The sequence below is a fragment of the Pelophylax lessonae genome (assembly GCF_965119305.1).
Source record: "Pelophylax lessonae genome assembly, chromosome: 1".
Lineage (NCBI taxonomy): Eukaryota > Metazoa > Chordata > Amphibia > Anura > Ranidae > Pelophylax > Pelophylax lessonae.
This window is the reverse complement of record NC_138768.1, coordinates 561,087,379-561,231,557: the sequence shown is the minus strand read 5'-3', so window position 1 is coordinate 561,231,557 and position 144,179 is coordinate 561,087,379. Positions and strand designations below refer to the sequence as shown.

The window sequence follows — 144,179 nt, the reverse complement described above, 5'->3', positions numbered from 1 at the left end:
CTACATATGTTTGGTAAAAAAAAATCGCAAAAAGCGTATTTTGATTGGTTTGCGCAAAAGTTATTGCGTTTACTAACAAAGGGAAAGATTTTTGCCATTTTTTTTAACGCGTAATGGCGGCGATCTGCGATTTTTTTGCGGTACTGCGACATTGCGGCGGACAGATCGGACCCTTGACTGACATTTTTGACACTTTTGGGGTTACCAGTGACATTACTACAGTAATCAGTGCTATACATATGCACTGTTACTGTAAAATGACACTGGCAGTGAAGGGGTTAACTTTTTTTGAGAGGGAGGGGTTATGTGTGTCCCTAGGGGCGTGATTCTAACTGTGATTGGCTGTGGCTTGAGGTGTAGGAACAGTGATCAACGGTCCTACATAGCAGAACCGTATGATCACTATTCTTACACAGGGGAGAATGACAGGCAGCTTGTTTACATTAGCCGCCTGCCTTTCTCCCGCTCTAACAGACGATCGCGAGTGACCGGCGAACATCGGGTCCGCCGGTCACACGCACGGGGGGGTCCGTGACCACGCGGGAGCGGGAGCGTGCTCGCTCCCTAGACCCTCACAGGCTAGCGACGTAGTACTACGTCCCTTTGCCTGTGAGGGGCTGACCGCCGCAGTAAATAGTCGTGTGGCGGTCGGCAAGCGGTTAACTCTTAAAAAGTTGTTGACTAATTTAATATAAACGTATACAGTGGAACCTTGGTTTACGAGTGCCTTTGTTTACGAGCATTTTGAAAGACGAGCAACATTTTTAAAAAAAAATCTGTCTTGGTATACGAGCACTGTCTTGATATACGAGCAGTTTTATTACACTATAACCATGCCATCCCCTCTGTTAATGCCCTCTGTCACATGTTATTATGTGTCCCAGTGCTTCTACTGTATGTGAAGATGCCGATATGTACTTATCAAAGTGTTTCCCTGCACTTACTTAGTACGATTCCTGTCCCTGTGTCTCTCTCTGGTTTCCGTCCTCTCTGCTATCCCCGGCGGGAGGGGCCGATCACTCCTCCTGACGTCATCTGAGGAGGAGGGGAGGAGAGCTGCAGAGCAGGGCTAAGTAATCACACAGTGCCACAGACTCTCTAATAAAGTATAAATCAGCATTTGTTGTGTGCAGTGCAGACACAGGTGTAACGTTCATGCGTTTTTGTTAATGGATGGATTTACAGCTGCAGAATTATTACACTCAGTATCCTTGTAGAGATCTGTTGAACAACATATCCAACTCTCAGGACTTCATCATAGTGCACAGCCTGTATACAATTTACATATACTCAATCAGATGTATAGATGGAGGGATAGAATATATGAGAAGTATAGATGAGAGACAGGCAATTGTATAGTGGGCACTTAGGAGAGTTGCAGGTGGTAATAATAGGCAGATAGGTTCTGATGTCAAGTATAATGCAGATGGTAAGAGGACACAGATGGAGTATACTTCAGACAGAGTAACCTAGTACAAGGATAGTGTAGGTAGTCCCAAGAGCTAACAGTCTTATGCAGATGATAGGAGATAGATAGATATAGATAGTCCTGGTAGTTGCAGTAGATGACAGTAGGAGTGCAGTTAGTAAGGAATCCCCTGTGGGGTACTTATCACATAGATAGGTTAGTAAGGATAGAGTCCAATGGTGAGAGGTGATCCCGTAGCGAGGTACGGATCAGCAGCGAGGTTCCGGCTTCAGTTCAGCAAAGGGAAATGCCAGCAGCTCTGACTTCACAGGAGAAGGTGCGGTGAACATGTGGTTTGAGCGAGCAATGAGTGAGAGAAAACCGGCGATTGAAATAGCCGCTCATAGCGGCGCTCGGCAATGATGTCATCCGGTCTTAAAGGTATATGCGTCTCTTGTGTAACAAGATAAGACGCAATTAGAAAAGGAGAAATATATGGAACAAGGGTACCAGCGGTACCAGAACATTACAGTACCCCCCCCTTAAGGCCGGCTCCGGAAGGCCTCTAGAACTGGTTTTTCTGGATATTTCGAGTGGAAATTGCGAATCAGTCTAGGGGCATGTATATCTGAGGTATCCAGCCAGGTGTCATCTTGGGGCCCATAGTTCTTCCATCGTACAAGATACTGGAGTCTTCTTCTATGAAAACGGGAATCCAAAATTTCTTTTATTTCAAATTCTTCTCCACCTTCCACTTGTACGGGTGGTGGAGGTGAGATAGTAGGCCTTATTCCTTGGTTAGGAACATGGGGCTTCAGTAGGGACACATGGAAGATGGGGTGTATCTTAAGGTCTGTTGGTAATGTGAGTTGTACAGCCGCTTTTCCAATAAGCTTCTGTATTGGGAATGGTCCCAGAAATAGAGGCCCAAGTTTCTTACTAGGGATCTTTAATCTTAGATTTTTTGTAGAAAGCCAAACAAGATCCCCAATGGCATATTGGGGAGAGGGTTTCCTACGGAGGTCGTAGTACCTCTTTTGTTGGCTATGAGCATGTGATATGGTATTGTTGAGTAGTCCCAGAGAATCCTTTATCTGGGCAAGATAATCAGATGCCACTGGATTACTTGATGGCAAGATACGTGGTGGAAGGAGTGTGGGATGAAACCCATAATTTAAGTAGAATGGACTTTGTTTAGTAGTGCTATGAGTTGCGTTGTTATAGGCGAATTCTGCCAGCGGGAGGAGATCCGCCCAATCGTCCTGTAGGTACGAAGTATAGCAACGCAGGTACTGCTCAATGCACTGGTTAACTCTCTCTGTCTGTCCGTTGGTCTGAGGGTGGTAGGGAGAAGTAAGTTTACGCTCTATTCGTAGTATCTGACATAGAGCTAGCCAAAACTTTGAGATGAATTGTGAACCACGGTCAGACAGCAGTGTTTTTGGAATACCATGTAACTTAAAGACATGTTTCACGAGTAATTCCGCTGTTTGTTTAGATGAAGGTAGTTTTCGGATAGGAGTGAAATGTGCCATCTTGGTCAGATGGTCCACTGACACCAAGATGGTGTTGAATCCTTTGGAAGGTGGTAGTTCCACTATGAAGTCTAAGGATACCACTTCCCACGGGACCTGGGGTATCAGTAAACTACAAAGTAACCCCGATGGTTTCATATTGTCAATTTTAGACCTTGCACATATATCACAAGATGAAACGAACTTTTTTACGGTTGTCTTCATGTCTGGCCACCAAAACTGCCTCGTAAGTAGATTGAAAGTTTTAGTCATACCCATATGTCCTGCCAGAGGTACATCATGCGACAATTGCAAAATCTTGGTTCGCATAGTAGGGGGTATGTATAATTTATCATTGTAGTAGAGGAAGCCTTCTGCGTCAGTAGTTAGTTGTGGTGGAGGTGAATCCAGTCCTATGCTGTGCAAAATTTCCTCCTTCAGGGAACGAATGACACCGATAATACGCTCAAGTGGTATTATAGGAACTGAGGGAACCTCGGTGCAATCCCTTTCGGCTAGTCGTGAAAGCGCATCCGCTTTTTTATTTTTTTCTGCAGGCGTGTAAGTCACTAAGAAATTAAACCTCAGAAAGAATAACGACCACCGTACCTGCCGGTGGGAAAGAGTTCTATTAGTCTGAAGGTATTGAAGGTTTTTGTGATCGGTATATATCAAGATTGGCAATTGAGTACCCTCAAGTAGATGTCTCCAATTTTCTAACGCCAGTTTTATGGCTAGTAACTCCTTTTCACCTACTGGGTAGTTCACCTCAGGGCTGCTTAACGACTTCGAGAAGAAAGCAACTGGGTGAAGCGGTGAGGTGTTTGTTGGTCGTTGTGAGAGAACTGCTCCTACTGCCATATTTGACGCATCTACCTCCAAGATGTATTGAAGGGATGGGTCTGGATGGCATAGTATGGGGGCAGTAGTGAAGCTTGATTTCAGCAGACAGAATGCTCCATTTGCTTCTTTTGACCAATTGAATGTTTTTTTCGTGCTTGTGAGTTGTGTGAGAGGTTTCACAATCGCAGAGAAATTATTTATGAATTTCCTATAGTAGTTAGAGAATCCTAGGAACCTTTGTAATGCTTTGCGAGTTGTTGGCACAGGCCAATCCAGAATGCAGGATATTTTGCTCATGTCCATTTTGATTCCGTCTTTAGATATAATATATCCTAGAAATAGTACCTCCTCTTTATGAAATAAACATTTTTTTGATTTAACATATAGGTTATGTGCAAGTAGTCTTGACAACACAAGTCTCACATGTTTTATGTGCTCAGGTAAGGAATGAGAATAGATGAGTATATCGTCCAAATATACTACAACACAAACGTCAAGCAAATCTCTGAATATCTCATTTATAAAACGTTGGAAGGCTGCGGGAGCATTACATAGCCCGAAAGGCATCACAAGGTACTCAAACAGTCCGTATCTGGTTCTGAATGCCGTCTTCCATTCATCCCCCTTACGGATTCAAATTAAATGATATGCTCCCTTTAAGTCCAACTTTGTAAAGAAAGAAGCTCCACGCACCTGTTCGATAAGTTCAGGAATAAGAGGCAAAGGATAACGATCCTTTATAGTAATGGCATTTAATTGTCTGAAATCAATGATAGGCCTAAGACTCGAATCCTTATTGCGGACAAAAAAGAGTCCAGCAGCAGTGGAGGAAGTAGAAGGTCGCATGAATCCTTTTGCCAAGTTCACATCCAGGTACTCCTTTAGATGAGAGAGTTCATCCTGTGAAAGAGGATAAACATGACCAAAAGGCAGCTTGCTATTAGGGAGTAGGTCGATACAACAATCATAGTCCCTATGGGGAGGTAGCATTTGAGCGTTTTTTTCAAGGAAAACCTCCGATAAATCCTGATAACACTTGGGTATAATGTTATCCGGCACTACAGACAGGATCCTATCATATGTGGGGAGATTACATGTCGTTTCACAATAGGGAGAAGAGAAGGCTAGCGTTCTCGTTTTCCAATCGATGATTGGTTGATGTATGTGTAACCAGGGAAGTCCCAAAATGATTGGGAAATGTGGTGAAGTTAATACATCAAAGGTGGTGGTCTCCACATGAGACCCGTCAGCAGTTACAAGGAGTGCCTGTGTTTGACTGGTGATAGGACCAGAGGATAAAGGGGTACCGTTAATAAAACTAACGGAAACAGGTTTGGGTTTTGAAACAATAGGTATTTTATTAAGGGAGACGAAACAAATGTCAATGTAGTTTCCACAAGATCCTGTGTCGATCATAGCCTTGGTGGTGATCCTAGTTTGGTCCCACTGCAATGTTAAATGAACAAAAAGATAAGGATTAGAAAAGGAAGTTGTAAGTCCCCCTAGTAAGACATTTGAACACTCACCCTCTTTTCTGCGGACAAGGGGACAGCTGCTTATCAAATGATCCGGGGATGCTCAGTACATGCAGAGATGTTCGGTTTTCCTCCTGGCACGTTCAGAAAAGGACAGAGGTGGGCGTATCATTCCTACTTCCATAGGAGTAGGGTCAGCAGGCAACATCCAAGAAGGACTGGGAAATGGTGAGCCCATCTTCTCAGCCTTTCTTTCTCGTAGTCGTCTGTCAATATTGATACTGGTCTGTATCAGTCCCTCTAGAGTGCCAGGTAAATCCGCTTGGGCGAGCTCGTCTTTTACGGCCTCAGATAGGCCGAGTCTGAACTGCGTTCGTAAAGATGTGTCGTTCCACCCTGAATCAGGGGACCATCTTTTAAAATTTGCCACGAAATCTTCAACAGGTCTCCTCCCTTGTTTTAAGGCCCTTAATTGGGTATCAGCAGTACTCTGCTTATTGGGGTCTTCATACAAAGTAGCAAGTTGTGCTAGGAACAAAGGGTAGGAATTGAGGAGTGGGTCATCCTTCTCAAAGAGAGCGTCTGCCCAGGCCCGGGGTTCACCCGTCAAATAGGAGATAGTGGTGCAAACCTTAATTTGGTCAGTGGTGTAGGTTAGAGGTTTTAATAGAAAAAGCAATCGGCATGCGTTTTTAAATTCACGGAATTTGCTCCGATCACCCGAAAACACTAAAGGAGGGTTTATCTTAGGTTCACGGGGCTGAGCAGTAGGAAGCTGTGCAAGACGGCCAACCTGCTGTCTCAAGGCCTGATTTTCGTTTTGTACCTCTGTAAGCGCAAGGATCAATGCATCTACTTGCTGTTTTAATTGTAATACATGAGTGGGTAATTCTGCTGAATCCATATTTTTTTTAAGGCTCGTTCAATCTGTAACGTTCATGCGTTTTTGTTAATGGATGGATTTACAGCTGCAGAATTATTACACTCAGTATCCTTGTAGAGATCTGTTGAACAACATATCCAACTCTCAGGACTTCATCATAGTGCACAGCCTGTATACAATTTACATATACTCAATCAGATGTATAGATGGAGGGATAGAATATATAAGAAGTATAGATGAGAGACAGGCAATTGTATAGTGGGCACTTAGGAGAGTTGCAGGTGGTAATAATAGGCAGATAGGTTCTGATGTCAAGTATAATGCAGATGGTAAGAGGACACAGATGGAGTATACTTCAGACAGAGTAACCTAGTGCAAGGATAGTGTAGGTAGTCCCAAGAGCTAACAGTCTTATGCAGATGATAGGAGATAGATAGATAGATAGATAGATAGATAGATAGATAGATAGATAGATAGATAGATAGATAGATAGATAGATAGATAGATAGATAGATAGATAGATAGATAGATAGATAGATAGATAGATATAGTCCTGGTAGTTGCAGTAGATGACAGTAGGAGTGCAGTTAGTAAGGAATCCCCTGTGGGGTACTTATCACATAGATAGGTTAGTAAGGATAGAGTCCAATGGTGAGAGGTGATCCCGTAGCGAGGTACGGATCAGCAGCGAGGTTCCGGCTTCAGTTCAGCAAAGGGAAATGCCAGCAGCTCTGACTTCACAGGAGAAGGTGCGGTGAACATGTGGTTTGAACGAGCAATGAGTGAGAGAAAACCGGCGATTGAAATAGCCGCTCATAGCGGCGCTCGGCAATGATGTCATCCGGTCTTAAAGGTATATGCGTCTCTTGTGTAACAAGATGAGACGCAATTAGAAAAGGAGAAATATATGGAACAAGGGTACCAGCGGTACCAGAACATTACAACAGGGACACATGATGTTGTTTAACAGAGGAGATGGCATACTTTTACTGCACAGGAATGTACTTTATATATAATACAGCATATCTTTATTCATTACATTAAATGCTTGTGGAACGAATCATCTGAGTTTCAATGCTTTCCTATGGGAAAACTTGCTTTGATATACGAGTGTTTTGGATTACAAGCAAGCTGCTGGAACCAATTATACTCGCAAACCAAGGTTCCACTACTTTTCTATACATTTAAACACTTCTCGTATGGGGACATTTTTCTCACCTTTTTAAATTCAGAATTTTTAGCTCATAATTTACTTAGGAGCAAACATTATATTTTTCTGAGAGCAGAGTCACTGGAGAATAAAATGTTGACTGGTTGCAATTTTTAATGTCTCACAATATTTGCGCAGTTGATAATCAAAGACATATTTTCAGGAACAATAACTTGTAAAATTAATTTTATTGCAAAAAACACCATATACTGTAATCCCCAATTTTTAGTAAAATATAAAAGATGCAGTTGCATTGAGTAAACAGATATAAAACATGTCAAGATTCACAATTGCGCACCCATAGAATGGTTAAAAACGACAGTACAGTACCAATGCAGGACCTATGCATTAGTTTGCATTTGCGTGTTTGCAAAGCGGGGGGGGGGGGGGGGGGTTGCATTTTACATTTCTTTATTAATATTTTTATTTATTTTATTGCAATTACATTTTTTACACTTTTTACCTTTTTTATATTTACTTGCGTTGCTACTACAAGAGGGCTAACAAGTCTAAGGTGATAGCTTGGGCAGGTGACAGGTACTCTTTATGAAGACATCAGGGGTCTCTTAAACCCCCCATGTCCCAACTAGCCCCATTCCAACTAATCAAGCACCAATCATTGTTTCCAAGGTCATTATCCACAGATGAAATTACAGTACAGACTCCTTTTTTTTCTCCTCCTTCTCTCCCTGTCTGGCCAGTTTATTGTGGCCCTGGGCTCCCTGAAGGAACGAGAGAGCCTGGGAACCAATGCGGTGGTGGTGGGGTGATCCGTTCAAACTACTGTAAAAGTGTTCAAGTGTTTGTAGAGCCTCTGAGATCATCTTTGCTATATATCAATTCATCTTTTTTTCTGTTTTCCAATATACAAAATATAATACAAAAACATCATAGACCTTTACATATAAATTACATTTTTACCTTCCCCTCCACCCAGGTCCTCACCTTCCCTTCCCCAGTGTCAATGTTAAGATACACCCATTGCAAGAACAAACATTATAAATATTCTCAATCTCAGGTACCAACCCTGGAGTTTTAAGCCAAGCTTTCCACATCCTTTCAAATCTTTCTACTTCCTTATACAGGCAACATTTTCCCTTTTTATTGTATTATTAACCCTTCCCAACCATTCTTTTATGGATGGCAGTTTAGAACTTATCCACTTCCCAGTGATCACCTTTCTAGTTTGATGGAGGCAATTACAACACTGCCGTCTGTTTAGCTGCCGATCCCGCCCTCTGCTCTATATACCCCAATACACACAATAATGGATCCAAACTTAGGTTTATCTCAAATATTGAATTAATTTTATCCAACACCTCTTTCCAATATCTATGTAGTTTGGGGCACCTCCAGAGCATGTGGATCAAGTCCCCATCTGCATTCCCACATCTGGGGCAACATGCATCTGGACGGCTCCCAAACAATAAAAACGTTTTGGGTGTATAGTATGCTCTATGAATAATATAGAGTTGTGTAGTTTTTTGTGCTGCTGATAAAGATAGCAAATCTATTTAGAATACTATACCATCCCATTGGACGTCTGTTAACTTCCCCACATCCCCCTCCCACTTTACTAGAGGGCTGACTATCCTTTTCTAGTACTTTGAAGTGTATATTTTTATATATTTTCGAGACCAGATCCTTCAGAGAAGTGGCTTCTACCAACCCTTTCAATAGCGGGACTCTACTCCATTCTAGCCTTCCTACTTTAAATTGCGGTGTTAGTGCATGCTTCAACTGTAAGTATTGGTAGAAACTTCTATTTGTTAATCCAAATTCCTCCTTCAATCCCTGAAATGTACTCCCCTCTGCTTCCAGTTATCAAAGTTCTCCAATCTCTCAATCTCAGGGAAGTTTTTTTTTTGTGCAGATGTTAAATTACTGGCAAAAATATTAGCAACCAGACTAGGCAAACTAATTTACACCATAGTTCATCCTGATCAGTGTGGCTTTATCCCCAGTAGATCAACATCATTGAACATTAGGAGATTATACTTAAATCTTCAGATCCCAATCAAGGATATGGGATCAAGGGCTATAGTATCCCTGGACGCTGTCAAGGCATTTGACAGTGTTGATTGGCAATACCTATGGGCGGCACTGTCAGCATTTAACGTCAGTCCAGTATTTATAAAATGAAGTTGCTGTATAATAACCCAAGAGCGAAATTGAAGATTAACGAAAAGGGTCTCTGAATACTTCTCACTGTCTCTGGGTACATCACAAGGGTGTCCATTGCCCCCCCTGCTCTTTGCCCTAGTGGTGGAACCTTTGGCCATAGCTATTAGAATGGCGAGGGATGTAAGGGGCTTTAGAGGGGGGCAAATGAAGAAAGGATATAATTTTATGTGGATGACATTCTTCTATTCTTAGGAGACGTGAACAATTCATTAACTACGGTGATGGATATTATAAAAATATTTGGAATGTTCTCTGGGCTCTCCATCAACTGGGAGAAATATGTTCTTCTCTCAGTTGATGGATTAAACCAAGAGACATTGGAGAATATAGGAGGCCTACAGGTGGTGGAGAGCTTTAGATACTTATATTAGGGTGTGCACACCAAAGCTCAAACACACATTACCGATCCCTCACAATGTTAATTCAGAAAGGGAGGGGGCCGGCAAATTATATATTTACTGGCCCCTTTCCCCACTCATCCTAAAACATCCCCACAGCAACAGCGGGCTGGAGAGGAGAGGAGAGGAGAGGAGGGAAGCCGGAAGAACTGTGGGGGTAAGGGGGAGAGGAACCAGGGCAGTAGGGGGAATCTGTGCTGCACAGGGTGATTAGGGTGTGCCTGGGCACACCTGGCACACCCTGTGCGCACACCTATGTATGTAACCACTCCCTTTAGATTTGCTTTGCACATGGACACAGACAAACACACAGGGATTTCTTCAGAATAACAAAAGGTAGGAATCTGCAACAAAGTTTGTTAAAATCCTTGTAATGTACATAGATCACCCAGAGGGGAATGTTTTTTTTCTCAACAAAAGTGGAGTTACGCTTTAAAGTGTTTGTTAAAGCACTGCACTAACAATTATGTATCATCTATTAGGGCAGGGATTCCCAAACTACAGCCCTCCAGCTGTTACAGAACTACACATCCCATGAGGCATTGTAAAACTCTGGCATGCACAGACATGACTAGGCATGATGGGAATTGTAGTTCCTGAACCACTGGAGGGCCATAGTTTAAAGACCCCTGTATTAGAGGGAGAACAAGAAATGTAATTTTGTATGGGCTTAAGAATGAATTGTGATGAATAATTTTTGTTCATTTTAATATTCCTACTTGTGTTTTTTGCTGTCTAATATTAAACGGTATCTTAAAAGTCCCTTTCAATAATTGGAATATCTTGGTTCCTAATTTTAGGATCTCCATTATTCTCTATGATAGAAAGTAACACATACAAATTACCACAAGGTTTGTCGACGTAGAGAAGAAGTGAAACAATATCCGACTGACAGAAGCTGCAATGTTTTATTTAGCATAATGATTGTAGGTTAGGTCTGCATGAAGAATATAGTAATAATGTGGAGGAAGAGCAAGTTACTTTACTATAGATATCCTTTATTTAAAGCAATTATGTCCAACCTGCGGCCCAAGGGCCGCATGCGGCCCAGAACCACAGGCAATGCGGCCCACTGCCCACTGACAATTAATTATTTTTTTTGCTGGGGAGGAAGGAAGTCGAGTCGGGGGCACAGCCACGGCCACAGCGGCTTCCAACTAACTGTAGGCAGAGGCTGCCTCAGAGCCTCTGTCAATAATAGACAGCACATTGGTGACGTCTATCAAAGGAGCCGGTCCAGGAGGCAGGACTTTGTATGACAGCAGTCGCCAGATAAGCGGGAGATCTCTGCCAGTGCCGGTACAAGGTCATCCAGTGCCCAGGGCGAACATTTCAAATTGCGCCCCCCCCCCCCCCCCCCCAGCCACGCATGCCTAATCATCATCTTACCTATACCTGTTAGCCACATATAGTGCAGAATTCAGGATTGGATAAAATTACAAAGTTCAAGGGTTGGAAGCAAAAAAAAAGTGTGAGTGCAGGAGTCAGGAACGGGGTTATTTTTAAAATAATAAATTGGGACCTGCTTCTAGAGGAAAGTGCAGTGTGTGGCAAAAATTGGATGCGGCTTTCACTGTGCTGACTATTGGGTGTGGCAAGAGACGTAAGGGCAGGAACAGTGCAAGGGCTCAGTAGCAAATGACGCAGAGTTCAGACTTTTATGATTGTGGAAGGGGGGCATTCAGAAGGTCCAAAGGTTTTTAGAGTGGGGAGGGTCCACTTTAAAGTTTTTTTACTGTTTGTTCCGAATATCTACAATACTTTAGGGTGCATGAACTGGGGAGTGGTTCACTTAAAGAAATAATTACCTGAAAACCAAAAATGTAATATATTGCAGCTTACCAATCATTAAATGTGGTGGCTGCATTCGGTTTCTTTTCTTAGGCTTTTTTTCCACTGTTTTTCGTCTGGTGCTCTGGCCAGTAGCACACCTGCTTTATTAGAGCGCTCCCACTCTGGATGAAGAAGCACAGGCAGCACAGCAGACAGCAGTGCTGTCAGTCTGGGGGGAGGGGAGTGTTAGTTGAACTCGCAGATTTAGATACACTAACAAATTGAAGCCAAACTCCAGCTCCCACTTTATAATCATTTACTGTAACATTTGTTTTTCTTTTAGTGTAAAGGTTTTACTTAAATATATGCTGACCTTTGTAAGCACCCCTGCCAGTGGTAAATGGTTTGTCACATCTCTGTAACTGCAAGTGAGCTTGTTCTTTTGAAAAACAGACTTGCTGGCTGGATCACCAGATAAAAACAAACGGAAGAAAGAAAGCCTAAAAAAGGAAAACAAATTCAGCCTTCACAACTAAGAATTGGTAACCTGCAATATAATGTTTACTAGTGGGTTTAATGCCACTTTAATGTCTTCTTTACACTGGTGACCCTGTTGCTGGTGACAGGTTTGCTAGTGAGAGCAGAGAACATCATCACCTGACATTGCCACCATGCTGACAAACTGTGGAATGTCCTTTGTCAGTCTGGCTGATGAGGGATCGATGCTGTAGGATCGGGTCAGTAGTTTTCCTGTCCTCTCCTGTTGCTGGCTAGTTGACACCGATACCAGGATCACAATTGAGACAAAATATACTTTGAATTTGGTTTGCTAGGAGTTTAGTAATCCTGACAGTTTGATCTGTTACTACATTCCTTCTAGTTTCTAGACCAATTCACAACATACATCACTAGCCTATGGAAAACAGGAGCCACCACTCCGCACTTCAGCACACCTCTGCTTTCTGCTCACCTGTTTGAAGTGAATCTGGGAAAGAGAATGAGGAGGTCACACAGGGAGCTCTGATTCCCAACAAGGACTCTATGGCATTTGCAGCTTGCTGAAATGTTTTTCTACAGCTAAACTCCCAAGATTTCTCCCCAGCACTGCCCCAGTCTGTACATGAAGAGCTCTGTGCTTCAGGACAACTCCTCTATCTCTGCTGAGATCCTGAGGCTATCAGAGCAATTCTGCACATTTCCTGTGCCTGCACTGAGCTGTAATGTAGAGGCAGGGGATAAATGAAGCAGGACACACAGGAGGGACATCAGGGGATAAATGAAGCAGGACACACAGGAGGGAGATCAGGAGAGCTGACAATGCCATGTGCATGAAGAGCACAGAGAAAAGAAACTTACAATGGCCACCAATTCTCACTGTGCTCCATCCATCTTTATCCATCTTTGCTGCCTGCAGCTACAAGTGTCAGTCACATAATGGAATGGAGTTATTTTACACTTTGTGGAATACTGAAACATCTCAGTATATTCCCACTATATGAATCCATTTTACTTTCACTTTCACATTTGGCAAAGTACAGGACAAGTTTACAGCACAGCCAGGTACAGTTTGGAAGGCAGAATAGATCTAGACTCACAGGTGCAGAAGACATCCATCCATCCATCCATCCAGGCTGTCACATCTTCATTCTGCCATTTGCTGAGCTCTGATGTCTTCAGTGCTGGGCGAGTGGGCGGGAGTAATGATCGGGGCTGCAGTGTAGTGTCCTCTTCTTGCTCCGCCCCCCTGCAGAGAAGCTCTGCCTGTTACAGCCCCGATCTTGCCACACTGAGGAACTAAAGCCCGGGAGAAAGCTCCCTTCTCCCTTCTGTAAAGACATGTGAGTCCCCCCTGTACAGAGGAGGCAGCCAGTGGGTGAGGGCGCATCTTTAGCCCCGTTTTTGGACTGGCAGTTGCAGCATTCAGAGGAGTGAAAGCCATTGTGTGAGTCTTCTTACTGGCAACCCAGCGCCCCTCCCATACTCCGCCCAGGGCACCCGTCCCTCCCGCCCCCCCCTTGTACCGGCCCTGATCTCTGCTCTGTGTAATCCAGTGGCTCTCCTCTCTCTTCATTGCAGACTGCATTGGATGGGCATGCACTGGTGAGGCTACATTGGATGGGCACTGATCAGGCTGCATTGGATGGGCATGCACTTGTGAGGCTGCACTGGATGGGCACACACTAGTGAGGCTGCATTGGATAGGCATGCACTGGTGAGGCTGCATTGGATGGGCACTGGTGAGGCTGCATTGGATGGGCACTGATCAGGCTGCATTGGATGGGCATGCACTGGTGGGCTGCATTGGATGGGTACTGATCAGGCTGCATTGGATGGGCACGCACTGGTGAGGTGGCGCGGGAAGGGCGCGGCAGCGTTTTATTACTTATATACCTTAACTGTAGTATATATTTTATATGCGGCCCGAGAAAATTTCTCTACACTCAATGTGGCCCAGAGAAGCCAAAAGGTTGGACACCCATGATTTAAAGCATAATGTTTAACTCGTTTTCTAAACAGATGCTAGATGGCGCCATTGCAGCATTACAGAGAGGATGTCAGCTCTTTTGGAAATTCTGATTATTCATCTATCCCTGCCTGACTCTTCTTTGTATAATAAGCTTGTCTAAAATAAAGAAGCAGTGATTATGTTTACATAATCTTCCCAAATATAGCCCAAAAACTGACAAAATGTGTTGCATCGGGTAATGTACAATGTAAATACATTTTTAAAAAGTAGCCCTTGGTCAGGACTGTGATTATCATAACACACACATAGCTCCCAACTGTCCCTGATTTGGAACAAAGTCCCTCTGTCCCTCTTTCATCTTCATCTGTCCCTCATTTTTGGTCTAATCCATACAGTTGTATATAAAATGCACTTTTTATCTTTCAAAACGTGTTTCCCAGTGCTAAACCTTTCATCTAATTTCTAAATTTCTGCATTTGTGAATTTCAAAAGCCAATATAAAAGAATAGTAGTGGTAAGAAAAATCACTTTTGGGTTTAACTAATCGTTTTGTTTTTTTGTATAATTCTCCTTTAAGGTGGCGTGGCAGGGGGTGTGTCCTATGCCTACATACTTTTGCTAATAGGTGTCCCTCATTCCAATCTCAAAAAAATGGGAGGTATGCACACATAAACAATAAGGTTTTTACATATAGTGATCAGAGAAATAATAAACCCATGTTTGAGCTGGCATTTGATTTTTCAAGGCTGAGAGAAATCCTCAGGCTGGGATGGAAGCATGCATTGGTAAGTGCATACAGCTGTCATATGATTGCTTCAATTGTTTCTAAAAATAATATAGGTGTACTTACATAGCATTGTTGTTTGCGAAATGTTGGGTAAGTACCCACAGAATCCATATTTCAGCAGCTTCACCAAGTGGATTATGGTTTCAGATTTGCTGTTCATGTTTGCTAAACTTTGCATATTGTAGTATTTAAAGGGTAACTCCACTTTGGTGGGGAAAAAAATAGCAAATAAAGAAAAATAATATAGGGTATACAATTGCGACACAAATCATATTGTAATTGAATGTTATTAAAAATTACCTTTCCTTTTCAATCTGCAGCTGTTGTAATTTTCTAAAATGCAACATGGCTACCTGGAGTTGTTCTGTACATTGAATGTTTTCAGAACGCCCCCCAGAAACATAATTTCCTGCTTGTGTGATTGGCTCACAAATATTCCCAGAAGTCTGCCTAAGATACAAGTCAGATTTCAGGCATCCCCTGCAACAAAAATGTAATTTTTAGTGAGATACTCCCAATAGGAACACGTCTAAAGGGATGCAGGCCCAGCAGATTTCCTCATTAGTGCCTTGCAGGTGCACAGCTGATTAATAATGATGAAACCACTCCCATTAGACTCATTTTCCCACATGGACAAAGATTAACACACAGTGATTTCTTCAGAATAACAAAAGGTAGGAATCTGCAGCAAAGTTTGTTATAATCCTTAAAATGTACATAGATCACCCAGAGGGGAATTTTTTTTTCTCAACAAAAGTGCAGTTACTCTTTAAGAAACTATAAATCAGGCATGTCCAACCTGCGGCCCAGGGGCCGCGTGCGGCCCGGAACCGCAGGCAATGCGGCCCACTGCCCCCTTTTTTTCCCTTTTTGCTGGGGAGGAAGGAAGTCGAGTCGGGGGCACGGCCACAGCAGCTTTCAACTAACTGTAGGCATAGGCTGCCTTGGAGGGGAGGGGAGGAGGGGGGACAAGCGCAGCCGGATTACAAACAGAGCGGGGATTTCCTGCTTACCTGGCGGCTGCTGTCATACGAAGCCCCGCCTCCTGGACCGGCTCCTATGATAGACAGCACATTGGTGACGTCTATCATAGGAGCTGGTCCAGTAGGCAGGACTTTGTATGACAGCTGTCGCCGGGTAAGCGGGAGTTCCCGGCTCTGTGTAATTCTGCGGCTCTCCTCTCTCTTCATTGCATTCTGCATTGGATGGGCACGCACTGGTGAGGCTGCATTGGATGGGCACGCACTGGTGAAGCTGCATTGAATGGGCACCGTTTAGGCTGCATTGGATGGGCATGCACCATGTGATCTCCTGGCTGCCGCGGGAGACTTAGGATGTCTACATTCAGTCACAGAGCCACTGCTTCCTGTATAGTTCCGGCTCTGTCACAGGCGGAGTGAAATGAAATGCACTCCACCTGCAACAGGAGCCATACAGGAAGCAACGGCTCTGCTCTCTACTGCAGCCGCTGCTTCCTCCAGCAGTACTCGCATGACCAGCATTACCCGACAGCAGTACCCGCCAGCAGTAACTGCACCAGCAGTAACCGCCAGCATTACCCACCAGCAGTCTACAAAATAGGTAGAAAAAGTATGTGCATTAGCGTGTGTAAATTGTTGCAATATGTTTTTTAATAACTAGTTGTGTTTTGTCATAATTAGAGTTGAGCGGACACCTGGATGTCCGTGTTCGGCGGGTTCGGCCGAACTTGAAAAAGAAGTCCGGGTCCGTGTCCCGGACTTTTTCCGAATTTTACCCGGAAACCGAACCCCATTGAAGTCAATGGGGACCCGAACTTTCAGGCACTAAAATTGCTCTAAAACACCAATGGAAAGGGCTAGAGTGCTGCAAATGGCAGCAAAACGTAGTTAAGAGCATGGTGAGTGCTCTGTAAACAAATGTGGATAGGGAAATAACTTAAAACAACAAAAAAAAAACAGAAAAATAAAACAATGTTCTTCATCTGTGAAGGACGAGGCCCATATGGAGTAGGAGGGAGGTTGAGGTGGTGGTGGATGTGGCTGTGTCATAGGCGTGCGCACAGGGTGTGCCGGGTGTGCCTGGGCACACCCTAATCACCTAGGGCACATTAGCATTATCGCTCTGTTTGCCAGTAAGGAGATGGGAAAGATCTCCCTCGGACCTGCTCTGCCATAAGAGAAGTGCCACACACTTCTATTTCACTTTGCCAGCAAGGAGAGTAATGTACCGGGGCCATATACATGTAGGCAAACACATGCATGTGTATTTAAACTTTGGGGTGCACACCCTAATGCAATAGGCTAGGTGTAGGTGGAAGCGGCGGTGGAGGAGGACGAGGTAGCCAACACTGCTTTTTTTCAGTCATTTTAAATGAGGGTACACCCCAAAAGAGTGAGAAAGATCAAAAATAGAACAATGGCCGGGTAAGGTCGGTATCCATCTCTATTCTGCACAAGGTACGGAAAAGTCCTGTGGGATCCATGCCTGGTTCATTTTATTGAACGTGAGCTTGTCCACATTATCTCTGGACAGGCGGCTGCGCTTGTCTGTGATAACGCCCCCAGCCGTGCTAAATACACGTTCAGATAATACACTGGCTGCAGGGCACGCCAGCATCTCCAAGGCGTAAAGGGCAAGCTCAGGCCATGTGCCCAATTTGGAGACCCAGAAGTTGAAGGGGGCAGATCCGTCATTCACTACATGTAGGCGTGTGCACACATACTGCTCCACCATGTTGCTGAAATGCTGCCTCCTGCTAAGACGTTCCATATGAGCTGCTAGTGCTGCTGTTTGTTGTGGCGTGCTGACAAAGCTTTTCCACATTTCGGCCATGCTAACCCTGCCTTCTGAGGTGCTGGCGGTGCCCTGGTTGCGTTGGCGACCTCTTCCTCCTCCTCCTCTGCCTTGGCCTTGTGCTTCCACTGTGGCCCCGCTGTCAGGTGGGAATGCCAGCAGCATCGCGTCTACCAGCGTGCGCTTGTACTCGCGCATCTTGCGATCGCGCTCCAGTGAGTGAATTACGGTACGTTGTCCTTGTAACGGGGATCCAGCAGCGTGGCCACCCAGTAATCAGCACAAGTTAGAATGTGGGCAACTCGGCGGTCGTTGTGGAGACAATGCAGCATGTAATCGCTCATGTGTGCCAGGCTGCCCAGAGGCAACGAAAGGCTGTCCTCTGTGGGAGGTGTATCGTCTGTGTCCTCTGTATCCCCCCAGCCACGCACCAGTGATGGCCATGAGCTGGCCTGGGTGCCACCCTGCTGTGAAGATGGTTCCATCTCCTCCTCCATCTCCTCCTCCTCATCCTCCTCCAGAACTGTGCCCCTGCTGGACAATTGTGTCCCTGGCGTTTGTGGGTGCAGGAACCCACCCTCGGAGCCACTTGCGAATGACTGCCCTGAAAGCCTTGGAAATGTTACCTCTTCATCCTCCTCCTCCTCATCCTGTGCCACATCCTCTTCCATCATCGCCCGAATCGTTTTTTGAAGGAGGCATAGAAGTGGGATAGTTAAGCTGACAACGGCGTCATCGGCACTGGCCATGTTGGTGGAGTACTCAAAACAGCGCAACAAGGCACATAGGTCTCGCATGGAGGCCCAGTTATTGGTGGTGAAGTGGTGCTGTTCCGCAGAGCGACTCACGCATGCGTGCTGCAGCTGAAACTCCACTATGGCCTGCTGCTGCTCGCACAGTCTTTCCAGCATGTGCAAGGTGGAGTTCCACCTTGTGGGCACGTCACATATGAGGCAGTGAGCGGGAAGGCCGAAGTTACACTGCAGCGCTGACAGGCGAGCAGCAGCAGGGTGAGAATGCCGAAAGTGCGCACAGACGGCCCGCACTTTCTGCAGCAGCTCTGACATATCGGGGTAATTTTTAAGGAACCTCTGCACCACCAAATTCAGCACATGCGCCAGGCAAGGGATGTGCGTCAAACCGGCTAGGCCCAGAGCTGCTATGAGATTTCGCCCTTTATCGCACACCACCAGGCCGGGCTTGAGGCTTGCTGGCAGCAACCACTCATTTGTCTGCTGTTCCATGCTCCTCCACAACTCCTGCGCGGTGTGTGGTTTTTCCCCCAAACAGGCAAGTTTTAAAACTGCCTGCTGTCGTTTACCCCTGGCCGTGCTGAAGTTGGTGGTGAAGGTGTTACACTGACCGGATGAGGAGGCGGTAGAGGATGAGGAAGCAGAGTAGGAGGAGTTAGGAACAGGAGGCAAACTGAAGCGCCCTGCAATCCTCGGTGGTGGAAGGACATGCGCCAAATTGCTATCCGCCTCAGGCCCATCCGCCACTGCATTTACCCAGTGTGCCGTTAGGGAGATATAACGCCCCTGACCGTGCTTACTGGTCCACGTATCGGTAGTTAGGTGGACCCTGGCACAGATGGCGTTGTGCAGTGCACACATGATTTTTTCCCCCACTTGGTTGTGCAGGGAAGGGATGGCTTGCCTGAAAAAGTAGTGGCGGCTGGGCACGACGTACTGTGGGACAGTCACCGACATAAGGCTTTTAAAACTGTGCGTCTCCACCAGACGGAATGACAGCATTTCAAAGGCCAAGAATTTTGAAATGCTGGCATTCAGGGCCAGGGATCGCGGGTGGGTAGGGGGGTACTTCCTCTTCCTCTGAAGTGTTTGGGAGATGGAAAGCTGAACGCTTCCACGGGACATTGTGGAGATGGTTGGTGACCCAGGTGGTGGTGTTGCTGACAAATCGTCTGTTTGCGGGGTGGCAGGTGCCGGTATCACTACAGATGTGGATGGAGAGGCCGAGACTGCAGCAGAAGAGGAAGCAGGAGGAGCCAGAGACCTTTCTTGGTTTTGAAGGTGTCTACTCCACTGCAGCTCGTGCTTTGCACTTAGATGCCTGATCATGCAGGTTGTGCTCAGGTTGAGAAGGTTTATGCCTCGCTTCAGGCTCTGATTGCACAGGGTGCAAACCACTCGTGTCCTGTCATCATCACATTTTCTGAAGAACTTCCACGCTAGAGAACTCCTTTGAGCTCGCTTTGGTGCGCTCATTCCCTTGCTGCGTTGGGCAGTAGCAGGCGTAGTGTCTAGGGCACGGCCGCTCCGCTTCTGCACCCTGCTCCCTCTTCTGCTGTGCTGGTGGCTCTGTGCGACCACCGCCTCTTCCTCCAAACTACTCAGGTCACCTGCATGACCTTCATTCCATGTGAGGTCGAGGACATCATCGTCCTCCACATCATCTTCCACCCAGTCTTCACCTCTGCCCTCCTTGTCGGTCTCCACAATTCTGAATGCCGCAGCAGTTGGCACCTGCGTTTCGTCATCATCGGAGACGTGCTGCGATGGTCCTTCCATGTACTCATCTTGAGAAATAAGTGGTTGGGCATCGCTGCACTCAATCTCTTCCACTTCTGGGGCAGGGCTAGGTGGATGGCCCTGGGAAACCCTGCTGACAGAGTCACCAAAAAGAAGGGCCTACTCACACTTGAGGAAGGTGTTTCACTTGTGCGTGTAGCTGGCACAGATCGACCACGTCCTCTCCTTGCAACAGGAGCTCTACCAGCAGCACCACGACCCAGGCCACGGCCCCTATTTGACGGTCTCCTCATATTTCTGTAATTTATGATCTTGCCCTAGAAAGGTGTTTATTGAATAGCGGAACAAAACAACAACAGTATCGCACGGGTGTATCTCACAGTCAAATATGCAAACTATGCCGCAATTTAATTTTTTTTACCCCAAAAGGGTGTATATTGAATAGCGGAATAGAAAAAAGGATAAAAAACGGTGTATCTCACACGTACAAACACAGACTAGGCCCCGATTTAAAATTTTTTGTACCCTAAAGGGAGGATGAGGAAGAGGAGTAGGAGGAGTAGGAGGAGTTCGGAACAGGAGGCAAACTGAAGCGCCTTGCAATCCTCGGCGGTGGAAGGAGATGCGCCAAACAAATTTAAAAAGGTGTATCTCACATGTACCGATACAGACTATGCCGTAATTTAATTTTTTTACACTCAAACAGGGTGTATATTGAATAGCGGAATAGGAAAAATTTTACAAAATGGTGGTGTATCTCACACGTACAAACACAGACTAGGCCCCGATTACAATTTTTTGTACCCCAAAGGAAGGATGAGGATGAGGAGTAGGAGGAGGTCCGAACAGGAGGCAAAATGAAGCACCCTGCAATCCTCTGCGGTATGAGATGCGCCCCAAAAATTGTAAAGGTGTATCTCACACGTACCAATACAGACTATCCCGCAATTTAATTGTTTTTACCCCAAAGGTGTAGATTGAATAGCGGAATAGAAAATATGATATCAAAAGGTGTATGTATCTCACACGTACAGACCCAGACTAGGCCCAAATTACTATTTTTTGTAGCCCCAAAGGCAGGATGAGGAGTAGGAGGAGTTCGGAACAGGCAGGAGGCAGACTGAAGCACCCTGCAATCCTCGGCGGTATGAGATGCGCCCCAAAAATTGGAAAGGTGTATCTCACACGTACCGATACAAACTATCCCGCAATTTAATGGTTTTTACCCCAAAGGTGTAGATTGAATAGCGGAATAGAAAATATGATATCAAAAGGTGTATGTATCTCACACGTACAGACCCAGACTAGGCCCAAATTACTATTTTTTGTACCCCCAAAGGCAGGATGAGGAGTAGGAGGAGTTCGGAACAGGCAGGAGGCACACTGAAGCACCCTGCAATCCTCGGCAGTATAAGATGCGCCCCAAAAATTGGAAAGGTGTATCTCACACGTACCGATACAGACTATCCCGCAATTTAATTGTTTTTACCCCAAAGGTGTAGATTGAATAGCGGAATAGAAAATATGATATCAAAAGGTGTATGTATCTCACACGTACAGACCCAGACTAGGCCCAAATTACTATTTTTTGTACCCCCAAAGGCAGGATGAGGAGTAGGAGGAGTTCGGAACAGGCAGGAGGCAGACTGAAGCACCCTGCAGTCCTCGGCGGTATGAGATGCGCCCCAAAAATTGGAAAGGTGTATCTCACACGTACCGATGCAGACTATCCCGCAATTTAATTGTTTTTACCCCAAAGGTGTAGATTGAATAGCGGAATAGAAAATATGATATCAAAAGGTGTATGTATTTCACACGTACAGACCCAGACTAGGCCCAAATTACTATTTTTTGTACCCCCAAAGGCAGGATGAGGAGTAGGAGGAGTTCGGAACAGGCAGGAGGCACACTGAAGCACCCTGCAATCCTCGGCAGTATGAGATGCGCCCCAAAAATTGGAAAGGTGTATCTCACACGTACCGATACAGACTATCCCGCTATTTAATTGTTTTTACCCAAAAGGTGTAGATTGAATAGCGGAATAGAAAATATGATATAAAATTGGTGATTTTTCAATAGCACATGTGAACAGCAGTGTCTTATATCAGTCAGCTCTGCTGCAGGCTATGAAGGGAAAAAAAAAAAGAAAATTCCCCTTTTAAGTTTGTAATTTTTAAATAGATTAGTACAGACTATGCCACAATTTAATTTTTTTAACCCAAAAGGGTGTATATTGAATAGTGGAATAGAAAAAAGTGTATAAATTTTGAAATCACTCAATAATAGCACATGTGAACACAGCAGTGTATTATCACAGTCAGCAGCACTGAAGGAAAAACGCTGCACACAACTGACTGATAAAAAATACTTTTTTCTCCGTCCTCCTCAGTGGGCAAAAAGATTGTGTTCACACCACCCCACACACAGCAAAATCGATGTGGACCACTGACCCTGCCTATCTCCAGCCTCGGCCTAAAATGATCGATAAGATCGGTCACTGCCGACACTGCAAACCCCCCACACAGCAAAATCGATTGTTGAACACTGACCCTGCCTATCTCCAGCCTGGCCCTAAAATGATCGATAAGATCGGTCACTGCCGGCACTGCAAACCGCCCACACACAGCAAAATCGATTGTAGAACACTGACCCTGCCTATCTCCAGCCTCGCCCTAAAATGCCCTAATATCTCGCCCTGCCTGCACTCCGACCTGTCCCTGCATTCTTTTCGGACACAATATAATTTTTGACTGTCTGTCCCTAATCAGCAGCCAGCAAGTATGATGTGTGCTCTGTCCCTGTACTACAGCAGAATGACGCAGCGGCGCTCGGTCTCGAACTTATAAAGACTTGGTCACATGCTTCAGATGGCCAATCACAGCTACTAATACATTTGTAGGCATGGCTGGGATGGCTTAAGGCACACCAGTTAAACGCTTGTTGATTGGCTGTTGAAAGCCCGCCATTAAAAGTGCGCCAATACATACAAACCCGGAAATAAAATGACCGAACACGGATTTTAAACCCGAACATACAGTAAAGTTTTCGGGTCCGTGTTCGGGTAACAAAAATCCAATTATTCGGTACGAACACGAATAATACAGTCCTTGTTCGCTCAACACTAGTCATAATATGGCATGTCCTTGTTCATGCATGTATGATTAAGGACATGACATTTTCTGGCTGCCTAAGTCACATGTGCTAGGGGTGCAACTAGCCCCCAGCACATAACTGTAAATATCCCAGCATGTGAAGTGGTCATGTGGTTAGAGTGTTCCTTTAATATCTCTCAGAAGGAGTAAACCTCTGTATATTGATTCCATTTCATTTCATCATCCTCTAGTTGTGTTAAATTAGTGCTGGGGGACGGGGCGCGGTGGCGTGGGAAGGGCACGGCAGCGTTTTATTACTTGTATACCTTAACTATAGTATATATTTTATATGCGGCCCGAGAAAATTTCTCTACACTCAATGTGGCCCAGAGAAGCCAAAAGGTTGGACACCCATGCTATAAACAAAATGTTTGCCTTTGTTAGAAACATGTTGCTCACATAGAGCAAAAAGTATAGCTTTGAAACTTTTCAGGTTAATTAAAAAGGACACTTTTTTAAAAAGTTACGTAAACTGTTACATATTTCCCCACTTAGGCCACATTCACACTTGAGAATGGGCCCGACACCAATAACATGCAAGAACTCCAGCGGGGGTTCCCAGTAATAAGCTGTGGGAGGCAGGCTCATTGAAAGCAATGGGAGACTGCCAACTCCCATAGCTAATCACGGCAGCCCACATATAATCGCTCATGCAACAATCACCTGTGAGCGATCACCCTTGGATACAGACTATCTTTCAATGGGGCTGCCTCCCACAGCTAATAAATGCGAACCCCCGCTGGGGCTTTCACATATAATCAGTGTCAGGCCCATTGGCAAGTGTGAATGTGGCCTTAAAAAGAACCAGACAGTTGTAATCTTTAGTGGCTGAGACTATCTGTAAGAGCATGAATGTTAGTAATATATTGAAAAAGTACGAGTGCTATAATATCAAAACGTCAAAACAGTGAACCCACATATTTACAGAGAATATTCCGTAAAAGAGAAAATATCCAGTGACTGGCAGTTGTGTGGAGGAAAATGCCTTGCTGATGTCAGAGGAGAATGGGCAGACTGGTTTGAGATGATAGAAAAGGAACAGTAACTCAAATAACCACTCCTTACAACCAAGGTATGCAGAATACCTTCTCTGAACGCACAACACATCGAACCTTAAAGCAGCTGGGCTACAACAGCAGAAGACCACACTGGGTGCCACTCCTGTCAGCTAAGAACAGGAAACTGAGGCTACATTTTGCACAGGCTGGCTAAAATTGGATAATAGAAGATTGGAAAAACATTGCCTGGTCTGATGAGTCTCGAGCTGCAACATTCAGATGGTAGGGTCAGAATTTGGCGTAAACAACATGAAAGCTTATATCCATCCTGCCTTGTATCAACGGTTCAGGCTGGTGGTGGTGGTGTAATGGTGTGGGGGATATTTTCTTGACACACTTTGGGCCCCTTAGTACCAAATGAGCATTGTTTAAACGCCATAGCCTACCTGAGTATTGCTGGCCATGTCCATCTCTTTATGACTACAGTGTACCCATCTTCTAAAGGCTACTTCCAGCAGGATAATGCACCATGTCACAAAGCTCAAATCATCTCACCACTGGTTTCTTGAATATGACAATAAGCTCACTGTACTCCAATGGCCTCCACAGTCAACAGATCTCAATCCAATAGAGCACCTTTGGGATGTGGTGGAACGGGAGATTCACATCATAGATGTGCAGCCGACAAATCGGCAGCAACTGTGTGATGCTATCATGTCAATATGGACCAGAATGTCTATGCCACAAAGAATTAAGGCAGTTCTGAAGGCTAAAGGGGATCCAACCCACTACTAGGAAGGTGTACGTCATAAAGTGGCTGGTGAGTGTATAATTCTTCTATAATTCTTCAATGGCATGTGTTGTAAGAGGTGCTTCCTTTTTATGAAGACTAGATGGGGTTTTTCATTTGTATGCTTATTGTAATATAGCAGTGGGAATGAGGTCTTATAATTTCTAACTTTTACATTAATGTCATTATAGGACATTGCAAAGGTGTGAAATTTCTGTTTTTAGCTTTTGTTTTGTGGGCTTTTGTTGTTACTGAGGGTAATGTGAAATCGAGGGTGGGATGCTAAGGGCAGAAGTAGCATATAAAAAGAGCTTGGTCTGACACCTACATCCTCCCGATTAAAGTCTATGTGATGAAATACATTGAGGAAGTGACATTAGATGCCAAACTAGAAGTGGGGTATCTACCATATCGCATAATTTGTCCTCCATATGCATTTCTTGTCCTGTAAGTAGAATTTTGGCTGAATAAATTTTTTAAGACAATACTGTACTATGAGCTTTTTCGTTGGGTTTCCCTGTGACATCTTTGGGAGAAATTAAAGGCGCTGGTGGAGGCACAAGAGCAGACTTGAGGGAGAAGAGAAGCTCCTGGGGATTACGAATTAGTGTGTTATGTCTTGTATGACCCTTGAGATCCAGGGGTTTTATTGTCTGGCGAGAGTTCGTTTGCATGCAGTGTGTTGCAGTGTGGTGGTTAAGTGGATTAGTGGCAAGATATATTTATGTAAGCATATTTTCATATTTATTATTTTGTTGTAAGAATTACTATACTAAGGAACTGGTTTCTGACTTTCCTCTATAATACTTCTTCCAGGATATGGATGGATGAATAGAAGTGGGACCAGAGAGAAGGAGGAACATTTGATTAATGTTTTTTTCTGCATTATTCGTGATATGACACATCAATCCCTAAGGGTCTTATTTACTGATAAGAGTCTATCCTATTTGGTGTACAGCACAAAGAGCATATTCAATGGCTAGAAGAAATACTCCCAAGAAAATGTGAAACATTTTAGTTTATGTACACTATATTATGGACAAAAGGACTAAAATAAATTTTTTAGCCTAAGAAATATATATTTTTTTAATGTGGGTTCACTGTTTTGATATTTAGCACTGGTACTTTTTTCATTATATTTACTTGTAATATTGTTGGGCAGCAGTCCTTGTGACAGTAAGGTGGTGTTTCACTCCATCACGCAATAACCCAGCGGTTAATTTGGAAACGTCCCTGCTTGGATCATATGCGGAGCTAAGCAATCTAGTATTTAGAGGTCCCCGATCCAATCCCAATATCACTGCCCCGGTGAATACTAAAATCATGGTTTGGAAACAGATGTCTGCATTCATGAGAGAACCCAATTCAGTTTCTCCACACTCCCTCCCTTTTCCATCTTCGTACTGTTCCTGATTCAGTTGCCTGGGTACGATATTGTACTATCACCCTTAAACACGTTATCCCAGATGATACTCTTCTCTCATTTTATAAATTAAAAGCAGAGTTTTAACTGCCCAATTGGATGTTTTTCAAATACCTGCAGCTGTGACATGCAGTCAGAGCACAGTTTCCTACCTCTGTCACTCGTATGTCTCCTTCAGTGGAGAGATTCCTTACTTGCAACAACGCAGACCGGAGTCTTTCTTCTTTTTATTTGTGGTTATCAGGGAAAGGGATGTCCAAAGTTACCCTACTATATCGTACCAGGCAGAGGGTTTTTCTCACCATTACAAGCAAAGATTGGGGGTAAGGAATATGAACATAAACATGATTTCTGGAGGGAGGTAGTGGCTGATTCTAATATGATTACTGGACTGATGGTCCCAGTTAATCCCATACTTCTCCTTCTGGAGGTAGATGACAAGATAGAAATCGTTTCCTTTTATATGCAGCCTTTTATGCAAGAAAGACATTATTAGCTAAATGGAAATTTGCAATATCTATCGGTACCTTAGTGAGTCCCTGGCTGGCCCTCTCTTTCTTTTTTTCTTTTTTCATTTCTCTCTCTCTCTTGGACCATACTTTTCTTTTTACTATTTTTATGTTTGATTTTCCTGATTATCTCAAGATACTTTAGGGAAAACATGTGGTTTTACGTTTGATTATTTTCCTGGGCAGTGAAGAACCCCCTATGTATTTTAAGGTTAAACCGCCTTTCCTCTAGTTTTAGTGAGTGGCCACGTGTCTTATTGTATTCCCTTTCTCTGAATAGTTGGTTCCTTATGCTAGGGTCGTCTCTTCTCCAGAGAGAATAAGTTCAGTGCTTGTAGTCTTTCCTCATAGCTGATGTCCTCCATTCCCCTAATTATTTTTGTTGCCCTTCTCTGGACTCTCTCTACTTCCAGCACATCCTTCCTGAGGACCGGTGCCCAGAACTGGACAGCAAACTCCAGATGTGGCCGGACCAGAGTCTTGTAGAGAGGGAGAATAATCTCTTTATTTCTGGAGTGAATCCCCTTTTTTATCCCAGTATTCTGTTGGCTTTGCTTGCAGCGGCTTGGCATTGCATGCCACTGCCAAGCCTGTTGTCTACCAGTACCCCCAGGTCCTTTTCCATCCTAGACTCACCCAGAGGTTCCCCCCCCCCAGTGAGTAGCTTGCTTTCTGGTTTCCGGCACCCAAGTGCATTACTTTACATTTTTCAACATTAAACCTCATCTGCCATGTAGTTGCCCACCCCATTATTTTGTTCAGGTCCGCTTGTAAGGTTTCCACATCCTGCATAGAAGATATTGGCATGCTTAGTTTAGTATCATCCGCAAATACTGTGATTGTACCAGATATCCCCTCCTCTAAATCATTTATGAATAAATTAAACAGGATTGGCCACAGGACAGAACCCTGGGGGACCCCACTTTCCACACCCGCCCAATCCGAGTACTCCCCATTAATCACCACTCTTTGCACTCTCCCCTGGAGCCAGTTCTCTATCCAGGTACTCACCTTATGGTCCATACCTACCTTCCTTAGTTTGAACAGTAAGCGTTTGTGGGGAATGGTGTCAAAGGCCTTTGCAAAGTCCAGATATACCACATCCACAGGCTTACCTTTATCTAGGTGGCAGCTCACTTAATCATAGAAGGTTAATAGATTGGTTTGGCAAGAACGATCTCTCATGAATCCATGCTGATTACTACTAATAATACCATTTTCATTACTATAGTCTTGTATGTGGTCCCTTAACATCCCCTCCAAAATCTTGCAGACTACTGATGTTAGGCTGACCGGCCTATAGTTACCCGGGATATATCTCTGCCCTTTTTTAAATATTGGTACCACGTTGGCTTTTTTCCAATCAGCTGGCACCATGCCCATCTGTAAACTATCCTTAAAGATCCAGAATAATGGTCTGGCAATCACCTGGCTGAGCTCTTTAAGAACCCTCGGGTGCAAGCCTGGTGATTTATTTATGTTAAGTTTCTCTAGTTTAGTTCTAAGTCTATCTTCTGTTAGCCATGGCGGAACTTCCTGAGGTGTGTTATTTAGTTTGGCCTTACAAGCTGGGTTAGTGTAGCCCCCCAATTCTTTTGTGAAAACTGAAGAGAAGAAATTATTTAACACTACCATCTTTCCCCACTGCGAAACAGCCTTTTCATGCATTGCTATGCTTACCAAATTTTGCTAATTGAGCTTGCTATGCAGCTGATCCCTAGTGGTTTGAGTGTGTGGTTTTTAACTCTTCTGGTAATGATTGTCATCTTCTTGTTTTTTTCTGTTGAGGTCCTTGTTTAAGAGCGTTTAAAGTGGCTATAAACTTTTTTCTTTTTTGTATTAAAATAACAAACGTGTCATATTTACCTGCTCTGTGCGATGGTTTTGCACAGAGCAGCCCTGATCCTCTTCTTCTAGGGTCTCCCACCGGTGCTCCAGGCTCCTCCTCTTCATCGGGTGCCCCCACGGAAAGCTGCTTTCCATGGGGGCATGGTTGCGGGCTCGCTCCCAAGTCCCGCTGCTGCGTTCATTGACACAGGCAGCGGGACTTGGCCCCGCCCCCACTCCCGGGTCACAGGATTTTATTGACAGCAGAGAGATTGACAGATTCAATCTGTCCAATGAGCAGAGACACGGTGGCTGGAGCTGCTGCGCTCATGCACATCGCTGGATCGAGTCGGGCTCAGGTAGGAAAAAGGAAAGGTCTGGGGAGGGGCATAGAATGCATTAAGGTTAAAAACCTTAAGGCTGCACAACCACTTTAAAGAGGAAACAAAATTCCCTCTGTAACATTTACCTATAGGTAAGCCTATGATAAGGTTTACCTATAGGTACTTTAAATATCTCCTAAATGTGACCTCACTGGCACATGTGCTCTATAGGAACAGCGGCCCGTGCTGTTCCTTCAGAGCCCTGTGCCGTCAATGGCGGCTCTTGTCCGCATGTACGGGAGTGACGTCATCGCACCGCTGGCCAATCAGACGGCCGGAGGATGCGAATCCGGAAGAAGACGGGTGAACATGTCAGCCGTCTCAGCAGTAAGCGGGAAGGTTTAGTTCCAAGGTAAGTATTTCATAATGAGCTAGTATGCAATGCATAATAGCCCATTATGCCTTTGTCTTACAGGTTTTTATATTTTCTTTAGGAGGTTTACAATCTCTTTAATGCTGAGGTCTCTCTACTAGATGACAATGTGCATTGTCTCTGTTGTTCATTTCAAAGAAGTATATCTCTGTAATGGCAGCGACTTCAGCATCTGTTTGCACCGTTGTTTTATTGATCTACTTTATACTATGGTATCTTGTTACTTCAATATAAATGATTGAAATATTGACTGTGTGCTCAGTGGGTGAACATCGTGCTAAGTGCCGAGAAAGTTTAAGTGTTAGGCGAGTACCTGGATAGGCAATGTTTAGGCCAAAGTTATGCTCGGCCCAAACCGTTCACCCATCCCTAGTGGTGCCTGAACACTGTAACCCCTCACAACTACTCTTGCTCGGTGCAAGAACAGGCCCTGCTGTTAAAAATCAGAAACAAAAATTGAAATGACATGTACTTGTCATACAAGTGCAGAAAAATTGGGCCTTGGGTGTTGGTGGTGCCTGAACACTGTAACCCCTCACAGTTACTCTTGCTGGGCACAGGAACAGGCCCTGCTGTTAAAAATTAGAAACAGAAATTTAAATTACATGCAGAAAAATTGGGCCTTGGGTGTTGGTGGTGCCATAAACCATAAAAATTGTTGGAAGCTAGCATAATTAAGATTCAGGAATAGGATATGCAGCATAGGCAGTCTTCAGTGGATCCCAGATCCCTAGCAAATTCAATCAGTTACATCAGCATCAGGGGCTTGAGAGCTGCTGTTGATCCAGGACTGATTCATTTTGATAAATGTCAGCTGGTCGACAAGTCTGTGGACAGACGCACTCTTTTATCCATCACAAAACCTCCAGCAGCACTGAATGTCCGTTCAGAAAGCACACTGGAAGCAGGACAGGCCAGTAGCTCAATTGCATGTTGATCAAGTTCTGGCCAGTGGTCCATCCTCAAGACCCAGTAACCCAGTGGATGCTCAGTTGGAAAGGTCTCCAAATCTGCTCTTGCCCCTAAATAATCCTGCACTATATACTGCTGATGGTTGCCTAAACCTAACAGCCCTGGACGCTGAGGACTAAAGAATTGTTTAAAGGCATCGGTCAGCCAGCCGCCTTCTTCACCGCTCCTTCTTTGACCAAACAAAGCCTCAGAAACACGTTGTCCAGGAAATGGTAACCTCCCAGTGTCTGGAAGGGTGTTACACAAATTTTTCTTCAAGGCGTCCTCAAGATGTTTCATCCTCTGCTCCCTCTGCAAAGACAGGATGAACTCTGCACCTTTACCCTTGTAACGTGGATCAAGAAGAATTGCAAACCAGTAACGATCCCTCTCCTTGATACCACAAATCCTCAGATCCTTTTGCAGGCTTTACAGCATCAGGGAGCCCATGCAGCGTAAGTTTGAGGAGGCATGAGATTTTGAGTCCTCTGCGTCACTAAGGATGACATTGTCAGGAGCAACCTCTCCCCAGCCACGTACAACTCCTTGGGTTTCTGGGGAATGGAAACCATTCCTTGAAGACTGCTGTATGTTATAATCTACATCCATGTTGCCACAATCCTCCTCCTCCTCCTGTGTGCTTTGTGGCCCCGCAGGAATGTTATCTGCATAAAGGGGGCCATGTGAAGAAAGGAAGTCCTCCTCTTCATCCCACTCTTCTGCCTCAAATGTCCTGTCCATTATTCCACAAAATGTGTGTGCTCCAGCAAGAAGACTAGGGGGACAGTTTTACTGATGCATGCATCGTCGCTGGTCACTATCCTTGTGGCCTCCTCAAATGGTGACAGGACAGTACATGCATTCTTTATCAGCAGCCACTGACGTGGTGAAAAGAAGCCAAGCTCCCCTGAGCCTGTCCTTGTGCCATAATCACACAGGTACTCATTGATGGCCCTCTGCTGCATGTGCAGCAGGCTGCAGCATTGCCAATGTTGAGTTGTGGGCATGTCACAAATAAGGCGGTTGATGGGCAGGTTGAATCCCATTGAATGTCAGCCAGCTGAGCACTGGCATTGTAGGACCGCCAAAAATGGCCACAGACTTTTTTGGCCTGCCTCAGAAGATCTTGTAAGCCCAGGTACCTGTTCAAGAAATGCTGCACCACCAAATTCGGGACATGTGCCAAGCATGGAACATGTGTCAAGTGTCCCTGTTAGAGGGCGAAGAGAAGGTTGGTGCCATTGTCGCATACAACCATTCCTGGCTCAAGCTGCCATGGTGTCAACCACCTGTGAGACTGCCCCTGCAGAGCTGCCAGAATCTCTGCCCCGGTGTGGCTCCTGTCCCCTAGACACACCAACTGAAGCACTGCATGACATCTTTTAGCCTGACTGCTTGCGTAGCCCCTTGAACGCTTAGGGAGCACTGCTGGTTCAGAGGAAGTTTCAGCAGAAGAGGCCATAGAGGAAAAAGAAGAGGAGGGGGTGGAGTAGACAGATGTGCTTGGTGCACTATAAACCATTTTATTATTCTTTTTTATTTTTTAGGGTGCATTTTTTTTAACTTTTTATTATAGAGTGTGGGAAGGGAATACGGTGCTTGGGTGCAATACTTTTGTACTTGGTGCACTATATACCATTTTATTATAGTTTTTTTTTTTTAATAAACAAAAACGTTATAAAGCCAAAAAAAATGAAAACCACTGCTGATGCAGAACAAATAGCACCTACGACGCAAAAGGGGGGACAGCATTTATGCCCTGAATACAAATAGTGCTGTTGCGCCACAAAAAAAAAAAACCCTGCTAATGCTGAAGAAATAGCACCTGCTATGGAGAAGGCGGGACAGCAATTATGCCCTAAATATTATTCATGCTGCTGTGCCACGAAAAAAATTCAAAATAAATAAAAAACAGTCCTGACGCAGAAGAAATAGCATATACGACACAAAAGGGGGGACAGCAATTATGTCCTAAATAAAATTAGTGCTGCTGCACCACAAAAAAAAAAAAATCACTGCTGACGTAGAAGTAATAGCACCTGCGACACAGAAGGGGGAGTACTAATATTGCGGCAACAGAACCCGATTCTGCAAAAAAAATAAAATTAAAAAGAAAATAAATAAATAAATGGGAAAAAAATGGGATCAGTGGGGTGACTGAAAGATTGTATTAACATGCCTTATTATATTTCATATATATTTCAGCTTATGCCCACTTGTCAATGGAATGTGGTCCCTTGCATTTACATAGTAACGAGCCAGACTAACACTCATTCATACAACCCTGGACATCAGACAGCTGTATTTTGCATTTAGACCACATGTTAAACAACTTTCCATTCATTCATTTGAACACTTGACAGTTGGATATTTTGCATATAGATGACAGACAACACCTGAACTCATTGACACTTACTTACATGTTAACACATCAGACAAGCTGATCACAGACAGAGCGGCTCTCCCACAAACACAATCTCCAATACAAGACACCTCATATTGACACAGATACATAGGGAAAACAAATGCCTTTTCATGTACTGTTTCTGTGAGCTATGTGCTATTGTTAATTTGACCGATGAATTGTAACCAGTTTTAAGCAGTTTTTCCCGCTCAAAACTTCTTTTAAATATGAGCGAAACTTGCAATAAAATCAGTTGTGTCTGCGCTAAGTTTGAGTGCTATGTGTCGTCACACCTCCTGGCCGGATGAGGGAAAATTCACTATCTAGGGAGATTGGGACTGAAGGGCCGTATATCATCGTGTAATTGCCTCCTGACGAGATTTGAGCTAACAGTTTGGTGTCAGAAAAGTGGGATCTGCCATAACACAGTATGGGGTAAGTAATTCTATTTTTTATTTATTTCCACCCTATACTGTCAGAGCAGATAAACTGTACCCAGTTAACCGCTATTTTTAGCGCCTCCCAGGAATCTGAAATTCCTAAAGAAAGATGGGGTCTGATATCCCAGGGTCTGAAACCCAAAAGATTAGATGGGGTCTGATATCCCAGGGTCTGAAACCCGGTTGCAAAGCAGTACTGTGTGTGATAGAGAATTCTCCCTCTAAAACTTGTATATATTGCTGTATAGACATTTAAGTGTATTTTTAGTCGTTATATAAGATTGCATGCCATTGTATAGATGTATGTGGAGATTGTATGTGATATTAAGCTGAGCTTGAAGGTATAAACTTGCCCACCCAGGATAGTTAACAGCAAACCATAAATCGGCTGTATATAAATCTGATTAGAAAGACGCAGGAAACCACATAAGTTGGGAAACTAGGTTTTCCAATAAAGTCTAAATACTGACCTCACCATCCCTATATATATATATATATATATATATATATATAAACCTTCAAACTCAGCTAAATCTCACTTTGTATTCTGAGCTTAGATAATGGGCAATTCTCAAGGTAAGGAGAATCTCAAAGAAAAGAAAATAATGAAATTTACGTTTAGGAAAATTGTATGAAGATTGTATCGTGTGTGGGCAACCTTAGAAGTGTGTGAGATCCATGAATCGTTATGTTGTGTTAGTTTTAACACTGTTCCTAAAGGTGCTGTATCAGCAAAGCATTTCATAACACTGAATGAATGCTGGTTGCATAATGATTTGTTTTGTGTTTATTACTTAATGTTTTAAAGTGATGTGATTTTGCCACGAGAAAAAAAAAGGTAACAAATCCGTACTATGCTGGTCATGGCAGCTTTTAGAAGCAAGGAAATATATTTGGTGTGTAAAGTGTGACCTTAAGGACTAAAATTGTATTTCCTTAAAAATCGTAAGCAATTTTGAACTTTTATCATTGAGGTTTTGTGTCACTGACTTTTTTTTATCACTGACTTTTTGAAAAAACAAAAAAATTTTTTGGTGCCTTTTTTTTTTTTGCACACAAACCCCCCCCCCCCCTCCCCCTGTCTGTGACACAGGTAATTGCAAAAGGGACTGTAAACAGTTGTATTGTCATACAAATTAACTATCAGTTTTGCTTTTGTAGAGAAAACCAGTTTTGAGGAATGTTCCGAATGGGTGAAGAATGGTGAAGTATGGGTTCTTGTATCCAAATGGGAAATTACTAATGTTTATTTTTGAGCTGCTCATTTTTTAACCATGGTGAACAATAATATTTTTTTCTTTAAGTTTATGGTATACCATAACATAAAAAAAATATAGAAATCCACGTGGTAATAATTAATTTGACGTCAACAATTTTTGGTATTAGAGAAGTGCACTGTTAGGAAGGAAAATGTTTGACATGCTTACTGTATGCTAAATTCCTCTAACCGTTGGTTTATTTTTAGGAGGAAAAGTAAAATGTTTTGTTTCTAAACCTTTCTTGATGCTTATTTCTCAGACAAATTTAATTTGAGACTTTCAGAACGGAGGACGATCACAGCCTTCAACGACAACTCAACCTTATGGGAGTATTGTTCACAAATTGTTTTTTTTTTTCTGATTGATGAGACTGTTTTTATGGGTGTTAGAAAGTTCTTATTCATTGGGTGTCAGATATTTGATGTGTTCTAATTTGACATATATGAGCTCTGGCATTAATGAGGTGCTATGCCTTAGATAATTAAGCATCTCTTATAAAGTTTTCTTTTATTATATTGGAAAAAAAAAAAAATAGGATGGATAACTTGTTGATAGTGTGCAAAGAATTATAATGAATTTATGCCAGCGTTACTACTTTGATATGTTACTACTTTGATATTGTTAAAGATTTAAAATTTTATGGCAAGGTAACCTCCTGCGGTGAATTCAATTAGTTGCCAAGCCATCTCTTTTCACTCTAAGGTGACTCATTGCCCAGGCTTTGCATATAAATGGTCCTTGAAGTCAGATCCTGTGTCTCCAAGGCTATTTGGTTTCAATTTCCTGTTCGGTGTCACTGAGCAAATTGTCCAAACTCGTATAAATTTATGTTTGCATGAGTACTTACTTCTAGCTGTTTTGTGTGTCTCTATGTGTCCATGTACACAAGACAGCTTGAATTTTACTCCCTGCTGCTCAGTGATCACAGCATCTTAGCCATGCAAGGGATTCTCAGTTCTAGGTAGCTGCCTGCTTGGGTGAGTCAGAGGACTGCAAGCTAACCCATCTCCACCTTTGGAGAAATACAAGGCAGTTCAACCCCTCCAAGGGCCCTCACCATTGTTGCATGCGTAGACATGCTGTGTTCTCCCAAAACAGTGCCATTAGGTATCCTTCCTGTCTTAAAATTACCTGCCTTCCTGTAGGCCCTAAACCCCAGTGCTGCGAGTGGTTTTTACTAGCATTTATTTTGCTGCCTGCCTGTAAGGCCAGAAGCCCAGTGCCGCAATATACTCCTGCCATTCTTGTAAAACTTGTATTCTTGTCTCTGTACTTACCTGCTATTCTTGCTGAAGTCAGAATGACTCCAGACCAAGTACCAAGTGATCTCCCTTTGAAATTTTGATGGAGAGACCCGTCTCAACCCCATGAGTCCATTTATTCTCATATCTAGAGATTTTGCAAGAGGAATATTTGGCAGAATTAATTGAAAAAATTAAACAGTGATTATGGTGATATTTCGCTCTCGTTTCGTTTGCCAACAGGTGCACCAACCCACCCATTCAAGCCTGGAGACAGACCAGCCCCACCCCTGGACCCCACGACTGCCGAATTACTGGAGATTGTGACGAGCACCAGCCGAATTACTGGAGATTGTGACGAGCACCAGCCGAATTACTGGAGATTGTGACGAGCACCAGCCGAATTACTGGAGATTGTGACGAGCACCAGATGAATTACCGGAGATTGTGACGAGCACCAGATGAATTACCGGAGATTGTGACGAGCACCAGACAAATTCCAGCTGGATCCAGACAGACGCATTGGTACAATGCCAACGGACACCCCTACTCCTGGAAGACTTTGCATTCGTGCAACAGTGGTACGCCTTGCAGCAAGCTTAGCACTAGTAGCCACTGTCTGGTTACTTGCAACATGTGCTCACCACCCGGAGAACCTCTCCTCATTTTGCCCTTGCTCACCCCAGGAAAAGAGAGAGACACGAGACATTCATGTCTCCACTTTACAGTCGAAGTCAAGCCTATTGGACACAAAGGACATTGTTTTACGTTGTAGCCGCCAGGGATTTAGTCTGACCGCTCTGATGAAAGGAGGGTCGAAAGGGAATTTTTTCCTCCCATTGAATTTGGGAGTTTATTTTTGCCCTTTCCTGGCAAAGGCTTTAGGAGATGTTGAAAATTCACATGCTATAGTCAACAGGTGCTATGTGCTGCCAGGGTCTATTTGTAGTGACTTTTTTGCCAGAATATGGAGTTTGGATTTTTCAGGCCATGAATTCTTGCAAGCTATGGCCCTCCCCATTGAACATGTCTGTTTTTGATTTGATAGAATTCTAAGAAGTTATATCCCTATGTGCACACAACCCAGGTATGTCAAGAATGTCCAGCTCATTCATAGTTGGACATATATCCCAGGAGGACACATAGTGCTATTCACAGACTCTAAGTGATCCCACCTTTATGAATTTGGGTTGAAAGATTGTATTAACATGCCTTATTATATTTCATATATATTTCAGCTTATGCCCACTTGTCAATGGAATGTGGTCCCTTGCATTTACATAGTAACGAGCCAGACTAACACTCATTCATACAACCCTGGACATCAGACAGCTGTATTTTGCATTTAGACCACATGTTAAACACCTTTCCATTCATTCATTTGAACACTTGACAGTTGGATATTTTGCATATAGATGACAGACAACACCTGAACTCATTGACACTTACTTACATGTTAACACATCAGACAAGCTAATCACAGACAGAGCGGCTCTCCCACAAACACAATCTCCAATACAAGACACCTCATATTGACACAGATACATAGGGAAAACAAATGCCTTTTCATGTACTGTTTCTGTGAGCTATGTGCTATTGTTAACTTGACCGATGAATTGTAACCAGTTTTAAGAAGTTTTTCCCGCTCAAAACTTCCTTTAAATATGAGCAATAAAATCAGTTGTGTCTGCTCTAAGTTTGAGTGCTATGCATTGTCACACTTCCTGGCCGGATGAGGGAAAATTCACTATCTAGGGAGATTGGGACTGAAGGGCCGTATATCATCGTGTAATTGCCTCCTGACGAGATTTGAGCTAACAGTGACACAGACATGTTGTATACACCAACACTTCAGTGGCCCCACTACACTGTGTTACACAAGAATCATAGCACAACACTATACTGACTGCAAAACACAGTGTTACACAAGAATCAGCACAGTACTATACTAAACTGACAGCAGTACACTGTGCTACACAAGATGAATCAGCACAGCAAAACACTACACTGACTGAAGTACACTGTGTTACACAAAATGAATCAGCCCTACACTACACTGCACTGACTGCATTAAACATGAAAGCACAATCCACTATCTTTCTAATCTCCACTCCTAACACACTACACAGGGCTGCTGTGTAAGCAGCCTTATATAGTGTGGGGTGTGGACTAAGCTCCTGAGCCATGATTGGCTAAAGGCACCCTGCCTTTGGCCAATCATGGCTCGGACAAGACATTGTACTGTGATTGCCCGAAGCATACAGGTCAGGTGCATGAATAGGCCAATTACAAGCACTTAATGCACTGCAATCGCACAGTGCATTATGGGGCGCTCATAGGAGGTCAAACTTCCCGCCGAGCGCCCCATTTGTTGGTGTGTTCAGCAAACACAAGAACACTTGATGTTCGAGTCGAACTTACGTTCGACTCGAACATTAAGCCTATCACTACCAGCCACCACCAACCCTGAGTCAATGTTTATGCTCACTGATGCTGGGACATGTTCTACCCGCATTGGCCACAATCTGGCCCCCCTAAAGTTTGAGGGACAGTAAATTGGCCCATTGTTTGTTTGAAAAGTTTGGAGACCCCTGTTCTACAGGGTCTTTAACATCTTCCCGTATGGCCTATAGCACATTGACTTTCCTCCCTCTGAGTGGACGTCATATGATGTCCTCTCAGAAGGCGCCGTGATCTGTCACTAACTATGTCCACCAGACACAGCTGATGACTAATCGGTGTACCGGCTCGCTGCCAGTACCATGTAAATGCTGTAACCTATCACAGCAGGTCACATGACATCCATTGTGTATAATTGGGTTGCTAGCTGTGATTGGTCAGTGTGATCACACATTACAGACAGGGCCAATCGCAGCCCATCTGTACCATGTAAACAGCTCTGGCCAATCACAGCTAATCACAACAAAACAAACTAAATTAACCCAAATACATGTTGGGCTAAATGTATGAAGAAAGATTATTTATTTGCAAAGTGTTATAAACAGAAAGAAAGAAAAATGTCTTATTTCTTTTGTTCAGCAAAAAATAAAAAACCCAGTGATGATTAACCACTTCAGCCCTGGAGAGTCTTACCCCCTTCCTGACCAGGCTATTTTTTGCGATACTGCACTGCATTGCTTTAACTGACAATTCTGCAGTCATGCGACACTGTACCCAAATAAGATGTATGTCCTTTCCCCCCCCCCCCACAAATAAAGCTTTCTTTTGGTGGTATTTGATCACCTCTGCGGTTTTTTTTTTTTTTTTTGCTCTATATACAAAAAAAGACCGACAATTTTGAAAAAAAAAAAAACAATATTTTTTATTTTCTGCTAAAAAAAAACCTATCCAGTAAAAAAAATCTAATTTCTTCATCAATTTAGGCCAATATGTATTCTGCTACATATTTTTGGTAAAAAAATAATCCCAATAAGCATATATTGATTGGTTTGCGCAAAAGTTATAGCGTCTACAAACTAGGGGATAGATTTATGGACTTTTTAATTTTTTCTTCTTTATTGTTTTTACTAGTATAGGCGGCGATCAGCGATTTTTTTTTTTCTTTTTTGCGGGACTGCAACATTGCGGTGGACAAATCTGACACCAAGTGACACTTTTTGGGGACCAGTGACACAAATACAGTGATCAGTGCTAAAAAAAATGCACCGTCACTGTATAAATAACACTGGCAGGGAAGGGGTTAACATCAGGAGCGGTCAAAGGTGTGCCCTTGGGTAGTGCTTTCACATAGGCGTTCTGCCCGGCAGACTCCGCTTTGCTCAGCAGGGGATCAATCCGCTGATCCCCACTGAGCAGGCAGATGACAGGTCTGTCTCCCCTCAATTTGCTGAGATGGACCTTTCACAGCCCTGTTCTCCTCTATGGAGAGATCGGATGAAAACGGACCACCTGACCATTTTCATCCGATCTGACCCGCCAGGCGGATGGAAAATAGGGTCCCCATCAATCTGGAATTTACGGACAGGATCGGAAAGCAGCGGGTGTCAGCAGACATATCACCGCTTACATCCGCTGCCCCATAGGGGTGAATGGAGCATCTTTTCAGTTCCGCCTGAAAAACTGACAGGCAGACCTGATCAGAAAAGCCATATGAAAGGGGACTAACTCTGACTGGAAGAAAACAGAGAATAGTGTTTCTGCTTAACAGAAACACAAGATCTCAATTTTACTCCCTCACAGAATGGCAGTCTGCCTTATTTACATAGGCAGACCGCTGTTCTGCCTCTCCAGAGAAGGATCGCGGGTGGCTGGCAGCCAATCACAGTGGAAGCGAGCGCACCCCAGACCTCATGGACAAATTTGCATACAGGTAAGTGATTTTGCGCAGCCCGGCCACCCTGCTGCAGTATATATGCGGTAGGCACTCCGGAAGCGGTTAAATACCACCATAAGCTCGATTTGTGTGAACAAAATGATAAAAAATTGGATTTTTGACTTACCGTAAAATCCATTTCTCTGATGTTCATTGATGGACACAGCACTTAATCTTCTTGACTGTAGGGTTATATGGCAGAGAAAAAAGCTTGAGCATACCTATGGGGCAGTCCCTGGGGGTGTACTCCCGCTTCCTGTTATAGGTCTTCAGTTTTGTAACAGGCAATGTCAGAAGAAACCCAACTCCATAGAGAGGTGGGTGCTGTGTCCGTCAATATACATCAGTGAAATAGATTTTATGGTAAGGTAAAAATCCCATTTTATCTTTCGTTCATTGACAAACACAGCACTTCATCTTCTTGGGCGTAGGGACGTCCCAAAGCAGTGTCAAACATGAAGGGTGGGAACAGCAGGACAAAACAACTTCCCAAAGGCTAAACCTAGCCAACCAGGTAACTTGGAGCTCAAATGTCAACAACTGGAGCTCACCTGAAAAAAACACCCTCAAAGAGGACAAGTCCCCTAAACAGCAGCCTGCAAAACTTTGCGCCCAAAGGAAGCATCTGCAGATGCCAACACATGCATTTTATAAAACTTTGTGAATGTGTGTACAGACGACCAAGTGGCCGCCTTGCAAACCTGCATCACTGACGCCTGGTGACGGAAGGCTCAGGAGGCACAAAGCGCCCAAGTAGAATGTGCCTTGACAGGGAAAGTAGGAACCTGACCCTTAATAGAATAAGCCTGAACCACAGTCTGTCTGATCCATCTGGAAATGGTCGCAGCAGACGCAGCCAGCCCTTTGCACAGTCCATACCAGTGGCGGCCAGTTTATAGGGGGCACAGGGGCGCCGCCCCCCCAATCTGTGGCAAGAAAAAAAAGAAATAAAAAAAAATTACCATTTTCAGCCCACTAGGGGCGCAGGACCTACTGGTGGCTATGGGGGGGGTGGGGTTTTGCACCCCACGTGCGCCACGCAGAGGCGCCAATTGGCAGCCTTCTGGGGGTCATTGGGGCGCAGAGCAATGCGCCCCGACACTCCCCACTCAAGTGCTGTCCTGGCTGTGATTGGTCCAGACTCCAGCCTGGACCGATCATACAGGACATCCTGGGTGAATGACGTCGCGTGGGGGCGGTGCGTGCGTCAGTCACTCACCTTCCCACAGTCAGATGGTCAGAGCGGGCCGGCACGCATCGGAGGAAGAAGAGAAGAGGACGTCTCGTCTCCACTCTCCAGAGAGTCCCGACTGGCCGACTCCCGAGTCCCGTTGCAGCGCCGCAGAGAGCAGCAGCACGCCAGGCAGCAGTGACAGTCACTTAGATAAGCGCCAGTGCCTCAGTCAGACTCAGTGGTGCCTCTCTCTCCTGTCTGTGTGCGGGTCCGGGACTGTGGACTCGTGTCCGTCCGGCCGTGTGCCCGGTGCGGGAACTTTTTGCAGAGTGAGTGGAATCAGTGGCGTAGCGTGGGGGGGATGCAGCCAGTGTTGCCGGTGACACAGGCAGCGCCTCGAACAGCACACACCTCAGAAAGCGGCAGTGCAGTGTCACGGGGGAGGTCTGGGGTCATGATCTTTGTCAGCAGGGAGCCGGAGGAGGAAGCGGCCATCAGGCGGCAGTGACACAGAGCAGGTCTGTGCTATGCAAACTTACAACACACACAGAGTGACAGGAGGATAATGGGGGTGGGGACATGGGCACTTACTGTGTTCTCTATGGGCCATGAGTGTGATCTGCAGGACTTCCACGCACCAAACCCCTCCCCCCACTCTATCAGCTGTCATAGAGAGATCCTTTCCTCCATCCACAGGTATGCCATCCTGGATATCCCACTACAAGGCAGGTCTTCTCTTCTACAGCCAGGGTCCATGCAGGAGGGAACACACACACACTGTACATTCACACGATACATACACTCACACAGCACACACACATACTGTACATTCACACACTGTACATTCACACACTGTACACACAGACACACACGCACTGTACAATCACACACTGTACACACACAGACACACACACACTGTACATTCATACACTTGTACACACACAGACACACACACACACTATACATTCACACACTGTACATCCACAAACAGCACACACACTGTACATTCACACAATACATACATCACATACACACACTGTACACTCAAACACTGTACATTGACACACTGTACACACATATTGTACATTCACACAATAGATACACTTACACAGAACACACACACTGTACATTTACACAATACTTTATGTTCACCATTGTAATCTTCACCATACATAAAAATGTTTACTACAGTATAAGCATATTGTAACTTCTGGTTATAATTTAGTTCTTTGTATGATATCTCTGCATGTGGAAGTTAAACGACTATCAGGCCAGGCCGCTGTGTGCCATAACCATTTACTATTCTGTACCATGACCTGTGACATGCCTGTACCATCACCTGTGCCATGCCCTTACCATGACCTGTGCCATGCCTATACCATCTCCTGTACCATGACCTGTGCCATGCCTATACCATCACCTGTGCCATGCCTATACCATCATCTGTGCCATGCCTGTACCATCACCTGTGCCATGCCCTTACCATGACCTGTGCCATGGCTATACCATCTCATGTACCATGACCTGTTACATGCCTGGACTATGACCTGTGACATGCCTGTACCATGACCTGTGACATGCCTGTACCATCCTCTGTGCCATGCCTATACCATCACCTGTGCCATGCCTATACCATCATCTGTGCCATGCCTGTACCATAACCTCAAAGTCACGCACTTTTTTACCACGTTTTTTGCCGCGAAGCAATACCTATTACATTTTTCTTTTTGCGCGCCCCCCCCCCAAAATGTTTGAGCACCAGCCACTACTTGTCCATACATGAGGACAAATAGTGAGTCTGACTCCTGAAAAGACTCCGTAGCTGCCAGATACACCCTTATTGCCCGAACCACATCCAATGAGTGCAAAGCAACTTCCTTAGGATGTTTAGGCTTGGGACACAGTGGAGGCAACACAATGTCTTCATTTAGATGACAATCAGAGACGACTTTTGGACGGAAAAAAGGACATGGACAAATAACCACCTTATCCCTGTGAACCACCAGGTAAGACAGCGCCGCCAGTTCAGACACCCTGCACGCAGAAGTGATGGCCACCAAAAAAGCCACCTTCTGAGACAATGTAAGCAGGGAAATCTCCCTAATATAGCCGTGGCATTGTCCAACTGAATCTGTACAGGACACCCACCCCTGGAGATGACGTGTCCAATGATCCAGACAAAGTCTGATCGCTCGGAGCTCCAGTACATTGACTGGTAGCATGGACTTTTCAAGAGACCAGACCCCCCTGGGCACACTCCATGCTGAGGATGCCTCCCCACTCGGTTAGGGAGCCTGTCCAGTACAGGGGAGGAAATAATTTTCCCTGACGAAGTGCCGGAGAATGAAGCCACCAAACCAGGGACCCTCTCGTACTCCGGCTCAACAGGATCACATTGTCCAGAGACTGAGGATCCTTGTTCCTTTTTACCAGAATCTCCTTTTGCAGAGATCTCGTGTGGAACTGTGCAAAGGGAACATCATCAGGCCCAGCACCCGCATGCAAGTCTGAAGAGACGGCCGTCTGCTGGATAGCAGAAGCCGAATTGCCTCCTGCAACTTTTGAAGTTTCTCCAGAGGAAGAAACACTCTGCCTGAGGACTCCAGAGTCAGGCCCAGGCAGTCCAGGCTTGTGGACAGAACCAGAGCAGACTTCTGAAGATTCAGAATCCAACCAAACTCCCTCAGCGTTTGCAGAGTAATCTACAAGTTGTCCAACAAGGCAGTCAAAGACTGTGCTCGTAAAAGCAGATCATCCAGGTACCCCAATACCGCGCTCCCCCGCTGATGCAGTAATGCTAGAACCTGGGCCAACACTTTCGTGAAGACCCGAGGAGCGGAGGCGAGACCAAAGGGTAACGAATTGATAATGCACCTCGCCCATGGCAAAGCGCTGGTGGGTGACACATCGCCTTGAGAAATTACAGTGGCATTATTTAACCTGGAAACCAGCAAGCCCACTTAAGGAGGTATTGTCCATTTTTCAGGGAGGGACTCCTCGTAAGGGTACCACATTGCAAAACGCTTAGGGATTGCAAAGGTGCATTTTGTGCGCCCCCATTGTTGTGAGACACCTTCCCCGCTTTTGAGGACCTGTGGGTGCCAAAGGTGACCTGCGCCTCTGATGTTGCGTTAGTCGCATCTTTCATATGCAAAGTTTCCTGCACTGATACAATCAGTGCATCTACTAGCGCCTTTTAATGTGTGGCTAGAAGAATCATCCTCACTATCTGAGCATGCAGGGTGCATGGACGCAGACTCCGAAGGGTAACTTGCGTCTGCGGCGGCCAAATCAGACTCTGGATCTGAGGAGACAGAAGCAGGTGAAGGCGGGGGGCGCTTTATGCTAGCCCGTTTGTCCAGGACTAAATCTACTTTGGACACCAAGAAGTCCAGTCAATGCAGATAGTTGTTGGGCCCCAGAGGGCCCCGCAGCCTCTGAGAGGGGGGTGAGGTGGTGAAACAGGCTCCATGTACTCCATGAATGAAGAGGGGAACCCACAAAAAAGAAGTGTAAAACACTGCAAAAGGGACATCCCACTGCGCTGTGGCACTTCAAGGACCAGCACAGAGCACTCCCGCTTCTACAGCAGGAAGAGGGAGAGAAAGCCCCACAAAAGGCACTCCCCACCACCGGTCAGGTACTCACAGCCCGAGCTATCTGCACACCATGCGTCGCTCAGGAAGAGTAATATCGCTGAATCAGCACTAGAGGCCGACCGCTGAATCACCGCCCATCTGACTGCAAAAAATATTTGCAATGGGAAACCATAGGAAAATGGCTGCCGAGGCTACACAAACATGGCTGCCCATCTATAGCACATAAGGCTTCAAGAAAATGGCAGCCCTGCGTGGCTCCCCCAGAGCACAAAAAACGACCCCAACAGGAAGGGGGGCCCTGGCAGGTGCCCCCACCAAGCCCACCCCCCTCTCGAGGAACGATAGTTCAGTCGCTGGCAGCATGCACCCCCCACCCCTATCGCAGCACCCCATGTAATCTAAAAAGGTATGGCCCCCCAGGGGGGGGTGTGGGTAGATGGGGGGGATCAGGCCGCAATAGACCACTGAGACGGGGGGAACGCAAACTGGGAGGGAGGGGAGCCCAGGGGTCCGACCATCTCAGGGAGGGGCCCACATCCAGCCCAAAACCCACCAGGGGTAGGGGGGGGCAACTACTTACCACACCAGGAACAGGGTGGGCACTGCTCTGGACTGGACACCGCTCCATTGTAATGTGGGTGCTGTTGGCCAGGAGGAAACGCTGTGACTCAGGCCAAAGCCAGTTCATATGCGCCCTCGCGAGACGTTTACGTCACAGGCCAGCCCCCGTCCAGTGGGGCTATGTCGTGGCCGATCTAGCACAGAGCTGCGGTCTGCACGTGCTCGTTGGCTGGACTGGGGGGACTCTAAGGATCTAGATTATCTAGTGCGTCGGCCAGTCCGGTACTTGATTGTAGATTCTCAAAGGAACAAAATAATAAAAAGAGGACAAAATTCCATATAAAAAGAAAAAATTGCCAGGACCAGAGATCCCAGCAAGGGACTAGGTCCTTACTCCTGACTAGTCAGAAAAAAAAAAACTGAAGACCTATAGCAGGAAGTGGCAGTATACTCCCAGGGACTGCCCCATAGGCATGCTCAAGCTTTTCTCTGCCTAGTGTCCTACTCCTGTAGGGGGCAGTATAAATCAAAAAAGCAAGGGGGCAGTATAACCCTACTGTCAAGGAAAAACGGAGAAGAGCGCACGGCCGCCCTAGCATAATACTGTTTTTATTGAAAAAATGCAGGAAGCTTGATAGAATAAAACTCACATTTGGGAGAACAAACATGGGCGTATAAAAAATGTGGCATATAGCTGTACACCCCTCTCCTGGATCGCTGCTGCAAGAAGCTTGGAGCCGACAAACCTCCACCTCCAACCCAAACTGTGACTTCCGACCCCTGTGCTGGGCTCTAGTGTGTACACTGGAGTGTGCCTGTGCCCGGACCAGCCGCCGCTGCGCATGAGTGTGTGGAACTCCCGGGAGAGAGATGGATAGGTCGATGCTTGACCACGTAGGTTGCTATGACAACAAGTTTTGGAGGCCATACTGGCACCTCCCAGCAATTTAACTGCAATTGCCCCTCTTCTTAAAGGGGCCATACCAGGAGAGGTAAACTTACACAGGAAACCAGTGGATAGGACTTAACCACTTAAGCCCCGGAGGATTTGGCTCCTCAAAGACCAGGCCCTATTTTGCGATTCGGCACTGCGTGAATATAACGGACAATTGCGCGGTCATGCGGCGCTGTACCCAAATTAAATTGATGTCCTTTATTTCCCACAAACAGAGCTTTCTTTTGGTGGTATTTGATCACCTGTGCGATTTTTACTTTTTGCGCTATAAACAAAAAAAAAAGAGCGACAATTTTGAAAAAATAACAATATTTTTCAAATTTTTTTAATATGAAACTGTCAAAAAAAAATGTAAAAATCTAATTTTTTTAACATTTTAGGCCAATTTGTTTTCTGCTACATATTTTTTGGTAAAAAAAAAATCACAATAAGTGTATTTTGGTTGGTTTATGCAAAAGTTATTGCGCTTACTAACTACGGGAAAGATTTCTGTCATTTTTATTGTTTTTTTTTTTAACTAGTAATGGCGGCGATCTACGATTTTTATTTGCGGGACTGCGACATTGTGGCGGACAGATCGGACCTCTGACTGACATTTTTGGGGGTACCAGTGACATTACTACAGTAATCAGTGCTAAAAATATGCACTGTTACTGTAAAAATAACACTGGCAGGGAAGTGGTTAACTTTATTGGTGATCAAGGGGTTAAATGTGTCCCTAGGGGCGTGATTCTAACTGTCAAGGGGCGTGGCTTGTTAGATCATAACAGAGACATACAATCCTACATAGCAGGATCGCATAGCCTCTGTCATGATCTAAGGGAGAATGACAGATGCAGGGCTGGCCCAAGACATTGTGCTGCCTGGGTCCGAGAATGAAATGCTTCCCCCCCAAAAAAAAAAAAAAAAAATTCACGCCCTCCAAGAGGCCCCCACATTCTATAGGACTATGAAAGCAGTCAGAGGGGTGTGAGTGTGTACGGAGTGACAGCAGGAGCAGGACAGAGCAGTAGACACTGGGCAGATGAGCGCACCAGGCTTTCTATTGTCTATAGTGCCACAGTGCCCTGCAGGGCTGCGGGCATGGTACAGGAGAATGCGGGGCTGTGGGCATGGTACAGGAGAATGCGGGGCAGCGGGCATGGTGCATGAGAATGCGGGGCTGCGGACATGGTACAGGAGAATGCAGGGCTGCGGGCATGGTACAGGAGAATGCAGGGCTGCGGGCATGGTACAGGAGAATGCAGGGCTGTGGGCATGGTAGAGGAGAATGCGGGTCTGCGGGCATGGTACAAGAGAATGCAGGGCTGCGGGCATGGTACAAGAGAATGCAGGGCTGCGGGCATACTACAGGAGATGCAGTGCTGTGGGCATGTACCATGCCCGCAGTACTGCATCTTCTGTAGTATGCCTGCAGCCCCGCATAATGGCAGGTAGTGTGGCTGTGGAGCAGTCTCACTTACCTCTTTCTAAAGGCGCCGCTCGGGAAAGCTAATACATGTTCGGCTATTCCCGGAAATAGCCGAACGTTTACAGGCTTTGCCGAGTGGCGGCGGCGCAGTGAGCATGCCTCTCTACGTGCCGATTGGGTCCCATGGTCGGGCCGGCCCTGGACAGACGGCTGTGTTTACATCAGCCATCTGCCTTTCTCCCTCTCCTGAGCGAGATCGCGAGTGGCCGGCGGACATCGGAGCCACCAGTCACACGCGCGGGGGTGTCAGTGAACGATCGGGGGCGGGAGCGCACACACGCTCGCCCCCTACAGGCTCGTGGGCGAGTGACGTACCCATACGTCACTTTGCCCAGGAGGGGCTGACTGCCGCAGTATATAGTCGCGCGGCAGTCGGCAAGTGGTTAAAAACAACCATAGACACATCATGCGGTTAAGAAGATGAAGTGCTGTGTCCGTCAATGAACGAAAAAGAAATTTAGTTTGGGTACACAGCGTTACGTGGCGTAATTGTCGTTGAAAGTGCGACAGCGATGAAAGCTGAAAATTGCCTTGGGCAGGGAGGGGGATGAAAGCATCCGGTATTGAAGTGGTTAAACCTTCTCACTGAAAGTAAGGTTTGTGCAGAATTTCTCAGGAAATCAGAGGAAGGATACTGAGGGGCGGAAGGATATGAGTCACTCATAGATTCTCTATCCATCCCACCATTGGAGTAGAGGGTGAGGATGCTGCGTGCCGAGTTTTAGTAAGTACCAGTAACTATCTATCGGCAGCGAGCAGTCTATGACGTTGTTGTGACACGTGTCAGCACAGAAGACCTTTTCCCGCCTTCTTCTGACGTTATAACGGGTAAGCGGTGGACCGGGGGTGTTCTGTCAGAATTCCCCTACCTCCGTGCAGCTGTTTAGCCCCCTGGTTTTTTTTTTTTTTTTTTACACCCCTTGCGGCCATTCTTTACATTACACCGTAGGCCGCCTCAGCTAGCTGCACATCACATGACCCCTCCTCCCCGCGAGGGCTGCCGGGAAATGTGGTGCGCCTCTGGCAGAACGTCTCCTCTCTCCGGCCAATCCCATCGTGCCTTGTGCAGACGGTGACGGCATGGTCCTGTGGTGCTGGAGGTCCAGGATTTGGTGAGCTCAGCAAATAACGGTGTATGGATGTGTCCATGTTATGTACTACGCGCAGAATTAGGAGCTCTGTGCATACAAGGCTTGTAATGAGCGGTGACTACAGCAGGCTGCCTTTCCTTTCCAACTTATCTGTTACAATGTTTGTTTGCTTCACATTTCCTTACTGCTTCACCTTTTTTATTTACTTGGGGTTTGTTTTGCTATGTGTGACTATAAGGAAGTATATCACCAAGTATAAATCTATACTGCTAGAGGATCATCAATGTATGCTCCTTGGACCTGATTTAGTCCCAGTTCACACATATGCGATGTCAAACATTGCATGTGACTTGGAGCGCACTGCTCTGCAAATCACATGCGATGTCTGTGCGTTGCGTATTTTGATTGTATGGCTGATTTTGCATCGTATTCGGACCAAAGTCGCAGAGGACCCATTTTATTGGGCCGCACCAGAATCGAATCGCATGGGTGTTCACACCTATGGATCCGATTCATGTCCGAATTGACAGTTCGTGTTGCCATATGCAAACTGATCTGGGGGTGTCAACCTTGTATTGACACCCCCAGCGATCCGCATATGGCAAGTGTGAACTGCCAGCGATTTGAATGCGTTTCAGGAACCCACAGTGGATTCCCAGGGTTCCTGCATTGCATATGTGTGAACCGGCCCTTTATATCTAAAGTCATGAAAATAACATTCACTAATGTACACAATATTACCAAAAGTACTGGGAAGCCTTCCTTCACACACAACTTTAGCCAGTTCAGGACCGCCAACCGCCTATATACTGCGGCAGGGCGGCCCACCTTCGCAAAATTACGTACATGTATGTGATTTTGTTCAGGGAATGTCGGGGGCACGCGCTGCTCCCGCTGTGATTGGACACAGCAGGAGAAAATCAGGGGGTCCGGCAGCCTCCGGGACCCAATCGGCGGAACGTCAGAACAGTGGTCTGCCTACGTAAACAAGGCAGAACGCTGCTCTGTCAGGGAGGAAAAGAGAGATCTTCTGTTTCAGCTTAGAATACACTTCCTTTTTTTTGGGGTGAATGGGTAGGGGTACAATGTACCCCATACTCATTCTCATGGGGGGGCGGGCTAGATCTGTGGGACCACCGCCCAGGGTTGTCGGGAAGAGGCCTTTGTCCCCATTACCTGGGAATAAGGTGCTTTCAGGTGGTTGGGGCACAGAGCCCGCCCCAAAGCTCCCCCCCCCCCATGTTTGGGGCGTGTGGCCTGGTAAGGATCAGGTATGGATTTGGAATGGGGCCCACTCCGTTATTTTATTTTGCAGCGGGGTTACCCTAAAATCCATATGAGACTGAAGGGCCTGGTATGGTCTTTGGGGGGGGAGAAACCCATGCCCTTTTTTTTTTTTTGTGAGCCTATGCAGGATGCTGTTGTGTTTTTCTGGTGCATTTCGCATGTTTTTTTTTTTTTAACATGCGTTTTGCGTTTCTGGGATGCGTCTGCTCTCATGCAGAAGAAACCAGCAAAACACAAAAAAAAAATGGGAGTGCTTCGATTCATCTCTATTTAAGCCTATGGAACCAAAAGTGCAACCTGCAGTGGGCAAAAAAAAAGCCCCTGACCCTTTCCAAAAATCTCACCAGTTGAAAACGCACAGATGTAAATGTTAACCATAGGAAATCATGTTAAGGCTTCATGTACACGGGACGTTTGCAAACCTCTCTTTAGCGCTGAAACTTGACAGCTAGTAACCGACAGTTAACCACTTAAGCCCCAGGCCTATTTCTGACACTTTTTGTTTACAAGTTAAAATCAGTATTTTTTCCTAGAAAACTACTTAGAACCCCCAAACATTATATATATATTTTTAGCAAAGACTCTGGAGAATAAAATGGCGGTCATTGCAATATTTTTTGTCACGCGGTATTTGCGCAGCGGTCTTTAAAACGCCATTTTTTTGGGAAAGATTACGAAAAATCACATTTCACTGCATTTAAAAAAAACTAAACAGTAAAGTTAGCCCATTTTTTTTGTATATTATGAAAGATGATGTCACGCTGAGTAAATAGATACCCAACATGTTGCGGTTTAAAATTGCGCACACTCGTGGAATGGCGACAAACTATGGTCAATAGAGATCTCAATAGGCAACATTTTAAAATGTTTTAATGGTTACCAGTTTAGAGTTAGAGTGTAGCTCTTTTTTTTAAACTATTGCCCACGCTCTGGCGATCGCAGCGATACCTCACATGTGTGGTTCGAACAGTGATTTCATTCGCGGCTCGACTTCTGTATACGTTTTTCTTTCGTGTGCGAGCTAACGGTGACGGGGGCGGCTAAAAAAATTTTTTTTTTTTCCTATTTATTTTATTATTTTTTTTTTTAACTTTATCACAGGTTTAAAAAAAAAAAAAAAAAAATCTGATCACTTTTATTGCTTTCACAAGCAATGTAAACATTCCTTGTGACACCAATATGCAGTGACAGGTACTCTTTACGGAGGGATCGAGGATCTAAAATATCCTAGACCCCTCCACTACACTTCCATGTATTCAAAACGCCGAAAACGGCATTTTTGAATACAGTCGTTTTTTAAATCTGCCGCCTTTTGCAGCAGAGTAACCCAGACGTGACGTCATGGACGCCGCCTCCAAGTTACGTCATCGGAGACCCGATCGAAGCCGCGCCGGCTGTTTGCTCGAGTCTCCCAGTGGGATGGGAGACCCGGGCAGAGCGGTGGCAGGCGGGGGGGGAGGAATGTCCCCTCCCGCTCACCCGGGTAATGATCGAGCGGCTCCCAAGCCACATCGGTCATTACCGACGGAAAGCCGACCGCCGGCTCTAAACCACGGTACCGGGATGGTGCCTCTAGCTAGAGGCATCACCCCGGTATAACACCGCAAAGTCAGCCGACGTACCCCTACGTCACTTTGCGGTAAGTGGTTAAAAGATTTCGTCTTGCCGTGTTTACATGCCACGTTTATGCGCATTTAGCGGTATTTGCATTTAGAAGCCTTTTTACATTGTAAAATAGTCAGAAATGTATCCCCATTGAAAACGCCTATAAACAAAATGCTTATAAACAGGACTTAATGCGTTTAGATGTGTTTGCACGCTGTTACAAGCATTTGGTGTTTCATATACCAATTCACTTCCGTCTGAACACATTAAACGCAAATGCCTCTAAAAGACTATAAATGTCTCAGTGTACATGGACAGATCAGATAACCTAGAGGTAAGTTCAGGGGTTGCTGGAAAAAACGCCCAACTGCTCCTAAACGGACATTTATCACCAACATATGAGGCCTTAATGAAAAAACGCATAGGTGTGAACCTACCTCACCACTCTTTCACTGTCCTTACAGCTTTGCCCTCACCAATCTTCCCTGACTTTACCACTTTTCTTTCTCTTACCTTACCACTATTTTCCCACCACTCTTCCCTGTCTCTAACACTTTTTCCTGCCCTTACCACTCTTCTCTGGCCTTCATTCTTCCCTGCCCCCACCATTCCATCATACCCTTACCACTAATCCCCTGCCCTTATCATACTTTCCACCACTCTTGACTTTTAGCATGTTTTCTTGCCCCCACCACACACACTCTTCCACCTTTCTCACTATTGCTCCCTGCCTCTACCACTTTTTCTCGCCTTTACCAATCTTCTCTGGCCTTCACTCTTCCCTGTCCTTCGATCCTCTTTCATGCCTCCACCACTCCATCCTGCCCTTACCAATTTTCTTTAACCCTACGACTTTTCTCTGTACTTACTAATCTTCCCCTGGATGCCTCCACCACTCCATCCTGCCCTTACCACTCTCCCCTGCCCTTACCAACTTTCTTTAACCCTACCACTTTTCTCTGCACTTACTAATCTTCCCCTGGATGGGATAACCAGCACAATCTCAGTATTTGCGGACGATACTAAGATAAGCAGGCCAATATCTTCTACACTCGACGTGGTAACCTTACAAGCAGACCTGAACAAATTAATAGGGGTGGCCAACTACATGGCAGATGAGGTTTATTGTTAAAAAATATGAAGTAGTTCACTTGGGTGTCAGAAATACGAAGGCAAGTTACTCGCTAGGGGGTGAACCTCTGGGTGAATCTAAGATGGAAAAGGACCTGGGGGTCCTAGTAGACAACAGGCTTTGCAATGGCAGGCAATGCCAAGCCGCTGCAAGCAAAGCCAACAGAATACTGGGATGTATCAAAAAGGGGATTCACTCCAGAAATAAAGAGAGAGTCCAGAGAAGGGCAGCAAAGATAATTAAGGGAATGGAGGACATCAGCTATGTGGAAAGACAAGCATTGAACTTATTCTCTGGAGAAGAGATGCTTGAGGGGGCATATAATATCAATATACAAATACCGAACTAGTGACCCTAGCATGAGGAACAAACTTTTCAGAGAATGGGAATTCAATAAGACACAATAAGTTGAACTATAGGCAAAACTTTTTTTTCGTCTTCATTTTTGGATACAGTAAGGGAGGGTTATAACCCCTGTCAGATTTTTTTTTTTTTTTTGCCATCTGTGTCCTCTTGAGGGGATTTCCCTTTACTTCTTGTCCCATAACCAAACAGGAAGTGGAAGGAAATACCTGCAAATTAAGAGAATCCCTTGCGGACCCCAGGTCACCAGAACAAGTGTCCCCATTGTACGATTTCCCCTCTATTACTTTTCTGGAGACAACTCAAAATTTGGGATTTTCTTTTACTTTTACTTTCAATGATAATGGTAAACAGGACAAATAGAGAGGGTGAATCTCCTTAACGGGGCACAGACAGCAATAACAAGTGACAGGGGTTCTAATCCATCGCCATTGTATCCAAAACGAAAAAAAAAAAAGTTTTGCCTTTTAGTTATACTTTAACCAGTTGACCTCCGGAAGGTTTTTTCCCCCTTCATGACCAGGCCATTTTTTTGCGATATAGTGTTATGTTATTTTTAACTGACAATTTCAAGGTTGTGCAATGTGGTACCTAAATAAAATTTATGTCCCATTTTTTTTTCCACAAATAGAGCTTTCTTTTGGTAGTTATTGATCACCTCTGCAGCTTTTATTTTTTGCTCTATAAACAAAAACAACAATACTTTAAAAAACAATATTTCTCTTGCGTCCTCTGACAGTCGTCACCCGATGGTATTAGCCTTCACTAATGGGTAATGGCGCACTCTGCAGGAGCAGGCTAGGCAGATAATTATCAGGTTAATACAAAAAAAACTTTTGTACCTCAGCACGCCACTAGGGGGCCATGCCACAGCCACTACCAGGAACCCAATCTGATATTACTTCAGTTTCATTCTGCCTAATGTCAGGAGCAGAGCTTTAGGTCTTTCTCTGCTGAGACCTAGCGTCTTGGCTTTCTTATATTTTTTTTTTTTTCTGAATTTCAGTGTTTTCTCTCTACACACTAGATTTTTATTTCTTCTCACTATCACTAGTTAGTCAGGGATTCCTTTCCTGGAGGACTACAAGTGACTGCAGAGCTGGGCCTTGGACTGGGTATCATAGATCCTTATGGAGTCCCAGCCTGCCAACGAGCGTCGCATGTTACTGGTACATTCAGGCCTTGCAACGACAGTTCCCCCACCATATGGGGACGAGCCAGGTGAAGCTGCGCTTCGCAGAGGATGTCTCAACCCGGATCGCCCGCGTGTTGCCAGAGTCTCTCCATGGCTGACGGCACCCCCACTTAGGGTGGGAGGTCTCCCGTTTTTGAGTGGTGTCCGCTGCTGGACTGGTGAGTACCGTACCCCCTTGTCCATGGAGTGGCTGCCACTTTAATGGTTTTCAAATTTATAGCTCTGTGTAACACAGAATCCATGTGGATTTCTGATCAGCATCCTGTTCGGGCGCCATCTTGGATGTGGGCAAAATGCCTAGTAAGGGCAGTGGCCATTTTCCCTGTGACTTTTGTCATTGACTTTCAATAGACGCCTTTTCTCTGGGCTCGAGGGCTGGCCTCTAGTGATGTGAGGTCACTTCCTCCTCCCCCATTGTTTCATCCTGTGTGACAAATGTGCTGACAAGCTGGGGATTTTTGCTTATATCTCGGCCATTATTTGACCAAATCGAATTCTTTTTTTTTTTTTTTGCTAGGGTGTTTTTTCAAGGGGCTCTTTCAGTTGGCGCAGATTGCAGGGGGGTCCCACGGGAACCGCCGATTTTAAAGGGCCAGCTTCCTTTTTTTCATTTAAGGCAAAAATGGTCTCCTGTGATAATAAATCCCCCGCAGACCTGGTGGGGAATTCGGGTACACCTGAATCCTCTCCCCTGGCACACATATCTGCTGCTCTGGCGACTTTGGCGTTCCAGGCGAATCTGCGGATGTCGGCACGCTCCTCCATAAAAAACGGCCTGTGCCCTCCCAGTCCTCTCACTCTGAACCTGAATTGGTTGCCATGGATGATGGTCCCCCTGAGGGGTCCTGGTCCTCCACGTTGAGGGAGAGGAGGAGGGGGAATCTTCCTCGGTAGCGCGGGAACGTGCTGCGATGGATGCTCTTGGGGCGTCATAACAGAAACTCTCTATCTTAACGATGAGCCAGCTCAGACAAGTGAGCAGTCCATTTTGCTCGGGTTCCGCAGACCCCAGACTGTCGGTTCAGGCATTTTTCCTGCCCGGTGGATTTTCCCGAGATTGTGAATGGCCATTTGCGGCGCATTTCGCACATGTTGGTGGTGCCTAAGCGTTTTTCCACCCACTCTCCGTTTTTCGGAGGCGGTGGACGAACGTTGGTTAGTGTCCCCAAGCAGGGATCACACGGTGTCTAGGCTGAATAAGTCCACCTTACTTGCTGGTAGGGGATTCCCAGTATTCAGGGATCCAGCTGATAGGCGCGTGGAAGCGCTTGCCCGCCACATCTATCTAGTGGTGGGTTCCCTATTGCAACCTGTGTTTTGCCTCAGTAATGGCCTCTCAGGCGCTTATGACATGGTGCAAGGGGCTTCGCAGCAGGATCAGCTCGTCCACACTGCGAGCTTCCTGGGCGACGCGGCTTTGGACGTTGCTCCGTTGGTCGCCGGTTGTCAGCGGTGGTGATTGCGATCCACCGCATTACCTGGTTAAAGTGTTGACCACGCTCCCTAAAAGACGGTGTCTGAGATCCCCTATGAGGGGGGTCGTCTTTTGGGGTAACTCTAGATGAGTTGATTGCGGGGTTCACGGGAGGTAAGAGTACTCGTCTGCCCTAGGTCACCAAGGGAGAGCTCCCCTGTACGCGGAGGGGGCCCCCCTTCCAGACTCAACATAATTGCCTTCGTGCCTTTGGGACGCAGGAGAAGGGTAAATCCTTCCGCCTTCCCGGGGGCCACGAGGAGCCGTGGTCGGGTAAGCCAAACGCCAGTCAGTCTGGTTCGGCGGCCCAATCCACCTCTTCCTAAAAGGGAAGCCCTCCCTGTTGTCAGGGTGGGGGGACGTCTGCTTTCTTTTCAGGAACCCTGGTTGTCCGGCATTCAGGATAGGTGGGTTTACAAACCAATTCGTTCAGAGAGATCGAGTTGATCTCGCCCCGCAGACGGGTTCCTCCCTTCCATTCTTCAGCTGCCCCCTGATCGTCTCAGATATCTCGTGGGGGCTGTGCACGGTTTGCTTGCACACGGAGTCATTGTACCCGTTCTTTTTTGGAAAAAGTTTTCGCGGTTTTGACTCCAACCTGTTCACGGTACCCAAGAAAGAGGGCACAGCGTGTACGATTCTGGACTGGTAGTCCCTAAACCGCTTTGTGCGGGACGTTCAGGAGGGGATCCATCCGGTCGCGGATGGCCTCGTTGAGGCCTGGGGAATTGCGACATCCATCGCCTTGCAGGATGCGCATCTCCACATCCCTATTTTCGACGGTCATCAGAGCTGCTTCCGCTTCGCGGTAAATGGGGAGCATTACAAGTTCGTGGCATTGCCTTTCGGTTTTGCTTCGGCTCCCAGGGTTTCCACCAAAGTGTTGGCTCCGGTCTAGCTTTGCTGCTCTTACGGGGCATTGCGGTCATCGTTTGCCTGGACGACCTCTTGTAAGGCCGAACTCATGTGTAACCTTGGCAAATGATCTTCTGTGGCAAATGATCTTCTGTGGTGGCGCTGGCCGCTGTCCTTGACAAGGGTTCGGTCCTTCAGACCTCTATTATGGACGTTTTTTACCACGGATGCCAGCCTATCGGGCTGGGGAGGAGTTCTGGGCACGTTTTGCGCCCAGGGGACGTGGTCGGCGGGAGAGTCTCCACTACCGATCAGCGTCTTGGAGCTCCGAGCGCTCCAGCTTTGTCTGTTCCGGTGGTCACCTCAGCTTCAGGGGTGTCCGGTGCGGGTACAGATGGACAATGCCACGGCTGTGGTGTATATCAATCACCAAGGGGGCACGTGGAGTGCCCGGGCAGCCATGGCAGTGGCCGAGATTCTGTCCTGGGCCGGATCACAGGTACCTGCGTTCTCGGCCGTTCTCATTCCGGGTGTGGAACTCTGGCAGGCGGACTATCTACGTCGCCAGACTTTGGACCGAGGGGAATGGTCCCTACTTCCGGAGGTGGTTCACCTCCTGTGCGCCCGGTAGGGGACCCCAGGCGTGGATTTGTTCGCGTCCCGTCTCCACAAAGGGGTGGTAAGGTTTGTGGCCAGGGCTCGCAATCCTCTGGCAGACGCCGCGGACGCGTTGGTGGTGCCTTGGCACCGCTATCGGCTACTGTATGCCTTTCCTCTGATTCCACTGTTTGTCTCCGCAAGTTGGCATCGGAACGGATGTCAGTCATTCTGGTGGCCTAGACGGGCCTAGACGGTCCTGCTACGTGGCCGTTGTTCAGATGGTCGTTGAACCTCGATGGCAGCTTCCGCTGCAAGGCAAACTGTCTCAAGGATCGATCTTCCATTCTGCTTTACAGTTGCTGGCTTTGTCGGCATGGCTGTTAAAAGGCCAGGTCCTGAGGTAAGAGGTCTTCCTCAGGCTGTCGTCCTTACCTTGTAAGGGGCTCGCAAAGCCACTTCAAGGAAGTTTTTTTTTTTTTTCTTTCACAGCACCTGGAAAGCGTATTTCGCTTGGTGCGAAGTGCATGGTTTTTACCCTCCTTCCTTCTCGTGGCGAAGGCCTTGGCCTTCCTGCAGGAGGGCGTGGATCAGCATCTGGTGCTGACTAAAGCCTGGGTCTGTTGTCAGCCTTGGCCGTCTTGTTTCAACGACCTTTGACGTTGCTTTCTTTGGTCCGCACCTTCATTCAAGTGGTGCGGCATTTGGCTCACTCCAAGGGGAGCTCTCTTGCTTCCAGGGGACCTGAATTTGGTTTTTGTCAGTGTTACAATAAGACCATCAGGGGGATATCTCGGTCTGTGTTGTCACAGAAAGTTGCTTTTCTGGTGGCCATCACGTCGGCTCGCAGTGTCTGAATTGGCGGCCTTGTCCTGCCGCTCTCCTTATCTAGTGCTTCATAGAGGTAAGGTGGTTCTGCGACCGAGTCAATCTTTTCTTCCCACGGTGGTTTCTTCCTTCACCTCAATGTGGATGTCGTGTTGCCTTCACTGTGCGCATGGCCCAAGCATCCTAAGGAGTTTGCTTTGCTTTCTCTTGATATAGTCCGGGCGGTCGCGGTCTAGCTGTCTGCCACGGAGTAGATTCGGCAATCTGATTCTCTATTTGTTCTTCCTGAGGGACCTCGGATGGGATCAGCCGCCTGCGCGGCGACCTTTTCTAAATGGATCAGACATGCGATTGTTCAGGCCTATCCCATCAAGGGTCAGATTCCTCCTTTCCCGGTAAAGGCTTATTCTACTCGAGCCGTTAGTGCCTCTTGGGTTTTTCCGCCATCAGGCGTCTGTGGCTCAGGTGTGCAAGACGGCGACATAGTCGTCAGTGCACACTTTCACAAAGTTTTACAAACTTGACGTTTTGGCATCTTCGGATGCTTCTTTTGACCGCAAAGTTTTGAGTGCTGCAGTTGTTTGAGGGGACATTGTTTTTAATGTCTTTCCTTGTTGGGGTGTTTTTTCTGGGTTACTGTGGGCTCAGGTTTTTACTGGCCCGGTTATTTGCATTACCTTCTTATCTGGTTGCGTTGCTTTCCCACCCCTCATACCTGCACTGCTTTGGGACGTCCCATTAGTGAAGGCTAATACCATCGGGCGGCGACTGTCAGAGGACTCGGAGTAAATAATTTTACGGTAAGCTCTTACAAAAATTCTATTTTTTTAACCTTCTGTTATGTTCTAAAACACCTCCAATAAAAAAAAAAAAAATTAAAAAATCAAGTTTCTTTAATAAATTTAGGCCAAAATGTATTCTGCTACATCTTTTTGGTAAAAAAAAATCCCAATAAGGGTTTACTGATTGGTTTGCGCAGAAGTTATTGTGCCCAAAAACTATGGGATTTCTTTATGGAATTTTTATTTATGTATTAGTAATGGCAGCAATCAGCGACTTATAGCAGGACTGCGATATTGTGGGACACAAATCGGAAACCTAACGGACACTTTTGACACTTTTTTTGGGAACCAGTGACACCACCAGTATGGTGATCAGTGCTAAAAATATGCACTGTCACTGTACTAATAACACTGGCAGGGAAGGGGTTTAAATGTGGCTAACATGTTTTACTGATGAGGCTACCGGTATTCAGGCCCTTGGGATGAGAGATGGAGGAATCCCAGGGGTAAGTCCTGCGGTTCTAACAAGACTCCCTTTTCCTTGATTCCTTTTTGTATTTTCTGCACCAGGAGGTGTTTGAATAATGGCAAGGGAAAGGGGTGCTTGCTCCCTCTCAAGGTTTTTCTTTTTCCACTTACCTCTGCTCAGGCCAATTTTGGGTAGGTGAGAAGCCCAGGGATTCTTACAGCCAGCCAAAGGTCCTGCGTAAGGCTGCCTGCCACCCCTCTTACTCGGGCTCACAGACGGGGCTCTATGTGTAGCACGGCAGCAGGGCGTTTTCTGGTCGGAAGTGACATTTTCAAGATGGCGCGGCTGGGATACGGCGGCTGTGTTGGGGGCAGATTGGTACGGCCCCTACCTCACTACCTCCCCCTTCCTTCCTCCCATATATATTGGGCTGCCCACCTTGTCAGTAGTGGTTGGCATGCTACCTTCCCTCCAGGCGGTCCTAATGGCGAAGGATCTAGCCACCTTACCAGAGGCTGCTGAACCAGGCCCCAGCCTTACTATGGTAATTGGAGGGAAGGAGGCGACTGCTTCGGGGGGGGGGGGGGGGGGCTGCTTTCCAGCATGTCTTAAGCTGACTTTTATCCCCTTCGGTCTGCTTTTCTTTCTCTTGCTCCCAGCTCACGTCATAAGAATTGGCAGAAGCAATAGATAAATCTAGAAGGAAATACTGCCGCAATTACGGCATAAAGATTCCCCCGGATACGGACAAATTATGCCACAGATGCATAAAAATAAAAAAAAAAGATGATCAGCAAAGAGACTAAGCCATTGTCAAAGAATGTTCTTGATTTCAAGAAAGAAGTAACCTCAACTCTAAAACCTCTTCAGGCATTGGGGCTGCATGATATTGGAAAAAAAGCACATTGCGATATTTTTTTTTTTCAACGATATAGATTGCGATATTGAGAGGAAATCATGGAAGTATTGCAGCAGCGCAGCCTTCTTCTGATTGTAATTGCAGATTGCACCATACAGCCAGGGTTAATGTTATTGTAGGGATTGACAGTGACAGTCAGTGTGGATTAGGCACAGTCGGGACTCAGTGGTGGCAGGAGGTAGAAGAACACAGCCTGACATGACATCCGTCCAGTCCCACAGTACTGACTCGACTCTTCACTCCAAACTGTTACAATACAAGCTTGTTTCCAGTTCTTCAGTGTGCTGCAAGCCGCTGATTGGTTACAGGGAGGAGCTGAGCTCCTCACTCTAGGATCATATTACCATCAGCTGGAGAACTAAGCTAGCTGCTTGCAGGCAGACTGAACGTCTGGGACGGATGTCGGCTCTGTTCTGCTACAACCAGTGTGAGTCATCCCGACTTCTCCCTGCCTAATGCCTATGCCTTACATTGTATCTTCTGCAATGTGAATATCGCCCACGCCCACAGCACGATAGTCGATATCACATCGACTATCGTTCAGCCATATCAGGCATCCATTACCGAGCTCAAGAATGCGGACCAGCTGTCAACATCGTCAGCTATCCCGAGGAGTGTACACCAAGAAAAGATGGGAAAACCTCCAGCTGTCCCTCTGGCGTGATTGGCTTCCTCCAACCCTGAATCGAAAGAAGGGGAGCTCCTTTTTCAAGGCACCTCAGATTCCGACGAACCAGACTGGGCAGTGCCAAAAAAGATACCTAAACACCTATTTCCAGCGGAAGAAATGGAGGAACTTCTTAAGGCTATCTACATAACCGAAGATATACAGGAGATCGAGACCACCGACTCCGTCCGTGACCGGTTATATAAAGGTCTGCAAGAGACCATAAACTAATTCTTTCTGGTCCACCAATCTCTTAAAAGAATTCTTAACAAGGAATGGGAATGTTCGGAAAACAAATTGTTCTTCCCTAAGGCTTTAAAGAGAAGATTTATTTTCGAAGAAACGGAAGGTGTCCTGGCCAAATGCCCAAAGTTGGACACATCTTTGTTCAGGGTTTCTAAAAAAAAAAAAATCAGATTTGCACTTTGAAGAAATGGGCCTTCTCAAAGACCCACTGGATAAGAAAATCGACGTGATGCCAAGGAGAGCGTGTCATATTTATTTATTTTTATTTTTTTCTTTCTGTCCTACCTGATCAGACTCCTGGCACACACTCTGTGGGCTCTTCCACACCGACTGGATCTTCTATCAAAAAGGACTAGTTTAATACCCTGCTTCACAGTCGCTGCCGTTTTAACAGCATGGTTTTTGAAGCCCCAAGCTGTTAGTCCACATTTTACATGGTTTTACAGTGAACATGCTTCACCCTAGAAAATACTCAGGAGAATTCTGACCTTTTTTGCAATCAGACCTAGATCAATATTTGGCCCAGACCATCAAGGAGCGAATCTTAGACCTTGCGATTTTATTCCAATGACCGCTAGCCTCCCATTAGTTAAGACTGTTTTATATGATGTCTCCTATGTAGCTTCTTTGCAACCACCTATGCCTCCAAAAGAATTTGTTTTTGGTTTGGTGGCCACTTCAAAGACCACTTTTTTTAACCTATCAGTGATATTCCCCCTTTTCATGCTTACTAGGTTGCTTTCATTGTTGCCCTCACCTTTTGAGACTTTTTCTGAGCTGGCAGCTTTGACTTAAAGAACTTTTTCTGGTCATAAGCAGAAATGAGGTGATGTTGAGTCCCAGAGCCCCCGTACTTCCTAAGGTCCTTTTTTTTTTTTTTTTTTTTTTTTTTTTTTTTTTTTATAGCTTTTCAACTCAATCATGACTTTGTTCTTCTGTCTCTGTTCAGCAACAGTACATGAGAGAAATCTCTCTTCACTGATTAGATGTAATTTGTGCTGTGCAGGTTTACTTTGCAGCCACTGCTTCTTGTAACAAGACACTTTTTGTCATACCTAATGTTCTCTGATATTCCAGCTTCTCATTTCACTATTTTCCAGTTGCTCAGACAGATCCTTGTTCAAGCTTATGCCCTAAAGCGATCGTAAACCGCAGCAAAAAAAAAAAAAAATAAATATTGAGCACCGGATAGTTTGTCATATGTGCTAACACTCTGATTTTTTTTTTTTTTTTCATTTTGCCATGAGGGTTCCCCTTAAAATCCATACCAGACAGAAGGGTGTAATATGGTCTTGGTGGAGGACCCCACGCGTTTTTTTGAGTCCCCCCCCCCCCTCAAGATTCATGCCAGACTCAAATGGTCTGGTATTGACGGATCAAAGTCAGATCCTGTTCATTGAAGTCGCATAGAAGTCAGACATGAAATTGTAGGGCAAAGTCAGAACAGACTTCTATGTCTGAGCAGTGTTAACCAGGCCTTAAGCCTCATTCTTATTTATAGTTGGTTATTCTAAAGTCTTGTTTGTTGTTTTTAAAGAAAAAAAAAAAACAGTTATGCTTATCTGCTCTGTGCAGTGGTTTTGCACAGAGCAGCCCAAATCCTCCGCTTCTCGTGTCTCTTGCCAGCGCTCCTAGCCCCTCCCTCCTGTCCAGTGCCCCCACAGCAAGCTGCTTGCTATGGGAGAACCTGAGCCGAGTTGCTGCTCTGTGTGACCATGCAGACATGGAACCACCGTTTGACCCCCCACCCCCCTCATTGGCTAACTGACTTTTGACAGCAGCAGGAGCCAATGGCGCCACTGCTGTGTCTCAGCTAAACAGGAGGGAGAGTCCCGGATGGCCAAGGCACTTTTGCACATCATTGGATCAAGATGGGGCTCAGGTAAATAGGAGGGGAGCTGATGCACACGGAAGGTGTTTTTTTTTTTTTTTTTTTTTTATCTTAATGCATAAAATGCATTGATTAAAAAAAATAAAAAAAAAACACCTTCTGCCTTTTTAGAACCACTTTAAACATGCATGTTTTTGAATTTTTTTTTTTTTTTATATATACAATAAAAGGTACAACTTATCTTTGTCAACAGTTTTTCTTGTCTGACTCTTCTCCTATACACCGTTCGAATATCTGCCAGTTCAGCAGGAACCGTCAGAGATTCCAACTAATAATGGACAGGCTGAATGTACCATGTTGATCGATCGATCAATTTGGGTACAACCAGCCTGCCAGATTTGCTTGTCATTGTCACTAGTGGCTGCTATAGCCTCTAGCCATAATCACTGTCTTCTCCCGGTGAGGATGGCTTCCGTAGTTGCAGGAAAGAAATTTGCACCATGTATGGCTGGCCTCCGTGCTAATGGAGCCCAGCAAATCAGAGGAATAGTATTGGCACACACTGTAGTTCTTTCTCTGTCAAGTAGCACCTAATAGATAAAGTGACTGCTTACATTGTAGTTCACTTTTGCAGTCAAATTTGAGAATCCCCCACTAGGTTTGTGTTCCCATTTACACAGCATACCAAAATTCCTTCCAGCTGTTTCTTTGGAGCAGGACTATACCTGGGACTGCAAGCTTTTTTGAGGAATTTCAGAGGGGCAAGGGGATACTTTGGAACTATTCAAACATATACCAAAACTGTAAAAGTGCAAAATACAATTGATGAACAAGCATGCTTGTAACCCTAAAAAAAAAAAGCTCCTGTCCCTTTATATAGCCCAGTGCTTTTGCCTTGGCAATTATCCCCTTCTATGCTGCACAACACCTGGCTGATCCTTCTGTTCCTTACCTCCCCTCTAAACCTACCACATTTATCATGGCTTCTGATCCCTAATAGCGTGGTCAGTTTGCACACCTCCCTCATCCAGCGTCCATGCATCTCCCCCCTCCTTCTTTCCCTGTCAGTTCCATAGTCTGTGTGAGAACCTGATTCTTTTTTCTTTATAAATGACAGGATGTTCAGATGGTTATTGGCTAGTATGAACATACTGACCCCATACACAAATATACCTACTAGGGATGCACCGAAATGAAAATTCTGGGCCGAAACTGAAACCAAAAATGCAGGATGCCCTTGGCCGAAAACCGAAAATGACTTTTTCCCCCAAATAATTTTAAAATTGATAGAACAGGGGCATACACCAAAAACAGGCAGCGACGTACACCTGTCGCTGCCACCCTGTCACAGTATATGTACTGTGACGGGTTAGCAAGTGGTTAATTTAATTACCAATGGTATTTGTATTATGCAGCATGAGGGGGTTAATGTATTGCCACTGCTGATCACTGATGCATTGGTGACCGACCAGTGGCAGTTAATTGACCCCTTTGTGCTGCATTAGTGGAACCAGTATCAGTGCAACCAGTGTTAACCACTTGCCGACTGCGCACAGTATATTTACTGCGGCAGTCGGCCCCGGCCAGGCAGAGTGACGTAGGTCTACGTCGCTACTTCCTGCCGGTCCTGTGCGCGCTCCCGCGCGTGCCCGCCGACACCGATGGCTCGATTGGGTTCAGAACCGATCAGTCATCAGGTCCAGGCCAATGATTTTTGGCCTGGACCTGTTGATCGGTCCTGCCCAATCAGATCATCCTCTAAGCCTGTGAAATGTAAACACAGGCTTAGAGGAGATGTGCCCTCCCCCCACAACGGTCTTTTTGGATCCAGCGTGAGAGGAGAGCACATCTTACTGTGAGTACTGCACCAAGCACACCCACACACAGTTAGATAGGCACATTTCACCCCCGATCGCCCCCCCGATTAACCCCTACAGCACCTGACACAACACACACTATATACAGCATATAGCAGTTACCTATATACCTGTATAAGTGTGATTTGTGAACAGGTGTAGCACTTGCGACCCCCCCCTTTTCCACTTGAATTACCCCCCACCCCCCCCTAATAAAGATTTGAGCCCCTGATCTCCCCTGACCCCCCCCTGATCACCGCTAGTTAACCCCTACACCCTCTGTCACATCAGCACTAATACAAACGCAATATACGGTGTTATTGTATATTTGTATTAGTGTCATTGTGATCAGAATTAGCGCAGGCGACTACGTTTCTGTCCCAAGGAGGTTTAGGGTCCCCGCCACCCGCCCAATAAAGATTTAATCCCCTGATCCCCCCCTGATCACCCCTACACCCCCTGCCATAACACACACCGTATACAGTATATAGCATTTTCTATATACCCGTATAAGTGTGACTTGTGACCAGGTTTAGCGCTTGCCACCGTTCCTTTTATCCTTAGGATACCCGCCAGCCCCTTCCAATAAAGATTTAAACCCCTGATCCCCCCCTGATCACATCCCGTTAACCCCTACACCCTCTGTCACATTAGCACTAATACACACATAATATACTGTTTTTACTGTATTTTGTATTAGTGGCATAGTTTAGAAGTAACCCCTTGATTACCACACACGCACGCACGCACATACACTTCCATTTCTAGTATAGTGTTTGAACAGATCAATATCTGATCTGATCAGAACTATACTAGCGCCCCCATAGTTTAGGGTTCCCAAAACGCGGTGTTTGCACGATCAGCACTGATTCCGGCCAGCACCTGCGTTTAACCCTTTCACCCAGGCAAGTGTAGTAATCAATAGATTACTGTCACTTGCAAAAAAACACAAGACACAAAACCGCTGTGTTAGCAGAGTCAGGCCTGATCCCTGCTAGCATTAGCAGTTTTTTTGGTAGCGCTTGAAATAATCTTCGACAACCAGGTGCTTTTATTACCTGTGAGTCGCATCACTGTACGGGTAAATTTAGTTACCAAAATGACCAAACGTTCGTACAGAGATGAAGAGCTTATCAGTTTTATGCTGACCGAGTCATCTGATAGCGAAGGGGAAGCTACAATGACCGAATTAGTGTCAGTATATGAACCTGATGACGGCAGCGGCTCCCTGACAGATAGCTCCGACGACAGATGGGTCCCTGTTAGACCCAGGCGTACCCGACCCCATTCTGAAGTTGTTGAGATGCAGGAATCGCAGGGTGCTCCTATGGAGCAGAGTGTGGGTACTAGTGCCGCTCATTTTTCTGGCGACCTGGCAAGCGCCAGCGGCCTAGTACAACCTGGACCTAGTACAACCAGCACTGCAGTAAGACCTGGTGACGTGGCGAGTCCCCTAAGTGCAGTTGAAGCTGGTGCGGTGGCTAGCACAAGTAGTGGCCCGCAGCCACCGCGTATTCGTAGACAGGCCCGTAGAGCCCATAGTGCCCTCCCTGATGCGCTGGCATATCCTAATTGGCAACCCACCGATACTACAGCGCCAGTACTTCCCCCCCCATTCACCGCCCAACCTGGAATCCACGTGGAGACAGCTGGTTTTACGCCCCTAAACTTTTATGAGCTGTTCTTCACGGAAGATCTTTACAGATCGATTGTGGATCAATCAAATTTATATGCACAACAGTTCATCGCCGCCAACCCAAATTCACACCTTGCCAGACAATTCGGCTGGAAACCTATAACGGTTTCCGAATTTAAGATCTTTCTGGGCCTTTCCCTCCACATGGGCATAACTAAACAGAGTGAATTGCGGCTATATTGGTCCACTAGCCCAGTTCACCATATGCGCATGTACTCTGCCTCCATGTCCAGGGGGAGATACGAGCAAATTCTGCGATTCATGCATTTCAGCGACAATGAAATCTGTCGTCCTCGGGGAGACCCTGAATACGATCGGCTCCACAAAATTCGGCCCCTCATAGACCACTTCAATCAGCGGTTTGCAGCCTTGTTTACCCCCGAACAAGTTGTCTGCGTTGACGAGTCCCTGATTAAATTTACTGGCCGCCTTGCTATGAAACAGTACCTCCCCAGCAAGCGTGCCAAGTACGGGGTCAAACTGTATAAATTGTGTGACAGGGCCACAGGCTATACAGTTAGTTTCCGGGTCTATGAGGGAAAAGATAGCTGTGTGGAGCCCCCCAACTGCCCAGACTACATAGGGAGCAGCGGTAAGATCGTTTGGGACTTGGTGTCACCCTTATCCGGAAAGGGGTACCATTTGTACGTGGACAACTTTTATACAAGCGTGCCACTATTTAGTCACCTTCTCGATTTACAAATTGGCGCATGTGGCACCGTGCGACCTAATCGCCGGGGCTTCCCCCAACGGCTTGTAAATTCCCGTCTTAGTCGGGGGGCGAGAGCCTGCTTGAAAACGGACAAATTGCTTGCGGTGAAGTGGAAGGATACACGGGATGTTTATGTTCTGTCCTCCCTTCACGCAGACACGACGATCCAAATCACTACGGCAACTGGCGTTGTGGAGAAACCCCTCTGTGTCCACGAATATAACCTTAACATGGGAGGGGTGGACCTTAACGACCAGCTTTTGGCGCCGTATTTAGTTGCCCGTAAAGCCAGACGCTGGTACAAAAAAGTGTCTGTTTACCTTTACCAATTGGCTATGCTGAACGCCTTTATCCTATACAGGGCGTCAGGACGAACTGGATCTTTCCGGGAATTCCAGGAAGAGATCATCCTTGCCTACCTGTACCCAGGAGGCATGCCTGCCCAACTTCCCCTTCCAGATGCAGTGAGCCGGCTGCATGAGGCATTTTCCTTATGTCCTCCCGAGTACCCCTACCCAAAGATACCCCCAAAAAAGATGTCGTGTCTGTAGCAGGCGCGGATTTAGGCGTGACACCCGTTATTGTCCCAAATGTCCTGACCAACCTGGTCTCTGCATCGGGGAATGTTTCGAGCGCTACCATACACTAGTGGAGTATTAGCGTAGGGTACAGCACGACACAGTGTAGGGCACACAAACACAGGGTCTCGAAAGATGTTGGATGTCCATCGACATTTTGAGAGACCCAAGCTGGAAGAGAAGATCGCAGTCCCAAATCAAGAAACAGTTAGAAAAATAAAAGGATCCAAAAACTGTTGTTGTGTCAGTAATTTTATATGTCCTTCTCCTTCCTACTGTACTTTTTTCAATGTCCTTAGTTTGTTTTTTCATTCTTTTGTGACCTGTTTCTCTTGCAGGTACTCGTCGGCTACCACGCATTGATTTTATATATTCTGACACAAACAGCGTTTGCGCTCAGCATATATGGATACCTTTGCTGATAGCAGCTGTGGTGATTTTCTGATTTCAGCACTGCAGTTAAAATCCTATTTTGGTATACGTGGATAGCGCCGTGTATACCCATCATTAAATTCAGTGGGTGGTTGTTTGGGCGGTTAATGATGAGAATCCAAAAACTTTTGTTGTGTCAGTCATTTTATATGTCCTACTCTTCCTACTGTACTTTTTTTTAATGTCCTTTGTTTTTTCATTCTTTTGTGACCTGTTTCTCTAGCAGGTACTCGTCGGCTACCACGCATTGATTTTATATATTCTGACACAAACAGTGTTTGCGCTCAGCATATATGGATACCTTTGCTGATAGCAGCTGTGGTGATTTTCTGATTTCAGCACTGCAGTTAAAATCCTATTTTGGTATACGTGGATAGTGCCGTGTATACCCATCATTAAATTCAGTGGGTGGTTGTTTGGGCGGTTAATGATGAGAATCCAAAAACTTTTGTTGTGTCAGTCATTTTATATGTCCTACTCTTCCTACTGTACTTTTTTTTAATGTCCTTTGTTTTTTCATTCTTTTGTGACCTGTTTCTCTAGCAGGTACTCGTCGGCTACCACGCATTGATTTTATATATTCTGACACAAACAGTGTTTGCGCTCAGCATATATGGATACCTTTGCTGATAGCAGCTGTGGTGATTTTCTGATTTCAGCACTGCAGTTAAAATCCTATTTTGGTATACGTGGATAGTGTCGTGTATACCCATCATTAAATTCAGTGGGTGGTTGTTTGGGCGGTTAATGATGAGTAATACTACGCATTATTCCTGTGCTGATTTCTGATAGGTTCTCTTTTTTTCCGTTCAGCCCACAGGCTGCATGAAAAAAAAAAAAAACCTATATGCCAAACAAGGACCAGCAATGTACTGGTACGTTGCTGGACTTTGAGTGGTTATACCAGGATGATGCCTGCAGATTTAGGCATCATCTTGGTATCGTTTTTTACAGCCAGCGGTCGGCTTACATGTAAAAGCAATGCTAGCAGGTAATTGGCCGCTAGACTGCTTTTACATGCAGTGGGAGGGGCCTCCCCCCCCCCCCCCCACCGCCGCCTTCCGCAGCCTTCCGTGGTTTTTCTCGGGCTCTCCTGTCCCACCGGTTAACCCGAGAGTGCAGCCGGTGGTTCAATTGTCTAACCATAGAGCTAATTGGAGATGAGAATGGCTCCAATCATCTCTATGGCCTAAGATGCCGGAGGCTACGAGCATTTCATGACTTCTGTTTCGCCAGAAATAAGCAGGGCCATTGGGAAATTGGGAAAGTATTTTATCACACCAATTTTGGTGTGGTCAGATGCGTTAAGGTCAGAGGAGAGATCTAGAGTCTAAAAGACCCCAATTTTTTTAAAAAAGAGTACCTGTCACCACAGATTGCTATCATGGGGGATATTTAAATGTGGTGCTTGCGCGCAATGGCGCACGCAAGCGGTGGTCTAGTGTCATATGTAAACCGCAATTGCAGCATGCATGTGAGGTATCGCCGCGATCGCCAGATCGAGTGCAGTAATTCTTGCAGTAGACCTCCTCTGTAAGTCTAACGTGGTAACCTGTAGAGACTTTTAAAGGTTTTTAAAAATGTACGTATGTTTTTGCCGCTGCGCAGGCATGCGCAATTTTTAAAGCATGTCATGTTAGGTGTCTATGAACTCGGCATAAGATCATCTTTTAAATTTTACCAAAAAAATTGGAATTATATAGTGTATTTGTGCAATAAATTAAAAAAAAATGTATTTTTTTCGCAAAAATTGCGTTTGGAAAATCTGTGCGCAAATACCGTGTGACAAAAAAATTTGCAACATCCACCATTTTATTCTATAGGGCCTCTGCTTTAAAAAAATATATAATGTTTGGGGGTTCAAAGTAATTTTCTAGTAAAAAAAAAATATTTTTTCATGTAAACAAAAAGGCACAGAAAAGGCTTGATTTTCAAGTGGTTAGAAGAGTGGGTGATGTGTGGCTAAGATTGAGCATAAAATGCCGGGACAGTTCAAACACCCCCCAAATGACCCCTTTTTGAAAAGTAGACACCCAAAGCTTTTTTCTGAGAGGCATGGTGAGTCCATGGAGTATTTTATATTTTGCCACAAGTTTCGGGAAAATTATTATTTTTTTTGTTGTTGTTTTTTTACAGAAAGTTGTCACTAAATGATATATTGCTCATGCATGCCATGGGAATATGTGAAATGACACCCCAAAATACATTCTTTTGCTTCTCCTGAGTACAGGGATACCCCATGTGTGAGACTTTTTGGGAGCCTAGCTGTGTACGCGACCCCGACAACCAGTCCACATCTTCAGGTTTTCTAATGGCGTAAATTGCTGATTTTACCCCTGACTACCTGTCAGAGTTTCAGAGGCCCTGAAATTTCAAGATAGCACAAAACCCCCCCAAATGACCCCATTTTGCAAAGTAGACACTCCAAGCTACTGGCTGAGAAGCATGGTGAGTCCATGGAATAGTTTATATTTTGCCACAAGTTTCGGGAAAAATTTTTTTTTTTATTTTTTTTTACACAAAGTTGTCAGTAAATGATATATTGCTCACACATGCCATGGGTTTATGTGAAATGACACCCCAAAATACATTCTGCTGCTTCTCCTGAGTACAATGATACCCCATGTGTGAGACTTTTTGCCAGTCTAGCCGCGTACAGGACCCGGAAAACCAATGCGCACCTTTTGGCTTTCCAAGGGCGTAAATTGTTGATCTCACTCCTTACTACCTATCACACTTTTGAAGTCCATAAAAAGCCAAGATGGCACAAAACCCCCCCAAATTACCCCATTTTGCAAAGTAGACACTCCAATCTATTTGCTGAGAGGCATGGTGAGTATTTTGCAGCTCTAATTTTTTTTGGAAAATGAAGAAAAAACAGGAAAATGCATTTTTTTTCCTCTTTTTTCAATTTCCAAAGCTTTGTGACAAAAAGTGAGATCTGCAAAATACTCAACATGCCTCTCTGCAAATAGCTCAGGTTGTCTACTTTCCGAAAAGGGGTCATTTGGGGGGGGGGTTGTGCTGTCTTGGCATTTCATGGCCTCCAAAACTGTGATAGGTAGTCAGGAGTGAAATCAACAATTTACGCCCTTGGAAAGCCTGAAAGTGGAGGTTGGTTTTCGGGGTCCTGTACTCGGTAGGACTGCAAAAAAGTCTCACACATGGGGTATCCCTGTACTCAGGAGAAGCAGCAGAATGTATTTTGGGGTGTCAGTTCACATATACCCATGGCATGTGTGAGCAATATATCATTTACTGACAACTTTGTGTAAAAAAAACAAAAAAAAAAAAAATAATAATATATTTCCCGGAACTTGTGGCAAAATATAAAATATTCCATGGACTCACCATGCCTCTCAGCAAATAGCTTGGGGTGTCTACTTTCCAAAATGGGGTCATTTGGGGGGGTTTTGTGCTATCTTGGAATTTTAGGGCCTCCGAAACTGTGATAGGTAGTCAGGAGTGAAATCAACAATTTACGCCCTTGGAAAGCCTGAAAGTGGAGGTTGGTTTTCGGGGTCCTGTACTCGGCTAGACTGCAAAAAAGTCTCACACATGGGGTATCCCTGTACTCAGGAGAAGCAGCAGAATGTATTTTGGGGTGTCAGTTCACATATACCCATGGCATGTGTGAGCAATATATCATTTACTGACAACTTTGTGTAAAAAAAAAAAAAAAAAAATATATATATATATTTCCCGGAACTTGTGGCAAAATATAAAATATTCCATGGACTCACCATGCCTCTCAGCAAATAGCTTGGGGTGTCTACTTTCCAAAATGGGGTCATTTGGGGGGGTTTTGTGCTATCTTGGAATTTTAGGGCCTGCGAAACTGTGACAGGTAGTGCAGAGATGACATGAACAATTTACGCCATTAGAAAACCTGAGAGTGTTGATTGGCTTTTGCGGTCCTGTACACAGCTAGGCTCCCAAAAAGTCTCACACATGGGGTATCCCCATACTCAGGAGAAGCAGCAGAATGTATTTTGGGGTGTCATTCCACATATACCCATGTCATGTGTGAGAAATTTATCTTTTAGTGACAACGTTGTGTAAAAAAAAAAAATTAAAAAAAAAAATTGTAATTTTCACAAAACTTGTGGCAAAATATAAAATATTCCATGGACTCACCATGCCTCTCAGCAAACAGCTTGGGGTGTCTACTTTCCAAAATGGGGTCATTTGGGGGGGTTTTGTGGTATCTTGACATTTCAGGGCCTCCTAAACCGTTAGAGGTAGTGAGAAAATGCAATGAAAAATGTACGCCCTTTGAAATTCTGATGGTGGTGATTTGTTTTTGGGGACCCCTACACAGCTAGGCTCCCAAAAAGTCCCACATATGTGGTATCCCTGTACTCAGGAGAAGCAGCAGAATATATTTTGGGGTGTAATTACACATATACCCATGGCATGTGTGAGCAATATATCATTTCAATGACAACTTTGTGTAAAAAAAAAAAAAAAAAAAATTTTTTTTAGTCATTTTTCAAACACCTGTGACAAAAAAATGAAATATTCAATGAGCTCAACATGCCTGTCAGGACATTCCTTAGGATGTCTACTTTCCAAAAAGTGGTAGTTTGGGGGGGTTTTGTACTGCCCCGCCATTTTAGCACTTCATGAAATGAGATAGGCAGTCAGAAATTAAAGCTGCGTAAATTTCACTATTTACACCATAGTTTGTAGACGCTATAACTTTTGCGCAAACCAATAAAAATACGCTCATTGATTTTTTTTTTTGTCAAAGACATGTAGCTAAATATATTTTGGCAAAAAAAAATGACATAAATTGAGTATATTGGATATTTTTTAAAAGACAAAGTTGAAAATGTCATTTTTGTGCAAAATTTTCGCTCTTTTTTTATTAATATCGCAAAAAATAAAAAGCGCAGAGGCGATCAAATACCACCAAAAGAAAGCTCTGTTTGTGAGAAAAAAAGGACGTAAATTTCGTTTAGGTACAGAATTGCATGACCGAGCAATTATCAGTTAAAGTCACGAAGTGCAAAGTTGAAAAAAGGGGTCTGGTCTTTAAGCTGCAAAATCCTCCGGTGGGAAAGTGGTTAACACTGATACTGGTTGCACTAATGCAGCACAAAGGGGTTAATTAACTGCCACTGGTCGGTCACCAATGCATCAGTGACCAGCAGTGGCAATACATTAACCCCCTCATGCTGCATAATACTAGATACCATTGGAAAGCTCGCCTCAGCTACCCCCCCTCCCCCACTGCCTCAGCATCCCTCTCAGCAGTACACCGCCCCCCCCCCCCCCGCCTCAGCGTCCCTCTCGGCAGTACACCCCCCCTGCCTCAGCGTCCCTCCCCACCCCAAGGATGCAATCTCCTTACTCTTACTCTTTAATATCGGCATCTTTAACCCATTTTTGCCTGAAATGGAAGAAGCCCATTTTCGGCCGAAAATTTTACTAATGCAGGCTCAGAAGTCCTTAAATATTTTATCAGTGCATCCCACATTGGCTTAACCCTTTATCTGTGCTGCACAATAGATCAGTGACATTTTTATCATCTGGAAAAGCAGCCTGTCTTTGACATATTTGCACCGAAATTTCGCCAGCCAAAACATTTTGGCCGAAAATTGTGTTATCGGCATTTTGCAGATAAGAGAGAGAGGTGCCGAAAATGTACCCAGTTTTGCCGTGATTTTACCATGATTTTACTGTGCATATGTTGTGTATTTCATAGGTCATGTGACTCAAAAACAGCATAAATAATCTAACCGGTGAGTTATTAATGCGGTCCTGTTGCATTTTCAATGCATTTCAACAGGGAGTGCATTTTTGGTGTTATTTTTTTTTTTTTTTTTTAACTGTCCAAAAATGCAGTAAGCAGGATATTTAACACCACTCTTACCAGAATTTAAAGGGATACATTTTTCTTGAGCTTTTTTTGTGCTAAAGGTGCCAATAATGGCTGACAATAAAATCATATTTAAATTTGTGATTTTAAAAAGACATATATATTATAATAATAATATTTATTTTTAACTCTTATTTTCAGTTTTTGGTTGGCCAAGTGCATCTTGCATTTTCGGTTTTGGCTCCAAAATTTCCATTTGGTGCGAAAACCTATATATATATATATATATATATATATATATATATATATATATATATATATATATATATATATATAATTTAACCTAGTTACATCAATGTCACAAAAAGTTTGGGTTGTGGCAGTATTGGTTCATAATCCAGGTAGGATCTAAACCCACAGACAGGAACACCAAATTACATTTTGCAAGTGCCCATCCTAAACCTCTGATTGAAAATATAAAAATATCCTTGTTTGTATCTGTTCCAAGAATCTGCTGTGACCCTGATGTTCCGACAGTACAGCTTTCTAAATTACAATAAACACAAAAACAGGGTTATCCCAAAGATATTGTGGATATAGCATTCACATGCAACAAGGGTCACAAGTCAGATTCCATACAAAAATTATTTAAACCAAGTTCTTTTCAAATGGACACAAGGTTTCTAATCTGAAAGAATTAACAACATCACGACAGTCACATCCCTAACAACGCAACAACTTGTGTAGTAAAGTATGTAGGCCTCTGTTTCAGAGCATTCAAAATTTGTTGGAGAGTTTAGAAATATCAGAAGAGTTGATAAGTAACTGAAAGGTTTTTAAAGTGACACTTAAGGGCTCTTTCACGCGGCCGCTCCGTGTGAAAGCTCCGCTGCGGGACTTTTCTTTTTTTCACGGAGCGGATGACATTTGTGTCATCCCCCCATCCGTTTGCGGATGATATGCGGACATAATGTAAGTTTATGGGCATTGCGGATGTCAGCGGGTGATACCGCTGACATCCGATTTTCCTTCCTTTCCGTTTTTTGAACGGATGAAAAAATAGGGTTCTGTTCGTTCCAAAAAACGGAACAGAACTGAAAGGAAGAAAATCGGATGTCAGCGGATGGTATTCCGCTGACATCCGCAATACCATAGACTTACATTATGTCCACAAATCATCCGCAAAAAAATAGGATGATTTGCGGACACACGGAGCGGCCGTGTGAAAGAGCCCTAACGCACATTTTCTATAAAATAAATGCAATGTGACCAAACTAAAATGTACCTTTTTCTGTTTTATCTCTCAAATGCAAGCTGTTTCTGCTGTTCTCTAGGTCTGCAACTTGCGATTTTAGTTTTATAATTTGTTAGTTGGCCGATTTTTTATTGATTTGATCGGAAAAAAAACCCCCTCAAAAGTGTGATGTATAATATTAGTTTTTAATATCTAAATTTTAAATAAAAAAAAAAAAGAATTTTAGAATTTTATTCTTGCATACCTATCTAGTAATCAATATACAGTATCCCACAAAAGTGAGTACACCCCTCACATTTTTAAATATTTTAATATATCTTTTCATGTGACAACACTGAAGAAATGACACTTTGCTACAAAGTAAAGTAGTGAGTGTACAGCTTGTATAACCGTGTTGATTTTCTGTCCCCTCAAAATAACTCAACACACAGCCATTATTGTCTAAACCGCTATAATACCCCATAACGACAACATGAAAGAAGTTTGCTTGAAATATTTGCAAATTTATTAAAAAAAATAAATCACATGTACAAAAGTATTCACAGCCTTTGCCATGACACTCCAAAATTGAGTGCAGGTTCATCCTGTTTCCACTGTTCATCCTTGAGATGTTTCTACAATTTGATTGGGGTCCACCTGTGGTAATTTCAGTTGATTGGACATCATTTGGAAAGGCAAACTCCTGTCTATATAAGACCCCACAGTTAACAGGTCATATCAGAGCACAAACCAAGCCATGAAGTCCAAGAAATTGTCTGTAGACCTCCGAGACAGGATCGTATGAGACACAGATCTTGGGGGAAGGGTACAGAACAATTTCTGCAGTATTGAAGGTCCCAATGAGCCTCCATTGTCCATAAATGGAAGAAGTTTGGAACCACCAGAACTAATCCTAGAGCGGACAGCCCGGCCAAACTAAGCGATCGAGGGAGAAGGGCCTTAGGAAGGTGACCAAGAACCGATGGTCACTCTGACAGTGTTCCAGCATTTTTTTTTTTTTTTTTTTTTGTGGAGAGAGAACCTTCCAAAAGAACAACCATCTCTGCCGCACTCCACCAATCAGGCCTGTATAGTAGAGTGGCCAGATGGATGCCACTCTTCAGTAAAAGGCACATGAAAGCCTGCCTGGAGTTGGCCAAAAGGCACCTGAAGGACTGTGACCATGAGAAACAAAATTCTCTGGTCTTATGAAACAAAGATTTAACTCTTCGGCCTGAATGGCAAGCTTAATGTCTGGAGGAAACCAGGCCCCGCTCATCACCTGGCCAATACCATCCCTACAGTGAACCATGGTGGTGGTAGCATATTGCTGTGGGAATGTTTTTTAGCGGCAGAAACTGGGAGACTAGTTTGGATCGAGGGAAAGATGTATGCAGTAATGCACAGAGACATCCTTGATGAAACCTGCTCCAGAGCACTCTGAAGCGCAGACTGAGACGAAGGTTCACCTTTCAACAAGACAGTCGCCCTAAGCACACAGCCAAGATAACCAAGGAGTGGCAACCGTAAATGTTCTTGAATGGCCCAGACTTGAACCCAATTGAAAATCTCTGGAGAGATCTGAAAATGGCTGTGCACCGATGCTCCCCATCCAACCTAATGGAGCTTGAGAGGTCCTGCAAAGAAGAATTTGAGAAACTGCCCAAAAATACTGGTGCTGTATTTGGTACCAAAGGTGCTTCAACAAAGTATTGCACAAAGGCTGTGAATACTTATTACATTTTTTTTTTTTTTTTTTTTAAATACATTTTCAAAGATTTTAAACTTCTTTCACATTTTCGTTATGGGGTATTTTTTGGAGAATTTTGAGGAAAATAATGAATTTAATCCATTTTGGAATAAGGCTGTAACATAAAATGTGGAAAAAGTGAAGCGCTGTGAATACTTTCCGGATGCTCTGTGTATTATTAGAGATTAAGGGTCCTTTCACACGGGGCGGACCGTATTTTTCTCCGCTCAGGCACGTTTTTTTTTTTTTTTTTTTACACGGATGACATTCTGGAGTTTCCGTATGTCCATTTATCATCCCATCCGTTTGCAGATGATAAACTGAGATAATGTATGTCAATGGGATTGCGGATGTCAGTGGATGACACCGCTGACATCCGTTTTTGCATCCGTTTCATTTTTTTAAACGGAAGAAAAATAGGGTTCTCTTCCGTTCCAAAAAAACGGAACTGATCGGAAAGGATGCAAATCGGATGTCAGCGGATAGTCATCCGCTGACATCCGCAATCCCATTGACATGCATTATGTCCGTTTTTCATCCGCAATCGCATGGGATGAAAAACGGACATACGACCGCCCGTGTGAAAGGACCCTAAATCTGGTACATCTCATCAAACTCCGAAATGTAAAATTTTTATATAAAGAGAAGAAAAAAGTTTTGCAGATTTTCAGAAAGGATTGCAATAGAATATTATGCATGACAGACTCCATTGTCATAGGCAGGTAGCTTTTATACATGCTGCCTGCGCCTTCTGTCAGATTACCTGTCATGATTGGGTAAAAAAACAAATTTGCCCTTTTTATAGTACAAAAACGGGTAATTACTAATTAATATGGGAAGAGATGGGTGTGGCGCTCCTTATCTGGTGTGTACATCTATAAATGTGCTTTAAATGAATGTGTTATGAAACTAGGTAGTTACCAGTATAAAAAAATATATATAAATATGTAAACAATCTCAATGCGCTTTTAGTCCCGGTTCACACTTGTGCGATGCGGGAAGGCTGCGAATTCGCAGCCTGTTCCCGCATCTTAAAACGCACATCTGGCAGTTCACACTGCCATATGCGATACGCATGTGGTGTCAATGAAATGTTAACGACACCCCCAGTTTGATCGCATATTGCAGTGCGATCTGACAGTTCGCACAGGATCGGATCGCACAAGTGTAAACCACTGCGATCCGATCCCGATGCGGCTGGAAAAAAGGGTCCTGTGCATCTTTTGTGTGGGTGCAGTGCGAATTCAGCCATACAAAGTGTATGGCTGAATTCGCATCCGCACATCCGATCGCATGTAATGAAGGAGCAGTGCGCTCCGAATTACATGCGATCGCCGCACTTGCACAAATGTGAACCGGCCCTAATGCATAAAAAATTAATAAACACTTTATTCATACAATAAAGTGACTTTACTGTGCTGACCATATTTATCGTCAATAAAGTGACATGCTGTGATTCCAAAGATCAAAAAATCAAAGTGACATGTGCCTATAACTCAAAAAAAGTTTCTTCTTTGAGATAATCACTACTATATTGGGTTTAATTATACTGTGAAACAGTAAAAGAAAGATATAAAGATATAGTTTAGTTTTGCACAGAGCAGGACTGGTCCTCCTCCCCTGGGGTTCCCTGCTTGTGCTCCTGGCCCCTCCTGCCTTCAGAGTGCCCCTATTGCAAGCTACAAAGTTTGGCTGTACCAGTGTCTGTGTGGACCACTTTTAGTAAATCTTCCCAATAGAGTGGAGCATGTGATGAGAAATAACAGCACTGCTCACTCTACACTAGTAAGTTAGGTGCATCAGTTTAAGATGAGGATTGTGCACAGGCCAAAAAATAAGTACGAGTAAGAACGTTTTTAAACAAAAAAAAAAAAAAAATGTGTCATTGGGATACTTGATATTTTAGAACAGTTGAACTAAAAATTTGATTTTAGGATTAGTTTAAGATCTCTCAAAGAAATGGGGGGCTTCAAATGCCATATATGTAATGCTTTTTATTTGTAATTGTACAACCCAAGTTCCAAAAAAGTTGTAATGCTGTGTAAAATCTACATTAGAACAGAATGCATGATTTGCTAATCATTTCTCATAAACCCACATCTTATTCACAGTAGAAAATAGTGTTTAGGCTGAAAAAATGTTCAATTTTAAGAAACAAATAAGGTCTTTTTTAAATTTAATGGTAGCAACACTTGTTTTAGAAAATTTGGGACAGGGCAACAAAAAACTGGCACAGTAAGTGGTACTAAGAAGCAAGCTGGAAGAACATTTTTTAACTAAGTTAATTGGCAACAGGTCAGTAAAATTAATAGGTTTGAAAAGGGCATCCTAGAGAGTCAGTGTCTCAGAAGTAAAGACGGGCAGAGGTTCACCAATCTGTGAAAAGCAGTTTCTAAAGGTTTTCAAAAATGTCAGATTGTTCCACAAGTAAAATTGCAAAGACATTGATATTTAATCAAAAGCAGTTTTCTAACTCTGCAATCATCTTATCATCCAGGGAAGTGGTCACCAAAGTGTGACACTGTTCTTCTGTATATATGCATCAAAAGCCTGTTTTTCCTACAATGCTGTTAGGCATATCTGATAAAAGAAATGGTTCTTGATTTGTTAATTATTTTTTTATGTTTAAACAGATTAGGCAAGCTATGTCCACATGTGAATTGTACAGCTTTATGATTTTTAAAAGGGAACAGAAATCAATGTAAAATGTTGTGTGTCTTCTAGATGTTCCAGCTAACCAGGTCAGGTCAAGTCTAGAAGAATGGGAGGTAAAATATTTGTGTTTGTAATGTTTGTTATTTTTCCATTTACCTCTAATTTTTAATGCTTTCACTGCCAGAACCTTCCTTTTTTTTTTTTTTTTTTTTTTTTTTTTTTTTTGTGCACACATTTTAATGCACATACTGTTCATGAAAATGCATCTTCAGTATTTTTTTTTTTTCTGTAGATGGTGGTAGCTGTAATTTTTATTTCACATATTAGTGAAACTATTTATTAAATATATATTTCTCATAAAAAATATTCTCAAGTTTATTTTAGTGCACACAAACGTATTATAATACAATTTTTTATTTGGTAAAATGTAAAGGATGAGATTGCACAGAGTAAAAAGATACCGAATGTGTCAATCGTGTCAATGAGTCCTCTTCTAAGATTGCGGGGGAAATTGGACAATGCTGTAAAATCCTTTATGGGTTATCAGTTTAGAGTTCACCATGCATGATGGTTCTAGAATCTATTGCTCTCCTAATTTGTATAGCGCAACCGTGTACCCAATGCACACATTTGCGTTTATATGTGCAACAAATGTTTGCCAGTCTTCTGCTGCTCTTCATCCTGACACCTACCATGAATGACCATGGGTACTTAGATGGAACAGGTAGGCTGGGGACATGTTGCAGGGAAGAATTAGGCAAGGGTGTGTATCGCGTAGAAGAGATTGGGTGGCTTTACATCTAAACAAAATGAGTAGTAACTGCGCTAATGTAAATAAAAAGTAAGCAGCAACTTCAAGTGTGATCGCACCCAAACAATATGTAAATAAAAAAGTCACGCTAAAAATTAAAATAGATATAAATTGAACAAATATCAAATGTCCATCAGTGAGTCCATAAAAAAATTGTGACATGAAGATACACAAAGTATTCAAGTGAAGACTCCTGATGGTATTGTGCTTACCAGAAAGCCATGTATTTCCCTACACGTTTCGTCACAGATGACATTTTCACCTTTGAGCGCACCTCTGGAGCCAGATGAACTTTCTATGCCCTCTGGAGTTTCATGTCCAACATCTGAACATATGTGCTTAACCTTTGTGGATTTGGAATTCAATGCATCCAAATCTTTTGGGAGTCTTCATTACAACATTATAAGGACTCTCGTTGGTCAAGGTTATAAAGATATCCTGAATTTGATTTTCTGCCATAAATACATGGCTTTCTGGTAAGCACATCAGGAATCTTCACTTGAATATTTTGTGTAGCTTCACGTCACAATTTTGTTATGGACTCACTGATATTTATTTCTTCAATTTATATATATTTTAATTTTTAGTGTGGCTTTACATCTACCTAAATCACTTCAACTAAAATGCTGGCAGCTGTGACTTAAAAGGAAAACAAAATACTGGTTGCGATAGTGGCCAGGAGTTTGTTTACACACCAGCGCTGCCAGGAAACTGGTATCTGCATAGGTGATTTGAGGAACCATGGTATTGTTCTTGGAACTCTCAAAGTGAACAATATCTACTACAATATCTAATTTTCATTGAGTAAGGAATGGTGAGTAGTTCCTTGGCTTTCCTGTCGCCGTTGCAGCTGGTGTCAATACCTGGGGCTTTTTAATATCGGGGAGCATGTGACCCCCTTCCCTGTAATGGTTCTTGATCCAAGTGATTAATTACTATACCCAATACCTGTCACATGGGGCATAATTCACTAAGAATAAGGAAAATAAATAGTCATTCTACATATAATTACTCCCAATTAAAACAACTGCGACCTCAACTAGGTGAACGGAAAAGCAGGAGTCCAAATAGGCGAAAATGCATTAGTGAATTCCAAATCAACATAGTCACGGTTCCATAACTGCCAATTGCCAACGAGTTTCCTAAATACTGCATTGCCGTATTTAGCTATGATCATGTGTGTACTCTACTCTAGGTGCTCCACCTCATGTGTGGCTATTTATTTATATTGTGCATAGTTTGTTTTCTTCTTTTGCTAACGAATGCTGTTCTGAAGGATTGTCGCAGAGTAAAGTCTGCTATTCCATGAGGTTACATGTATTTATCATTTACAGTTACATATGTTTTATGTTAATTTTTTTTTTTTTCATGTTACATTTCTTTTTTAGGAGACTATAGAATTCTAATTATCTATGTTCATTCGCTAATCATACTAAACTATTCTGCATGTCTAATTGTACTTTGCACATTGGCTTAGTGGTCTGCGATTATGAGCAAAAAGCTCTTAGGTCAGGAGTTCAAATCCCAACCATGCTAACACCCTTGTGCATTCACTGGTGTTTTGATTATTTTGTTTCCACACAATAATAATTTTGCTAAATAACATACCATTGCATGCAATTGAGCATGCAAATTATGGAAACAACCATGCTGATGTGGAAGTGGCAATTAGGTGTTTGCCTTTTTTCAGTATACTCTGCTGTTTAAAATGTAAGCAGGTGATACCATCCATGCTTGAGATTGGAACCCATGGTCTGAGTCTTTCTAGGTAGGAGTGCTACCCACTAAGCTATTGAGATGAGCACAATTATGTTTAGAATATACAGTAGTACCATAGTTAACGAATGAACATAGATCCAGAGAATCTGTATTCCCCTAAAATACAAATGCAAAATCTTTACTAAGTCATCAAACATTAGTAGATGTGACTTGTTTTGCTTCTTTTGCTGATATTTAATATATTATTGTCATTGATGTAAAAGATATATCTCTATTCTATATATGTCAAACTTTCGTCATGTCTTATTCGTATTTTCTGAAAATGTTGAGTTCTATTTATATATGTTCATTCTGTAATCCTGGTACTGCTTTATACTCTAGGTATAATTGTACTCAGCACAGTGGCTTAATCTTTAGCACTCTTAGCTAGCAGCACTTAGGTCAGGAGTTCAAATCCCACCAATGCTACCACCTCCTTAGAATTGCAATGGCGAACGCATAAGTGCCATCAGTGAGAGCTAAATTGTAGCATGCTGAGGGCAAACATGCTTTCGCCTACGCCACATATCCTTTCACCATAGAAACTTTAGTGATGTAATGGGTAGCACATGTGGGATTTGAACCCATGACCTGACTGTTTTTAGTTTAGAGCACTAACCTTTAAGGCACTGTGTTGATCAGATTTATAGCTAGAACATATAGTAGTACCATGATAAAAGCATAAACACATAACTAGAAGTCAACATTCTAATAAAATTATTTTTAGACATTAACAATTATTTTTCATATAATAGAGACCTAAGAGCCTGGTTTGGATTGGGGTGACCCTCACACTGATGGATTTTTTTTTTTTTTCCCAATCAAATTCATGTTGTTACACCCACTTGTGGCAGGCAGCAGAACTCCACTCCACAAAGCTACATAGAGTTCCCTGGACACAATTAAGAGCTACCCCTAACTTTCTAAAGGTTACTGAAGTGGATTTGTATTTTGAAAATATTGTTGCAAAGCAATCAAGCATTAGAAGTAGTTAGAAACTAGTTCATTTTAGGTGGCCATTCACTATACAATCTCATTGTACAAGCTCTATATAATCTCCTTTAGATTTACCGAACCAATATAATGGAAGGTCACACCAGATTTCCAATCACTCCTGTATCCAATCAGGCAGGCCATTGCACCACATAATTGATGGCAGGTCTAAAAGGAGATTGTACAATCAGATCATATAGTGTATGCTGAGCTTAAAGAGGAAGTAAAGTCGGAAAAAAAAAAACGAGAAAAAAAAAGCCCTGTAAAGAGAAAGGCATAATGAGCTAGTATGCATCGCATACTAGCTCATTATGTAGTACTTGCCTTAAAACGAAGCCCCCGCCGTGCCGCCACCTCAGCGACAGGACGGCAACATGTCCTGCCGTCCTGCTTCTGGGTTTGCGTCCTCTGGCCATCTGATTGGCCGGAGGCGCGATTACATCACTCCCGCGCCTGCGCGCGGGAGCCGCCGCTCACGGCACTGAGCTCTGAAGGAACGGCACGGGTGGCCGTTCCCTCAGAGCGCCTGCACCGATGACGTCATCAGCAGTTTGCACTGTAAATATCTCCTAAACGGTGCAAGTTTGGGAGATATTTATTGCACCTATAGGTAAGCCTTAATATAGGCTTACCTATAGGTAAAAGTTATACAAGTGGGTTTACAACCTCTTTAACAGAACCCAGGACACACTTTTCCTGTTTTCAATACTACAGCTCTATCCATATAGGCTGTTATCTGATCTCTCATTTCCTGCACTCTCCAAATGAACAGATCTATTCAAGATGAATTTAGGACAAAACAAAAATGTCTGTATTTAGTGAAACCAGTGATCACTGATTAATTGGGTTAGAAAACCGTGCACCTAGCTGGGGGTGGTTGGGATCTGCTCGAAGGAGGGAAGGCAGCCACAGGTGTATGCTAATGAGGTCAGCTGATTAATTCCTTCCTGTGTCTTTTTTGGTGGCTATACACTATATGAAAAATCGGCTGAAATTTGGTCAATTGGACAGTTCGTTCGCTTTTCGGCCAGTTAATGGGCACAAATCAGTAATGGGTTGGGACGTTGAGCCAAAAAATAAAGGACAAGTTTGGAAAATTTCTGCAGAATGAACAATAAATTGAAAGGTTAATGTGTTTCTTGTCCAAACTGTTTGCACTAGGTACCGTATATGTAAATAAAAAAAAACTGATTCATTTATGTCCATTGAACGATTTATCAGTCATTACATGATGGCACGATCATCTGCTCTCACCGCCGAGTGTTTGTTTTTAGAAAATGAGTTCAGACGATTTTTCATATAGTGCATGGCCAGCATTGTCTAATATCTACATACCAGCAAGAGATGAATTGTTCTGAGGAAATATAGCAAAAGCACAGGTAAGGCTTTCTCTCAATTAAAGAAATCGTGTTTTGTTTTGCAACAGAGGTACATTAATAGTATATTGATACATAGAGGAGATGGAATTTAGCAAAATGAAAAGTGAACTTAGCCTTTAACTGAGGCATATGCAAACACACTCAGCTGTCAGGGAAAACTGGTAAAATGTGACCAGAGATGACTCCTCTGTGGCATTTTCTGTGAATAGTGAACTTTTGATTGGGTGACATGTAAAAATCACAAGGATAAGGCAACCAAAAACAAGACACACATGTATAGGGTGGTGAAAATTGCTAGCTAATTTACATGTGCTTAGAGTTCATTAGGACTATACAGGATTTGATTTTAGCCAACAGTTTGTGGAACACTTGCTAAAATGCATACACACATTCTACACTGTATTTACATGTACGAATGCAGGAAGTCTACTGTGCATAGAATCAGTGATGTGTGTTCTGAGGATTACTACACACAAAATTGCAACACTACTTCCCCTAATCCCTGGGAACACCAAGACCTCTCCCCACTTATCTTGCAAATCGGCAACATCTCATGATTGAAAAAAAAAAAAAAAGTGATCTTGCCATGTTAACTTGCTGAGAACTCTGAGCAGGACTAACACTTGCAAGTGCGTCTGAATGTCCTTCTACGCACATGAGGATGCATTTCCAGGCCAAGAGCCGGCCCGGGCAACCAGTTGTGTGCCATTGTGAAAATGTGTTCAATATGCTTATTTCGCTAAATAATGATTTCAAAAATTGTATTTATGGGGTGGGCAACTGGTGATTAGAGAAAATGAATACTTAATTTGACATGTTCAATAGTTTACCTTGGCAATAGCAAAAATCATTAGAACCTGAAAAATCAGCATTGGAGCTGCTAAAAGCTTGTTGTTTTTAGTTTTGGATTTATACTTTCTCTAGACGACTTGCATGTTTTTAATAGAGATTGAAAGGTGTGTTAATAGGAACACTAATTTTGTTCATTCAGTTACTTTGCCCAAAAAATGTACATTTAATCTTGCAACATTTTTCACAGCTTTTTACAATATGGTTAGAAGGGCCCTGCTCTAAAGAGCTTACAATCTAAAAGAGAAACACTTAATCTGGACACACCTTGAATTTCATAGTGTACAGCAGGGACAAAAATAAGGTGAGCACTAACCAGGTCCAATATAACATAACCACCCTCATCAAAAGTTAAGCGCAGGATTAAACAAACAAAACAGATAAGATATAAAATTTGACAAAATAAAAGGCAGTGCAATACCTACACCCCTCCAAATTCACACACACACACTTCTGGTTAGGGTTAGCAGGAAGCTTCATTTTTATAAAAATAAGTTGGGAAACTAGATCAACATTAGAAGTCATCTAACACGTGAGATTTGTAAGTTAACAATCAAAAGAGAAGGGTCAGCTGATGCTCACAAAAAAACGCATGGTCACACTGGACAAAGACACACAAAAATCCACTTTTGAGGGCCAAAATGCAAAACAATTACAGCAAGCAGACAAAACATTCATCAAACCACATCTAATGTGGATCATTGTGCACACTATTGCACCCTGCCTGCAAATAATGCCTTTTCTCAGGCAAAACAAACCACACTAGTGCAGGCCTTGGGCTCCTTTCACACATTTGGTGTTTATTGGTGTGTGTGAGTGTAGAATAGTGGTGTTAACCTCTGAATTTTGGTAATGACATTTTGATTTGGATTAATAATATTGGTACACATTACATTTTTGTGGTGAAAATGATGATCATTTGGAAATACTAAATCATTTTGAAATACTAAACAACACACAAAAATGGTTACTCATTTTAACCACCTCCTTTCCAAGCCTATTCTGCCACTTGGTTCCTACATGTAAAAATCTCTTTTGTTCATTGACGGACACAACTTCAGATCTTCATAACCATTAGGTTATACTGCCCCCTACAGGAGAACACTAGGCAGAAGAAAGAGTCTGGCTATGCTCATGGGCGGTCCCAGGGGCTATACTCCCTCTCTCTGCTATAGGCACTCAGTTTTTTTTCTGCCTAGTCAGGAGTAAGGACCTTTGTTCCTTGCTGGGATCTTTGGTCCTGGCAATTTTTTCTCCTGGATTTTCCCTGTGGGATCTACAATCAACTGCCGGAGTGGGCGACTGGCTGGATAATCTAGTGGTCACCCCAGTCCAGACAACAAGCGCCTGCAGACCCCAGCTCTGTGTTAGGACGGCGGCGACACAGCCCCACTCCTGACCGACAGCCACCCTATTTGATGGAGATGGGTTCTGTCTGGAGCATTCCCCACCTGGTTCCTGGTATGGGGAATAGCTGCCCCCCTCTCCCCCTGGAGGGTTTTGGAGTGGACGTGGCTCCCTCCTGCGGATGGTCTGACCCCCCCCCCCCCAGGTTCCCCTCCTTCCCATCTGGCACCCCCGTTTGTCATCTGTCACCCATCCTACTCCCCCTCCACACATGTTGGGGCTGTTTGGGTGGTCTGGTCAACCTTCTGGGGTTGGGGCGGGGCGCTATGCTTACGATGGGGGATCGGGGGGGGTGTGCCGCCAGCAACTGGGCGATCGGCTCTGCCGGGGGGGGGTTGTACCTGGTGGGGGCTCCTGCCAGGGCCCCCAGTTCTGTCTGGATCTGTCCTTGAGGCCTGGGCTCCCTGTAAGCCTTGTGGTGCCGCACAGGGCTGCCATTCTGTTTGTAGCCTGTGTGTTTCTATACATGGTGGCCATGTTTATGAAGTCCGGCACCCGTTTTGCGGTGGTTTGCCATTAAAAATAGCGGCGCCCATGACAGTGGAGCCCTGTGTGCAGCATTTTCGGTGGTGGGAGCCCCTCATCCCCTAGTGCTGACTTATGGATCCTTTAACTTCCTGATCGCAGCATGTGGAGTTAAGATTATCCTGCTGGCTGCAGGTGCCTGTTTCTGCTGGGTGGAGAGTCTGGTGGAGTTCTCTCCCTCTCTGCTGAGGATCACTTGGTGCTTGTGTCTGGCGACCAGGTGGTGTTGCCAGCGCGGTGGGAGTTGTCCCTTGCAGCGTTTTACACTTTTTGTGGGGTCCCCCTGGTGACTCATGGAGACTCTGGAGCACATCTCCCCACCTGATCCCCTCTCTGAGGCTGCGGGACCCTCCAAGTCTCAACCATCCATCGATGCACTGGCGGCGGTCCTAGAGTCAGGGTTCATACGGTCCTGGAAATCCTGGAAAAGTTTTGGAATTTTTAGATGACACTTTCCAGGCCTGGAAAGAGTCATGGAAAATTAGGAAACACACTAGGTTTTGGAAAAGTCATGGAATTTACTGTGGAGGGGCGGGGAGCAGCAGGGAGCGGATGCTTAATTATTTTATGATAATTATATTGCCACATACTATATTTACATTTCGCTGTATTAGCGTCCTTCCGGGTCCGCGGTATGCGCATGCTGTCATTGGCCAGCAGCAGCCGAAGAGATGACCCAATCAGGCAGCGGGGAGCGCCGGCCACGGTTTGCCTGGAGACACTGTGACTGGCTAGCAGCAGCAGTAACAGCTGGGAGATTATCAACCAATGAGGCAGCGGAAGCGTCACTGGAGGGCGGGCCGGCCGCATGAACGTGATGATGACGCGGAAGGGGGCGGTAAGCATCTCGGTTTCCGCACCCCCGCTCTTAGTCCCCCCCCATGCTTTCTGGCTCCCCCAGTGCTCTCCAGCTCCCTGGCTCCCCCCTCAGAGTGATTTCCAGTTCCCCCAGACAGTGCTCTCCATCCCCCTGGTTTTCCATGCCCCCCCCCCCAGCGCCTTCCAACCCCCTGCAATGCTTTCCAAACCCCCCCTTAATTCTCTCCAGTCCCCCCCCCCCCTCCTGTATCATGTCGGCAGCCTCTGACCTCCTCCTGTATCATGTCGGCAGCCTCTGACCTCCTCCTGTATCATGTTGGCAGCCTCTGACCACCTCCTGTATCATGTTGGCAGCCTCTGACCACCTCCTGTATCATGTCGGCAGCCTCTGACCACCTCCTGTATCATGTCGGCAGCCTCTGACCACCTCCTGTATCATGTCGGCAGCCTCTGACCACCTCCTGTATCATGTCCACAGCCTCTGACCACCTCCTGTATCATGTCCACAGCCTCTGACCACCTCCTGTATCATGTCCACAGCCTCTGACCACCTCCTGTATCATGTCCGCTAAATGTACAGTGTGTGTCGTAAAACGTTTGACATTTCGAGCATGGGAGAGGCAGCGCTGTCTAGCCACGCTAAAGGTGCAAAGCACCAGTCTGCAGCTGCGTGCTTGACAGCTTCCAATTTGATCGCTGGCTTTTTCACCCGTGCGCCTGAAGTGACGGCTCCCAGCTGTGGCAGCGGTGCTTCCATCTCATCCACTGTAAAACAAGGGACCATTTTGAGTCACACTGTATCCAGAAACGAAACCCTAACTGCAGAGGTACTGTACACTACAAAGATTGTCATTTATATTAGTAAAAATATGCTGGGTGTGACATGGATTTTCTTCTTATTTAACATGTATACATAGACATTTCATGAATATTTACGTGAAGTCATGGAAAAGTCATGGAATTTTATTGATGAAAATGTGTATGAACCCTGTAGAGTCCTTTGTGTCCCGGGTGGAGGTGGTCTTGGGCGACGAGCTAGCAAAAAGCCCCCCCCCCCCTTCCCCTGCCTCATCTGTCGCCTCAGATTCTTAATCTGATTCGGCTGTCACTGACGTGGGTCACCCTGCTGGGTCTGCAACCACGCCCCCGGAATCCTCTGATAGTGAGGATGATTCCCCCACGTCTGCAACCGCACGTAAGGCGCTGGTGGATGCACTGATTGTATCTGTGCCGTGAGACCTTGAAGATGGAGGATGCAGCTGCGACAGAGGCGCAGGTTCCCTTTATCACTCAGAAGCCATCCAGAGCAGCATAGAAGTATCCTTTCCCCGCCTATTTTGACAGAATTGTCGCTAAAGAATGGGGATGACCAAAGCGTCCCCGTGGGGTCCCTAAGCGCTTTACCCCCTATGAGAAGTCCCTTCTTAAGAAGTGTACTGTGCAACCGGTGGTGGACCCTCCCAGTTTCCAGACTGAACAAGGCAACCATGATTCCGGTTGAAGGGTCCCTGGCCTTTAAAGATCCGGCTGTCAGGATGGCAGGGGCTGTGGCCCACAATATGTACATTCTGGCTGGTTCGGCACTGAGGCCGGTATTCCCCATTGCCCTGGTGTCGCAAACTCTGAGTGGGCTAAGCTTTTACGACGTGACCTGGAGGGAGAACAGCCCCCCCCCCCCGCCTTTGCTGAGCTGGCAGACCAGCTGCTCCAGGGGCTGCAGTTTGTCATGCCTCTTTTGATGCGGCTCCCCTAGTGGCTGGGCTGTGTTTTGGCAGTGGTCCTTCGGCATGCCTTTTGGCTCAAATGCTGGTCTGCAGACCAGACTTCTAAAAAGGCCTTGACTGATCATCCCTTTGAAGGAAATCGCCTGTTTGGAGCTACCTTGGATGACATCATAAAAGGTCTCGCTGGGAGGAAGAGTACCTTTCTCCCACAGGCTGCTAAGGGCAAGGAACCTTGTCGTAGATGTGGGCCTTCCTTTTCAGTTCATAAGAATTTTTTTTCGTCCCTCAGGGTCGACTGACAAGGGCTCGAAGCCTTTCAGGGCCTCCTCTGGAAGATCCAAACGAACCTGGTCTGGCAAGCCGAAAAGCTGGCTTCTCCAGACCCGCAGACAAGGCTCCTTCAGCATGAAGGTGCGCCCTCAGCCGTGTGTGGGGGGGGGGGGGGGGCCTTCGCTGGTTTCCGGACCCTTGGACTTTCCAAGACAAGTGGGTCCACAAACTCATTTGGTGCGGCTACAAGATCGCGTTTCACTTTTGTTCCCCGGCAAGGTTGTTTCCTTCCAACTTGCGCCTGTCCCACTTACAGGGTCTGTTTGGGGAGGTGGAAGACCTACTATATCAAGGGGTGATTATCCCGGTTCCAACTTTGGAGAGTTTTCAGGGTTTTTACTAAAACCTGTTCACAGTCCCCCAGGAAAGAAGGCAAAGTGCGTCCAATCTCAGACCTCAAGGCGCTGAACTGCTTTGCAGAAGTTCAGAATGGAATCCATTCACACGGTGGTGGCATCCCTGCGTTGGGGGGTTTTCCTTGCCTCTAGCAGCATCAAGGATGCTTACCTTCACATTTCTATATGTGACAGTCACCAGAGCTTCCTCCGCTTTTCCGTGGGAGAGGAACAATTTCAGTTTGTGACTTTACCCTTTGGTTTCTCCTCTACTCCTCAGGTCTTCACAAAAGTGTTGCCCCTGGTGCTAGCTTTGCTACGCAAACGGGGATCGTAGTACTGGGCTACTTGGACGATCTCCTTCTGCGAGCTGAGTCACCACCTGCTCTGGTGTAAATCCTGGAGCTCACAATACGAACTCTGCAGGAGTTTGGCTGGATTCTGAATTTTTCAGAAGTCTGCCCTGGTTCTGTCCACAAAGCAGGACTTTCTGGGACTGACTCTGGACTCGGCCTTAGCCAGAGTGCTCCTTCCTCTGGACAAACTCCAGAAATTGCAGGCAGCATTTCGTCTCCTTCTGTCCCAACAGATGGTCATCCCTCCAGACTTGCATGTGGGTGCTGGATACGAGGTCCCTGCAAAGTAAGATTACCAAATGGGACAAGACTCCACAGTCTTTGGACAATCTGATCCGGCTGAGTCAGTGAACGAAGGAGTTCCTGATATGGTGGCTTTGTTCTCCGGCATTTTGGCTGGGCAAATCCTTCCTCCCCTTGTATTTGACAGTGGTCCCCACGAATGCCCTTCATCCGGAGGGGTTTCATCAGTTGTGTCTCCGGTGGGGCAGCCCCGAGGTGGATCTGTTGGCGTCTCGGCTCAACAGGTGCTGAGGTTTGTGGCTCAGTCCAGGGATCCTCTGGCGAACGCTACAGACACGCTGGTGCCCCCCCCCCTGGTCAGTATCGCCTGATTTAGGCCTTCCTTCCTCTCAAGTTTCTGCCAAGACTTCTACACAGGATTGAGGCAGAAGGGATTCCGGTCATCTTAGCAGCTCCGGACTAGCCTCCTCGGGCTTGGTACGCTGATCTGGTGCAGCTGGTCGCCAACGTTCCTTGGAAGCTTCCTCTCAGGGAGGATCTGCTATCCCAAAGACCAATCTTCTTCCATCCTGCTTTACAGTTGCTGGCTTTGATGTCGTTGCTGTTGAACGCCGGGTGCTGAAGGATAGAAGTTTATCTGAGTCGGTGATTCTTAAACTGTTAAAAGCTAGGAAATCCATGTTAGCTCAATTCTCGTCAGGAGGCAATCACGATGATATTACAGCCCTTCAGTTGCTACCCTCCCAATAGATAATGAATTCACCTTCCATCCAGCTGGGAGTTATGACGACACATAGCACTCAAACTTAGTGCAGTCACAACTAATTTTATTGCATGCGAAGCTCATATTTAAAGCATATTTGTTGAGCAGGAAAGACTGCTCCAAACCGGTTTTACAGTTCATCAGTCGAATTACATATCAGACAGAACAATACATGAAAGGGCCTTTGCTTTTGCCATGCATTTGTGTCAATGTGAGGTGTTTTGTGTCTGAGATGGTGTTTGTGGACAAGGGCTGTTCCTCCTCTACTCAGCTGTCAAGTGTTAATGCAAGCAATTGTCAAATGTGTTTAGGTGGTGTCCGTAATTTCCATGCGCAGACTTAACTTTGTCAAGTGTCCCAATGAATGAATGAACAGGTGTTTACATGTCGTCTAAATGCAAAACATAGCTGTCTGCTGACCAAGGTGGATGAATGGTTGTCAGTCTTAGCTCGTTAATATGTAAATGCAAGGGCCCACATTTCATCACAGGATGGGCATAAACTGAAATATATATCTGAAATATCATAAGGCATATTAATACAATCTTTCAATCCACTTCTAGGAGGATCTACCATTGTGCGTGGAAAACTTACTTTTGTAGTGTGAGTCTCTTTGGGTTCATCCTCGCTCCTTCTCGGTGGCTCGGATCTTGTTCGTTCTTCAATAGGGTGGTTGATCAGAAATTGGCCTTGAGTACCATCAAGGGCCAGGTGTCGGCTTTGGTGGTCTTCTTCCAACAACCTTTGGCCACACTCCCTGGCACGTACCTTTCTTCTGGGTGTTTGACGTTTGGTTCCTCCTGTACAGACTGTGTTGCCGCCTTAGGACCTCAATTTTGGTGCTTTCTGTCCCTTCAGAAGCCTCCCTTTAAGAATCTTTGGGAGATTCTCCTGCTTACGCGGTCCCAGAAGGTGGCCTTTTTAGTGGCTATCGCCTCTGCGCGCAGGGTGTCAGAACTGGCTGCGTTATCCTGTCGTCCACCTTACCTGGTGATTCACAGAGATAAGGTGGTTCTTTGACCCTGTCCGTCATTCCTACCAAAGGTTGTCTCTGATTTTCATGTGTATGAAGACATTGTGTTGCCTTCCCTGGGTCCCAGGCCTAAACATCTGAAGGAAATTGCCTTGGATGTGGTCCGGGCCATTAGGGTTTACCTGGCAGCTACAAAGTCTTTCAGGAAGTCAGACTCTGTGTGTGCGTGGATGGGCCTCGTAAAGTATTGTCCGTTTCCTCTGTGACCATTTCCATATGGATCAGACAGACAGTAATTCAGGCCTATTCCATCAAGGGTCAGGTTCCTCCTTTCCCTGTTAAGGCGCATTCTACTCAGGCGCTTATTGCCGCCTGGGCTTTCCGTCATCAGGCATCAGTGACACAGGTTTGCAAGGCGGCCACTTGCCCGTTGGTGCACACTTTCACAAAGTTTTATAAAGTGGATGTGTTGGCATCTGCGGATGCTTATTTTGGCCTCAAGGCTTTGCAGGCTGCTGTTTAAAGAGGACCTGATTCTCTCCGAGGGTGTATGGTTTTTCAGGTGGGCTCCAGTGGTTTTGGTTGAGCTCCTGTTGCCTGGTTGGCTACTGTTTAGCCTTGGGAATTTTTTTTGCTGTTCCCACCCCTCATGTTTAACACTGCTTTGGGACGTCCCAGCGGTTTGAAGATCTGAAGCTGTGTCTATCAATGAATGAAAGAGAGTTGAATTTTTGACTTACCGTAAAATCAATTTCTCTGATGTTCATTAACGGACGCAGCACACTCTGTGGAGTTGTGATTCTTCTGACACTGCTGATAACTAAACTGAGTGCCTATAGCAAAGAGAGAGGGAGTATACCCCCCCGTGGGACTGCCCATGGGCATAGCTAGACTTTTTTATTTTTGTGCCTATTGTCCTACACCTGTAGGGGGCAGTATAACCCAATTGTTAGGAAGATCTGAAGCTGTGTCCGTCAATGAACTTTAGAGAAATGGATTGTACAGTAAGTCAAAAATCCTTTTTGTTCGAAAATTACTTAGAACCCCCAAACATATTATAGATATATCTAATATATCTAATTTATTAATTTAGCAGAGACCCTATAGAGTAAAATGGTGTGTGTCACAATTTGTCACACGGTATTTGCGCAGCGGTTTTTCAAATGCAATTTTTTGGGTAAAAAAAAAAAAAAAAAAAAAGAAACAGTAAAGTTATCCCAATTTTTTTGTATAATGTTAAAGATGATGTTACATCGAGTAAATAGATACCTAAACGGTCAGGCTTTAAAATTGCGTCTGCCCGTGGAATGGCGGCAAACTATGGTGCTTAAAATTCTCCATAGGTGATGCTTGAAACGCCTTTGCAGGTTACCAGTTTAGAGTGGCACAGGAGGTCTGGTGCTAGAAATATTGCTCTCGCTCTGACGCTCGTGACTATACCTCACATGTGTTGTGCGATCTCTGTTTACATATGCGTGTGGGAGTAACGTATGCGTTCGTATTTGCACAGTGTCGCTTTGAATTTTATATATTTTTTTTTTTTATTAATTTTATACAAAAGTTTTTTTTTTTTTTACACTTTTTTATTTATTTTTTTTTTTTTTTTACTTTTTTTCTTTTTTGTACAAACTTTATTGCTATATCAAAGGATGAACAACATCCCTTGTGATAGCCTGGTCTATTAGACCCCAAATCTCTCCTCTGGCCCCCCATGCAGCCAATCGGATCAAGATTTGTCTGATCGCCTGCTTCTCTGTCCGCTGGTGGCCTGGTAAACAAAGGGGTGGAACTGGAAGTGACAGATACCCGTCGCTCCCGGTTTCCAGGGTTACAGAGAGGGGAACGACGTCCGTTCCTCTCTCCCTCTCTCTCTGTCCAAGGCAGCCATCGCCAGCCTCACGTTTGTTCTACCCTATTAGCTGGCTTCCTTTCGGAGCCGAATACACTAGGTGAAGCCCACAGGAACACCACTTTTTACATGCCGTTTTACAGTCTGGATTTTGTAAGTGCAAATCTTATATCTACCTATTAAAAATTAAAGTGGTATCATTTAATGCACTATGGAAGCGTCTTTTGTTTTATATTCCCTGAGATTCGTTTGTGCCTGCTGAACGGACTTTCCATCCCATGAGAGACCCACTGATGTATGCTTCATTTGACCACCTATAATATAGTGGTCTTACAATCTGGTAAGCAAATTCTATCACTCACCTTGGGTGGGAAGCTACCATTCTGAGTCACCCTTTTTATCTTCTCTGAATGCTTACATCTGTCCTCACCGGTGGTCCTTTTCCTGCTGTGACTACTTCTGTGGATTGGTGTTTTTACACATTTATTGGACTTTCAGAATTAGTTCATATTACCAGTTTATTGGTTAGCGCTGCACTTTCCTTGTTTGTGTGTGTATGTATGTATGTATGTGTGTGTGTGTGTGTGTGTGTGTATATATATATATATATATATATATACACTGCGCCAAAAAATTTAAAGGAACACTTTGAAAACACATCAGATTTTAATGAGGAAATATATCATGCTTGATATCTATACTGATATGGACTGGGTAATGTGTTAGTAATGATCATTCTACAGAGGGCTGAATTCAGAGACACCCCGAAAATCAAAATGAAAAAATATTGCAGCAGATTAGTCCATTTTGCCAAAATTTCATTGCAGCAACTCAAAATGGGCCTTAGTAATTTTGTATGGCCCCCATGTGCTTGTATGCATGCCTGACCATGTCGGGGCATGCTCCTAATGAGACGACGGATGGTGTCCTGGGGTATTTCCTCCCAGATCTGGACCAGGGCATCAATGAACTCCTGAACAGAGTGAGGTGCAACCTTGCATTGTCAGATGGACCAAAACATAATGTGCCAGAGGTGTTCTATTGGATTTAGGTCAGGCGAGCATGGGGGCTATTCAATGGTATCAATTCCTTCATCCTCCAGGAACTGGCTGCATACTCTTGTCACATGAGGCTGGGCATTGTCGCAAACCAGGAGGAACCCAGGACCCACTGCACCAGCGTAGGGTCTGACAATGGGTTCAAGGTTTTCTTCCCTATACCGAATGGCAGTCAGGGTGCTATTGTCTAGCCTGTAGAGGTCTGTGCGTCCCTCCATGGATATGCCTCTCCAGACCATCACTGACCCACCACCAAACCAGTCATGCTGAATAATGTTACAGGCAGCATGTTTTCCATGGCTTCTCCAGACTCTTGCACGTCTGTCACATGTGCGCAGGGTGAACCTGCTCTAGTCTGTGAAAAGCACAGGGCACCAGTGGTGGACCTGCCAATTCTGGTCTTCAATGGCAAATGTCTATTGAGATCCAGGCAGTGAGCGCAGGGCCCGTTTGAGGATGTTTGGCCCTCAGGCCACCCTCATGAAGTTTGTTTCTGATTGTTTGGTCAGAGACCTTCACACCAGTGGAGCAAGGTCATTTTGTAGGGCTCTGGCAGGGCTCCTTCTGTTTCTCCTTGCACAAAGGAGCAGATACATTTCCTGCTGATGGGTTAAGGACCTTCTTCAGCTCTGTCCAGCAACCCCCCCCCCAGAGTAACTGACTGTCTCTGGAATCTCCTCCATGCTCTTGGGACTGTGCTGGGAGACGCACAAACTTACTGGCCATGGCATGTAAAGATGTGCCATCCTGGAGGAATTGGACTGCCGGTGCAACCTCTATATGGTCCAGGTATCATTTCTTGCTATCAGTAGTGATACTGACCCTAGCCAAATGCAATAATGATGAAAAACAGTCAGAAAAGATTAGTAGGAAAAAAAAATGTCTGTGGCCTCCACCTGTAGAACCATTCTTATTTTGGAGGTCGTCTCATTGTTGCCCATTTAGTGCACCTGTTGTTGTTTATTTCATTAACACCAAAGCAGCTGAAACTGAATAACAACCCCCTCTGCTACTTAACTGACCAGATCAATATCCCAGGAGTTTAAGTGACTTGATGCTATACTCTAACAAAAAGGGTTCCTTTAATCTCTAATCCATCTATAGATGGATAGATACAGTATCTCACAAAAGTGAGTATACCCTTCAATTTTTTTGTAAATATTTTTATATCTTTTCATGTGACAACACTGAGACCCGGTTCACACTGATGCGAGTGCCGGGTTCGCATGTAATGTCGGAGCGCACTGCTCCGACATTACATGCGATCAGCTGTGCGGTGCGAGTTTAGCCATACAGTTTGTATGGCTAAATTCGCATCGCACCCGGTGCAAACACGCACAGGAGGCATTTTTGCAGCCGCATCAGGATCGGATCGCACAGCGGTTCACACTTGTGCGATCCCATCCTGTGCGAACTGCACGATCGCACTGCGATATGCGATCAAACTGGGGGTGTCGTTAAGATTACATTGACACCCCCAGCGGATCGCATATGGCAGTGTGAACTGCCGGGGGTGCGTGTGCGATGCGGGAAAAGGCTGCGAATTCGCAGCCTTCCCGCATCGCAATAGTGTGACCCGGCTCTGAAGAAATGACACTTTGCTACAATGTAAAGTAGTGAGTGTACAGCTTGTATAACAGTGTAAATTTGCTGTCCCCTCTAGCATATCTTAACACACAGCCATCTCAGAATTTTAAATTGTATGTTTTTGTGGAAGTAGCAGTTATACAATTAGAATCAATGGTTGACATTTGCATATGTGTGTGTATGTATGTATGTATGTGTATGTGTATATATATATATATATATATATATATATATATATATGTGTAATGTGTGTGTGTGTGTGTGTGTATATGTATATATATATATATATATATATATATATATATATATATATATATATATATATATATATATATATATATATATATATATAAAAATAAAAGTGCATAGTTTTGCTAGCTCTCACAAATTCACGCTTGTTAGGCATTCACACATTTCGGAATTCACTGTGCTAAAATGAAATGCAATTCACCTGCTCCTAGCACGACTGCTGATATACATGGTCACTGATTTATGTGACCTATACTATAGTTGACTTTGATTTTGTGAGTAAATATTCACCGCGTGCTATAGTGAATACTGTTTCAGACTAGTTTTTGTCGTTTGTGACCATTTGTTCACCCATTTGCCGACTAGGTACTATAGTGGATAAGGCCCATAGCTAGGGAGTGATGTCACCGCTCCTCTTGGTTGACAACAGTGATTTTAGTGCTCCCTGTGACAGGGAAAGGGAACACTGGCAAAGGTTAGTAGAAGTTGGTTGAGGGGGAAGGAGGACTTTGCCTTGCAAGGGAAATGGGACAGTGTCTCTTTCAGGAATATCTGCACAGAGATTTTTTATTTTAAATATAGGCTGCCCTTGATGTTGTCCTTCCAAAAAGAAAAGAGGTTTATGTAAGATGATGAAGTAGGTTCTTAGCTGTCTCTACCTTCATTGCTTGCTTCCGTTTAAAAACGCTAGATCTTTTTCTCCCAGCCATCAGTTGTTTAACCACTTTAAAACTAGACCTATTTTCGACACTTGGTGTTTACAAGCTAAAATTTTTTTTTTTTTTTTTTTTGCTAGAAAACTACTTAGAACCCCCAAACATTATATATATTTTTTTTTGCAGAGACCTCAGAGAATAAAATGGAGATAGTTGCAATATTTTTTATCACACCATATTTGCGCAGCGGTCTTCCAAACGCAATTTTTTTTTTTTTTTAAATCACTTTTTTGAATTAAAAAATAAGAAAACAGTAAAGTTGGCCCAATTTTTTTTCCATAATGTGAAAGATAATTTTACGCTGAGTAAATGGATACCCAACATGTCATGCTTCAAAATTGCGCACGCTCGCAGAATGATGACAAACTTTGGTACTTAAAAATCCCGTAGGCGACACTTTAAAATTTTCTACAGGTTACCAGCTTAGAGTTACAGAGGAGGTCTAGGGCTCAAATTATTGCTCTCGCTCTAACGATCGTGGCGATACCTCATGTGTGGTTTGAACACCGTTTACATATGTGGGGGGGCTTCCGTATGCGTTCGCTTCTGCGTGCGAGCTAACGGGGACAGGGCACTTTAATTTTTTTATTTTTATTTTTTTCCTATTTATTTTATTTTATTTTTGATTTTTCAAGTTTAAAAAAAAAAAAAATTTGATAATTTTTATTCCTATTACAAGGAATTTAAACATTCCTTGTACTAGAAATAGCCATGACATGACCTCTTTAATAAGAGATCTGGTGTCAAAAAGCCTTCAGATCTCACAAGATCACTAAAAAAAAAAAGAAAATGGTTAAAAAAAATCGGCTGTTTAAGCCGGTTGCTAGGCAACGAGTGAGGGCCATCTTGCCCTTACTCGACTTCCTGTCTAAGAGGTTCCGGGACCGGATCGTTTTCCCCACTGCCGGCAGGTCCGGTAAGCGGGGGAAAAAGGACCGGGACACGCGGTGGGAGGGGGTGGGGCACCTCTTCCGCTGCACGGGTGATCCTGCAGCGAATCTGCTGCTGGGACCACCCTCACCTGAAAACCGATCGCCTGCTGTTTTTCAAAATACCGGGGTTATGGCAGCTATTGATCTTGAATGGTTGGGATGCACTTACGGGAACGTGACGATGTCTGCATGTAGCTCAATCTATTGCTGAATGAATTAGAGGAGTCACTCTAACACCCCATCACTTCCCCATGCTTGCTGCTCTCTTCTTTGCTTCAGCATTCTACAATGTAGAATTGTAGATAGTCCCATTAATCTGCTGTGGTTTTTTTTTTTTTTTTTGGACTTCTAATTATTACATTTTAGTTGAGTAAAAGTCCTCAACTAATGATATAAGCATCTAAAACTTCAGAAAGAAAGATGCATGATTTGACTTGTTTTTTTTTTTTTTTTTTTGTTTACATTTCTTACCCTAGAACGTGAAAATAATTTCCCCCCATTGCCTAAATTCATCCGCCTGCGTCCCTGTTTCTACCAGAATTTTGAGGATGAAATTCCTTCACAGCACAGGACATTGGTACGGAGGATCTACCATTTGTGGATATGTAAGTACTTCAAGAGAGCTGTCCAAATAATATTAACTCATACAGTTGCACCTAAAAAAAAAAAAGAAAATGGTAGATTTTGAGTAGCCAACATACAATATTGGCCAAAGACTACAGGTGGCACATCTTAGTGCAATTGGGATCTTCCAGAATGGAGGAATGACTAACATGGAAATCCATGTCAAGCAGGTAAACCCTGCTTTATTTTACACATCTTTTAGGGCACACAATAATTGTATGACACTGAAGTGTACAGTTAAGCCCTGATTTTTGAGACTTTTTAGTCAAATCAATTTTATATAGAAGTGTTAAAAGCAACCCTGGTCTGGCTGGAATGTGCATGTACATACAGTATACAGCTGCAAGAAAAAGTATGTGAACCCTTTGGAATGATATGGATTTCTGCACAAATTGGTCATAAAATGTGATCTGATCATCATCATCTAAGTCGCAACAATAGACAATCAGTCTGCTTAAACTAATAACACACAAAGAATGAAATGTTGCCATGTTTTTATTGAACACACCATGTAAACATTCACAGTGCAGGTGGAAAAAGTATGTTAACCCCTAGACTAATGATATCTTCACGAGCTAATTGGATTGAGATGTCAGCCAACTGGAGTCCAATCAATGAGATGAGATTGGAGGTGTTGGTTACAGCTGCCCTGCCCTATAAAAAACACACACCAGTTCTGGGTTTGCTTTTCACAAGAAGCATTGCCTGATGTGAATGATGCCTCGCACAAAAGAGCTCTCAGAAGACCTACGATTAAGAATTGTTGACTTGCATAAAGCTGGAAAGGGTTATAAAAGTATCTCCAAAATCCTTGCTGTTCATCAGTCCATGGTAAGACAAATTGTCTATAAATGGAGAAAGTTCAGCACTGCTTCTACTCTCCCTAGGAGTGGCCGTCCTGTAAAGATGACTGCAAGAGCACAGCGCAGACTGCTCAATGAGGTGAAGAAGAATCCTAGAGTGTCAGCTAAAGACTTACAAAAGTCACTGGCAAATGCTAACATCCCCACTAAACAAGAATGAATTTCATGGGGGGATACCACAGAGGAAGCCACTGCTGTCCAAACAAAACATTACTGAATGTTTACAGTTTGCACAAGAGCACCTGGATGTTCCACAGCAGTACTGGCAAAATATTCTGTGGACAGATGAAACCAAAGTTGAGTTGTTTGGAAGAAACACACAACACTATGTGTGGCGAAAAAGAGGCACAGCACACCAACATCAAAACCTCATCCCAACTGTGAAGTATGGTGGTTTGGGCATCATGGTTTGGGGCTGCTTTGCTGCGTCAGGGCCTGGACGGATTGCTATCATCGAAGGAAAAATTAATTCCCAAGTTTATCAAGACATTTTGCAGGAGAACCTAAGGCCATCTGTCTACCAGCTGAAGCTCAACAGAAGATGGATGTTGCAACAGGACAATGACCCAAAGCATAGAAGTAAATCAACAGAATGGCTTAAACAGAAGAAAATGCGCCTTCTGAAGTGGCCCAGTCAGAGTCCTGACCTCAACCCGATTGAGATGCTGTGGCATGACCTCAAGAAAGCGATTCACACCAGACATCCCAAGACTATTGCTGAACTGAAACAGTTCTGTAAAGAGGAATGGGCAAGAATTACTCCTGACCGTTGTGCACGTCTGTTCTGCAACTACAGGAAAAGTTTGGTTGAAGTTATTGCTGCCAAAGGAGGTTCAACCAGTTATTAAATCCAAGGGTTCACATACTTTTTCCACCTGCACTGTGAATATTTACATGGTGTGTTCAATAAAAACATGGCAACATTTGATTCTTTGTGTGTTATTAATTTAAGCAGACTGTGATTGTCTATTGTGACTTAGATGAGGATGATCAAATCACAATTTATGACCAATATGTGCAGAAATCCATATCATTCCAAAGGGTTCACATACTTTTTCTTGCAGCTGTATATCCTTTAATCAGGGCTCAAAATTTCAAGTCTTGAGCTACTAGCCAGGCCTTAAGTTACTTGCCAATTGTTCCCCCACCCAAACCCTACCTTGCTCCGCCCCTAAACACGCCCTCGTAAAATCTCATAAAATTACACTGTAAATGTTTATTCAGAATTAAGTTACAAAAATAAATATCAACAACAACTGAGAGAGAGAGGGTTCAACAAAGAGACGGGGGGGGGGGTGGGGGTTTGACAGAGAGAGGGGGTGACAGGGAGAGAGAGGGGGCTGACACGGAGAGAGGCAAAGGGGGTGAAAGTGAGACAGAGGGGGCTGACATGGAGAGAGGCAAAGTGGTGACAGGGAGAGAGGCAAAGGGGCTGACACATAGAGAGGGAGAGAGGGGGGTGACACAGAGAGAGTAAGGTGACATGGAGGGAGAGAGGGGGGTGGGTGACACGGAGGGAGAGAGGGGGGTGGGTGACACGGAGGGAGAGAGGGGGGTGGGTGACACGGAGGGAAAGGGGGGGGGTGACAGGGAGAGAGAGAGAGAGGGTGACAGGGAGAGAGGGGGGTGGGTGACACGGAGGGAGAGAGGGGGGTGGGTGACACGGAGGGAGAGAGGGGGGTGGGTGACACGGAGGGAAAGGGGGGGGGTGACAGGGAGAGAGAGAGAGAGGGTGACAGGGAGAGAGAGAGAGAGGGTGACAGGGAGAGAGAGAGAGAGGGTGACAGGGAGAGAGAGAGAGAGGGTGACAGGGAGAGAGAGAGAGAGGGTGACAGGGAGAGAGAGAGAGAGAGGGTGACAGGGAGAGAGAGAGAGAGAGGGTGACAGGGTGAGAGAGAGAGAGGGTGACAGGGAGAGAGAGAGAGAGAGAGGGTGACAGGGAGAGAGAGAGAGAGAGGGTGACAGGGAGAGAGAGAGAGAGAGGGTGACAGGGGGAGAGAGAGAGGATGACAGGGGGAGAGAGAGAGGATGACAGGGAGAGAGAGAAGGAAGGGGTGACACGGAGAGAAAGAGAGGGGGTGACACAGAAAGAGAGGGGGTGACGGAGGGAGAGGGGGGGGCAGGGAGAGAGAGAGAGGGGGTGATGGGGAGAGAGAGAGAGAGAGAAGGAAGGGGTGACACAGAAAAAGAGAGGGGGTGACAGGGAGAGAGTGAGAGGAAAATGACAGGGATAGAGGGGGGGGGGGGTGACAGGGTAGGGAGGAGTAAGTCTGGTTACAGTGCTCATCTTACTCACTCAATTCCCCATCATGTAGCTGCTGGCTGCTAATGAAACTTTCCCACCCACACATCTCCTTCACAGACAGCATGCACGGGCTGTACTGAGTGTGTGGCGGGGACAGAGAGAGAGAGAGAGGGGTGGGAGAAGGCAGAGCAGTTGCAGCCTCTCCCATTCCTGGAGGGGGGGGGGGAGCTGCTCACTGGGCTATGAAACACACCAAGCCTGGTGACAGGGGAGGCAGGCTGAATGGAGGAGCTGCATATTCCCCCTACAGTACAGCCCTGTTCTTAACTCACCCTGCTCATCAATTCACTCGCAAAGTGCGAGCAGGCGAGTGGAATTTTTGAGGGCTGCTTTAATAATAAACATTTTAGAATGTATGAATGATTTGTGTATGTATCTGGTCTTTGGAGTCCCACCTGCTATTTTGAAATAGTCGACTTAATCCTAAACCCCATTAGCTCTCTAGGTCAAATGCCCCAGCCATTTAAAAGCACAGTGTGAGTGTCTCAGTGACCAGTAGAGGTTCTTGTATTGGACAATACTTTTCTCTTGCGCCCTCCGACAGTCGCCGCCGCCTCTAAGTCATCACTGTTGGGTATTGACTTCCGCTCCGCAGGAGTAGCTAGGCATAAAGACTTAGTCAAAAAAACAAAGGCATTTGCATATACACACCCATGGGGGCTGTCCCATCTGGCCAATACCCCCCTGCAGTGACCACTCCCAACTCAGTTTCTTTCTGCCTAGCGTCAGGAGTCGTTAGGATTCCCTGTGCTGGGGCTACAGTCTCAGCCTAACTAATCTTTTATTTGATTGTCTTTGAAAATGTCAGTTTTTTTTTCTTACTTTACTAGCTGTTTATTTTGTCAGCTTTTAGTTTTTAGTCGATTCTTCGAATGAAGATGGATCATGCGGTGCTGGGATTCGGACTGGCCGCCCTGGTTCTCCAGGGCAGAGGGTCAGATGGACCCCCAGCCCGCCATCGAGCGTTCAGCCGTGGTTCGTCCTGGCACCATGAACGACCCATCCCTGTTCGCAGCAGGGATGCAGCCGTGAGGGTGCTACCTCACAGGACACATCTGCGATGCTGCAGTCATGTCCCTGGCTAACGGCACTCCCTGTCAGATGAGGACAGAGGTTTTCCGTTCTGAGAGGCTCCTCACGCCATCTGGTACAGGTAAGTACTTCTGTGTGGGGCCTCTGCATAGGGTGGCAGTCATGTGTTGCTGTGTGTCCCCCATGTCTGTGCTTGTGTGACTCTCTGCTGCGGTCCCTGAGGGGATCGCTTGGGCATGTGCTGAGGTGCTGTCTCTGTGGGGGTCTCCTTCCCTGTGTCACTTCGGTGCTGGTTGGGGGTGCAGACTGTGTGTGTGGCGGCTGCAGCGGAGTGAAACCGCGCATCTCCGCCATTTTAAGTATGGGCAAGCATGTTTGGCTTCACTATGGGCTTTACTGCATGCCATTTTTGGCGCCATCCGTCGCCATTTTGCGGTAGCAGAACGATCGTTCCGACCGCATGTCCGGCGGCCATTTTGCCGGAGCCTTCCATGCAATCCTATGGGGCAGCCATTTTCCCTGAGTCATGCAGCCTATAAGTTCAGCCTACTTTGTCAGCACTTCTTTTTCCTCTGGAGCAGGACATCGGTGGTAACACTCTGCGGGGCTGCAGGTTATCTCTCTCAGTATCTTTCTGTATTGTCGCTTCTGGCTCAGTTTTTTTCTTCTCCTGTTTGGGGGTCTTTGTAGCTGTAGCGGTGGGCTGCGCACTCCGCGGCGGTCTTAAAAGGACAGTACACAATTTATTGCACTGTTTTTTCACATGGAGCAATGGATTCTCAGGATAGCAAATTCCCCCCAGCTCTGGTGGGAGTCCCCAGTTCACCTGTGGCCCCTCTGAGACCTGATTTGGCCGCTGTAGTGGCGAACTTGGTGTCAAATATGGAAATGCTGATGGCTGAACATGCTGCTAAAAAGAGGCCCAGATTGTGTCTCTCCTCTGATTCAGATGGTGAAATGGCTGCTGCGGCGAGCGTGCCCTTTTCAGGGTCTCGCTCATCCTTAGACCCGCTGGGGTCTGAGGGGGAGGCAGAGGTGGAAGGGGTTGATACCTCCTCCCCGGGGTCGCCTGAAGAGCGGGCGACCATGGATGAATTGATAGTTTCTGTTAAGGAAACGTTGCATTTGGAGGATGAGCCCAGTCCTCCGGGCATTGTGTCCTCATTTGGGACACACAGGACCTGCAAGTCGGCGCAGGTTTTTCCCTGCCCATCTGAGTTTCATTACACTGTTATTGAAATGTGGCACACTTTAAAACGTCCATTCCTGGTTTCTAGTCGGTTCAAATTGCTCTATCCTTTTGCACCGGCTACAGAATCATGATGGTGTGTGCCTCCACAGGTGGATCACACTGTGGCCGTGTTAAACAAGGCTACCTTGGTTCCTTCTGAGGATACAATGGTTTTCCGGGATCCCACAGGCCGGCGGTTGGAGTCTCTAGCTTGCCATTCCTATACGGTGGCAGGCTCATTGCTCAGGCCCATTTTCGCGTCCGTTTTGGTGGCTCAGGTGGTGGCTGATTGGACTAAGGTGCTTAGGAGAAACCTCGTGTCTGATGATGTTCCGCCTGCATGGCTGGAAATGGTGGATCAAATCCACCAGGGAATCATGTATCTGTGTGATGCGGCCTTAAATGAGGCCCCTTTAGTAGCACGCCTCTCTAGTGTCTCGGTACTTAACCGGCGACTGATCTGGCTGAAGAGCTGGTCGGCTGACCAGTCCTCGCGGAAAACAGTTGCTGATTTTCCCTATGCTGGTTCTCGGCTCTTTGGCGAGGTGTTGGATACCCTGGTGAAAGGCGTCACAGGGGGCAAGAGCACTTTGCTGCCCCAGAACCCGAAGAACAAGTCCTTTCCTGGCAAGCGGGGTTCTGGGCCTAGATCCACTCAGGGGTCCTTTTGTGCCTTTCGGAACCAATCCAAAGCCCTTCAAAGCCCAGGGCGGCCAGAAGAAGCCCTGGGCTGGCAAGCAGAAGTCAGGCAATGCCGGCTCGGCGGGTCAGTCCGCCTCTCCCTGAAGGAGCGCCCTCACCCATTTCAGGGGTGGGGGGACGTTTGCGCGGTTTCCTCCAGACTTGGCTGCTCCGGATTTCAGACAAGTGGGTTCAGGAAATCATTCGATCATGGTACAAGATCGAATTCCTTTCCCGGCTGGCGGACAGATTTTCTCTGTCGCTCATTGACAGACGCAGTCCTCTTGATTAATATCAAATCGGGTTATACTGCCCTCTACAGGAGTAGGACACTAGGCAGAAGGAAAACGTTCTGGCCACACCTTAGGGGCAGTCTCAGAGGGTATATCCTCTCTCTCCCTGCTACAGGATGTCAGTTTTTTTTCTGTCTAGTTAGGAGTAAGGACCTAAGTTCCTTGTTGGGATCTTTGGTCCTGGCAAGATTTTTTTAGAAAAAATTTTTAAGGCAGCTTTTTTCTCCAGTTGTTCCTGTGAGATCTTCAAGCAAGTATGCTGAAACTGGGCGACGGGCTGGATGTTAGGATCCAGTGGTCACCCCAGCCAGCCTACAAGCGCGTGCAGGCCCTAGCTCCGCGCTGGGTCGGCTGCGACATAGTCCCACTGGACGGGGACTGACCCTGCGAGTTAAACGTCTTGCCTGGACGCCGACGACCAGTTGGAAACTGAGTCACGGCATCCGTATTGGTCGACAGCACCCCCACCTCGGTGGAGAGGGGTTCTGTCAGGAGTTGGCGCCCGCCTGTTCCGGTATGGTGAGTAAAATGTTCCCCCTCTCCCCCTGTCGGGTTTGTGGGTGGACGCGGGCCCCTCCCTGGGATGACCGGACCTTTATAATCCTGGATCCCCCCTCTATCCTATAACAGGTGTCACAGATCCCCCCTCTTGAGGGTGATTTAGTGAATAGGAACCAGAAGGCTTGGTTTGGGAGCTGACAATCGGAAGTCACTGTATGAGGGGCACTGTAACGGACCATGGATGAAGTCAGTGGCTGGCATTACTATTAGGATGGCCATGTAAGAGGGTGATAGCATCTTACCTGATACATAAGGTGCAATACAGGCCGATGCCTGTGCCTGGACTACCGCCATCCGCAGGCCGCCATCCTCCCGCAGGCCGCACAGGCCGATGACTACCTCCCGCAGGCCGCTGCTATCTTGCCACAAGCCGCTGCCATCCTCCACAGGCCGCCGCCATTTTCCCGCAGCTCGCGCGGGGCCGCCATCTTGGCGTAGCCTCGTGTCTCCAGCATGGGGGCGGCCATGTTTGAGATGACCAAACACCTCGAGGAGTAATTGGGAGGCGCCGGAAGGTGTGTAAAGGGGCGGAGCCGCCTCCTTTACCCGGGAAAGCAAGCCAAAGACTTCCTGTCTGTAACAGACAGTGCTGGGAGCAGGTTGATAGAAACTTCTGTGCATCAGGTGGTGAGCCTTGGGGTCTCTCTATCTATCTATCTATCTATCTATCTATCTATCTATCTATCTATCTATCTATCTATCTATCTATCTATCTCTCTCTATCTCTCTCTATCTCTATCTATCTATCTCTCTATCTATCTCTCTATCTATCTCTCTATCTATCTCTCTATCTATCTCTCTATCTATCTCTCTCGTCCAAGCAGGTAACACTGAGGGGCGCTATTGCGCTGGGGGACTAAGAAAAAAAAATGTTTTTTCTTTGCAATTTTTATTTTTTTTTGTTTGCTGGCAAGTGTCTTGTATAATCATGGACCCTGCCACACATGTATCCCCACCTGATCCCCTCGAGGTGGCCGCAGGACCCTCCAGTACCCCACTTGTGATAGATGCATTATCAGCAGTTTTGGAGTCTTTGGTATCCCGGGTGGAGGTAGCCTGTCAGGGACGGGGGTCAAGAAAGCGACCCCCGCCTACCCCTATTTCATCTGATACTTCAGATACGGATTCTGAGCTGGTCACTGCAGCTGCAGGTCCCTTTTCTGGGGCTGTTGTCTCAGGTACGGTCTCCTCAGACAGTGAGGAGGACGCTTCTGCCTCCGCCATAACACAAGAAGGAAGCGTTGGTGGATGCACTAATTGTGTCTGTCCGGGAAACCTTAAATCTTGAGATTACACCGGCAGAGGTAGCTGAGACTGATATTCCTTTTGGTACTAGCAAGCCTACCAAAATGGCGAAGGGTTTCCCTTGCCCAAATGGGGTCGTCCGAAAACGAACCCCTGCTATTTCCAAACGCATTGCTAGACGCTATCCGTTTGAGGAATCTCTCATTAAAAAAAAAATGGACGGTACCACCAGTGGTGGACTCACCGATTTCCAGACTAAATAAAGCCACTGTTATCCCGTTGGAGGACGCTCCGTCTTTTAGGGATCCGGTGGATCGAAAAGTGGAAGCGGAATTCCGCTCCATTTTTTCCCTGATAGGGTCAACCCTTAGGCCAGTGGTTGCCATTGGTTTAGTTTCACAAACATTGACCGAATGGGTTGGCTAATCTCCCTTTTCAAGGGGATCGCCGGTTTGGGTGAGATTATAAGGATCTCACTGGGGGCAAGAGCACTTTCTTGCCACAGACTAAGGGTAAAGGACCACGTAACAGACGATGACCTTCCTTTTCTGCTCCTAAAACGTTTTTTCATTCCGCTGGGGCGGGCGATAAGGCGAAGCCCTCCAAAGCCCCTTCAGGGGGTCTCAAAGGGCGCTGGTCGGGTAAACAAAGGTCCGGCTCAGCCAAGCCTGAAGATAAGTCCAATACAGCCTGGAGGTGCACCCCCACCCATCTCTGGGGTGGGGGGACGTCTTCACCGGTTTCCGGATCCATGGCTTTCCAGAATCCCGGACAAAGGGGTTCGCGAGGTCATACAGTCAGGATATAAGATCGAGTTTCGATCACTTCCACCGGTGCGATTCTTCCCTTCCAATATTCGACTATCCCCGGATCGCTTAAAAGCTTTGCGGGGGGCAGTAATGGACTTGATGCAACAAGGAGTGGTAGTTCCCGTTCCTTGGACAGTTTCAGGGGTTCTATTCGAACCTGTTCACAATGCCCAGGAAAGAGGGCAAGGTGCGTCCAATTCTGGTCTTGGGAGAGATGGAGTCCATCCGAACAGTGGTGGCCTCCCTGCATCAGGGGGATTTCCTGGCGTCCATAGACATCTAGGATGCCTATCTTCATATCCCCATCTTCGCAGGACATCAGCGTTTTCTTCGCTTTTCCCAAAGATCATCCCTGGTTCCCACCAGAAGACTGAACTATCTGGGTCTAAATTTGGATACATCCTTGGCAAGAGTGTTTCTCCCTGCGGAGAAACTCCAGAAGATTCAGTCAACGATTTGGATGTTGCTGTCCGTCAACTGGCTGGGACTGATGGTGGCCTCCTTAGAGGCAGTACCGTTCGCCCAGTCTCATACCCGAATTCTCCAAGAGGAGATTCTTCTCAAATGGAATCGGAATTCCGATTCCCTGGACAATCGGATCCGGTTAAGCGAGCGGACCAGGGAGTCTCTGGTTTGGTGGCTTCGGTCTCCGATGCTTAGCCAGAGGAAGTCCTTTCTTCTGATAAACTCCAGGTTACCGATAAATGTGTTGGAACTGAGAGCGATCAGACTTTGTCTGATTTACTGGACCGAGCAGCTCCAGCGCAGCCCGGTTCGGATCCAATCGGACAATGCCACGGTCGTGGCTTATGTCAATCACCAAGGGGTACCAAGAGTGCCCTGGCGGCCATAGAAGTGGCCAGCATTCTTCATTGGGCGGAACAGTTGTTCCAGCTCTCTCCGCGGTATTCATTCCGGGGGTGGAAAATTGGCAGGCAGATTATCTCAGCCTTCAGATTCTGGATCAAGAGGAATAGTCTCTTCATCCAGAGGTATTTCACCAGCTGTGCCTCCATTGGGGCACCCCGGATGTGGATCTGTTGGCATCTCGGCTCAACAGGAAGGTGCGGAGGTTTGTAGCTTGCGCCCGCGATCCTCTAGCGGACGCAGCAGACGCGCTGATCGCCCCGTGGGGGCAGTATCAGCTACGGCATGCCTTCCATCCTCTCAAGTTACTGCCGAAACTTCTTCGCAGGATAGAGATGGAGGGAATTCCAGTTATCCTGGTAACTCTGGACTGACCTCGTCGAGCCTGGTACGCCGACTTGGTCAGACTGGTCGTGGGCGCTCCTTGGAGACTTCATCTCAGGGAGGTTCTGCTGTCTCAGAGACCGATCTTCCATCTTGCTTTACAATCGCTGGCTTTAACGGCCTGGCTATTGAGGCTCAGGTGCTGAAGGACAAGGGATTGTCAACTTCAGTTATTCCTACTTTAATTAAAGCAAGGAAAGCCACTTCTAGAAAAGTCTATCATCGCACATGGAGGTCTTATATTGCGTGGTGCGAATCCTTTGGATTTCCTCCACGGGCCTATTCGGTGACCCGAATCATGGCTTTTCTGCAACAAGGAGTGAGCAGAAGCTGGCCTTGAGTACTATCAAGGGTCAGGTTTCAGCGTTAGCAATTTTCTTTCAGAAACCTTTGGCTACCCATTCCTTGGTGCGGAATTTCATCCAGGGGGTGCGGCACTTGGCTCCGCCAGTGCGCGCGCCCTTACCGCCCTGGTATATTAATTTGGTGTTGTCGGTTCTTCAGAAACCTCCCTTTGAAAATATCAGGGAGATTCCCTTGCTTACTTTATCCCAGAAGGTGGCCTTCTTGGTGGCCATTACTTCTGCACGCAGGGTGTCATAACTGGCCGCATTATCTTGTCGAACTACGGACTCGTTTCGTAAAACGGATTCACTTTTTGTGATCACGGATGGCCCCAAAAAGGGGTTGCCTGCATCTGCCGCGACTATCTCCAAATGGATCAGACAGACGGTGGTACAGGCTTATTCTATTAAGGGTCGGAATCCTCCGTTCCCCGTTAAGGCGCACTCCACTTGGGCGCTTAGTGCTTCCTGGGCTTTCCGCCATCAGGCGTCAGTGGTCCAGGTTTGAAAGACAGCTACCTGGTCGTCGGTTCATACCTTTACAAAATTTTATAAAGTTGATGTGATGGCATGGCCGCAAGGTTCTGCAGGCCGCAATTTGAGGAGACCGTTGGTCTACCTCGAGGGTTTTTCCTGTTGGGAGTTTCATCTGTTTGACTGATGAGCCTTTAAGACTTCTAGTCGGCACCAGTTGGGCCTTCTAGATTGTTTTTTGATTTCTGTTATCCCACCCCTCATTTGTGGCACTGCTTTGGGACTTCCCGATTTGATATTCATCAAGAGGACTGCGTCTGTCAATGAGCGACAGAGAAAAATGGATTTTTGTAAAATCTTACCGTAAAATCCTTTTCTCTGTCGCTCATTGACAGACGCAGTACCCGCCCCTCTACTTTTGAGTTGGGTTGGGTTAAATTCTCTGACACTGCTTTGTGACATAACTGACATCCTGTAGCAGGGAGAGAGAGGATATACCCTCTGGGACTGCCCCTAAGGTGTGGCCAGAACGTTTTCCTTCTGCCTAGTGTCCTACTCCTGTAGAGGGCAGTATAACCCGATTTGATATTAATCAAGAGGACTGCGTCTGTCAATGAGCTTAAGAGAAAAGGATTTTACGGTAAGATTTTACAAAAATCCATTTTTTTCCCTCAAATCTTCATTTGCCTCCTGGGCGTCTGCAGGACCTGTACCAAGCGGTGCAGGACCTTCTTGCTCAGGGGGTGATTGTCCCGGTGCCTCATCGGGACAGGTTTCGGGGGTTTTATTCAAATCTGTTCACTGTGCCCAGAAAGGAGGGCAAAGTGCGTCCTATTCTGGACCTAAAAGCGTTGAACCGCTTCGTGCGTGTTCGGAAGTTCCGTATGGAGTCTCTCCGTTCGGTGATGGCCTCCTTGAGTCCAGGAAAATTCCTGGCCTCGATAGATCTAAAAGATGCGTACCTGCACATCCCCATTTTCGAGGGTCATCAGCGGTACCTTCGGTTTGCTATCGCAGAGGACCACTATCAGTTTGTGGTGTTACCTTTCGGTCTCGCTTCGGCTCCAAGGGTCTTTACCAAAGTGCTGGCGCCGGTTCTGGGCCTGTTAAGGGCACAGGGCATTGAGGTCTTGGGGTACCTGGACGATCTCCTTCTGAGATCGAGTGTCAGCCAGGACCTACTGCGCGATCTGTCCACCACGGTGCAGACGCTACAGGAGTTCGGATGGACCATCAACGTTCAGAAATCGACGTTGTCTCCATCGGTTCGTCTTCCCTATCTGGGAATGATTCTGGACTCTGCTCAGGCAAAGGTGTTCTTGCCGGAGGACAAGCTCCGGACTTAACGGGACGAGATCAGGTCCCTCAGGGACAATCCGTCCTCATCACTTAGGACCTGTATGCGGGGCCTGGGGTTGATGGTTTCGGCCTTCGAGGCGATTCCCTTTGCTCAGTTTCACACGCGGGCTCTCCAGGTGGAGATCCTGGCCAGGTGGGACCGATTGTCTCTGGATCTGTGCGTCTCATTGAGTCGTCAGACCAGATTGGCTCTTCTGTGGTGGCTCCAGTCCCCGACGGTGTTGGAAGGCAAGTCCTTCCGTCAGTTGTTGTGGACGGTGATTACCACGGATGCCAGCCTGTCGGGCTGGGGTGGAGTCCTGGGCAACCTGTCTGCCCAGGGCACTTGGTCGGAGGAGGAATCCTCCCTCCCGATAAATGTGCTGGAATTGTGAGCAATAAAACTCTGTCTCTTCCAGTGGTCGGACCGACTTCGGGGCCGTCCTGTTCGGGTACAGACGGACAATGCTACCGCGGTGGCTTACATCAACCACCAAGGGGGCACCAGGAGTGCCCGGGCAGCCCGGGAGCTGACCGAAATTCTGTCTTGGGCCGAGACTCATGTCCCGGCAATCTCAGCAGTTCACGTTCTGGGTGTGGAGAACTGGCAGGCCGACTATCTGAGCCGCCAGACTCTGGACCAGGGGGAATGGTCCCTGCACCCGGAGGTCTTCCAAATGCTGTGTGCGAAATGGGGATTCCCCGTGGATCTGTTCGCATCTCGGCTAAACCAAAAGGTGGAAAGGTTTGTGGCAAGAACGCGCGATCCTCTGGCGGATGCCCCGGATGCGTTGGTGGCCCCTTGGAATCAGTATCGTCTGATGTATGCCTTTCCTCCGATTCAGTTGCTATCCAGGTTCCTCTGCAGGTTAGCCTCGGGAACAGCACCTGGTGATTCTGGTGGCGCCGGACTGGCCACGCCGGTCCTGGTACGCTGACGTTGTTCACCTGGCAGTGGCGCCTCCGTGGCGGCTGCCTCTGCGGGAAGATCTCCTGTCTCAGGGTCCGATCTTCCATCCTGCTTTATAGTCGCTGGCTGTTGAGACCCAGGTCCTGAGGGACAGGGGTCTCTCCCCTGATGTCATCCCTACCCTTGTTAAGGCTAGGAAAACCTCCTCTGGTAAAATCTATTACCGTACCTGGAAGGCTTACTTCGTCTGGTGTGAGTCCAGGGGGTTCTCCCCTCGCTCGAGGGTGTTGGCCTTCCTCCAGTCTGGTGTAGACCAGTGATTGGCGCTGGCCACGATCAAGGGCCAGGTATCCGCACTGGCTATTCTTTTCCAACGCCCTGTGGCGTCTCATTCTCTGGTTCGCACCTTCATTCAAGGTGTGCGACATTTGGCTCCTCCCAGGACGGAGCCCTTACCTCCATGGGACTTTAACTTGGTTCTGTCCGTGTTGCAACGTGCTCCCTTTGAAGACATTCGAGATATCTCGTTGCCTCTGCTGTCTAAGAAGGTTGCCTTTTTGGTGGCGATCACTTCGGCTTGCAGGGTGTCAGAACTGGCAGCGTTATCTTGCCGTTCTCCGTACTTGGTGATTCACCGGGACAAGGTGGTCTTGCGTCCGCATCCCTCCTTTCTTCCTAAGGTGGTCTCTGAGTACCACATTAATGAGGACATTGTCCTACCTTTGCTTTGTACGAAGCCTAAGCATCCTAAGGAGGTTGCTCTGCATTCCTTGGATGTTGTCAGGGTTTACCTGTCGTTTACGGAATCATTTCGGAAGACGGATTCACTGTTTGTCCTTCCTGAGGGACCTCAAAAGGGCATGGCTGCGTCTGCAGCGACTATTGCCAAATGGATCAGACAGATCATTGAACAGGCTTATGCTTTGAAGGAATGGGTTCCACCCTTCCCTGTTAAGGCGCACTCTACCAGATCTGTGAGTGCGTCCTGGGCCTATTGGCATCGGGCTTCGGTGGCCCAGGTGTGCAAGGCTGCGACTTGGTCGTCGGTGCACACTTTTTCGAAATTCTACAAAGTAGATGTTCTGGCATCAGCTGATGCCTTCTTTGGCCGCAAGGTTCTCAGTGTGGCAGTGCCATGAAGGACCCTTGTTTTTTTCTGGGTCCCTGGCTGTTGGTATTTGCTTTCCTGGGCTGTTGCTCCTGTTGAGCATTGTTTTCTGTTGCCCAGAAGGTTCTCTTACGGTGCATGTAAGATTCCTTTCTCTGATGTGGGTACTGCGTTGCCTTTCTACGGTTGCGTCTCCCACCCCTCATGTCTATATTGCTTTGGGACATCTCAACAGTGATGACTTGGAGGCGGCGGCGACTGTCGGAGGACGTAAGAGAAAACGGAATTTTTGTAAAATCTTACCTGTAAAATTCCTTTCTCTGAGTCCTCCGATAGTCGCCGCCCCCGCCCCTCTTTTTGGGGTTGTGTTCTTATTACCTACTGCTATGCTACCAAACTGAGTTGGGAGTGGTCACTGCAGGGGGGTATTGACCAGATGGGACAGCCCCCATGGGTGTGTATATGCAAATGCCTTTGTTCTTTTGACTAAGTCTTTATGCCTAGCTGCTCCTGCGGAGCGGAAGTCAATACCCAACAGTGATGACTTAGAGGCGGCGGCGACTGTCGGAGGACTCAGAGAAAGGATTTTACAGGTAAGATTTAACAAAAATTCAGTTTTTTGTTCAGCATCTCCCACCTGCCTTCTTGCTAAGACAATTGATTACAAGCAAATATTGAAATTCTAACTGTATGGCAGATTAGGACTCTTAGTGCCGGTTCACACTAACGCGGCACGACTTCAGGGGCGACCTGTGAAGTCGCGTGCACCGCGACTTCGGTGCGACTTGCACGGACTTCATATAATGAATGTCTATGCAAGTCGCTCCAGGTCGCCCCGAAGTAGTACAGGAACCTTTTTCTAAGTCTGAGTGACTTTTGTCACTCCTATTAGAACGGTTCCTGTAGCACGCGACGGACCGCGACTTGTCAGGCTGACAAGTCGCGGTAGTGTGAATGGACACTTACTCTTTGGTGGATTTACTAAAAGCAAATAGACTGCAGTTTTACTCTGCAAGTGCAGTTGCTCCAGAGCTTAGTAAATGAGCAGAAGCTCTGCTGACTCCCATCATCCAAACATGTCCACGCAAAAATGCTGTATTTTCTCATTTTGCCTGCACGTTATTGGGTATTCTTTGCATAGTGAAGCTTTGCCTTATTTACTAAGCTCTTGAGCACAGTCTTTTTTTGCCTTTTAGTAAATCAACCCCTTTGTGTGGAAGCAGTAGTCTCTCTGCAGAGGTTTAACACACAGCTAAAGCTCTCCATTCAGCAGGGAACATGGGCTTTGCCGATTGCAGTGCTAAAAACAGGGTTGTTATTTGGAAAAACGTTTTATAAATATAGTAACACAAGGTTACCATGATACAAACCTCAATCTAGGGTTCACTATTGTTCCAGTGCATGATGTTCCATCAATAACAAAATACACATAAAAACACCCAAGTATAACAAATATTTTCCATTCTGAATAATTTATTTCTGTTTTCCACAGTTTATTGCCTGACCCTTGCAGTAAACTTGGTTGCTTGCCTTGCTTGGTGGATTGCAGGAGGTTCTGGGGTGAATTTTGGATTATCTTTGCTATGGCTGGTCATGTTCACTCCTTGTGGGTACGTGTGTTGGTTTCGTCCAGCATACAAAGCTTTCAGGTAAGCGCTCTCACTGACTTTTTGGGGAATACTAAAGGTTGTAGAATATGATATCCTAGTCTTATCTCACAAAAGCTTAACCACTTTAGCCCCGGAGGATTTGGCTGCTCAAAGACCAGGCCCTATTTTGCGATTCAAGGTTTGGCTGTACTTCTCCTTTTTAAGGTTGGTTAGAAGTGTGAAGTATTTCATGTGAAGAGCAGGGAAAGGAATAATTTAAAAAAAGCTTGCAACATTAACAGGCATGCATTTGCATAAACAGGAATTGACTTACTAACCATTGGTAATGTTAAGGGATAACTCCACTTTCGTGGGGTAAAAAAAAGCAAATAAAAAAAATAATATAGTGTATACAATTGTGACCCAAGTCATATTGTATTTGAATGTTATTAAAAATTACCTTTCCTTTTCAATCTGCAGCTCAGTAAAATACAATGCAATATGGCTACCTAGAGGCTGCAGACAATATTTTAAGTTTTTTCTTTCTTTTATTTTCACCAGGTGATCCAGCCTGTAAGCCCGTTCTACAAAACAAGCTGTGCTGCAGATTTAGCTATTAGATAGATGAGACAAACCATTTAACACAAAGATCAGGTTTTATTTATTTATGTAAAAACCTTTATCCCAAAAGGAAAACAAAACTATTGCTGTAACTGCTTATAAAGTATTAGCGTAGGTTTGTCTTCAATTTGTTAGTGTAATTTAAATCTGCTAGTGCATCCAACACCCCCCCCCCCCCATACCTACTCTGTACAACACTATTGCACAGAGCGGTCCCTTACCTCCTCTTTGGTGGTCTGCCACTGGCGCTGTCTGCACCTCCTTTGCTCCAGATGCCCCCCAAGCAAGCACAGTGCTAAGGGTGCACCTCAGTGTCTCCTGTGAGACCTGAAAGAGAGAAGCGGTACTGCAGAATAGGTGAGGAGGTTGGGTAAGTGTTTAGGGATGACTCTGAACTTGTATTTTTTTTTTTTTTTTTTACTCCAATGAGCTGCAGGCCAGGTCACATAAATAAAAAGGTGGGCTGCAGGGTGGGAATGACTCGGGTCGTTGTTCCCTGCCTGGAATTAAAAATAAGGCCATGTCCATCAAAAGATCATTTTTTAGTGAGTAATACAGTGCATCTGGAAAGTAGTCACAGCGTTTTACTTTTTCCACATTTTGTTATGTTACAGCCTTATTCCAAAATTGATTAAATTAATTATTTTCCTCAAAATTCTACAAACAATATCCCATAATGACAATGTGAAAGAGGTTTGTTTGAAATCTTTGCAAATTTATTAAAAATAAAAAATCCCATGTACATAAGTATTCATAGCCTTGCTCAATACTTTGTTGAAGCAACCTTGGCACCAATTAAAGCCTCAAGTCTTTTTTCAGTATGATGCTACTAGCTTGGCACACTTGGGGGAATGTCTGTGCACAACCATTTTCAGATCTCTCCAGAGATGTTCAAGTATGGGCTCTGACTGGGCCACTCAAGGACATTCACAGAGTTGTCCCGTAACCACTCCTTTTTATCTTGGATGTGTGCTTAGGGTTGTTGTCCTGTTGGAAGATGAACCTTCACCCCAGTCTGAGGTCCAGAGCGCTTTGGAGCAGGTTTTCATGAAGGATGTCTCTGTACATTGCTGCATTATTCTTTCCCTCGATCCTGACTAGTCTCCCAGGTCCTGCCGCTGAAAAACATCCCCGCAGCATGATGCTGCCACTTCCATGCTTTGCTGTAGGGATGGTATTGGCAGGGTGATGAGCACCCTGCCATTCAGACCAATGAGTTCAACCAGAGAATTATGGTCTGAGAGTCCTTCAGATGGCTTTTGGCAAACTACAGGCAGGCTGTCATGTGCCTTTTTACTGAAGAGTGGCTTCCGTCTGGCCACTCTACCATACAGGCCTGATTGATGGAGTGCTGCAGAGGTGTTTGTTATTATGGAAGGTTCAGAGCTCTGTCAGAGTGACCATCGGGTTCTTGGTCACCTCCATGACTAAGGCTCTTCTCCTCCAATTGCTCAGTTTGCTTGGGGCGGCCCGCTCTAGGAAGAGTCCTGGTGGTTCCAAACTTTTTTCATTTACTGTCTATTGGGGGCCACTGTGCTCATTGGGAGAAATCGTAGAATTTTTTCTTTACACTTCCCCAGATCTATGCCTCAAAACAATCCTATCTTGGAGGTCTACATATAATTCCTTGGACTTCATGGCTTGGCTTGCGCTCTGACATGCACTGTTAACTGTGGGGCCTTATATAGACAGGTGTGTGCCTTTCCAAATCATGTACAATCAACTGAGTTTACTACAGGTGGACTCCAGTCAAGTTGTAGAAATCTCTCAGGGATGATCAGTGGAAACAGGACGCGCTTAAGCTTAATTTTGAGTGTCATGGCAAAGGCTGTGAATACTTATGTATATGTGATTTTTTAAGATAAATTTGCAAAGATTTCAAACAAACTTCTTTCACGTTCTCATTATGGGGTGGGTATTGTTTGTAGAATTTTTAGGAAAATAATGAAATTTCCATTTTGGAATAAGGCTGTATCATAACAAATTGTGGAAAAAGAGAAGCGCTGTGAATACTTTCCAGATGCACTGTAGATATGTTGGATTTGTAAGATTGCAGGAAAAATATATGCAGATGTTGACTTGTTTTTAAGAGGTCAGTTCATTCAAGTAATTAACAGGAAATTCTTAATGTATTTGTTGATTCTCCTTAGGTCTGACAGCTCATTCAACTTCATGACTTTCTTTTTCATATGCGGAGTGCAGTTTGTCCTATCTGTTGTTCAGGCCATCGGTATCTCTGGATGGGGTGCTTGGTGAGAATCTTAATAATTAAAAAAAAAAAACCCTGATATATAACTAATCCATGTGGCAAATTTTCTAGTTGTTAAAACTCAATAAGGGCAGCTTTACACTGCTGCGTGGGTGCAGTGCAATGAACACCACGGTTTTGGTGCTGGGATTAGCTGCTTATTGCCATAGACTTCTATTATGTCCCACGGTTTCAGTGCATTTTCTGAAAGCTCATCAAAGTCCTGTATACAGGACTTCCATCACAAAGTATAAAACTGACATCATGATCTAATTACCAGCAGCTATAAGAATCTTGTTTAACTGACTTATGGTTATTCGTATAAATTCTGTATTTCATCTGACAGGTTTTACTGTAACTCCATGGATTGCAGATGCTATTTTATAGTCAAGGGCACGCATGCCATGGCATTTTTTTAAATCTATACAATATTTTTCAGATGCTGCTTGTATTGCTTGCACCATGCTACAAAAATAAAAAAAAAAACATAATAAAAAGCTAGTGCTGTTTTTCATGATATATTATGTAGAGTATGGAAATTAATTTTATATTTACTTATTACTTATATTTACTTTTTTTTTCTTTTTTTTTTTTTTAACTTTGAAGTGGATGGCTGGCTGCAGTGTCATTTTTTAGCTACAATGTAGGGGCTGCCATAGTGATGCTTTTCCCAGCTGTGATGTTTACCGTTAGTGCGATTGCAACTGCTCTAGCATTGATCAAGGTGAGCAAATAATATTTCATGCTAATATTTATTTTTTAAAGTATTCTGTGTCAGTGTTGGCAACTTTAAAGCAAAGTCCACCTTTTGAGAAGTAATCCAAATATTTTTGCAGAATAAAAATGTGCATTTATTTTTTCCTACAGGAGGTGCAAAACATTGCACCCATGATCAATAGATCTCACGTGCAGTGTCAGGCTCCTGCATACTCTCTCTCTCCAGCTTTTTGCCTATACCTCCATGTGGGCTTTCAGTTACAAAGCTGAAGGAAGAGTAAATGGACTATGAGGGAGCTCATTAGCACCCTTGTAGTCCATTGAGAGCTACAAGCCCATCTGCCGTGATGGAAGAAAGAAAATGTAGTTTTCTCTTACGTCCTCTGACAGTCGCCTCCCACTCATACAGTCTTCACTTATGGGTATTGACCTCTTATCCACAGGAGCAAGCTAGGAATAAGACTTGTTAAAACACAAAACAATTTGCATAGACACACCGGTAGGGGGCTGTCCCTCTGGTCCAATACCCCCCTGCTATCAGCATTCCCAACTCAGTTTGTCTTTTGCCTAGTTAGGAGTAAGATAGGCTTCCCTTGGCTGGGGCTACAGTCTCAGCCTTTTCTTAATTTTTATTTCTGCTAAGTGTTTTTTCTTTACACTGATAGCTTTTTATTTGATCCTGCGCTTAGTTAGTCAGACTTCGGAAGACTGCAGCGTTTGCGGAGCTGGGAATAGGACTGGTTGTAGTAGAGCCTTATGGAATCCCAGCCCGCCATCGAGCGTTTAGCAGGCTATGCGTACGCCCTGGCCTCGCAAACGACCTGTCCCTGTCATCAGGGACGAAGCCCGCAAAGTGGCCACTTCGCAAGGATGTCTCAACTGCGGTACGCCGTGTGTTGCTAGAATCCTGTTTGGCTGACGGCACCCCCGCCGCCTGGGGTGGGAGGCTTCCCGTCGCAGAGAGGCACCCACACCTTCGCTGGATCGGTAAGTACCATGCTACCACCTCTGTCTGTGACATTGTATGTCCGGGGGTGTATGTGGGGCCTCTGTCTAGGGGATGGCAGTCTACTTGGAGTCTGTGTGTCCGGGTCCCGCGTGTTCCTCCCGGTCCCTGCGGGGGCGCTGTTGCGGCCAGGTCGCACTGTGGGGGGTTGTGGGGGTCCCTGAGCCCCTCGGTTATGTTTGGTGAAACCTTTTGGGGGTGCAGGCATGCTTGTGGGGGCCGCTGCGGTACAAAATCGCTGGGCCGCCATTTTGGGTGTGGGCAGGCTGTTCTGGCTTCACTATGGGCATTCAGCAGCCATTTTCCCTTGTAGTGTGTTCGCGCCCTTCGGGCGCCATCTTAGTGTGGGCAATGTATTTGTACATGTGCTCGGCAACCATTTTCCCGGAGCCTCCCCATTACTTTACATTGGCAATCATTTTTCCTTGGCTCAAGTCCTATTTTTGGCCTCTAGCGGTGTGAAATCATTTCCTTTCTTCAGACAATCTAATTGAGCTGCAAGCGTGGTAATTGTACAGCTACACTTCTGGGGGCTTTTTCTGCTGTTTTTCAGGGGATATTATTTTGCTGTCAGTTATTTTCCTCACTGTGTGGTATCTCAGGCTAGTCCTCATTGCGGTGCATTGCGGTGGGATTTGCCGCTATCGCGGATTTAAAAAAAAAATGTTATGGAGTCCCAGGACAGCAAATTCCCCCCAGCTCTGGTGGAGGGTTCAGGTACTCCTCAATCCTCTGCGATGGGCTCCCTTACTGCTGCACTTGTGACTTTAGCGTCCAAAGTGGATCTGTTGATGTCTGAGCGGGCTTCTAAGAAAAGGCCTAGGCTTTCTCATTCTTCTGATTCAGAGCTAGATATGGTTGCCATGGACAGTGTACCCCCTGAAGGGTCTCAGTCCTCTCAGTCGGAAGGGGAGGCGGAGGATGAGGAGGGGGACGACTCCCCCCCCCCCCCCCCCCCCCGGGACGGCCAGAGAGCGCGCGGCTATGTCTGCGCTTATTAGTTCTGTTAAAGATACACTACATTTAGAGGATGAGCCCCACCTGCCGGGTAAGCGGTGTTTAGGGACCCTACGGATAGGCGGGTGGAGTCTTACTTTTCACTCCTATATGGTGGCGGGTTCTTTGATGAAACCTATTTTCGCCTCTGTGATGGTCTCTCAGGCTGTGGTAGAGTGGGCCAAGGTGCTCAGACGCACCCTTGTGGCTGATTCCACCCCTCCTGCTACTTTGGAGATGGTGGACCAAATTATTCAGGCTGTTCTATACCTGTGTGACGCGGCCTTGGATGAGGCCCCTTTAGTCTCACGACTATCTGCTGTCGCAGTCATAATCCGTCGTATGGTATGGCTGAAGAGCTGGTCGGCTGACTAGACTTCCAGGAAGACTGTGTCTGACATCCCTTATGCAGGGAATCGCCTTTTAGAGGCAAGGGAGTCCCCAAAAGTCTTTGCCTGATCCAAACAAAATTTTCTATGTTAATTGGGATGTGGCACACTTTTTACTTCTCAAAAAATACCCTTTTTAGCGATCAGAGTACTGCTATCTGAAGGCGCCTTATTTGTTTTGACTCCCTGGACGACTTGGTTAAGGGGGTCACTGGGGGCAAAAGCACTCTGCTGCCTCAAGCACCCAAGGGTAAGTTTTTCCGCGGTAAGCGGGGCCCTTTCTTTAAACCTAATCAGGGGTCCTTTCGTTCCTTCAAGGCACAGGACAAGGGCAAATCCTTCAAAGGCGCTGGTGGCCAGAAGAAGCCTTGGGCGGGCAAGTCAAAAGCTGCCCACGCTGGCACGACGGCCCAGTCCGCCTGGACCCGAAGGGGCGCCCTCACCCGTTTCAGGGGTGGGGGGACGTCTGCGCGGTTTTCCCGAACCTTGGATGTCCCGGATTCAGGACAGGTGGGTTCAGGAACTCATTCGGTCAGGGTACAAGATTGAATTCCTATCGCGGACAGGTTCTTTCCCTCAAATCTTCATTTGACCCCAGATCGTTTACAAGATCTTCAACGGGCGGTTCAGGATCTCACCGCCCAGGGGGTGATCGTCCCGGTGCGTCATCGGGACAGATTTCGGGGGTTTTAATCAAATCTGTTCACAGTGCCCAGAAAGGAGGGCAAGGTGCGTCCGATTCTGGACTTGAAATCTCTGAACCGCTTCGTGCGGGTTCAAAGATTCCGTATGGAATCCCTTCGTTCAATAATAGCCTCTCTGAGCCCGGGAGATTTCCTGGCTTCAATCGACCTCAGGGATGCGTATCTACACATCCCCATATTCGAGGGTCATCAGAGGTACCTCCGGTTCGCAATCGCGGAGGAACACTATCAGTTTGTGGCATTGCCCTTCGGTCTCGCTTCGGCTCCGAGGGTGTTTACCAAAGTGTTGGCTCCTGTCCTGGCCCTGTTGTGGGCGCAGGGGATTGGGATCCTGGGTTATCTGGACGATCTCCCGTTAAGATGGAGTTCCAGTCCAATTCTGTTACGCGATCTGTCAACCACGGTTCAGACGCTCCAGGAGTTCGGGTGGACCATCAACTTTCAGAAGTCGACATTGTCCCCTTCTGTTCGTCTCCCTTACTTGGGGATGGTCCTGGACTCCGCTCATGCAAAAGTTTTTCTGCCGGAGGACAAACTCCGGACTCTACAGAACGAGGTCAGGTCCCTCAGGGACAACGAATCCTCATCACTCAGGACCAGCATGCGGTCCCTGGGATTGATGGTGTCAGCCTTCGAGGCGATACTGTTTGCACAGTTCCACACACACGATCTCTCCAAGCAGAGATCCTGGCCAGGTGGGACAGGTATCCTCATTCCTTGGAACGGAGGATATCTTTGAGTCACCAAGTCAGAGAGGATCTTCTGTGGTGGCTCCAGTCTCCGGCTCTGACGGAGGGGAAATCCTTCCGGCCCTTGTTGTGGACGGTGATCACCACGGACGCCAGCCTGTCGGGCTGGGGTGGCGTTCTGGGCACTCCTCCCTGCCGATAAATATCTTGGAACTGCAAGCGATCAGACTATGCTACTCCGTTGGTCGGATTGTCTTCGGGGTCGCTCTGTGCATGTGCAGATGGACAACGCAACTGCAGTGGCTTACATCAATCACCAAGGGGGCACCAGGAGTGCCCAGGCGGCCCAGGAAGTGACCAAAATTCTGTCTTGGGCTGAGACGCAGGTCCCGGCGATTTCGGCAGTTCATATTCCGGGTGTGGAGAACTGGCCGGCCGATTATCTGAGCCGCCAGACCCTAGATCAGGGGGAATGGTCCTTACACCCGGAGGTGTTTCAGATGTGTGCACGTTGGGGATCCCCGGATGTGGATCTGTTTACGTCTCGTCTAAACAACAAGGTGGGAAGGTTCGTGGCAAGAACGCGCGATCCTCTGGCAGACGCCTCGGATGCGCTGGTGGTGTCTTGGAATCAGTATCGACTGATTTATGCCTCCCCCCCCCCCCCCCGATTCAGTTGTTGTCCAGGTTCCTTCGAAGGTTGGTCTCGGAACCGAAGTTGGTGATTCTGGTGGCCCCGGACTGGCCGTGCCGGTCTTGGTACGCGGACATCATGCAACTGGTCATCGAGCCTCCCTGGCGGCTCCCGTTACGAGACGATCTGCTGTCTCAGGGGCCGATCTTCCATCCTGCTTTACAGTCACTGGCTTTAACAGCGTGGCTGTTGAAAGCCAGGTCCTGAGAGATTGGGGTCTCGTCGGCGGTCATCCCTACCCTACTCAAGGCTAGGAAGGCCTCGTCCGGTAAGATTTATTACTTATGTACTTAGAAGGCTTATTTTGCCTGGTGTGAATCATGAGGTTTCCATCCTCGCTCCTTTTCGGTGGCGAGGGTGTTAGCCTTCCTGCAATCTGGAGTGGACCAGTGTCTTTCGCTTACCACTATTAAGGGTCAGTTGTCTGAACTGGCAATCCTTTTCCAGCGCCCTTTGGCGTCAAACTCTTTGATACGCACCTTTATTCAAGGGGTGCGTCATCTGGCTCCCCCACAGAGAGCGCCTTTGCCTCCTTGGGACCTGAATTTAGTCCTGTCCGTTTTTTGCAACGTCCTCCATTTGAGAACATCAGGGAGATTCCTCTGCCTGTGCTGTCACGGAAGGTTGTCATGGAAGGTTGCCTTTCTGGTGGCGATCACATCTGCCCGCAGAGTGTCGGAGTTGGCGGCCCTGTCCTGCCGCTCCCCTTACCTGGTTGTTCATAGGGATAAGGTGGTCTTGCGACTTCCCCAATCTTTCCTTCCTAAGTTGGTATCCGATTTTCATCTTAACGAGGACATTGTCTTACCTTTGCTGTGTGCGAATCCTAAACATCCTAAGGAGTTTGCCTTGCATTCCTTGGATGTGGTCCGGGGCGATCAGGGTGTACCTGTCGTCTACTGAATCCTTCCGGAAGTCGGATTCTCTTTGTCCTTCCTGAGGGCCCTCGGAAGGGTATGGCTGCGTCTGCGGCAACCATTTTGAAATGGATCAGACAGACGATAGTACAGGCCTATTCAATTAGGGAATGGGTTCCACCCTTCCCTGTCAAGGCGCACTCTACCAGAGCGGTGAGTGCGTCATGGGCCTTCCGTCATCAAGCATCGGTGGCCCAGGTGTGCAAGGCAGCGACTTGGTCGTCCGTGCACACCTTTTCAAAATTTTACAAACTTGATGTTTTGGCATCGGCAGATGCCTCCTTTGGCCGCAAAGTTCTGTGTGCGGCAGTACCTTGAAGGGGATATGGCGTTAGTCTGTCCCCGCCTGTTGGGGGTTGTTTTCCCCTTTGTTGATTTTGCTTTCCTGGGTTTGTTTGCTCCTGTTGAGCGAGCTTTTCTGTTACCCAGCGTTTTTGCCTTTCTTATTCAGATAAGGTTCCTTTCTCTGACCTGGGTGCTGCGTTGCCTTTGTGACGGTTGCGCTTCCCACCCCTCATTTCTACACTGCTTTGGGACATCCCATAAGTGAAGACTGTATGAGTGGGCGGCGACTGTCAGAGGACGTAAGAGAAAACTGAATTTTGTAAGAACTTACCGTAAAATTTCTTTCTCTGAGTCCTCTGACAGTCCCCGCTCCTCTTTTGTGGGGTTCTTGGACTATTTACTGCTTGCTACCAAACTGAGTTGGGAATGCTGCTAGCAGGGGGGTATTGGACCAGAGGGACAGCCCCCTACAGGTGTGTCTATGCAAATTGTTTTGTGTTTTAACAAGTCTTATGCCTAGCTTGCTCCTGCGGATAAGAGGTCAATACCCATAAGTGAAGACTGTATGAGTGGGCGGTGTCTGTCAGAGGACTCAGAGAAAGGAATTTTACGGTAAGTTCTCACAAAAATTCAGTTTTCCCTATGAATGAATGACATGACTGTGCAGGCAAGGCCCATCACAGGTGTGCCACTCTTAAAATGTGACAGCAGGTGCAGGGGTAGTATCCCTTGCCCGCTGTCACAGTGGAAGGGGAATAAAGTGGTAAGCAGGGCACCAGCTGGAACATGTTTCATGTTACACCCTAAATACTGGTGTAACATGTTCTAAGGGAACTTATTATTTAACCACTTGCCCTATGGGCACTTTTATCCTCTTCCTGCCCAGGCCAGTTTTCAGCTTTAAGGGCTGTCGCACTTGCATCACTGCACCCAAACAAACGTGTTTTTTTTTTTTTTTTTTTTTTTTATGTTGAATATTTTTATAAAAATTATTTCAAGTAGTAACAAATAAGGGAGAAGGAACAGGTAAAATCAGAACAACAAAGGGAAACAAAATCATAGAGTGCAACAATGTAGCCAGTAGTACAAGGGTGCAATAGTGCAGACCAACTTTAAACCTGCAAGGTAAAACATGCACAACGTTAACAAACCCGTGGATACAAATGGTACAATATCCCATAGATTGGAGCCACTAGCATCCGCTCTCGAACAGGCCCACGGCCGACCTGCCTAAACACCCCAAATGGGTGCAAACTGTGTCCAGGCGGTGGGGGGGGGGGGGGGGTTGGGCACTCTGAGATCTAAGTGTCAGTGGACCTCCATGTTTATGGGAGGGCAAGTATTCAAGTCAGCAGTTGATAATCATGGCACTGAAAGAAGATGAAGAAAAGGAGGGGGGATACTCTTTGGTGGTAAGGCCATACAGTCTAGCAGAGCTTGAGGCCTTTAGCGGCACTAGGGTGTAACAACCAGTGGACCCATCTTTTGCTAAAGATAGGCATTCTATGGTCTTTATTGGCTAATAATTTCTCAAATTGGCATTGGGTTCCAGTGAGTTCCTGTACATTTGGTGACGCAGGTGACTTCCAATGGTGGGTGATGGTAAGTCTAGCCGCGAACAAGATATGCAGTACTACAGTTTGATACCGGGGAGGACTAGAATCGATTCCCAAGTTCAATAGTGCTAGGGCAGGCAGGACTGAGAAGTTCGAGCCCAGAATTTCTCCAATCAAGGCCCCCACCGCTATCCAGAACGGTTGAATAATAGCACAGTCCCAAAGGATATGGTACAAAGTACCTTTTATTATTGCAACGTCTCCAGCACAGTTCGCTGGAGGAGGTATAGATTTTAGAGAGCCTGTGGGGCGTTAGGTACCACCCGTGGTATATTTTTCAGAAATTGTTCCCAATGATCAACACATTTAGACAATTTATAATTGATTGTGATGGCCTTATGCCATTGCAAATCCGTAAAGGATACTTTGAGTTCAGATTCCCATTTAGCCCTGCTTATTCCTTTTTGAAGTTGCTTGGGCAGTCATATACAAGTCATAAAAGGAGATGCCCCGCGTAATTGGCTTGACGCGGCCTGGATAACTGAAAAGCAAACTTGTTAGTGTTGTGAAAATGGCGAATTTGTGCAGTTTTATAGCCATCAGCCGGGTGGGAGCTATCTTTAACGCTTTGCCAGAAATTATGACCTCTCTTTTTTCAATCCAATATCGAAAAGAATGTGATGATACATTCGTAAGCTCCTAACGGGATATCTAGAGCACTCCTATTTAGACTCTGATGGCGGATGGTAAGCATAGACTGCCAAGCATCCAAAGTAACTTTGATGATAGGATGTTGAATTTGGTGTGTCAAGGAGGACAGGAATGAGGCGGCTAATAGACAAACGTTGTTTTTTGTTTTTTTCCACACAAATAGAGCTTTCGTCTGGTCGTATTTAATCACTACTGGGTTTTTTATTCCTTTTTTGCTAAATGAAATTAAAACCAAAAACTTTTATAGTTTTGTTATAAAATTTTGCAAACAGGTAATTTTTCTCCTTCACTGATGAGGCTGCACTGATGGGCACTGTTGGGATTGCACTGATAATCAGGATGCTGATAATCAGTGCCCTGATTTATCAGTGTGCATGTCCCTTTTAGAGAAGCAGGTTATCGGCTCTCTTCTCCTCATGCTGATAACCGGCTTCTATTTACATCTGTGATCCGCTGTGATTGGACACAGCGGATCTTTTGGTATAGGGCAACTGATTGGCTCTTTACCTAAATCTCTAATCAGAAGTGTCCTTCAATCTCTAATCAGAAGTGTCCTTCAAACACTCTAATCATAAAGCGTGCCGCCCACGCCCCACAGCGTGCACACTTATGGGAGGCCGCCATATGACTGTCCCCCCAGAACTAGCTGTCAGCACTGTAGCAGTCATTCAGCTGTAGCGTGGTCTGCAAGTGGTAAAGAATTTTCTATTGGAATGTAAAACCAGACTGAAAGTGCTGTAGAGGAATCACAAGACATTGATTTTGTTTATAGAATTGCAAGTGTCTACCTGATAGTACACAACAGTTTGCATTAGGGATTACCAATGTCTTTGTCACAACAGGACCCTGTGATTATGTATTTGTTCAACAGCTTGAGGTAAGGTAGGGGATTATAATTTAGTTTATGTAATGTTTAATTCCTTTAATATTTAAACCTTATACCACTCACTTTCAGTTTCCTGCCCAAAATTATTATTCTGAAGTTTCTACAGTCAGTCCATAGGTAACACTTGACAAACAGAGCAGGAGAAGAATGGGAGAATGTGTGCAAATGGTGTTCATTGTAGGGATTTATGATGCCAACCAAAGAGCACAAAAATGTATGAGATACTTGAAAAATATGATTTTCTTTGGAAGTATTTTATATATGTGGATTTCTTTTTTTCTTAAAGGTGCACAGACTGTACAGAAATGCTGGTTGTAGCTTCCGGAAAGCCCAAGATGAGTGGGTCTCTGGGACCTGGAAGAGTCCACCTACCCATGGGGAACAGTACTCTGGGCCCAGTCTACCCCAGTACCCTACAGTGCCAAATTATCCTGCAGAACGACAGTGGCCATAAACTTTTGTAGCCTTTTTTTTAGCTTCTGCGTTTCCAGTGGAGAGTTCTAACAAACCTACAGTGACCAAGATTCATCAGTGTGAAGATACCACAGCATCTGGCTCCTTTAGACTAGTTATTCCATATTCTAATTAGCCAGACCTACTATTCTAATTGGTAATATAAATGTTACACCCTTAGCCAAAAATAAAATTGTTAAAGTGTTACTAAACTAACAACAGTAAAATCAGTCTGTTTATGCTGTAGAGCATGCTTGTTATACTCACTGTGGAACCTAAGGGGTTAAAAAAAAAAAAAGAAAACTGTTTTGATCCTGTATGCACAGATCTTCCTCTTCTTGCACTGACTCTAGAACAGGTCCATATAAGAGAGCCTTTGGAATCAGGCTGCACATGCTCAGTTTGGTGTATATTGCTAGAGATTTTTTTTTCTCTTCGGAGAGTGCATGTGATCAGCTCAGGGCCAATCGGCACTCTCCAGACAGAGGGTCAGGGGTCCTGGATAGGACGACTCCGTGCAGTATGCAAACGCCTCCTACAAGCTAACTTTACAAGGAACTTATAGAAGTCACAAGACTGCTATATACTGCAAATAAGAAAAGGTATTTAGCGGTTTATCTTTACTAAAATAATTGCACTTCCATGCTCCATGTACTGTGGGAGACCAGATATAGTGAATGCACTGTCCTGGGTTTAGTAACACTTTAAAGACTGCAGTGATGTGTTGAGAGAACTGATTAAGTTGTGGAAGTTTAATTATGTATCAGAGGGTCTGAACTGGTCTTTTAACATGCCTTAGAAATGTGAAAAGGAGACTTAAACCAGTTACTTTTTACAAGTTGTTTCTCACGCTGTTTAGACAATTTATACCTCTAATATGTTATGTCATTTTATGTTAAGCCTTTTAATTTCCAGAAAAACTTTTAATTTCCAAAACATTGGTTCTAATTCCTTACAGCTGAGGTTCAGGCACCCAGCTTAATATACTATTCAAACGCATACATAAGAGCTGTTTTACCTGCATAGGATTTCTGACCATACAGTTCTGAGTTTATCCTCAACCTTTCCAGAGAGCAGATCTGGGTTAATGAGCTGACTGTTTTCTACTGCATTTATCTACTTCCCAAGTATGCACTGGACTTTGAGTGGTTCTACGGTGATGATGCCTACAGCTGCAGGCATCACCCTGGTATCGTTTATTAGAGCCGGTGGTTGGCTTTTTTTTTGTAATAGGAATCAGAGTGGCTAACTAGCGGCTCAATTGCTATTACACGGCTTGCTCGGGCTCTCCCGTCCCGCCGGACAGCAAAGCCAGGATTGGCTCTAATCGGCTGTTCACAATAATAACCTAAAAGTGATGACACGACATCACTTCTGGCTTACTCAGACACAAACCGCGCCATTTTTTTAAAAACCCAAAAGCTTTAAAAAAAAAAAAAACACAGATCTTGGTGGTTTGAATGCTTTTAAGTGCAGAGGAGGGATTTAGGATCTCATAGACACCAGATCTCTCCATAAAGGGTGTTTGTAGTCAAATGCCTATTGTTGTCACAAGGACATTTACATTCCTTGTGACAGCAATAAAAGTTATAAAAAAATAAAATTAAAGCACCCGTGTAAAAATTACAAAAATTTATAATTTTAAAAAAAGTGAACACATGCATCGGTCCCGCACGCATGCTAACAACAATCGTCCCAGGTATCACCGCAATCAGCACCAGACCTCCTCTGTAAATCTAAAGTGGTAACCTGTAAACCCTTTTAAAGCGTCCCCTACGGATAGTAAAATTTACGTTTGTCACCATTGCATGGGTGTGCGCAATTAAAGCGTGACATGTTGGTATGTATTTACACTGCGTAACATCAGCTTTGATCTTTATTTCATCTTTTACAAAAAAAATTGGGTTACTATTTATTTTTTTTGCATTAAAATTAAAAAAAGTTTATTTAAAAAAAAAAAAAAAAAAACTGCTGCACAAATACCATAAAAATAAACCTAAAAATTGCAAAACCCAACAATTCATTCTCTAGGGCCTCTGCTTAATGTGGGTTCTAAGTAATTTTCTGGCATAAAATACTGATTGTTAAATATGAACTTAAAGAAGGTGAACTGGAGGTGGTTAAGCAATACAATCTGGTTACCTCTCTGCCCTCAGCTTTGCGATGGGAAAGTAAAGGCACAGCGATAAATGATTCCTTTATCAGAGTGTCCTTGCTAGCTCAGGTCCACTGAGGCACACCTGATTGGCTGCTAGTGCTACCAATCCTCCTATTTTGAGCTGTACAGGGGATTACAAGAGGCTAATTCCAAGTCTGATTCAGTTACTTACGCCAAATGAATTTCAAAATATGTTTTAATGAACACATAACTGCGTTCATTGATTTTGTTTTATGTGCCTGATGTTCGGCTTTAATGCCAAATTATTTGCATTCACCAAAAATAATTTTTAAGCTTTACAACTTTTTTGGGAATGTTCATCTAACATGGTTATTTGCATTTTGAAAATTTAACTATATAAGCACCTAATATATTTATGATGTAATTAAATTACGTGTTATTGGATAAAGACCTCATTTTAGTGATCTAGGATTATGTATCTATTATGTATGATGTAATATGAACATCCAAAACTACAGAAGTGCCTTACAGCAAAAGAACAATTTTGTACATAGGAAATGTTTTTTATTTTGTATAAATTTCACATTCTCATGAAAGGATTTTGAATCTTTTTCTGGGGTTTATTTCTAAAGTGATGATTTGGCTGTGATAGTTTCATTTGTTAAAGTATATAAACCTCTCTTTTTATCACGGTGAACAGTACACAAGGCACAGCAATGAGAAATTTAACATTTTCTAAAAGTTTCAAATGCCTTTAATAAAACACGAGAATCTTCCAATTGGCACACCTTTTCTAGTGACAACTAAGTGGGGATTTTCCCTTTTTTGAGAGATTTCTCAATTTAACTTTGCTCTCAAGGACAGAAAGTTAAGGGGATCATCCAGAATACAACATGGCAAAAAAAAAAAAAAACAAACAAATCTGACAGGTGGTTTAAATTTGTATACTCTATACCACAGGTGTCAAACTGGTGACCCTAAGGGAAATACAAGTCCCACAAGGCATTGGAAGGCTGACCAGTACAAACATGACTCCATTAGCCAGAGGCATGATGGCACTTGTAGTTCTGCAACAGCTGGAGGGCTACCAGTTTGACACCACTGCTCTATACAAAAGTAAAAAAAATAATTGGATTTAGATGCACCTAAGCAAAATGCAGGACAGATCATTTAAATTTGCATGACTCCATGTGTATAAAGTGTTACCAAAATATGTATGGTTTGCATCACGTTCTCTTTAAATTGGGACATTTTTTTTTCTTTTCTGTTGTGCTGCTGTACAGTGACATGCGATCCTGTCTAGTGCGCCATGAAAAAATGCAGCATGTTTCAGATCACTGCAGCGCAGCTCTGGGTTGTGTTCCAGTGTGAATAAGACCCAAAGTAAACAATTGTTTTCTGTGTGTCCTGGCTGTTACTGGCGTTCTTCCAGTGCAGAAAAATGCAGGTCACCACACTATGTATGAAATGGCCCCTAGTAAAGCCACAATGCTTTTGTCTCTAGGTTATGCTACAACAACTATAATCATTACAGTAAAGATCAGGGCCAGCAGCTGGAATGCACCCTGCAGTGCCAAGAAGGATGTTGCAAATGAAAGATGTAAGAAGCATATAATTTTTATTACCAACTAATTCTACTGTTGAGGGGAAAAAAAAAAAAAACGTCAATTACATAATTTGCCAAAATTTTAAGATTCCTTTTCAGAATCTTTTTTTTTTTTTTCCCTATACGCTCTGCAATTTACCTCTTCTAAATTTCTGGACCAATTTGTAAAGTCCCCAGCATAAGAGTTTTTCTGCAACCAGTTGTGTAAAACTTTTTCTATGTCTAATTTAATAATAGTTTGCGTATTACGAGCTGTGGAGTGTCAGAAAAAGAATATGTACTGGAAATATAATAAATTCTAGCTATAATCTAAAGTTGAATGTTTGTGGATTTTTTAAGGGTGACGAATTGTAAGTAGAAAAAAATATAATGGAAATAAGAGGCTACTACATGATCTTTTCATCCTGTGTACCCTCAGCGGCGCACCCAAAATAATAACAGTCAGCAGTGTCTGAATCATTGCATTTCGTGGTGGAGGGAGGAAACAGCACGCTGTTTCAAATGTTTAACGTTTAAAAAATAATATATAAATATGCTAAGCATACTTTTAAGTAAAAGCAAAGCGTCTTTGTTGGGGTTAAAAAGGTGTTGGTGAGTGGCGCTGCCACCATGCACGGGTCTAATTGTGCATTGGTTACAATTAGTGCAAAATTAATAAACTGTGCTATAAAATTAATTTATTTTGAACTTCCTAACAGTGAGTCTATACTATTGTTCCCCTGTTATACAGACATACTACGCCATGGAAGTTTCTTCTTTTGTATACTGATTCTATAGCCATAGTGGGACAACAACCAAGGAACGTTTGAGTTCTCCCACAAGCCGAGTCTCACCCTTCAGCCTTAAACCTGCAGCAAGGGAGTGAAATAGTGGGATATCCATCTTCCCACCAACTGAGTCTCATCCACCAGCCTTATACCTGGAACAGGGGAGTTAGTGCTGTAAGTGCTTTACCTAGTGGGGTCACGGGTATTAGCACTTCCACTCCCAGCACGAGTCCAGAGGGTGTCACACCCATGAAAAGACTGGTACTTATCACTCTATCGGCTGACACCTCAATATTTAACCATTTCCTTCACCCCCTGGAATTGGGGATTTCACAATAAATTTGTTTTATAGCACGGTTTATTAATTTTGCACTCATTTTATTTCAGCACGCAGCACTTTATGTATATGCACAACCAGCTGTTCACTTCATATTAAGCATCTGGAATTGTCATCCAGCATGCTGGCACTATAATACTTTAGCACATTGCACTTTTTGTTTCTCATTAAATACAGTGATTAATGAACACTGGTTAAGGGGGAAACCCATTTCTCAGCACAGTGCACCTTGTTCACGTTTAAAACAATTATTTTCTGATATTATACTATACACTAATTGTAACCAATGCACAATTAGACTCGTGCATGGTGGTAGCGCCACTCACCAACACCTTTTTTAACCCCAATTCACGTTTACCCTAGTGGTAGGTTGGAGGCAGCAAAAACCACCGATTTTGTATATATTTGAATAATTTAAATAGTACTCCATAGCGCCGGTATACCTAACCCATTCCTTAAAGCGACTTTGTACTCACCGGAGTGGTTGCAGCATTTATCCGATGCTGCATCTGTCCCCTTCCATAAGACTGAGAACTGAGTGATCAGACACTGCTGATTTCTCAGTTCTCAGTGTTCTGTCTGTCAACCGGCTCTCTGCCCTGACCCTTCAGCACTCATTGGAGCGTCTGGCTTTGGATGAAGTGGGAGTGGCTGACTCAGTCTCCCAGCGGCTTACTGAAGGGCTGAGCCAGCTGCCGGTCCAGGTATCTGTGTGGATCCCGACTATTGTTGGGATCTTTCCAGAGCCTGGACCAGCCGAGTGATCTGCAATCCTTATGGTCCCCAGGCAAAGTACAGTATAGCTAAAATAACTTTTGCTATGCTTCTCCTTAAATTATGGAAATCAATAGGACATGCAGTGCTCCAGGTTTTTAGACATCAATAGGATTGGGTAGTGCTTTGTGTTTTGCTAGATCTGGCTTCAGAGTGGCTACATCTCAAGTGTTGCTGTGAAGTCTAAGAAAATCCTCCGCACCAAGCAGCTCTTGCATAGGTGCTTCAGCAGGATTTTAGGGATCGCCATATGAAAGTAAAGCTGGCTATGCATGGGTCTGTTTTTTTCAACCAGCCAGAGGGCTGACGGAAAAAAAAAAACTGAACACATTCCCTTGTCCACACAATAGAGGTGGATCGGGGAATGATCCGTACTGCACTTTTTATTCTGACAGCGGGACTCCTCTTCTGTCAGAATACACTGATTGGTGCTGCAGCAAGTGCTGATTGTGCAAAAATGTGCCAACATTATCGTTTGAGAGGAGTTGATTGTTAGAATGGCCATAGATGGATCCAAATTTGGCTGGTCCCTGCTGAACCAGCTGAAATTCAATCTGTTTATTGTCCACTTAACCGGTTATACTGCGGCAGGCAGGCCCTCCTGGGCAAAACCGAAGTAGGTATACGTCGGTCGCGCGCCTGCAGCTAGGGGGTGCGTGCGTGCGTGCATGCGCGCTGATGGTGGCGAGCTCCCGCCCCCCACTCAGCAGCGGGGACTCCGATGCATGGGTCAGGCGGCTCCGATTGCCACCTGGCACCCGTAAACATTCCCCGCTGAGAGAGGAGGATGGGCAGCTGTTGTAAACACAGCTGGCCGTTCTTCTCTCTGGAATGATCAGAGTGCCTGTGATCCTTCTATGTAGGATCGCTGGTCTCTGGGATCATTTCACAAGCCCCACCCCCTTACAGTTAGAATCCCTCCCCTAGGCTCACATTTAAACCTTTGATTACCCACAGTGTTAACCCCTTCCCTGCCAGTATCATTATTACAGTAACAGTGCATATTTTTAGCACTGATTACTGTAGTAATGTCACTGGTCCCACCAAAAGTGTCAAAAACGTCAGGGGTCCAATCTGTCCACCGCAATGTCGCAGTCCTGCTAAAAATCGCAGATTGACGCCATTAATAGTAAAAAAAATACAATATAAATGACAAATCTTTCCCGAAGTTAGTAGACGCGATAACTTTTGCGCAAACCAATCAAAATACCCTTATTGCGATTTTTACAAAAAATATGTAGCAGAAAACAAATTGGCATAAAATGTTAAAAAAATTTAGATTTTTTATTTTTGTGGGGGGGGGGGGGTGTTATATAGCAGAAAGGGAATGTGTTTTTTTTTTTTTTTTCATAATTGTCGCTCTTTTTTTGTTTATAGTGCAAAATATAAAAATCCCAGAGGTGATCAAATACCACCAAAAGAAAGCTCTATTTGTGGGAAAAAAAGGACATAAATTTTATTTAGGTACAGCGTCGTATGACCACGAAATTGCCTGTTAAAATAACGCAGTGCCGAATTGCAAAATATGGCCTGGTCACTAAGGGGGCAAATCCTTCCGGTCCAGAAAGGGTTAAAGGTGTGTCCAGGCACCTTATGGAACCTCTATTCTGTAACCAAGTTAGTACAGAATTGATTGATTTCACCAAAGGTTAGGGGTCAAGTAGTAAAGGAGTGCAAGTAATAAGGAGCAGTTGTCAATGGGACAGGAAGACACAAATATTGGTTGCATTAGAGATTTATGAATGAAAAGTTAGATTAGTTAAATTTCTGGCAAAAAAACTCCATGTGCCAGAGCCTTACCAACCAAAGATTAGGATACATATTCAAAAACATTTTTAGAAGCAAGGCAGGGCTAATATTAACACAATTCCCAGCGCTGTGAGATTATAAATAAATATTTCTACCTTTGTGAAAGTGTGAAAAAGACCTGCGTTAATAAAAAAAAATGTATCTATAGAAGTGTAATAAAATCAATTGCCTATCACTGCTGCCACCTTTTTAAATTATCAAATTAAAACCTCCTAAGTGCAAAAAATATTCACTTTTAGAGTAATGCTGTGATCAAACAAAATAATTCTTCCTTAAAAAGCAAAAACAAGACAGTCATTTGTTATATAAAGTCCACCATAAAAGTGCAAAAAGAAAAAAGGTTATTCCCAAATAAAAAGAAAACTTTATCCCAAAACACCATTTGTGCTCAAGTGATCCCTAAAGAAAGTCACTCACTAGAGCGCCATGACTTCCACTCTCATGATTGGCATAGATCGCTTTTGTATTTAAATATCCGCTGTCAAATCCTTACGCTTCACCGTATTCCTACATTAAACATTTCATTCAAATATGAAAGAGAAAAAAAAGATGCCTCCAATAGTAAAATAACCAATACAATTGGCCTTTATTTAAATCGAGTGGAAAGCCATTCACAACACAAGATAAAATTACAAAAAAATTCAATAGCCCTAAATGGCGCGAGGTAAAGCTCAGTAATGGTAGTTGTCACCACCTCTGGGCACCTCGGACTGCTTCCTGCGTCAGTTCCGTCCACATGTGACTTCTGGTAGCCACGCCTTGACACGTTTTTGTCACATCCAACTTTTTTATTTTTTGTGAATGGCTTTTCACTAGTTTTAAATCAAGGCAAATTTGATTGGTTATTGTACCTTCGGAGGCATCTTTTCTCTCTTTCATATTTAAATAAAATGTTTAATGGAGGAATATGGTGAAGCGTAAGGATTTGACATATAATATTTAAATACACAATCGATCGATGCCAAGCTTTCGAGTGGAAGGCATGGCGCTCGTGTGAGAGACTTGCTGTAAGGGAGAGGGATCACTTGAGCATTGATTGTGTTTTGTGGATAAAGAAGTTTTCTTTGGGAAAAACTTGGAACTAATTTTTCACTTTTATGGTGAACAAAGGTTTTTGCTTTTTAAGAAAAAAAAAATTGATCATAGCGCTACTGTAAAGTGAATATTTCTCATATCGTTCATTGACAGACGCAGCTCTGCTTAATCATAGACTATAGGGTTATGCTCCTCCCACTAGGGATAGGCACTAGGTGAAGAAAAACTTGACCATGCCAATAGGGGCTGTCCCAGCAGACATAACCCCTCAGGCTCTGCTATACGAAAACAGTTTGTTCTGCCTAGTGACAGGGATAGGACCTAGTTCCCTGCTGGGACTTCGGTCTTAGCTGTAAAAGGGAAACTTTTTTGTGGTATTTTTTATTTTTTTTTATTTTCTAATTCGTTTCTGAGGACCAAGATCCAAAGGAAATACAAGCAACAGCCGGCTGGTATTCACAATTGATAATCTAGATCCTTATAGTCCCCCAGCCTGGCCTGCGAGTGTGAGCAGGCTATAGTCCAGAACTAGACCTCGCCACGACAGTTCCCCCGATGGATGGGGACGAGCCTGCAAGTGGATCATCATCCCGCCTTGTACCGTGGTATGGTGAGTAAAATGTCCCCTCAAAACCCCTGGAGGTCACGGGGTGGGCGCGGGCCTCTCCCTGTAATGGTCTGACCTTAGGGGCTCCCTCGGTTCCCATGCACCCCGGAAGTCTAATCGGGCATACCCCTTGCTTCTCCCTCCACTAGTGGATTTTCACCTTGGGGGGGTGTTAATAATGTGGCAGGTTTTTGGGACGTATTTGAGGGGGATGGATCGTCTGGGGGGGGGGGTCCTTGACTGGGGACCCTTAGTAGCCTTTTGTTCTGGGACCCCTTTTGGGTTCATGACCGTGGTTCATGACCTTTGTGTTCCCATTAGTTTGTATGGGCAGCCATTTTCTAGGATTCCCCTTTGAGAATATATAGCAGCCATTTTGCACGTTTTATCTGGGAGACCACGTTTTTCACGGTCTTAAAGGGACATTGCACAAAAAAAATGTTATTTGCCCATGGAGTCCCAGGATAAAATATCACCAGAAGACCCCTGGAAATGACTGCGGGATCCTCCGGCTTGAAGTTACAGCCAGAGATTGTGGTTTTTCTGCAAAGGCTAATGTCAAAGGTGCAGTGGGTTTGTTCTGGTGCTGCTAGCTGCAAACTTCCCCCGTCCTCCCCTCCATCTGCAGGATCTTCGAAATCTGAAACAGATATGGTTGCAGAAGACGCAGACCACCTTGAGGTGTCGGTGTCTTCACATTCTGATGGTGAAATGGACCTTTCCTCCACTGTCACGCGAGAACGCGCCTTGGTGGAAAATTTTATAGTTTCTGACCTTCTAAAATGGCTGATGAACCCACAGCGTCAGATACGCAGGTGTCTTTTGGCTCCCGCAAATATCGCATTCCTTTGTCCTGACTTGTTTCACTCTATTGTGGATGAACAATGGTGACGCATTAAGCACATGCTGGTGGTGCCTAAGCGTTTTGCACGCCGTTATCCCTTTGTGGAGGCGGTTGATACCAGGTGGGCTGTACCACCGAAAGTGGATTACCCGGTGGCCAGGTTGAATAAGCAACTCTGGTGCCGGTGGAAGAGTAGCCGGCCTTTTCAGATCCCGTGGATAGACGTGTGGGATCCTTATCCCGCCATGTACATGTGGTAACGGGTCACATGTTAAAAGCTAACTTTGTGAACGTTCTCTTAGCACAGACTGCTGCTGAATGGGTGAAGTTGCTGAGGAGCAACTTGGAAATGACACAGCTTCCCCCTGCGGTGCTGGAACTACTGGACTAGTTTACTCAAGCCCTAGTGTTCATGTGTGATACGTCCCTGGACTTGGCCTTATTGGTGGCCAGGATGTCAGCAGTGGGGGTTTGTTATTAGACGCCTGATATGGCTGAAATGCTGGTCGGCTGACCAGGCTTCTAAAAAAGCTGTTGCGGATCTCCCTTTTATAAGGGAGAAGCTATTTGGAGCCTCACTGGACGAGTTGATCAAAGGTATCACGGGGGGTAAGAGCACTAATCTGCCCCAATCCTCTGAAGGCAAGGCGAGGCGCGGTGCCCTAGGCGGGGGCCTTCCTTTACTGCTCATAAACATCTTTTTCATGCCTCTGGGTCACAGGAAAAAATGTAAACCATTTAGATCTTGGGGAGAGTCCAAGAAGCCATGGTCCGGAAAGTCCAAGGGTGGCAAATCTGGACCCACAGACAAGCCTTCACCCGAGTCTGGGGTGGGGGGACGTCTTTGATTCTTCCGGGAACCCTGGACTTCTTTGATTCAGGACAAATGGGTTCATGAACTGATCTGTTTCAGATTCAAAATCGAATTCCTGTCTCATCCACGAGACAGGTTCTTTCCGTCCAATCTTCTATTGTCCCCAGCCAAATCACCAGGGGGGCACCAGGAGGTAGCCAAGATTCTGACTTGGGCAGAAAGATTTGTTCCAGCCCTACACATACACATTCCAGGTGTGTAAAACTGGCAGGCAGATTACCTGAGTCGGCAGGTGTTGGATCAAAGGGAGTGGTCCCCTACACCCGGCGGTATTTCCCCTACTGTGTGTTTTCGGTGGGGGACCCCCGAGTTCGATCTGTTTGCCTCTCATCTCAACAAGAAGGTGCAGAGATTCATAGCCAGGTCTCGAGATCCTCTAGCCGACACCACAGGTGGCTCCTTGGGATCAGTATTGGCTGATTTATGCAATTCCCCCGTTGAAACTTCTGCCGCATCCTCTGCGCAGGATAGAGGTGGAAAACATTCTGGTGGCTCCGGACTGGCCTCTACGGTATTGGTATGCAGACCTAATAAGATTGGCCACCGGTTTCCCTTGGAGACTTCCTCTTAGGGAAGATCTGTTGTCTCAAGGTCCGATCTTCCATCCTGTTTTACATTCGCTGGCTTTAACGGCATGGCTGTTGAAAGCCAGGTGTTGAGAGATAGAGGTCTTTCTGAATGTGTGATTCCTGCACTGTTGAAGGCTAGGAAGTCGCCTTCTAGGAAGATATATCATTGTACGTGGAAATTGTAAATTTCATGGTGTGAATCACTGAAGGTGCACCCTCGCTTGTTTTCGATAGGTACGGTCTTGGCCTTTCTGCAGAAAGGATTTGAACAGCGGTTGGCCTTGGGCACTATGAAAGGCCAAGTGTCGGCCTTGGCTATATATTTCCAACGCCCGTTAGCTACGCGTGCTTTGGTTCGTACCTTTATACAGGGAGTGCGCTATATGGCTCCTCCGAGAAGGTCCCCGCTACCTCTGTGGGACCTCAATCTGGTATTATCTGTTCTTCAAAAGCCTCCTTTTGAGAACATTCGGGAGATTTCTCTGCTTTTATTGTTTCAGAAGGTTGCCTTCTTGGTGGCTATCACTTCCGCTCGCAGAGTATCTGAACTGGCGGCGTTGTCTTGCCTTATCTGGCCATACACAGGGATAAAGTGTTACTTTGACCTAATCAGTCGTTTCTTCCTAAGGTTGATTCTGATTTTCATCTGAATGAAGACATTGTGTTGCCTTCAATCTGCCCTAAGGCCAAACATTCTAAGGAATTTGCGTTGCACTTTTTGGATATGGTTTGGGCGATCAGGGTCTATCTGCAGACCACTCGGACGCTCTTTTTATCCTTACTGAAGGATCTCGTGGGGGATTGGCTGCGTCTGCAGCGACCATATCCAGATGGATCAGGCAGGTGGTAGTTCAGGCTTATTCACTGAAGGGTCAGGTTCCTCCTTTCCCGGTAAAGGCACATTCTACGAGAGCGCTGAGTGCCTCTTGGGCTTTTCGCCATCAGGCGTCAGTGCTGCAAGTTGGTCATCTGTGCATACGTTTACAAAATTCTACAAAGTAGATGTGTTGGCATCTTCGGATGCTTCCTTTGGCCGCAAAGTTTTGCACGCTGCTGTTTAAAGAGAACTGTTTTTTTTTTTTTTATTTGTTTCTCTTTGGAGGGTGTATTGTGTTTTCAGGGTGAGCTCCAGTTGTTTCTGGTTGAGCTCCATGTTACCTGGTTGGTTAAGTTTTTAGCTTTTGGGGAGTTATGTTTCCGTTTGCGTCATCTTCCCACCCCTCATGAATATACTGCTTTGGGACATCCCTATAGTCTCTGACTAGATGGAGCTGCGTCTGTCGATGAACGGTAGAGAAAACCGTTTTTGTAAGAATGTTTTTTTTTATTTTTGTAAGAAAATTACCATAAAATCCTTTTCACTGAAGTTCATCGACAGACGCAGCACCCGTCCCTCTACTTCTGAGTGAATGGTTTTTTTTCTATTCTGTGCACTGCTTGCAACTAAACTGTTTGATGATAGCAGGGTATGTGGGATTATGCCTGCAAGGACAGCCCCCATAGGTGCTGTTAAGCTTCTTTTCCTGCCTAGTGCCTATTTCTGATAGGAGTAGCATAACCTTATAGTCTCTGACTAGATGGAGCTGCGTCTGTCGATGAACTTCAGAGAAAAGGATTTTACGGTAAGTTCTTACAAAAATCCAGTTTTTTCCAAATTACCTGTGGGGCCCCATTAAAGCGGCCCAGACTTTGGACATGCCTGGCGTAGAGGGATTAGAAACCCTGTGAGGTTTTTATTGCTGCCTGTGCCCTCATTAGGGATAATTCACCTTCTCTGTTTGTTCTGTTTACCATTATCATTGAAAGTGAAAGAAAAAAAGTCCACATTTTGGGGTAACACCTGAACAGTAATAGATGGGAAATATTCCATCCAGAGTGCTCCTTCCTCTGCACAAACTCCATTCCACTCAATTTACCTCCTGCTGTCCAACAGACAGTCGTCCCTCCGGACTTGCATGCGGGTGCTGAGCCTGATGGTGTCTAACTTCGAGGCAGTTCCGTTTGCACAGTTCCATACGAAATCCCTGCAAAGGGAGATTCTGACCAAATGGGACAAGAATCCGCAGTGTCTGGACAACCAGATCCGGCTACTGATCAATGTCTTGGAACTCCGAGCGATCAGACTGTGTCTGCATCATTGGACGGATCATCTTCAGGGTTGTCCAGTATGTATTCAATCATACAATGCCACGACCATGGCTTGTGTCAATCACCAAGGGGGAACAAGAAGTATCCCGGCGGCACTGGAGGTAGCCGGCATTTTAAGGTGGGCAGAACAGTTCGTTACAGTCCTCTCCGCCGTACACATTCCCGGGGTGAAAAATTGGCAGGCGGATTACCTCAGTCGGCAGGCGTTGGACCAAGGGGAATGGTTCCTTCATCCGGAGGTGTTTCATCAGCTGTGTCTCCGGTGGGGTACCCCCGAGAAGGATCTATTGGCGTCTCAGCTCAACAGAAAGGTGCAGAGGTTTGTGGCTTGGTCAATGGATCCTCTGGCAGACGCCACAGACGCGCTGGTGGCCCCGTAGGGTCAGTATCAGCTGATTTACACCTTCCCTCCTCTCAAGCTTCTGCCCAGACTTCTACGCAGGATCGAGGCAGAAGGTATTATGGTCATTGGGCTTGGTACGCTGATCAGGTGCGGCTGGTCGCCGATGTTCCTTGGAAGCTTCCTCTCAGGGAAGGACCGATCTTCCATCCTGCTTTACAGTCGCTGGCTCTGATGGCTTGGCTGTTGGTTCGCCAGGTGGAAGATGTACATTTCATGGGTTGAGTTGCTTAGGGTTCATCCTCGCTCCTACTTGGTGGCTTGGATCTTACCCTTCCTTCAACAGGGACAACAGAAGTTCGCCTTGAGTACCATCAAGGGCCAGGTGTCGGCATTGGCGGTCTTCTTCCAATGTCTTTTGGCCACACACTCCCTGGTGCGTACCTTTTATCAGGATGTCTGACATCTGCTCCCTCCAGTGCGGGCTCCATTGCCGCCATGGGATCTCAATTTGGGGCTTTCAGCTCTACAAAAGGCTCCTTTTGAAAATATATGGGAGATTCCCCTGCTTACGCTGTCCCAGAAGGTGGCCTTTTTGGTGGCTATCACCTCTGCGTGCAGGGTGTCGGAACTGGCGGCGTTATCCTGTCGTTCCCCCTATCTGGTGATTCACAGTAATAAGCTGGTTTTTCGCCCATGTCCGTCTTTCCTTCCAAAGGTTGTCTGATTTTTATTTGAATGAAGACATTGTGTTGCCTTCCCTTTGTCCCAGGCCTAAACATCCAGAGGAACTTGTATATCTTGGATGTGGTCCGGGCAATTAGGCAGCTACAGAGTCTTTCAGGAAGTCAGACCCTCTATTTGTGCTCACTGGCGGACCATTTCCAGATGGATCAGACATACGGTGGTTCGGGGCCTATTCCATCAGGGGTCAGGTTCCTCCTTTCCCTGTCAAGGCGCACTCTACTAGGGTGCCTAGTGCCTCCTGGGACTCTCATCAGGTGTCAATGACGCAGGTTTGTAAGGCGGCCAAG

General features: G+C 45.3%; 1 protein-coding gene across 2 annotated transcripts; it reads left to right on the top strand.

Annotated features, from left to right (window-relative positions):
• Positions 1 to 48,847: 48,847 nt before the first annotated feature.
• SCAMP4 (secretory carrier membrane protein 4) lies at positions 48,848 to 129,509 on the top strand. Of its 2 annotated transcripts, none has more exons than XM_082253810.1 (7): positions 48,848 to 48,880; positions 80,200 to 80,243; positions 100,263 to 100,391; positions 116,348 to 116,504; positions 119,216 to 119,317; positions 119,920 to 120,037; positions 129,150 to 129,509. In XM_082253810.1, the coding sequence occupies exons 2-7, from the start codon at positions 80,237 to 80,239 to the stop codon at positions 129,315 to 129,317; spliced, it is 681 nt and encodes a 226-aa protein (XP_082109936.1). In that variant the 5' UTR covers positions 48,848 to 48,880; positions 80,200 to 80,236; the 3' UTR covers positions 129,318 to 129,509. The 2 variants fall into 2 exon arrangements, with proteins under 2 accessions (XP_082109936.1, XP_082109935.1); XM_082253809.1 differs by lacking the exon at positions 48,848 to 48,880 and adding an exon at positions 49,036 to 49,164.
• Positions 129,510 to 144,179: the final 14,670 nt, after the last annotated feature.

What these genes read in the sequence shown, in the direction of transcription:
- SCAMP4 (XM_082253810.1), top strand. An exon ending in GATCTACCATTTGTGGATAT is followed by an intron (nt 100,392 to 116,347) that starts GTAAGTACTTCA and finishes TGTTTTCCACAG; the next exon opens with TTTATTGCCTGACCCTTGCA. An exon ending in CTGCTCTAGCATTGATCAAG is followed by an intron (nt 120,038 to 129,149) that starts GTGAGCAAATAA and finishes TTTTTCTTAAAG; the next exon opens with GTGCACAGACTGTACAGAAA.